General features: G+C 41.2%; 2 long non-coding RNA genes across 2 annotated transcripts; both read right to left on the reverse strand.

Annotated features, from left to right (window-relative positions):
• LOC110403922 lies at positions 14,609 to 78,384 on the reverse strand. The gene is made up of 3 exons (XR_002441908.1): positions 78,173 to 78,384; positions 15,736 to 15,863; positions 14,609 to 14,684 (listed from the first exon to the last, which is right to left on the reverse strand). It is a non-coding gene; the product is annotated as an uncharacterized LOC110403922 (long non-coding RNA).
• On the reverse strand, positions 23,300 to 47,541 carry LOC110403921. Its single transcript, XR_002441907.1, has 4 exons — positions 47,507 to 47,541; positions 47,293 to 47,383; positions 25,754 to 25,833; positions 23,300 to 23,967 (listed from the first exon to the last, which is right to left on the reverse strand). It is a non-coding gene; the product is annotated as an uncharacterized LOC110403921 (long non-coding RNA).

A 144,179-nucleotide genomic window follows, 5' to 3' on the forward strand; every position in this document is an offset into this window, starting at 1 on the left:
CCTAACTCCTCCTGTGCCTGGATGCACTCAGATTGCACTGGTGCATGAGAAAGCCTGAACTTGTGGCTGTGTGTTTTATAAGAATCAGCACCTCGCCTTGAAAGGCAAAAACCTGCTTAAAAGCAGAGGGAAAAAAAAGCTCCGGAGCCATTCAGTCTTCCCAACAGGTATTGTGGGAATAATTGGGAGGCCCCTGAATAATGTTTAACCATCTGAATTATTTCATACATCACAGATTTGGAAAATCCCAACACAGAGTTGGAGCCTGTAGTGAAATGAGGAATCACATTTGCTAGTGGTGAAAGCTAAATCTCTCTTCAGAGTCTTTGTCTTTCTTAATAATGATAACAAAGAGAAATCTCTCTGTGAAAATCTTCTTTCAAACTTTGACAAACACGTCAAAGATTGCAAATTGCCACCAGAAGAGAGCTGGAAAGGCTAGCAAACATTCAGGAGGCACAAGAACTGGGAGTTTGTCCTAAATCCCATTGATTAGGCAATTAGTATTGCTTCTACCTTCTGTGTGCTTTGGACAAAATCCCAAAGGATCATCTGGTTCATTTTCAGGCTTTTCTCCACTTCAGCCAAGGGCCTAAGAAGTCTAAAGAACATCTTAGAAAGACCAGAAAATACAAGTCATAAACGCAGAGTTGAAAAAAGTTTAAGAAACAGATGAAAGGAGGAGGAAGGAAGGATGGAAAGGATAAGGCACAATAGAGAAAAGGGAAAGATCATTCTCAGATGCTGGTGAAGAAAAATAGATGGGTGATAATGATCTAGGGGTGGGGAAGGACCTGTGTGAGGGAGAGCGGCAGGTTTGGACAGCAAAGGGAAGCACAAACAAGTGAAGCAGAAAAACAGGAAGGAAAGTAAAGAAAACTTGCAGATACAGAGGAAAAGCAGCAGGAAATCTGCAGTGCCCAGTATCCTTTCTTGACCACTAGACACAGGAAATCACACTTCAAAAGGACAGCCGAGAACGTGGGACCTGATAAGAGTGATAAGGATGCCATTGCCATCAGATCAGAATGTTGGAGGGAGGGGATAGAAGGAGGAAAAGCAAAGGAATAAAGCACAAGAAGTCAGTCTTAAAATCAAGCAGGATTTTTTTTTCATTTCATCCTAAAACATGCCCAGCTTGAGTCTCTAAGTGGAGAGGGAGTCTCCCTGGGATATTAAAACCATTCCCAAGCCAAGCTCCATTTAAGCTTCATAAACTACAGCAAATGAAAATACCGTGCTTGGCACCTCATCTTCGTTCCAGCCTCCATCAGCTGCAGAAGCGATGCCAGTGGCTGTCCACAGCCCTTTGGCATGGCTTTCCCAGCAGTCCCTCACCTGGGACTCAGGCTGTTTCTCTCCTCTCCAACCCCTAAGCTCCCTGGGAGCTTTCACAGTGTTTGGATGGCATCTTCACATGGCCCCTAGTGAATGAGGTAGGGAAGGACACACAGTGTTGGGCTATTCCTTGGGCTGGGATTTCCCTTGATGAAACACTGGTTTTATAGGGAGGAGGGAGATTGTCCTCTATCGACATTTGCCAAGGGAAAATGAGGAATAGTTTGGATCCAGACCAGAGGGCCATGGCTACATCCAAGCCCTTGCAAATTGACTTGGCAAGAGAGGATTCTCTTGAGGAGTGAGGAAAACCAGAGAGATGTCAGTCAGAGAAGTAAACACCATATGCTTGTCTCACAGCATCTGACGGTAGTGAAGTGGACAGAGCAGAGAGGCTGGCAGATCTGAGAAATAGGGCAGCGTAAATCAAGACACATTCTCCTTTCCCTGCTTCCCAGAGGAGTTCCACAGACACGAGCAGCGTATTCTTCCTAAATCCAGGAGCTCTTCAAAGCTGATTGGTGTTTTCCATACTGATTATTTACACTAAGCCTTGACTGAGTGAACTGTAGGTTACAGAGAGGTGACTTTTTTGAAAGCTATGAGAGAAATCCTTCTTTGTCTGGAGGGCAAAGAGTTAGTGAGAGAAAAGAAGAGAGTACAGAACCATTTAATATGGTGTGCTTGGTTTTAAATTAACAAAATCTTCATATGTATATATATTTTTCTCAGTGCTGAAATTTTGCAAGCAAGGCTTGTCCAATAGTTTCAATTTTCTCAGAAAAATGTTGTCATTTGACTCATGTGAAGGTAGCGAAGGTGGGGAGCAGCTGCTCCCTGAGGTTCCTTCTCTCTCCTTTTCTACCCTATCGCCTCCTTCAGTTGAAATTTGTATCATGGACACATTTCTCTCCCTACCCTTCTCCAGAAATGCTATTAAGCAGCAGAGACAGGCTGCAGAGTCGTCTGTGAGACTCCGTTACCCAAGCAGAACTCATTCCTTAAGTCCATCAGTAATTACCCATGTGGCATTCAGCCCATCAGGTTGCCATTGTTTTAAAAATTGGTTTGAGGCACCTTGAAAGCTTTTTGAAAACACAAAGCAAAGATGATAGCTATGGAAATAAACAGCTGAGAAGGCAGCCCATACAGACAAAAATGTAGGCTGTTGATAAGACAGGTTGATGAGAAAGGAAAAAACTTGCTAGGAAAAAAAAATTGGACTTCAAGTTAGAGCAAAAGCTTCTGAAATGTGTAATGTTGTATTAGATTATCCCAGACATATTTTGACAGCTATAAGGGGAAATAGCTGAATTAGAAGTTTTAGAAGTGTAATCTCTGACAGATTTTACACCAAATATTTACTTTTTTTTATTCATCAGGTTAATAAACTCATAACCTCTTCTTGCACTGGTCATTTCCTGATGAGATCCAATTTTCTCCTATCTGCCTGCAACACGCCTGTGTGTTCAAAGCAAGTTTTGAACACAGGTATATCTTCAGAGCCACCATTCAGCTTGGAGGAGGTAGAATTCACATGGAAATCAGTGGGAGATTTACTTGCACAAGAACTGTAAATCTGAATTATTTGGAGGCATCATTCTGCTCAGCAAAGCTTTCTGTTGCTCTTGTTAACTCAAACCAAGAGTTTCCTGCCTTTAGCTTATGAATAGGGAAAAATTTGAGCCTCAGCTGTTCCATCTCAATTCTCTAGACAACTGATGTTAAGAGCACAACATTTTTCCTTTTCCCCTGTTTCTTCCCTTCATATGTACCATGTATGTAATGTACACAAAAAGTCCAAATGTTTGCGTAACTGATATCCGTATGACTTTGGAATAACCTTCTTGGACATGGGTTTTCTTGTGTCTGATAATCCATGTTCTCTCAGAGCCTAACATTAGAAATCCTACTAATTCACCTTAGTAAGAGTCTGACAGGAATAACATTTGTGAGCAAGTGAATAGTAAAAGAATACAGGATACGCCAAGCTGCAGAATATAGAAGGAAAAACAAGAAAGAAGAAAAAAAAGAACGGAAAAAGAAAACTGAATTGCCTGCAAGTTTAAAAATGAGAAGTTTTATGAGGGGAAAATAATAAAAAATAAAAGGCAGTAAAAGAAAATTCTTGCAATAACATTCTGAACCATAATCAATAACATGGAGAAATATTTTTGCTGTTGTTTAAATTCACTAAATGTTCTATTATAATCAAGCTATTTTACATTAAGTCTAATACAACAGCTCTTCTTTACTGCTTTAAATTTTTTGATTTACTATTTTTTATCTTAAAAATTCCTCCTGACCAAAGACATATGAAAAATCCATATTTTGTCATTGTATAATTCTCATATTCTTTTTAATAGTGTAGTATAAAAATCATATTCTAATAGAGGACACCTGTAGCATAAATATATTAGGACACTTTTATATCAATGGCAAAAATCTGTAGTCATTTAATACCCTCATATGATGGATAAAAGCTCAAAAAATAGCTTCATTGGAGTAACCCTTGTTCTAAGTTAACAAAAATTAATATTAACTTCTGAAATATGTGATAGAAAATCTTTAGTGCAAAACCCTCAAAGTATTCATTCAAAAAGATGTATCAGTTCGTAACCCAACTCAAGTAAAAATGGTCGTTTTCATCAGCTAAATATTTTCCCATGAATAATCATTGCACTCGGTGAACAGTCAAACAAAAGATCATGTCAGAACTAAGATTTGCCTGGAAAGGGCATATCCTACCTGAAACTGAAATATCAATTCAGTAAGTCCTCTTTACGTCATTTTGCTTCCCCCTTTTTTCTATCTAACAGACTGCATCAGCTTCCCCATTGCATAGATCAGTGGTTGGTACCAATTGTGTGGTCAAAGATTTACAATTTTTTTGACAGGAACAGAGGAAGAACTTTATTTTCTGCCTTTGTTTTTTTTTGCCAGTACGTTCCAAATTGGTTCTCTTTTGGTAAATAAACCCACATTTTATTTTCTTTTTTAAAAAGCAAAACAAGCAGAAAACAGTTTTCCTCCTGTAACAATGCATTACTCTTTAGTTTCTAATATTACATATTTAAAAGGCAGAAAAACAATTTTTCAAATTTCAAATATATTTCCCAACCATTTTTTAATTGCTTCACTCTGCCACTCAACTGCAAAGTCTCCCTAACACCTCCCAGTGTGATTGTTTCCTGCTAACAGAGACATTTTGCAGACAGATTGAGTGTCAATATTATTAGCAGCAAATTATTCACGTTGCGTGAATAGCCTTATAATCCTTATTTACTGTGAATATTCAGGAACCTATTGTTTTTAAAATAATAGAATTTAATAAGCCTCGATGGTTCTGCTTACATTTTATTGATGCTATCAAGGTTTTAGAGTGGCAGAGATAAAAAATGTTATTCTTCTGATTCAATGACAACAAAACCAAGTTAGTCCCTAAAATGCTAAAGATGGCACAAAACGTATGTAGCAACCTCGTGTCCATGCTATGGGCACCAGTACTTGTCTGCTTGTGTGGTTCTTAGATAAAGGTAGGGAACGAGTAGCTCTATCAACCAGTTCGCTGCTAAAATAGCCTTTCACTGTTTATTTTCCAGCTAAGTCAATTAGGCAAGGTGGTGCATCAACATTCAGAATGTGCTGATTTCAGATATATTGGCAGGCGTTTAAATAAACACCAATGAAAGGAGTATACATCTGTTAATAAAAAAAAAAGAAAAAAGAAAAGAAAAGAAAAGGCAAGCTCTTAGGGAAATAAATGCTAAAGATGGCATGCTATAATCCAAAAACACAGGAAGGCTGCTTTGTTGTCTCAGTATTTTTTCTGTAGATGACTTCATTTCCCAAATAGCCTTGTCGCTGTTTTTTTTTTTTAAACACAAAACTTTAAGCTTTCTCAGTTACAATGTTGTCTTGTTTGAACGCATGCATAAATAAATGTTGATCATCTGCTTCAAATCTAACTTTATGTGAAAGAATAAAGAGGTAGTTTTGAGCTTTCTAATTAAAACACTGAGACCTTCCCCACTAAATGACTCCAGTTTTATGCCATCTTGTATGCTGCTGTAATTCAAAGAACCTCTCTGTCCCATTTCAGGTCAAGGCTCATACAAATTGTGGAGGTAGATATTGCAAAAGCATTTTTGCAAGGACAAGGTGTGAACAGGATTATTCTCTGCAGACAAGTTAGCCCGAAGACTTGAGGATAAAGAGGAAACTGTTTGAGGTCAGATTGCAAAAAATTACAGGATCAAGAATAAAATCTGGAGACCCTAAATTCCAGGTCAGCGCTCTACCCACTGTTTCTACACATCAACAATTATTGCAATGCATCTCCTAAATCATATTTTTTATGCCTTTGGCCCTCAAATCAATGCTTACCTGTATCTCCATCCTTTTATCTCTCCAGCTTAAAATTTGTCTAACTAATCAGAGCTCAGTTTCACAGATTCGTTCCTGCCACACTACAAAGGGCTAAGAGATGAAGTCCACCAGAATAATGACTTTCATAGACAGCTCCTCATCCCCCCAGCCTCTGCTTTATTAATCAGTTGATCAGTTTGTTAAAAAATTAACAGTACAGTGCTGTTTGTAGGACATAGATTCAAGACTCATGAAGGGCATGATCTATTTAGGTTGCCTGTGCAAGTGATTTCAATGTTGCCATCATAGTCTACTTGCTATGAGTAGCAGAGCAGCAGCAGAAGGCGGCTAGGTAACTTCTTAAAACATGGACCTTTAAATAAAGGAGTTAAATTGCCTTAAGAAGCATCTGATGACTTCTGATTTGTCTCTGGCGGCAGTTATTGCATCGAGTCTGTTCATCATCAGTTATTCATTGTACTGTCACTGGAACTGGGTGGACTAAAGCATTTGTGAGCACCCATGTTAATCCAGAATATTTTTTTCACCCATGCACATGCCACTATTTGCTTTATATAAACACACAGGCAAGTAGGCTTTGTTCAGATAAAGATATTCCTGCCGGGAAAATGGTGATTTTCTCAAAAAGGTAGTCTTGCATGAATTCAACAGTTTATGTTCTTTCTTTTCCATCTTAAAAATATTACACTAATCCAATCAGGAACATTAAAGAATAACATTTGATCTAGCTTGCTAATCATTCATCAATTAAAAATCCCGAGCATTACAAAGATGAGCAGTTTACATAATGAAATGTCCTAGCATAAGCCATGCAAATAATCACTAAAAAAGAATCAATTTTTTTTAAAAAAGGTGGACGTAAGCAGAAAATATATTCATCCCAAAAGTCTCTTTAATATGAATAATTTAAGCAACTCGAGTAAGCAGTATTAGGTATTCTTTGCAATGTCACTGAAATAATAGAAACGGTAGTCAGAAATCCTCTGTACTCTTTTGACTCTGTGACCCATGGGAAGTCATGGTACCTCCGGGTGACCTGCAAGTCTGTCTGTCTGTAAAACAGGTATTTTAAATAATATGAATCTAATCACAGGGCTGTTCTCAGTGCAGTTAATGTTTGGGAAGTGTTCTCAGATCACTGGATAAAAGTGCTATATTAGTTCAAACAATGATGATTATTATCTTTCAGGGATTTTTATCCTCAGTGAAAAGCAAGAAGAATTACTGGCCAATTTTGTCTAGTAAATGCTGAATACTTGGAACACTTCCCGTTCATACTCATTCTGTGGCTTTCCTGTGTCTGACTTATGTTTATCTTCATTAAGTGGAATAATGCAAGTCAAAATAGCTACAAGTAAACTGTCTGCTGGATAGGGAACAGTTGTTAGTTCATGGGAAATGGATCGTAAAAAATGTGCTCCTTTGACTTTAGAAAAGAACTCTAAATTGATCCATTTCCAGTTCAAAGCTCCTTAAAACACACTGAGCAATCTCACCTGATATTTCATCACCATCATCGCATGTCTTGCTAGTTCAATAGCGGATGGAAGACTCTGAAAGTTTTTGTCTGTATCAAAGTTCACCTGAAAGTCCTGATTCACAAGGGATAGCAGGGAGAACATCTCCTATACTTACTAGAAGCCCATCCGAATAAGCAATTGTCCTGGGTTCTTTGAACTTTGGAAGAGGTGGAGATGCAGTCATATAGAAGATGAACTACTTCCCTTGAAGGAGCACAGCACATATCTGTGCAGATTGATGGAGCCATAAGTCACTAGAAGCTAACCTGGGTACAGCCCGAGGTAAAGCTGAAAGATAAAGTCATTCCAGGTGGGCTGGTGGAAGGCAAAAACAAATCCTAGACATTCACATATGAGGTCGTAACTTCTGTTCCATCGTAGCTAACATATAAATATTTCAGATTTATATTTTGGAAGTTTTAAGCCTCCCTATAAAATGCATTTAACTTCAGGTTTTATTTTAGAATGCCTCTCAAGTCAGCGAGGTGCCACACTCTCTCAAGGATTTCAAGCAAATCTCTCTTGACCAATCCAAATTCATAAGCCAAACCATATGATTTCAAAATACCTTCAATTGCCACCTGGATCATATGTCCACATCTGGAAATGATGGATATTCTCCTCCCAGCTGCAGAAGAGGGAAATTCTGCATTAGGCTAAAAATACTGTGTAAATTGCAAGGGAGAAGGGTCAGCTTTCTAAAATTACAGTGGTCAAGGCAAGTCAAGCACTTTAATGGAAGGCTCAGATCCAAGATCAAAATCGTTTTACAAATCTCCAAGCAATTTCACCTAAAAACATGCAGAATGTTTTCGCTGGTTTTACGGTGAAGACAGCCAACGAGCAGCAAATTCACATAGCTGGAGACTAATCTCCCTTCATGAGGGACACAAAGCAGGTGTGCTCTGCAAGGATGAAACTGCGCCCCAAATTTTGTTGATGTAAAGCAGGAGAGAACTTTCTGATGGGAAATGGTTGTAAATCACAGGAAGATCAATAGAGAAGAACAATTCAAAGCTGCAATCACAGTTTTGAACTTGCCTTGATGAAACGTCCTTTTCTAAAATATTCTTAAAACACAGAAGGATATATTAGTTGGTCAGTAATAACAGGAAAAATTATTCACTAAAGAATGACAGAAGCAACTATGGAATTTTTATGATGTATGGCTGAATTTAAATCAGTCACTTGTGCTACCTTCTTTTGCATCTCTTTTCCTTACCCTTTACGTGCAATTATCCATACTGAGACATCGTCACCTATGGTTTACAATCACTCTCATATGAAGTTATACATAAACAAAGGAGAAATCACTGGAAGGTATGTCATCATATGTTATCATTGATTATAACAATAAAATAATAATGAAGTTGAAACAAATAGTCTATTTGTCTGCCTATGTCTCTGAATCATTACCTCACTGAGTCTTGTCTGGGAAAGTCTTATTACTTCCAAATGGAATCATGTTGGATTGGACCTTAGGTGGAAGTAAAGTATTGTCTAGAAGGGACCACAGTACAGACTGCATTTCCCAAGGGGGCAAAAAAAAGAAAGCTTTACACTTCTCCATTCAGATATCTTTGAAATATATGCAAATGATGCAGCACAAGATAAAAAAATTACCTGAAGATCTCTGAAATGACATGATCTAACACCTCAATGCTAGGATAGGCAAATCAAAATGAGTTACTACTAAGTCAGGGAAAACTATGCTGAAGTTTGGGGATTGGTATAGCTGCACATTCTTGCAGATACCAATCTAAAATTCCTAAGCGGGCAGCACATCTTGCAAGAATATAGTTTTCTCACAATATTTCTATTAGCTTCTGTTTTTAGTGAAGTTAGAGATAACAGGAAAACAGTAAGTCTCCATGTTATTTTGACTCTTGCAGCTAAGTGCTGGCTGGAATACTGGGGCCTAATTCCAGAGCTGACGTAAATAAGCTTACTCAAAGACAGTGAGACAACACCAATTTACACAAAACATAGTTCAAGCCTGGGAAATTCAGATGCATGCAGAAGTTTAGATAAGATACATCTAGGCAAATATTTGAGGTATGTATACACATCTATATATAATGCTTTCTAAACCACTTTAATCTCAATATGAGCTGTCTAAAAATAAGAGAAATCTGCTACATGGAACAGAGCTGCAAGGATGCGAGAAAGCGCAGAGAAGCTCCAAGTTTGTTTGCTTGACACCCACAAATGAACCTCCACAGTGCCCAGCAGAGGAGGCTCCTCAGCCAGCATCATCTCTGGAAGGATAAGGACTGAAGCAAAGGTCCTGCCAAGGGGCCATTCATGGGTGATCCGAGCTATAATCTGGAGGATATCCATCTTCTGTTTTCTAAATAGGGACCCTAGAAATGATGATCACTTATGTAATGCACTCAAAAATTAATTACCCTAAAATCACTCCAGCATATCAAAAATATATGCAGTGTAGATGATGAACCTAAGCATACGAGAAAACATTCCTGAATTTTAAGTCTGTTTTGAAGAGGAAACATACTTCTATGGTTCCGGTCAAGGAATACATCTGCCTCAACTCCCCAGTCTTTAGAAGGAGAATGGGACTATCTTCCAGACAAACACTAAGGTTTCATTAGAAGTTGGAAAGTTTATCAAAGATGGATTCTTCAACGTGTTTCACTTGTTCTGATTCTGCATTTTCTCAACCTATTCCCCATGCTTTGTGCAGAGTAACATGAAACAAGAGAGTTGAAATATTGTGCTTTTTTCTTGACAAAAAAGAAACAACCACAAACAACCACAAAGTCCAGGTTTGTATCCTTTAAACAGTATTCACACTGGGCTCAAATTATGCGCATAAACATTGCTAATGTATTTGCTATTAGTCTGTGTGACACCTTATTCCTTTAAGTTTGCATCTCTTGGCATGGACTAGAAAAAGTCTCTCCTCTCTGAGAGGGCTAGTTAAGATGTATCTTGCTGTTTCTCCGTATCTTTAGTATGCAGGGAGTGCAGAGATGGAGATAAAAGGAGAAATGTCTATCTTTGAGTCCTCTGCAATACAGAATAAGTTATCAACCTACTAACATGCATGTCTGAATAGACTCCTTTGGCAGGAGGGAGATTTTATCTGTCCTGACATGCGAATTCCTCCCTCATGTCAATCCATGAAAGTACTAAAGAATAAACTCTCTAGTAAAATGAATGTGGCATACCACTGGGACTTAGAGAGCATCATATTTTCCCCTAGCTACTTTTTTTTAATTCTCCAACTGAATCCTTGATATCCATATAAATTAGTCACTCTGAAGAACTACTTGAAAATCCACTGCTTTAATCTCATAGGCTCGGGTGGCGGCTCATTCTACTAAAGCCTGGGAGTTCATTGTCTCTTTATTTTTCCTCTTCAGCTGAGCAATGTGCCATCACATCTACCCCCGTGCAGAAGCGCTCGGGCAGCGTTTGTGCTGGAAGCTTTGCAGCTGTGCAAGTCAAATGAGCAGGCACTACTTTGCCCTCAGATCTGGTAGGCCCCAAGGTACAGATATGAGCAGTCAAAATGTCCTATTTAGCATCATGAAGTGCCCACCCATGCGCGAGGGAAAAGGATGCGATGTTTTGAATGAAGCCGAACACAGTTGGTTATTACATTTTGGGGGCCTGAGACGGAAAGGCACATTGGTCTGTTTGCAGATAAATTATCTGCAATATTTCACATATATTTGTTGTCACACTTGGCACCAGTGCAAAGACTCCTCACTCACCAGCCTCAACAGCACCTAGAACAAGGCTGCCGATGCTGAAATGAATCCCTTAGTCTTCACTTATGCAATAATTTCACATCAATAGTGGTGGTACGAGGAGAATAATAATCATTTTTATAGAGAAAAACATAACCGAAATAGTAAAAAAGACAACAAAAAAGAGGTAAAATAAAAATGATCCATCCTTTCTTCTTTTGGTCTCCTGTGTTTATCCCTAGATATTTATGATGTACTACATAACAACATACTGGTTCTTATTGTATCATGTCGAAGGTAAGAAGTTACACTTTGATTTGTGTTTTGCCCGTGCTTTTGTGTCTCAGTTAAAGAATTTAAATGCTAGACAATTCCTATCCTTCTTTTATTAATATTTTTAAGTACTCTCTTAGGGGCCAGGCACACAAAGTTGTTGTTACATCTTTATGTGATATCACTCCAGACCTTAATGCTCTTCATCGTTTCCCCTCCCTCCTTTTTTTTTTTTGCACTCTATTTATTATTCCCAACTTTTCTTTGTACACAGTACCTGCGAGGCTGGAAGCAGTTCACTGGACTGCTTGCCAGTCATTCCTTTTCATGTCTGTCAATCTATAACTGGAGCTTTTATTTAAAAATGAATGTAAAAATGCAAAGCAATTTCTTCTAGCCTTATGGATAATGGCAATTATTCCTCCCTGTGACCTTCCAGTGGATAGTTAGGGATTAAATAGGGATCTACACTAACAGAAATCCAAATTTTGAAAAGTAAGCAGCTAAGGACTACATAAACAAATATAGGAGCATATAGACAGACAGATATGGAAGAATAATCAATTCTCTTTTTGTAACTAAAGCTGGGATGGAAGCCTGGGGAGTGATCCTAATGCTGCCAATGGGTGTGCTACCACCAGCAGCACATGCTTCTGCCTTTATCTCCCTATAGGGGAAAGAATTCTGAAGTTTTGCCATAAAAACAAATTGATGGCAAGGTGTTATAATGACACTTCACTCATTTCTTTAAAAGTAATTAATTCCACCTAGGGTGACATTTTCAAACTTCTATCTTCAGGTCTTTTCAGCTAACCTCAACTAAATCTTTTTCAAAAGCTCACAGATGAGCAAAAAAACCCACCTTTTTATTTTATGGATCAAAGGATTTCCCAGTAGATTAAGACTTTTCATTTTTAATGTTGCAAATTCCTCATTTTGAGTGCAGAACTAGGGGGGAAAAGAGACTCAAGTGTCAGGTGTGGAGCTGGAGCCTGGAAAGTTGTTGGTGGGATTTTCTTTGGATCCTTAAAGCAGTGAATGAAACAAAAATCCAAAGCATGGACACATAGCTTCTAACACTTTCCTCTATCCCAAACACCAATCAGAAAAGTAGAAAGCCTAGAAATGTATGCATCATCAAATGAAAAGCTGGAAATGCAAGAGCAGCAAAGGAAAAGGGGGAGAGCCACACACTGGATTAAATTCAGAGTGGAGAAAGAAAACAGCCCTGATGAGCTGCTTCATATCTGTCTCTCTCTAGACACATATGCACATACACACACAAACACAGAAAATGTGTTTGATCCTGCCCTTTTCTATGCAAGAGCGTATCTCAGAGTAGGCGATAAATCATCCGCTTGGGCATGTGCACACAGAAGCCAGTTTGAAAAATACAAGGAGCAGAGGAATTGCCATATTGAATCAGACTGTTGGTCCATCAAGTTTGGTATCGTGCCTCCAGCAGTGGCTAAACCCTGATACTTTAGAGGAAGGCAACTCTCAAAATCTGCAGAGCGTTTAGCTCTGTCTGTAGGTGGGGGAGGGAAAAATATTCGTCCTAACCCCTGCAGGCAGTAAATGTGTGTCCTATAGAGTGAGCTTGGATTTTCCTAATGTGGAGCTGCAACTATAATTACTAGTTTGAAGCAGGACAGCAGAACAATGTTTGCAAACATTCATTCACATAAAAAGCTGCTAATTCACTTTGACATCATTTGTGACCCTTTTCCAGGAAGGTTCATTTGAGCAAGCAGTTTTGTTTATGGAAAGCAAAAGTTTGTTAAATACTCTGGAAGTGCTTCTCCGAACATTTGACGTACTCGAACTTTTCATTTATCTCTACGCCTCTCCGTCATCCACACAGGAAAGAGAAATGGTGTTGCCTGATACACATGTTGACTCAGGCAGTGAAATCATGGCTTGCAAACAGCAAATGCACAAAGTGAAAGACAAAAGAAATGCACTATAGAACAAAACCAATGTACGGGGAATTCCGGAAGGGAAGTGTGACTTTTTTTCCAATAAACCAAGCTGTTACCCAAGCTCTCCTAATGGGACAGTCTGGCATTCCTGGAAAATCATCCAGACTATTTAACCTGACCTCCTGTGTCAGCAAAATTCACTGTCTGGATGCATATTTCTGGGCTGAATCAAGTTAGCAGAAAGGGGAGAGTTTTAGTCACCTGCCTCCAGACCCATGTAAAAACGCCACGTGCCATTGCAGAGCTAAATCTTGAAGAAAAATGTTTTACTGTGTCCTTTCCTGCCGGCTTGCACTCACATCCTTGATTGCATCTGCTCACAAGGAATTCCCCTCTGTCAGAACTCATCTGCAGAAGCACCCTGCAAACCCTGAAATCACTCCCTTCTTGTGATTAAGGAGGTAGCAGCAAGCCATGGGTGGTTTCCACAAGAAATCAATGGACTATCTAGTTTAGAATCATAGAATCATTAAGGTTGGAAAGACCACTGAGATCATCTAGTCCAACCATTAACTCATCGCAGCCATGCCCACTGAACCATGTCACTCAGTGCCACCTTTTCTTGAACGCCTCCAGGAAAGGTGACCTTACCACCTCCCTGGGCAGCCTGTTCCAACGCGTCACCAAACAGTGAGTTTAACAGCACATAGAGTTGCAATAGGATTCAATTTTCTTGTTATTAATTACAAGTGAGTCTGAGAGATGGGAGTATGTGCAGGTAGAAAAGGTTTAATCTTGGGTCAGAATGATGCTGTTACATTTGTATGATAAAAGAGAAAAAAAATCTGCATTAAAAAGAGTGTAATCGCTAGCCCATGTAATCACTTACTTGCACAAAGAGGGCTACCCCAAAACACTTCTCTGCTTTAAGAAATCATGTCTGGTTTTGGTTTGTGCCCTTTGGAGTCCCAGTGCCCCAGAGATGCAACCCAGTCACTTGATTTCCTAACTAGGTTTGCTGAAATTTTGTCTGTCCCCCAGCAGCTCTGTGAGCTCCGTGACCCTCATGGAGATGGCTGGTCTGTTCACTCAGCCTGGAAGTTCTCAAGTGCAAGTGAACTGTGTTAAAATTCCATATACCTTGGATAAGTGGGCAACCCCAGAACTGCGTGTATAAGCCCCATCTTGCTCCCCCAAACCTCTCCATGCCTGCCTTTCTACTCCCACCCCTTCAGATCAACCTTATCAGCATGACCCGCGCAAGGCAGGGAACAGAACTCAATGCGATCTTCTTCTGTTAAATCAATTCCTATTACAGTTACAATTTGTTTCGTAGCTTCTTTAAAAAAAAAAAAAAGAAGAAGAAGAAGAAGAAAAGAAAAAAATTAAAAAGAAAAGGCAAATGTCTCTCCTGATTTGTTTTTTTTTTTTCTCTCCCTGTTCCCTACCTCCTCCCCAGGGCCTCCGCTTGTGCCTCTGTGTAAGTCCTGGGGTCTTGGGTGTCAAATGTCAGGCCTTGTACAGAGCTGTCAAAGAGGAGAATAGGCTGAGATGATTGATGACTGCAAAGCCTGAAATCCAAACCTCTGCTGCAAATGCTTCTTTTACAAAAAAGCTGGGGCAACCCACAGTGGCTATATTCAAGGTCAGCTCGCATACCATTACACCCACCGCTTTGGGCTCCTAACAAGCCAACGCATTCATGGAGGATTTCTCGTCTCTCTGTCCCTGTGTGTGTCTCTCACTCTTTCTCTCCCTCCCCTCACTCTCCTGGCAACCCTCTGCCAAAATTTTCAAGCACTTAATCCCAATAAAAAAAGGCATGGCCTTTTTTCCCCTCCCCTCCCTCCCTCTCCTTCAGGCTGCATTCGCTATGAGGAGCCACGGGCTGAAGCTTAATGCTGCACAAGTCAGATGACAAGATTATTAATGGGAGCAGGGCAATGTCATATCTGATTTCATGCATATTCATGAACGGAGTCATACAGCTGGGACCATGTGCCATGAAGAGACAGAGCAAGAGAGAAACTTTTACACCCCCTCCTTGCCGTGAAGAATCTGATCGTGGAGATTAAGAGTCCTGCCTTGCAAAATTCAATTGTTCTCTTTATATGTTAAGAAAAAAGGGGGAATTGCTTGCATGTTAATAATGATGTGGTGCCAAGATGGTGCAAATATCTCTTTTTTCCCTGTCACTGAATTAACTGTCCTGAAGCCAATCTTTCTGCAAGAAGAACATATACCATCACCTGAAACCTGAATGATTTCTAAAAAGTCCCAGCATAAGTTAAAAAGAAGAGAGGGAAAAAAGGAAGCTACATATTGCCAGCATGCATGGTACAAAAAAAGGGAGAAACTGAGCAAAGGGGAACTTTATTGGAGGTCTGCTTTGTACTCTGCACCTGTATAGTATTTTAGTCCGTACCTTTACACAGCAGCTAGCTCCTCCTGCCTTTACAATAGTGCTTTCCAAAACATGAGGAATTTTATTCCCATTTTACACCTGGGTAAATTGAGGCATAAAGCTTTTATGGTTTATTGGCCCCATATCTACCTTATCAGAAAGGTTCCCATTACCTTAGCAGGATAGGGCCTGTAGGCACTTGAGCTGAAGTCAGGAAGTGAATAGCAGAGTGGTAATGCAGCTATATCATGGAGTTAATTCTGTCTTCTGTTTGTTCTATGTTGAGAAATAACGCTCCTTCCTGCAAGACACCAGAACAAATAGAAAAATGTAGACACTGTGGCACTTAGCAAAAGATCTATGGTATTCTTCCCTTTTCAAAATCTATCAGTATTATTTCCGAGGCTTTGTGAGAATTAAACTCCGTTATAGCTGTCTGACACACTATTTCTAGGTAAAAATCTGTTTTTCAGGCTCTTAAAATAATCCATTCAGCCAAGCAGCAGCATCTATTTGTGAAGAGACAGAGGCACCCCATTCCTTTGGACAGGTGAGGACCAAAATAAATAACAAAAGCAGCATGTGCAACTGTGAAATCAATTTGGAATTTAATTGCTGAAAACTATCTGACAATAAACTATAACAGTGCATGAAATGGTCCTGTAATGGAAGTGGTGGCTATTCCTGGAGTCATTTACAATTAGCTGTGGATAAAATACAAGATTATAGTAGGAAACCAGCTTAGATGCTGGCTCTAGGAAATAGGCAGACGACTTCTTTGCACCTTTAATTGCTATCATTCAGGGCCAGCAGCATATTCTCTCATGAGGATGCCAAGCAACCCACGTGATCCAAACGCTCTTTGGTACAAGCTGATCTGAGTTACCCGTAGGGCTCTCACAACAGGCTTCCTGGCACAGACCGACAGAATGGGAATATCTGGGCAGATTCAGGCTTTCTGAAAAGTGGTGGGTTTATTCTACTGTGGGTAAAAGAGATGAAGACAGGCTTATTGCTGTTTTTCCTAGAAGCTCATTTCATTACTATACACAAATATGTTCCCAGCTATGCAAACCTCATTGTGAAACATATACGTTTAGAGAGATAACCCATATCTAGGACAGGAGCAGGAGAGAAAACAGCAAGTGTCTTTAGAAAGAATGACTGAAAACTTGCTGGGCTGTGGCTCTAACAGGTACAGTTCGACATGAGCTGGGAGAAGTGGTTGCAGTGTGCAATAAATCAAGTTTCACCGCAGTCGTAGGGCAATACATCTTCACTTGGTAGAGGCAGAGCACACTGCAGGAATCTGGCTCTGCCACTGGACCACCAAATGACCTTGGGTGACTCACACTGCCTCCCAGCTCTCCGCTTCCCCCATCACTAAATGAACAGTGTCAACTACCTTCATTAAGTGCTTTCAGAGCATTTCATAACAGCAAGATATTGCTGTTATTACCATGCAGATGGCTGTGACTTTGTCGTAATCACCTATCAGATGATAGTGACAGTCTTAAGCGTTCCTCTTGAGCCCATGCATAGAATACTGTTAAATATCAAACCTTGTTTTAATTTCTGTATTTGAGGATGTGACCTCATATCTGTAATCGTTTCTCAAGTAGTGAGTAATATAAAAGACTGAAAAAAATGTCATTTTTCTCATTCAAACAAGCAAAATGAAAAAAAAAATAAAAAAAACTCCACAACTGATAGAGATTATAACAGTGGGAAGAACATGACAGTGATATCAGAAGAGAGGAAATAACATGTTAATGACATTCAATATTCTCCCTGTGTCAAGTCATCAGCATTTTTATTGCCACTTTTCCTCCGAATACAGTATCAGAATTTATTGAGACAATCTGTCTCCATCACCTGTGATATAATATATTTTATTCAATAAGATATAGAATAATATTTATCTTTCAACTCCAATGACTAGTTTTAAGGGCAATAACAGCTTTTTACACAACAGCTACAAGTGTAGGAGTTTGTAAGTTTTAACATCAGGCCTAAGGGCTACAAAGACTTTCCCATCAGGAACAGAGCAGTGAAACACTTGTACTTTTGCCTCACCGGTTTTCTGATTGTTTGCCCTTTGCTATGCTTCTCATTCATAAAAGAGCTGGTGCCAAAAGACAAAACAAATGGTTCTAATGCAGCTCCTGTGAGTACACATTTAATGGAAACTGAGGCTGGAAGAAGCTGGTACTTGTCATAAATTCAGGAGCTCAGCAGTAAAGCCCGGTGTTTGATCTCCAAGGGGAAGAGGACAGCCAAGAAAAATCTCCCACGTTACTGCAGAAGAAAGGCAGGCAGGGGAGAGGCTGGAAAAGGAAAATGAAGAAAGCTGAGGGTTTGTCCTTTCTGGTGAAGAGCACGTGTCTGCATTTTAACCACCCAAGCCAACTTTTCAGCTGGCCATCCTGGGTAGCAATGTGGAGGGAGGACAACCTGGCTGTCCATGAGAACCAGAGTTAGAAGTGATACTAGCTTCAAAACAATCCTCTCTGGGTATTTCTGATGTGGGACAATAGCCTTAAAATTAGCAGAGAAGGGAGAAGAAAGAGAATCACTGCAACTAGAAATGTCTAGCAGTTTCTGTTCGTTTTGTGGTTATTTGTTTGTTTTCTTGATAGGGAAAGAAAAAGCAGTAACACTAGAGAGAAGATGGAAACCAACTTTGAAATGCAGCCACAGCTGTTCCTGCTTTTGCTCTCCTCCCTTCCCTCAATCACACTACAAGAAAAGGCTGTGTACTTCAAATCATTTCCTGCCTGCAGCATCCTGATAAAGCCAGGCTTCCTGCCATTTGCCCAGCATGCTGGCACTCTGTCCTGTTCTTGTTCCCCTTGACATGTCCTAAGGCCTTCAATCAACCTGCTCTGCAGATCCCTGAGCTATCTGTGATCAGAGAACTAAGTGCCACAGAGTCCAAGAAGCAGCTCTGGCTGTGCCTACAATGGCATCCTAAGCAGCCACGCCATCCCCTAAAACCAGTTAATTCCCCTCAGCCCTGTTCTGCTGCCTTCTTTTCCAGCCAATCCAGGCTGCCTGATGGTTCTGAGCTGCCTCTAGCAGATCATGTGCTCCACCTGGTCAACCCTGGCTCGCTCTTCTCTTTCTGATGCCTAATGGAAAGAAAAATCACTTGGCCAAAAGTGAGGACCAGCTAGGGTCTTGGAAAGGGGATGAAGATCGTTCTCATGGAGACTCTGCAGAGCTGTGAGTTCACCCCAGGAACACTCAGCTGTCTTCTGATGGCATTCCTCAAAACATCTCATCTCCATGCATTTGAATAAGGGATTGCTTGGGCCTGGTTTGCAGTTTGGTGGCTGTGGTGGTGGTTTGACCATGAACTTCTCCATTCACTCTCCTTGCAGTGCCCACCGCCCTTGTGCCAAAGCAACAGGTCCCAGCAGGCCGCATCTGCTTGGCAACGGGCAAATGTCATTTTCGAGCACATCATATTCAGCCTTTGTCCCTGTAGCCACATCCGTCTGAACGTCCTGCCAGTTTATTCCCTTTAACAAATACCCTATGAAACAGCCAAGGGCAAACATAAACCTTGCTTCTCAAGTTGCCTTTCACGGGCTGATGGAAATGAGACAGCCACAGTCGGTTTCAGTGCTGGCCACCCCAACCAAGCTCACGGTGCCTTTCCCCCATTGCAGGCTTGTGATATTTGCAGCCTTGCAGCAGGCTCCTGAGGGCTCCTACCTTCATGTGCCTCCTGTACCTGCAGGCAGCACCAAGGGGCTACCAGAGGGCACCTCCATCGCCCACAAAGCTGTGCTGTCTCCCTTCCTTTCCCTTCCCTCCATCTCACACTCGGCTCTCTCCCGGCAGCGTGGCTCCTTGCCAGCACATTGCACTGCCTCCGGGCATCTCGCGCTCCTTGCTTGGCTGACTCTTTACTCACCTGGCCCCACTGGATCTTTCTGATTTCATTCCTGCCTTCCCTCTAGGCACAAAACTTGTCGTTATTACATTTTCCACTCCCTGCTGGGCCATTGCTTTGCCTTCCTAATAATTCAGGATGGTTTCAAGTAATTTTGGAGGGGTTTTAATTTGAGTTTCTTCTTCCTCAGTTCAGAGAATGGAAGGTGCTACTTTCTCCTCTGCATCTTGATAGCCTTGCACATGCATACATACGTCATACACATGTTCTAGATAGTGATTGATATAGGCAGTCTGTATGTGTATACACCCTGTTCACTGCAGAGGAGTTGGACTAGATGACTTTTAGGGGTCTGTTCCAACTCAAACGATGCTGTGACACATACACACTGATTGCTGTGGAGTTCTGGCCACCCTCTCCTCCCATGGCACCGAGAGACACTGACCTCCCATTGCTTCCTATTCACTTGACACCAGGGTGTCTAGTTTTATCCAAATGAGCGGTTGAATGAAGTTCCTGGCACAATTTTTTATTTCAGAAAGGAAGACAAAGAGCCTTCTCGTGACTGATGTGCAGAAAGCACTTCCCTTACCTCTGCTTACACACGCACACACCCCAGCCAGCAGGCAGCCAGGCAGATCAAACAGGAAAAGCTTTGGTGGGAGAAAGAAATCTGCTACAGTTATTTGGCATCCTATCCTCAATTACTCTGCACACATTGTCACAGTCCCAGCTCATATAAGAAATCCGGTGTGAGCAGTACGGGCTGGATTTGGCCCATCTTATTTAAACTAACAGAAGTACCCACAGAGTTTTATACGGCTTTGAATATTGCAGGAGTGTTAAAAGGAAAGCAAACAGGTGGTATTTTATTAAAAAAAACCCTGACATTTTATAGGCACATAATATCAGACAACATACATAGAAATATAAAAAGTGTACGGGAAGGCAGCAAGCAGAAACCCATCAAAATTTATTTATAACGTAAGCTCCCACTCTCATACCTGATACACAGATTTGCACTGTTATTTCCCAGTGGAATCTTGAGAAGGGTTTGCTCTGACCACCTGAGCTCCCCATCTTTCTGGGCACAGTGGGAGGCCCTGAACCTGATTTTGGATAAGAATTATCTGGTGGTCTGCATAACTGCAGTGGTGGTGGCGTCACACCCTCTTGTTTTTACCTAAAAATCAAAGGAACTGGGCATCTCCAATAGCAAAATAGCTTTACTAACACTAGACACAAGCTAAGCTGCCTTCAGAACAGAGTTAAGAAAGTGCCTGTTCTACCATTGGGGAATTTTGCACAAACCTTTTTCCTCCTCCAGGCTTTCATATACCTAAGAGAAATGGAAGATAAGTCTCACAAAACAGAAGACTGCATTTTGCTCACAACTGAAAATCAGTAGACTTCTTGGGAGTGTTATAAAAACATACATAAAAATGTAATGTGACTCCCAATGAATCACCAAGGAATAAACTGAAGAAATGTTGAATGTTTTGCTAAAAATAGGCATTGCCATGCACTCCAGGAAACCTTTGGGAGAACACTTGAACATCCAAATTCTACCCATGCCTCACATTTCTTACTGGTTGACTTTACATCTTCAGAAGAAAACAGTTAAAAAAACCCACAGAATTTTGGATCTGGAGCTGCACTTCAGTGGGCTACAAGTTGTCCTAACTTAGATCAGGATGAAACCCACCTCTATGACACTGAGCCTCCAATGAAATCCAGCTCAGGCTTCCATTCCAGAAGTGCTGGGAGGAGACACTGCCTAACATATATCAAAGCATTTTTAAATGCTCTTAAAAAATTATTAAACTGTATGAGCCTGAAGCAAACCTCTCTTCTCTGTGTGTGCCACAAACTGCAGTGATGCCACTATGTGTGGATGTTAAAATTTTCTTGCTGCCTAGTTTGCTCTTCTTCTCCTTGAAGGAAGCGTAGTGAGCCCCATAACACCCTTCAGGTAGACCCGTGCAGATGGGTGAGGTTACAAACCCTGTTAGTGCCAATTGGCATAGTGGCACCAGGAATGTTAGAAATCTGCTAATCCCTTTTCAAAAGATGTAAATTGCTAAGTCAGTTCTAATGCCAACTTGGCCGCTTCTTTTCTACCAAAGAATTTAATACAGCAGAGGTCCCCTGAGAAGGAAAAAATAGATTAAGCCCCCCCTAAAACTTTGGTAGTTGGTTTTACATACTGTGAGCCTCAGGCTGCTACTTGAATTTCACTTCAAACATTTACTGCAAAGTATCAGCTAATTTTTTCTATTCGCCTGGTTACTCTTTAAAGGAGAAAATTTCATTAACAAACCATGGATATAAAATATGAAATCAGAGATCAGCTACTGCAGAGGAGAAGCCAAACATCACTAAAAAGGATTAGTTTCTTTCACTGTCTAGAAATTTCTCATGGAAGACCTTGGCTGCCCTTTTGATATTAAAACTTCCTAACAAGTATTACACAGGAGTTTTAAATTAGAACTTGCTGTCATTGGGACAGTTATAAAGTCTTAAATACATCCCTTTGCAAGTTGAGCTCCTGCAAAATGCATGTATGCGCAGTGGAAATCAGTGGGAAATGGGTGTGTACTTGTGGAAAGTTGCCAGTCAGACCCATTAATTATGGCAGGAGTTCTGCCAGCTGATTTATAAAATGAGCACCCAAGTTTTTCCAATTAATTCCCATAATTCCACTCTGGACAGTGATCCAGTAGTCAAAGTAAAATAAAGTTTGCTCTCAAGTGTACCCGAGGAAAACCAATTTTCTTTTGTACCATGATTTCAGTGAGCTCTTCTGGTTCATGCTAGGGGAGAGGATCACTGCTTCCCAGGTTGCTTTCTAATTAATAATTATATATAGTGCAGTTGGGCAAGGTTACAGGCCCCCTCCAGTGCCAGTTGGCACAGAAGCACCAGGAACATTTGAAATTTATTAATCCTTTCTTTCAAAAGATGCAAATTGCTTTAAGAAGAAAAAGACAGGAAAGAGAAGTGCTGTTACTTTCAGGCACAGTCACAAGCCAGGGACAGAGGCACTTGCCTGCTACTAGGAAATATTGTCATTTCCATGGCTTTGTTTGCCCTTTACCTTCTGATATTGGCCAAGTTCCCAGTCATCACCTGAAAGCCCAAGCAGTGTTCCAGGAAGCTGTAATGTGCTCATGTGCGTGTAAGGGACTTTTGGCTCTCCTGAACGACTGTATCAGGTCTGGGAATATATGAACTGTGACTAGCATAGCAATCACTAGGGGTAATTGGAAACTATTTCCCATGGAAATTTAAGATTTGTATATGAAAAGTCAAATCATTTTGGTTTTTGAGCATTCTGCTTCAACAGGGCATCAAGGTTTCCTGCAGAATGAACATTTTACTTCAAAGCTGGGAGAAAAAAAAAAAGAGAATGTTGTTAGCTCAGAAACAGCTTCAGACGTTCAAGAGAAATTCCAAGCAGGCTGCTAATAACACTTTAGCGGTATCTGGCATAATTGAAAACTCCACTGGAGCCAATCAAGTTAAGCCAGTGTAAAAATGGCCTGAGTTAGAAGAGAAGCCAGTCACGTTAAAATTGAATGAATTTATAAAACCACACTTCCTTTTCACCTGTTGTAGAGGCCCCTTTTTTCCCCCCTTACTAGGGAGTCAGTCTATTCTTCATTCTATTTCAATTTCATTTTCTATTTCTTAAGCCCATGAGCAACATAGCTCTCTTTGGTCCTGAACGCTTTGCAAGAATGAGTAAAATAGTAAAGATACAATTTTTTTTCCTTGAAAATATTTTTGTTCTAAACATACATCTTCAGTTTTGAACTTGAAGGTATTTTCTTCCAATGTAGAAGAGTGAAGCCAAACAGAATGCAACTCTACAGCCTGTTATCCAATTAAGTACGTGATTTTTTCCAGAAAAACTTACTACATCTGCTCTATCCCATCACAACTCCAGGTTTTGTGTTCATGATGTCATAATCTCCCAAGCCCATGAACACAGCAAAGTTTACTCTGGTCAATTGCAAATCTTCCCTTCCTCCTAATTTTTTCTTTGTTTGTTTTATTCCATTTCTGACAACAATAATCTCTTTTAATTGCCAGTTCTGCCAGACACACAATGGACCTTGCTTTCTGCTATCTGACCAGTAGAGCTCATAATTAGTGCTTAATTATAGTTTATAGAGCCACTTTGGTCTGATAGGAAAAATCTGCTTTGTTACAGTCAATGAAGTATTTAAATCTACGTCCAGAGTTGGGATAGGTTTATTAAACACTTGGGTAAGCAATAATAAACTAACATTGATTGAGCAACTCGATAGCTTTCTTTTATGTGCTGGTTTAAAAATTAAAAAAAAATCCAGATAGACTTAAAAATAACTTGGCATGGTGAAGGAATGTCTCCGCTAGGAACACGCGGCTGCCAGTGGGGTCTATCGCATTGGATGCAACTCAATCTTCAGCTCCAGAAAAGAGCACTTTGCAAAATATGTGGCAGCATCATTGCTATTATCTGCAAAGGAGGAGGAAGAAAGAATTCACTGAGGTCCTTCAGTCTGTTCAGAGCTAAATAAAGAATGATACTGCTGAGCATGGGTGTGTTTCTAGGGGAAGCTGCCAGAACTAATGAAAAAGCAAGGAGTTGATTTTCTTTTTAATTTTGCTTGTTGCTTTCCAAGTCTTTCAGGGGAAATTGGAGACTGTCCCAAATTCATGACAATTTTGAGTTGTGTACCAAATTCTGATACAGACACAAACAAGTTTTATCTGCCCGCAGGTGCCCTCACACCTATCAGCTAACTGAGACAATATTATTCTAGGCTTCTTTCCAGTAGGTCTGCCAGGCCACACAGACTGAAATGGGGAGAAGTGAAATAAAATAACCACTTTTGTGACACGGAGGGAAAGGATTGTGCAACATCATTTCCCACCAGTTCTCGTGGCAGGCAGTAGCCTGTCTAGCCACGTCATTCACTCCTCTAGATAAACAGAGAGGTTAACAAGAGGTGCCTTTGAAAAGACACAATGATTTTTTCACCAGGTGTGATTTTCAGAAGGGAAATCATTTTCAAGATCTGCATAAGAACTGGGTAAATTATCAAGGGCAACACTATCTGTTGAATGGGTAACAATTATCAAACCCAAACTTTTCAGTCATATCAACTTCTCTCTTCATACAGGTATTTTCCTCCATTTTTTTTCTTTTCTTCTGAAAATGCAATATACTTTTTCAGTTCAAGATATTCTCCCTTTTTCAAGGGAACAAGGGTTTGGTTTTTTTAGCCCTGCTTGGGAGGAGAGAGTGGAGGAAAAAAAAGGGAAAAAAATCCGACAAAATGAAATTGCTGAAAAAATGTTTTTCTAATGTGACAACAGCATCCTTCCTCATTTAGCTGTGGACAGATGGAAGGCCACTGAAATATGCAGCCTCAGTCTAAAGTCACTTTATTCCTTTTGTAAGTTTTCCTTCTTTGTCAGGGAGGTGATTTCATAATACTCAAAGTAAAGAGATCAACAGGCAATTTATACATTACATGAGATAGAAGGATGACTATATTTGACCTTTTCTGATGCACAGAGTTGTTACTTACACAGACTCAGATTCGGACAGGATTGGATATCTCTGGAGGTTGTTTGCCTCAGTGCAACTGAGTTTTCTTCTGTCTCTTCCCAACCAATGAAGGCGCATCGTTATCAGCAGTATATATAACACCATAACATGGTATCACCATATCTTGGGGAAATTGAATTTGCACAGGGTGCCTGTGCTCAGCTCATAGATGAATTTCTATTGTCCATTATCATTTATATCTAATATGAACCGTTCTACACAGCTCGCCTCTAATCCCCATGCTTGTTAAGGAGCTTAAAGAGTAAAATCAGTTGATTTCAGGGCTTTTGGAGTTCAAGGTCAAAGTGATTATTTCCCCTTTTTTTTTAAAAAGGCGTGGACTCATCACAGTTTCTAAAGTTCAGTTTCTTCCTGGTTCCCTAATTAGAAAATGTACCAAGAGCATATCTGGAGCCTTTTATACATGAGATCAACCCCTTGCCCTGGGACCAATTATAGAAAAATAGCTTTACACATTTCACTGTTTGAATATCCGATGATCATACATGCCATCACATTCTACAGTGAAGCCGTGGTAAAAACCACACCATTAGCAGTTTTGTTCTGTGCCTTTAAAGGAATTTAAAATGAACATAGTCACACCATAAACCTATCAAGCACCACACGCACAAATACGGAGTCATGACATATAAATGTGCTCATGAAGTCATATGCATTGGATACTTACAGGAAAAATATTCATAGATTAGAGTCATTATCAGATTTTCCTCTCTTGGACATCTCTCACTTTTTCAGAAGTGCACACTTCTTTGGAAAACCCAAATGCACACATTGTTTTCAAGTAACAACTGCATATTTTCATGAAAAGAATGTTTTTCATGATTATTTGTTCATTTAATTAAAACCTAATCATCCCAAACTTATTTACACTAACTGAAGCAGAATCACCCAGCCTTCTAGCACACACATCTGGTTTTACAAATAAGAACTTGAATTACTTCTTTACCATCTTTATAGGACTGAGATGCATTTGTACATATCATACAGGTAGAGGCCGGTATACATATGTAGACAGGTGTAAAGACATGGGCATTAAGCACATGAATGCATTATCTGGCTCTGTCCCTGTGTTTAAACGTAAGCCTTCTGTAACCACTGATTTTCTCTTAAATTTAAGCAGTATCTGAACAAGTCAAATAAAGGGTCAGAGATTAGAAGGGATTGTTTGGGATTCGGGAAAGTGCTTTACGCTCCCCTTTTGATTGCTAATAAAACATACAGTGCAGGAATGTCCCTAAAATTCTCCTACTGCTTTCTCTGCTTATCAGCGCTTTGGTCTTCAGCTAGCACTGCCGATCTGCTGTCCCGACCATTGACCTCCTATTAACCTCTGTAGCAACCCATGGATATTTAAATGCAAGGCACACAGGGAAGCAATGCCTGATCTGGTGGGAAACAGAATCTGCCCTGCTGGTCCTGAGCTCATGTCCAAAGCAGAGGGTACAGGAGAAACCCAAGCGGCCCTTTTCTAAAAGCGTGCTTCCATGGCATGATACCTGGAGACCTTTGCAAGGAGCTGCGTTATCTGGAAACATATTAAGGATTCAGAACGGGCAATATATCAGCATTTACTAGACATTTAAATTAAGAAAGCACTGCCTGAGCGTGACATCATAAGGGGCTCCATGCTCTTGAAACACTGCTTAAAGCCTAATGGAGCCAGCTCCGTTACTTTCACCAGCCTTGTTCAGTGCTTTACCACAGGACAAACCACTTGACTTCTCTTTTTTAAAGTCCATAATGAAGACCAAATACCACTTCTTCCATTAATTAGCATAGCTAGAGAGTCACAGACCCCCTTTGATCCTTTGAATTGGTGCTGATACTCAGAGCCTTCTGCATCTAAGCCTCTAAGCCATTTGCAGTATCTATCCTCTTCCTTCCCTACCCCTCGCAGCTCATAGAGGAGGGTTGATACTAGGTCAGTAGGGTCAGGATCTGCTGTAATCCTGCAGAAAGGTTCGTGATAGAGCCTAATCATATCAAGAATCTAAACTTTTTTTCTGTGTCTCACGTATATATTTTTTGACATGATTTGCCCGCAGGTCTCCTAGTTACTCCCAGGACAGGACAACCTGAAGTAATATCAAAAGTAATAGACTCCACAGACATATTATTTCCTCAGGATATTAGCAAAGGAAATCCAAACTTGTAAAAGGATTTAAGTGGCACGTAAGCGAGACTGGTCCTCTTCAGTTTCACAAAATAAAAAAAAAAGTTGTTCCATGAGCAGAATGAAAGATGTCCAATTTCCTCAGGCATGTGCTGCACATCACCTAAACCACCACGGCACAACACTCCATGCTGCCTTCCTCAACACTCTCGCATCACCTAGTTGGCCCACTGAAGGGCCAAATACATCAAGGTGTGCTCAAATTTTCCTGTACATCTGCACTGTCTGAGCTGCAGGAAAACTTTCCCTCCACCAGCTGTCAGTTCTCCAAAAGCTTTTATTATTAGCACAGTGCTAATAAATAACTACTTCTGTGCCAGGATTTAGCTGAAACTAACAAACAAGTTCAAAACTTACGGGGGACAGACTGAAAGACGAATGGACAGAGTCAACTATATGTTACTAAATATTAACAGTTTCTTCCCTGATGACATTTCAGCTTAATTACACATATCAGCACCTTCTCATCTAAACAGATGAGTTGCATCATGGCCAGAAGATCATGAAATAGGACCCTCCTTCATGCAATGAGGGGAAATGGGTAAAGGAGTTCACGACCTTCAATTTGAATCAATCCTTACCAGCTTTTTAAATTCAAACAACCATTAAACATAATTCCAAACAGATTATATCTGCCATAATAGTGACTAGCATGCCCAGGAGAGATGTTTTTTTTAAAGTACCCAGTCACTTAATTTCATCATGGTTTATAAATCAGTATCAACACTCTGAATTACTTCTGAAAGCAAAGTTAGCCTCTTGCAAATTCTGGGACCAATTCTAAAAACATCAAAATATTTCTGAGCAGCAAGGTTAATCAGAATGCCTGGGAATGTTTACTTTTATCAATCCTATTGAAAAGTAATTCAGTGAAATTACAAAGGGGAAGAGGAAATGGCTATCAAACTACTTCCATTTCATCTTGGAAAGAGAGGTGCCTGTCCTTGTCAGACTCTCGGTGCTGGGGCAGAAGAAAAATCTGTTCTCACTGTGCCAGAAGCAAACAGTAGGAGAGAGGAATATGAGCAGCTCTATGAAGACAACAGTAGGGAGAAGGCAGCAGTTGGGTTGGATAAAAAAGGAAGAGTCCAGCCAAACAAAGCAGTGAACATTTATTCAACTCATGTCAGAAAAGACACGTAAGCCTTGTAACATATTGACAAATCGCTCAAACTGAAATGCAAGCTGCAACTTGAAAATCTAACACATGCAAACACTTGCAAAATAGACCCTACAGCACTAATTCCAGCACTGCTAAGCCAACTAGGATACCACTCTTTTGCATGAAACGCAGATAGCTTTTTTCTGAGAAATCATCTCTGAAAGCAAAAATGCAGAGGTGTTTTTTTTTTTCCCCAGCTCTATTAAGGAAACATGCCAGTTTCAGGCTTCCAACAGGGAAAGGGAATAAAATTTAAAAAAGTTTATAAATTATGAAAAGCAAGTTGACAGTGTGTCCTTATAAATATGAAGATTACCTATGCTACCCTCATGAATCTGAAAAGTCACAGTTTTAAAAAAAAAAGGTAAAAACTACATATTCAGCAAACTGAAAAATAATGGGCAGGTTTTGCTGACCAGGGAATAGTCTGCAATTTAGTTCTTTTCTTGTTTAACATTTACTGTATATTTCACCATCCAGAAATATTATTAAGTTTACAGGAAAAGACCCATTTTCCACAGAAAGGTCCTGCTATTGACAATATGAAATACAGTCTGATACCATGGAATATCCTCTGAATCTATTTAAAGTCTCTAAGGAAAATCCTCTTTTTCTAAAAACAAAGATATTTTTTATGTCAGCCAGCAGATATTGACACACAGATATATATGAGTGTGTGAGTCCACAAAAAAGCCACACATAGTTTCTTGTAAATAGGGTTACTACTTGTGGTGGCTCATCAAATCACAGCAATTGGAAAGTTTGAGTGAACTGGTAGATGGATTGGTTTATGATAGGCATAAACACACAAAAATGTGCCCTTTCTCTCATCCAATGTCTATATATATAGTACATTTACAATATGAACTACCATGATCTCAACTGAAGACTCAAGGCACTGTTACTACAGTTCACTTTCCAAACCATGGCAAGTACTCATCTTGTACTGGCAGTCACTAGAGGAACCAGAGCCTAAGGTGTCCCATCCAATAAATGGTCTGAAATGACAAAAAGAAAGTTTTCTCCATTATCAAAAATCACTTTGAAACTTCAGTGTCAATTAATTTTGGCAGCTTTGGGAGCTAAAAGACTATGCATATTTTGATTAGAAGCACAAATGTTGAAACGGGTCATTTAATGTTTTCAAAACTTCCTCACCTGTAATATTTGGGGGCTGAGAATTAAATCAAAACTTAAGAATGAAAGGAAAGAGAAACAGAGATCCTCGCAAGTTTCCTTGTTGCATCTGCTAATACAAGTTTGCTTTGCCTGGGAATTACTTTTTGAAACACACCAAGTTTTCTCCATTAGTGCTGTATAAATATCATCTCCAGCACAGAGCCTGGAGGGAGTTCAGGAGTTTGACTTAATCAGAACAGCTAACATGTATTCAGAAGTTTGATTTGGAAAGTAGTTGAGAATACTGAACAGATTCAGCCAGCCCTTCTTTGATTAAACAACACTGTATCATACAAGAAGGGTGAGTTCTCATCACCACAGTGCTAATTATTTCAATCTGAATAAGTGCCCACCAGATCTAGTGTTCATTTTCATAGTCCTGTTAAATCTTGAGTAGGGGGAGATAAACAAATATTGTCCAGAGAAAAAAGAAAAAGGAGTAATTACTTTGAATTATTTACATTTCCAATTTGGTAGATTAATTCTAGGAGAAAATTTTCATTTTCTGCTGGAAAAAAATCACTTTTCCTTAAATACATCTCTTCTATAGGAATAAAAATATCCACTATGCTCCTCAAAGTTTGATTTTCTGTCAGGGAAGCTGAAATGATCCGTCCTGTAAGTTAACCTTGAAAGTTTTATCCAGTTTGGGCTAAAGCTTGTGAAGTAATCCCACCACGCAGAACCGGAACTATGACTGCCTTATATAGATAAACAAGGTTAAACACACAAAATAAGACTGTGAAACAGCTGTCTCCTAAGGAAGTAACACAGCTGGAATGATACCTGAATGATCTCATGTTCTCCTCCTGGCACATGGAGGAAGTCTGTAGGATACCTGCCTATAGGAAACTGTACCTACCAAGGGATGGAAAAGGAGACAAAAGCTGTCTCCCACGGAAGTGGGAGATAATTTGGGGCACAGATTTCTCCCTGCCTGAACCTCACCTTGAGGTGAACAATCTTGCCCACCATAACTGAGAGGTCCTGAAAAAAAACTGCAGTGTTTAAGAGTCCTTCAGTACCAGTATGCAGGAGAATATCTCCAGTTCAGCAGATGCCTTTTCTTTTAGCTTTGGGTTCCTCCCCCCCACACACACACCCACCAGATTTAACCCTGAAAGGTTTTTTGGTCTGTCATGTGCAGTTTCACATCCAGTGATCATCTACACATATCGGGTCTAGCTAATTCAAACCTTTGTCACAGCCCAGTTCAATCTGATCCAATGCCACCACCACCCTTGGCCAAAGGAGAGAGCCCATCATTGCAGCACTGAGCCAGATCTGTAACTGAACTAGAAAAGCAATTAGAAAACACTGTTCTGGAGGAAGACAACCCACCATCTTCCAATCTGGCGAAGAAACTTTGCAGTGCAGCAGCCTCAGGAGCAGTTTAAGCAGAGTGTGAACAGAGGTACAACACAGTGAGTGCGTCTGTTCAACTGGAGTTTGTCACCTTAGTTCTAGACCTGCCCTGTTGCTTTGCCTTTTTTCATTCATGCATCAAACATGGGACTTCCCCTTTGTAAAGCACCTTGACTTTCCCAGCCCAGCTCTGATGAAGAAATCCGAGTCCCCACCATAACTTTGGCCATGCCAAGAGCTCAGCACCACCCTGAATCCTAGAGATATCCAACATATCCAGAACAAATACCAAAGCATAGAAGCAACTTGGCAAGTTTTTTTCCCCCCCTATTTGTTCCACAGCTTGGAAGGCACAACACAGCATAATGGACCACTGGCAGCCTTGGGCATGGGCAGAGGGGCAATGTGGGGGAAAACTCCTGCCCCAACACACCAACCCACCCAGACCTCATTCTTTAACCTCCAGCAACTCCATTGGTTTGGGCTTCTGGGTAGGGGGAAGGGAGGAGAAGGAAGTCGGGCTCCAAAAATTGATTTCATTCCAGGTAATACTTCTTGCACAACAATCTGTTCCTTTCAGAAGGACGCAGATTAGGGAAGTATTTGGTCAAGGGGCAGTAGAGGGCACTCCAGGCCAGATCAGGTTAAGTTTTGGTCACTTTATCTCTTCTTGTTGACGTAAAGGCTCGAGGCCATGGCCTAGGGTTTTCCTGCAGAAATGTGTTTACAAGCAGGTCAAGGACTTGCAGACAGATAACCATTAGCAAAACAACTTTTCTATTGACAAAAGAGCACAGAATAGTGTGTTGGCTGATGAATTCTCTTGTTTTGTTAAAAAAAGAGAGAAGTTAAATCAAAGGGCTGCACCCCAGCTGGTTCTCAATACTGGGTTTTCCAGCAAGGATTTAAGATCACAACTTGCTCCCCATCCATTTGGGAAATGATACTGAGGACTCATGCCAAAGTGCTGCATTTGGCAATAAATTGAGACAGGATTTACTACTGGCCAGCAAATGTGTAAAGCTTGTTAGCAGATTTGTTAACCCTGATTCTGCCCTCAAACTGGTGAAGTCTGGGGGTCTCCAGCCTGGGTAGCTCACCTGGAGTCAGGTTTCCCTCAAAACTCTCTCCCCACCAGCCCAGGTTCATCAAAAGGTCTGGCCAAAGCTCAGGAGGCATTTGAGCAGACTCCAGCCAATTTATGGGTTTTGTGCATAACTCACATGAGGGCAGCTCGAGGAAGCCTTAGTGGAGCAGGCTAAGGTTTAAGTTTTGGATCAGAATTCCCAGCATTGGACCTCGTCACTGATTGGTGCCAATATTTCCATAAAGCACAGCTCATAAAGGCAGGATTTTAAACAGCCACAAGAACAAAAAAATAAAAATTATATTTTAAAAAAAGCCACTTAAAAGCCGTAATTATTTACTACCTGTCAGCCAGAGTTTCAAAGTTAGAATATAACCAGTGGGGGAAGTGGCTTCTCGGAAAGCCTTGTTCAGTCCTACTGGAGGAATTTGTGGTCTGTTCTGTGTACAGTTTGTGGTGTCTGAGTCATGACCCAACTCCAAGAGCCTCTGGATGGGGGATGACAAACGCTGTCCCTCTGACGGCGGACTCGCATTAGTCAGAAACCAAATGTGTGTGCACTCAGGAAAGCTGGGACATTTGAAGCCCAAACAATAAAGAAAGCAAAACAACATGAGCTAAGCCCACTGGAATCAGCAGAAGGGGATTCATGTAGTTTGTCTGGCTGTCCAAGAGAGTTAAAATCCAGCCCACAGCATGAGCAAGTAGAAGGTCAGCATTTGCCTACGGATGCACATCCAGATCTGCATTTCTACACGACACAGGAAAAACGAAATCATTGTCAAGGCCGTTCTGCAAACCAAGGAGAAAGTGCAGTTGGGATAACTCAGAGCTGTCTCATTAAAATAACGACCACGGGTTTGTCTTCCTTTGAGTTTTTTTGTCCCTCCCTCACAGCCCTCACTCCCTCATGCACACGCGGGCTGCACGTCAGTGCGGGGTCAGGAGGTTCTTGCAAACTTCTGCCCATGGAAGCTGGACAATGCGGCATGTGCAGTCTCAGCAGCCAAATACCATTCAAACCCCCTGCTTCCCACCAGCCCTCCCTTTTAAAGAGCCTGCTGCTGTGAAAGAAGCTGCTTTTCCAAAGAAGGGCTGCCTTGTCTTTATTAATCGTGACACCGAGTGCCACTCAACGCACGTAGTTGTGTGCCTGCGTCTCCATCACCACTTCCCTCCCCATTAATACTATTAAAAACTCAATAAATTTTGCTATCACCTTTCTTTAAATCATATTCCTCTATGAAGTGTAGCTATTAGAAGTGCCTGTAAACTCTTCCTATTAAAATGACATTTTAAAAGGCTTGATTTGAACATGGCTATGTCACTTAAAGTGGAAAAGTTTCTGCGAGTTCCCTTCCAAGCTGTTAAAGATTAGCTTGATGTAGATAAGACTATTCCCCAAACTCATTATCTGTCTTCAAAATGCACCTTAAGGACTACTTAATAAAGTCAAGGTTACATGAAGAGTATTTCATGAAAAAAAATCAGTGAATGACTATTAATAAATCTGCATTACAGATTGGTTATTTTGCCTCTGTCTTTCATCTGAGCAATAGATGATCCTTTTTTAAAAAACAATAAGCATGTGTTGCTTCCTTATACAGGTCACCAGTGAATCAGTGGCAGCAGAGATTTCAGCATGTTTACAATTAATGTGATTTACACAATACAAAACATTCCACAGTGAAGAGTCACTTATCTCTGACCAGTACAGATGTACTGTGCCAAGCTTACATTTAGAAATAAAATCATCAGGCTACACATTGTTTAATAACCGAAATCTTGTTTCCTACTTATTTCAATGCTATGGGTAGGAAACGCTAATCCTGTGAGCTCCAGCACCAGACAGCAGCAAGCACCTTCAACAGCAAAGCAGCCCAACTTTTTGATACAGGAAAAGTTTTAGCCTAGACAAGATTTATTCTCAAGATCTTCACATCAATTGCCCAAGCTATAACATCTTCCAATACTCACTATGGATTGCTATAATCTACTTCACCATCTTCATCTACTGCTGCCAGGTCAGCTTGGGAGTTTATGTCTATGGACTGGCATTTGACCCTGCAATTGGTGTTCCACCCATGCAGCAAGGACACCATCTTGCCCCAGGCTTACAGGAGCAGCTCCAGCCCTACTCCTCTCCACAGAGAGCATCAAGCTGCTGCAAAACTCACTCACCATTCTCTCTGTGGATAATGTCAAAGGAAGTGGCAAGGGACCACAGGGGGGAGATGGGCTATTTCTTAGAGATGGGAGAAAAACCCACCAGAGCTAAGCCAGATGAAAATTTGGATTGGAAATGTAAGGATAAATTGAATGTCAATTAGTTCTCTCACTACTTTAGTGTTGGTTTTTTCTGTTTTCAAGCTTTTAAATACTTTAAGTTCTTAAACTACTACTAATTTCTGTGGAAAGCAGTCACCATAGAAGCTCCCATCTGTATATGCACCAAAAAGTAACTGTGCAGACTTCTGCAGGGCTGATTTGCTGGAACTTGTTGATTCATTGTACATGGAACCGCTCCAAGTTATTACCAGTTTACCTGCTATTCGACCAGTTCAGAGGAATTTGCATAACACACATGTTTCCATATTGGCTATTCTCTACCTTGTACAGTAAATACTAGCTTGATTAAAGGCAAGTAATAATAATATAAACCTGTGTAGATAATCATTAGCTGTCCCTTACCTTTATCTACAAGTGCTTCCATGAACTCTGTACTTGTTGACACCGAAGCATGTATTGAGATGGGACTGTATTTTTACTACATCTTTGTTTCAGGTGCTAGGTCCTCAAAAAAAACTTGTGTACCTCTGTAGGGATTATTGCACACAACCGAAATCCTACTCAAGCCCATGCTCTGTGCATGCCAGATGGAGAGCAGCTCTTGCCCAAGAGTCACATACTTTATTAGCACAACACTGAACCTGAGCCTCTCAGCAGGGTATTTCAACTTGATCAGAGTGAATTTAAACCTGCCCACATTACCAGCAGAGACAAGCCCACCATGGTCTGCATGTGCAAGTGTAAATAATAACAGCAGCAGCAAGCAATTACTCTGCAAAAGCTTGGATCTGCTTATAAACCACAATACTAATTTTAATGCTGCAGTTAGGATCTTCAGTTTAGGGGATTTACACAAGTTACAGGAGATCTGGTAATTAGGAGACAGGCCCTTGCAAGTCTCCTCACTATTTTTCAGATGAAATCCAATTCACCCTTCATTTCACCTTTAGGAATTTTTTTTATTTCCTGAAACCAAAGACAGCAAAAAAGGAAAACCATCTGAGCCCTTCTAGTGCTACCCACTTCCACTGTTAAGAGAAGTGCAGAAGCATATTAGAGTGAAGATAGCTCAATATCAACACCGGCACTGGGGCTTACTGGTGAAAATTCCGCCTGCAGAGCTGATGGATACAAGGGTATCATCATTCTGTTGCCTACACCTGGCCTAAAAAAAGTCTTAGTGAGAACAAGCTGAAAGAATATGTAAATCCCCCAAAAAGAGTAGGGTAGGAACATATGGGGATGTAGAGAGCCGGTGTCCTCACTGCCTGTGAGGGAAGATAGGGCCTGGAGAAGGGCTTTTTTGGTATTTTTTTTCCAGAGATAGCAAAAGATATTGAACAGGTGAGTTGTGTCATACACCCTAAGCCTTTTATTCTGCATTTCACATCTTCCTAGTTTATCTAAAACTCACGCTGCATTGAGTGAATTAGGATGCTGATTGAAAAGTACATTACATAGCAGTTACCTGTGAGATGTGCACTTTAGAAGTGAAGGTTTAGGGGCAGAGGAAAGGCATATAATAAAGAGTAGTGTACTTTGAAAGGTCTAGGCAATGCTGCAAGAAATGGCATTACCTCACAGTTGTCAAGGCTCAGAAGTTTTATTACCAAGGAATTTCACTTTTGCCTCTTATTCTTAACACAGTGGCCAGTTCTGGGACTGAGAGGATTTGCTGATCTAATATAGATAGTGATTTCGTAGGTTTGTTCAGATTTATATAGACAGCACCCTGGGATCAGGAATTACATTTAAAATGTAATAAAATGTTCTTGTGCACTTTTACTCACAAATACCGTACTTAAAAAAGTAAACATCAAATAATCTCAGGTATCTTTCAAGAAAATGTTGACATAGCTCCAAGAGCTCATACAGATGACTGAATAGTTTTCTGAGTAAACTTAATAAACTCATATTCTTACACTTCCAGTGTAGCGTGAAGTATCACATCATGAAGAAGAGAGAAAAACTAAGCCATATAATTTAGCAGAAATCTCTTTTAAACACAGTTTTCAACATACAGAGATGCAATATAGACATTTATGTAGGCATGTTTTTACACTACTTACAGTCCTAGGGTTTAAAAAGTAAAGATGACATCCAAGTCTCACTCATGTCAATGAATTCAATTCACACTGTTAAAATTTTGTTCCTGAAGATCTGAGCCTTTTTCCAATCAGCAGCAATATAACAACAATCTCAAGGGGCAGGATTTGACCCCCCCCCCCAGTGTGTTCAGAAGGACTTTGTGTAAGTTCAGGAGTTTTAACACAATTGCTCCTCTAAGCAGTCAGAATGATTCATCCACATTATCTGTCTTTATTAAACAGTCATTTCCCCTAGCGAGTCCCACTCAAGGGAATCCTTATTATTCAGACAAGCCCTTACAGTCATAATGACACAAAATACATGTATAGGAGTAGTTAATAATACTGTTATTTCTATGAGCGTGGATAAACATTGGCTAGTAACTTCATATCAACAATCCATCCGAGCAGAGTCAGAAATGCACAGTTTATGCAAGCAGGCAACCCATAATACTATGCACAGGGTCTGGTGAATAATATAAAGCAAGACAGAGCCCTGAGAGACAGCAAATTGGGATTCTTAATGTATTTTGTCCAACAACATAAAATTAGCTCACTCTTGCAGGAATTGATGAGACTGCTCCAAAGCTCAACTGCAGAGACTATAAATGCAGTCTCTGCTTCAAAGGGAGTAGATTCCAAGCTAGAACCACCCAAACCACTTACGATGCCCAAGTCTAGTTGAAAAGTCCTGCCAAACAGTTCATTCTGAGCCTGCAGCTGAAGCAGGCCAAGAGTTTAAGCGAAGTAAAACCTATTTTTCTCTCTCCATCTGTTTTCAGCTTCTGAGCCATCCCTCAGCAATGCGCAGGTAAATTAGCTGCAGAATGAACACTGCAAGCCTTTATGGAGTATGCTGCTCTTTGATCTCCCTTGTTTCTGCCCATAGAAGAACACGGCGAGCTAAGCACAGCAATTAGCGGTAACAGCTATTAACGGGCTTCACAAAAGATACAAAAGGACACAAGTAGGAGGTTTACAGCGTGATGGATAAAAACAAAGTGGATACTTTCTTTTGCACATCATTCCTCCAGCGAGTTTAGGCTAAGGGACCGGGGGGGGGAGGGGGGGATGACTGGCAAACAGTCCACTTCTGGTAAATGGACCTAAAAATAAGTATAATCTGTGGATGGCTCCTGCAAAGGAAATAAGTCCAGCTGGTCCTTAAAGATCTGTATGAACAAAAATGTTTTGAGAAAACTCTACTGGACTGCGCTAAGGAAATTACCAAGGACATCGCTATAAACACTTTGATTTCTGTGCTAGAGGACTGACTTCTCTGTGGAAGCACATTGCTTTCCATTCACCATCACCACAGAAGAGGCCATAAACCACAGAATTACTTCTGCTTCTGGACAAGGGTTTACAAGCCCTAATCACCTCTAGGAAATACTTGGAGCACCCCAAACCAACCTTCTGCTCAATTCTGGTGCTCAGCATGGAGCACAGGTGATGGTTCTGTACTGGTTACATGGACTCATTTACAAATACATATATGTACAGATATGTATAAAAAGCTGGAAAGAAAAAAAAGGAAAAAGATGCAACAAATCAGAGAATGTCTACGGACGTTAAGCCATAAGCTATTTCCTAAATTAGGAAGGAAAACTTGCATTACTCAGGTTATTAGTTCCAGACTGTAACAACATCAGGAGCATTGCTACTGCACAGAAAGTCATGACTAGACTCACACAACATCCATATGACATTAACATCATCACTGCTTTTATCAATAACATACATGAGAGAAAAAGTCTGTAACTTTTTCCTCCACTGTGAACTCTAGGTGTGTAAAAACCTACAGGAACAACAATAACAGCAATAAATTATTTTTACTTTTTGCCACCTAGCACCATGTCCAAGAGCATCTCAGAGAAGATGGGAGACAATAGCTTATGTTTCTGGAGCCATTTGACTCCACTGCTGTTTCATATTGACTGTGTCATCAAAGTAGATAAAAAGTCTCACTGCAAAGAGTGGCTGCAGATGTACTGAACAAAGTCAACTGCACATACTGACAGTGTACTCCTGTTCATGACACTGAGTAGGTCTTGAGGAAGAGAGTAAGCAGGAACAAAGTTTCAGTTTGGAAATTAAGGAAAATGTCTTCTCAGAAAGAGTGGTGATGCACTGGCACAGGCTGCCCAGGGAGGTGGTGGAGTCACCAGCCCTGGAGGTGTTGAAGAACTGTGAGATGTGGCACTGAGGGCCGTGGTTAGTGGGCATGGTGGAGGTGGGTTGACGGTTGGACTAGAGGATCTCAGTGGTCTTTTCCAACATTAATGACTATTTCAAGCAATAGAGCAACCTCTATGAGAACCTCCATGGCAGGCTGAAACTGGAGCAAGCCCTGGGACGTTCTGGACACTGCAGCTCTCCGGAGCGTGGAAAAAGGCAGTTCAGTACCTATTTCTTTCTCACCCTAAGCTGCATAAGAGTAAATTGTTATTCATATTTGGTAGATAGGGAAAATGAGACATGCAGAAATAAAACAAGCCTAGGAGCACAAGTTCAGCAATAAAAATCTGAAAGGTCCCTTTTCTGATGACTACAAATGTGTCCTTATTACATTTCCACATTTCCAGACAGTTAAACGTGTTTCCCCCACATTATCCCCTCCCCTCAGAAGTGACTTTACTCACACCCACAAAAGATAAAGTGAAGTTCAATTTGCCTGCTAGGCTGCTGCTGAGAATCAACTCAGACCCAACTTTACCATATACTTTCTTTTCATTCACTGACCTCAAGCATTTACTCCAAATAAAGCAGAGGAACCAGAAAAGAAAAAAAAAATCAAAGATCTGAATGCTGTACAAAGTGTTGAACTATATAGTGCCCTCTTCACCATCCTCCCTTTTTCTTTCGAAGTTGATTAATCAACTTGTGTTGTAACTGATCTAGACCTGGACAAAGCACTTGGCTCATGTCCTTTAATTGAGGTCTCTAGCATGGTGGGGATGAAGGTAAATTATCCAGAAGTCTGCTAAGTGAGGAATGGGAACCTCCAGCTGAAGGATTTTCTAAGGCTTTCTATGGCCTTCCTACTTGAGAGTATTTAAAATTGAGAGCTTTGTGAGATGGGAATTATATTTAAAAATTCTATATACATTTATACCAACTTAGCCTTAAAGGAACATCCTACCTTTTCCCTCTAAGGGGAAAAAAAAGCATTCTTGGATTCAGTTTCATTTGATCACTTTTTTTTAAACCATCTCATGGTGAAAATTTGTATGGTATTATTTTCTTGACATTTGCTTAATACCTTCCTTCAAAACTGAGTCACATAATATATTCACTACTGAGACACATTGTTGAAAGCTAGGTCGGAAAATGCTATAGAAGCAGACATAAAGATAAGTTTTCCTTTCCCCCTCCACTTGTCCTCTCAGAGAAGCCCAGGATACAGTTAAAACCTGAGTGGAAGGCACTGTGCTGCCTAACACCCTTTTTTCACATTTACCTGCAGTATTGGTCATCTGATCCCAATTCCCCTATTGTCGTACTAGGCATAACAGGGATTGCAGTCCAGCATGGGGATAAAGAGCACATAAAACCTTCAGAAACATTTGTCAAGACTTTCCCTTATACTTACAGATGTTAAAACCAGAGGCACAAAAGCAGAGGGCTCTAATATGCATGCTATTGGATACCAAGTGCTAACTTGATTTCTAATGCAAAAGCCTATAAAACAAAACCGATATTTCTGTGAACTACTTTCTATCACACTTTCCAGTCGCCAAATGCTCTCCCAAAGCTTTTTAATGTTATCTTTATCTTCAAATATTAAGAATCACTAATGCATCATCACTTGATGATGAATGTAAGAAATGTATCCAATATTATGTTAGAGTTTTGACAAATACTTTTGTTTAGAATGTGCTCACTTGAACTACTCAACACTCACTGTTGTGTGTCTGAACATGCTAATCACCCAGTATTTTTTCCACTCCCTGACTGGAAGTCTTTAAGCTATTGCAAGACAAATGTGTGATTATACATGTGTTTGAATATTTCTCAGATTAAAAGTTACTCTTGACAAGAACTGTATATATTCAGTAATTCAAAACCATATGCATATGCATCCACTGTCTGAATACTCACAATAATTGATGGCACAGTCCCCTCACATGCACTAAATAAAAGGTACTCACACACAGAGATATCCAGAAACTTACAAGGGCTGCTCCAAAAGTAATGACTCCTATTTTATTATGTTGATCCATGACACCAGAATCATAGAATCATTTGAGTGGAAAGGGTCCTTTAAGGGTCATCTAGTCCAACTCACCAGCAACAAACAGGGAACTGAAATGAACAGAGGTGGATGGTGGTGGTACAGCAATAGAGATTGAACCTTCCCACCTATAATCCATTTCATTTTGTTGCCACATGCTGAGAATTTGCTCTATCAAACAGTGTCATTGTGCTTTTTCTATCTGTTGTAATTTCCACAAGTAGAAATAGGAGGCATTATTTTCAGAGCAACCCACACATTTTATTACTCAATTGCATTTTAAAAGTTATTTGTCAAAAGAAGAGTGAAAGTATTACACAACTACATATTTATAACTCATCATACTTAATAAATTGCCATCTCTTCATTGCAATAAAAAGATTAAATAAAGAAAAACAAACAAAAGGTATGGGACAACTTTCCCAGAAACCTTAACATATCAAATACCTGAACTGTGTAAACTGGTGGAAGTCAAGTTAAACATTCTCCTTACAGAAATCTCACAACACTGCTGTACTTAGAGGGAGAGTGTGTGTTTGGGAAAAGGTTTTAAGGCTTTTTTTTTTTAAATACACCTCATCTATTTCCCCCTTACTAAACAATATGAGAAAGATCTAACTATATATCAAAACTCCTCCTTTAAAATAGTACACCACACAGCAAGGCAAACTCCACTAAGGCTTGTGGTATGTTGGTTTATTAAAACATATATATTAATTTGGTTATTAGTCATAGTGGCCTGGAGTTTCACTTAATTCTTCAGACAGAAGAAAAGTCAGTGGACCTCAACTGTCCTTAATTACTTTCTCTGAATGTGATCTCTCAGAGCATCTGAAGCCAATATACATCTGTTGTCTTTAATATTTTTGGACTGAGATATAGACATCATTATTCTCCCTACTCTTCCCTCTGCCTCCCCAAATCAAAAGAAAATTAAATATGCTGTTTACAAGCCCAATAGACTGTGCAGTGTTGGCCCATTTCCATTACTGGCTGAATCAGGTCATGAGATCTGTATGTCTGAATTCAAGAGGGGTTTGTACTGGCATCTGGTCTCAGACTCCATGCACCAGAGTCATCTATAGACAAAACTTAATTTTAAAAAGATAAGAACTCCCTGTTTAAAAAAAATAAAGCATAAGAGTGAACAAGATACTTTCACTTGAATAAATTAGTCACTCAACAGCATTGCTCAATTTTATCTTCCTTTTTCTTTCTGAGCCTTCCACAGTCACAGATGTTTTCTGCAGTTTTGAGGTAGGAGTAGTATGGAACTGCATTTTTTCCTCAAAAAAAAAGAAGAAAGTGTGCTTACAACGGTACAGCTTCAAGAGCTGCACTCACATACACTCCCTCTCTCTGTTAGGCTTCATTTGATAGCTATGAACTGTGGATAAAGAATAAATATGGCTTTTCAGTGCCCTAGGACTCTCACCTGACTTATTTATGTCTGACCTGGTAGAACACCACTGACCTTGGAAAGTTTAATTGAGGCTGGGATTATATGGCACTGCTTGAGGCCACCTGAATTTAGAGGGTGTGACACACTTTCTCTCTTACTGACTCTCTCATGTCTGCTAGGGGATGCATGTGTGTGCATGCGCATTTGTGTACCCTAAATTGAGCCTAGCAGTGATGAAATACATTGTTTTAAGCCTACAGCATGTGCTATTACAAGGGAAAAGATTACTCTTGTCAGGAAGACAATGTGAATGCATACTTATTTTGTTTGCTTTTTTGTTTTCTTTTTCCCCAGCACATTTTCTCTGAAATTTGATTTTTACAGTTGACTGCTAACTTTTTATGAATGCGATTCTGCCTAGAACTGAGAGCTTAAAGAATAAAGGAGAAAGAATTATGTGGACACTTTATCTAGACCCACTCATACATATTGTGTTTAATATCCTTTAATTAAATTTAATTAAAGCATATGATGAATGATGATCATTTTCAATCCTTTTGGTTTTCAGGAAAGTTATATATACTTAAACCTCCCTACATCGCAGTTAAATGTGAAGGGGGAAAAAAAAGAAAAAAGATCCATAAGACTGAAAGGTGGAATAAAACGAAATGGCATGGATGTCTGCTAGCCAAAGAGTACTATCTTTCCTACTGGAGACTGTCCCTAGATGGATATAAACAGCTCTCATCTGGGTTTCTTCAAGGTAGAGGCCAACAAATATGCCATATTATGCACAGAGTCCTTTTATGGCACAGACTATTGTCCACCAGAGACCGAGCAGACACCGCTAAGCAAACCTCACCTACGGCCACAGGCAAGCATCAAGACCAAAGGGGATTCCTCTCCCATCCTTAAACATATATTTTTCCTGTCACTCAAAGTTCAACCCAACAAAGTCCCAAGATGCCAGGCTAGAGCCACGCAGGTAGATGAGAATGTGCAGCTGGTGGAAGGGTTAAAAATATTCCAGGATGGAAACAACCTACAGAAATTTCCCAGGAAATAAAACAACCCTGCAATGCTTTCAAGGCCAAAATTATCCATCCTTTGCCTTATTTCTAATGTATTGCCTGGACTGAAACTGTGACCGTTTTCTGTTTGTAGGTATCATAGGAAATGAAATGAGGAGAGGATTGCTGTTAAGAGCAGCTTCAATTCCCCCATCTCTCTCCAACAAGCTATGCCATGAATCAGGATACATTTTATTATTTTTTATAGTCCTACACAGTGGCATACCACTTACCCACCTCCCAGTGAAGCGACGCTGAGATCTAGACACAGGCAAATCCTAACAAGCCATCAGTTAAACAAGCAGTTTACAATTCACAGCCCCATTCTCAGTCTCTATAGTATTCTATTGACTTTGCATCATCTAATAATTGCATTAGTACAGAAAAGCATTTCAGATCGGTGAAGAAAGCACAACAGTAAAGCTATCTGCAGCTGTCTCTCATCATCGGTGACATCCTACAGACATGGCAGACAAACTGTATTTTTGGATTTCTGAGGTGAATGGAAGAAACTTTGGAATGACTAACAGACCTCAAGAGAGAATTCCGCTTTTCTCTCTCTTTTTTTAAATAATCCTTCTCTTCCCTTTTGGTGAAACATCAGCCTAAGCGGCAGAGATCTCAGCCAGCCAACAATAACACCAGTCCATGCGGCTGAACAGTTCCAAGAAAGTTATGCTCTGCTCCACAAGCCAATTCAACATGCTGTGCTCCTGCCATCAGCTGAGAGTCTCACACTGAACATCTGGGAAGCTGAATACTCACCCAAATCCAAATATTGGCACTATTGAACACATTAATGTTTATACCGATTTTCAGTCAATTTCTATCCAGTTCACCACCTACCAGTCTTCATCACAGTCTCAGACCTACTGCTCAACATTTCAGGATTCACTTTTTTTTACTATTGCTAAGTCCCTAAGCAAGTCAGTAAGGCTGTCCCACAAGAATGTAATTACATTTATAAATTAAAAGCACATATTGAAAGAGAATCTCATCATTAATTAGGACCCACTAGAACTTCAATATAAGCTGATCTGCATTCATTGATTCCAAATAGGTAAGGGGGGAAAAAAAACACATTAATACACATATACTTCTGAAACCCTAGAAACAATAACAAAAAAAGTGCTAGAGGAAAAAAAAGAATTTTTCCTGTGATCCTTATTTATTACATTTTTAATAGAAAGTCAGTGGAGGTCTTATCTGATGTCATTTGGTTTAGGTTCCATGGTATTTTTTGTATTTGACCAAATTCCCTTATCTTCTCATTGCTTGTGTTCTGCTCTGCCAGCATCCAGCAAACTGATATACTTATCTTCAATTTTATAATAAAGTTTTAGCTTCTACAGGATAAAAAAAGAAATAGGGAGAAAGGCGAAAGGAAAATTGCATCTAAGATACTAAACATATCAGGCATGTGAGACTGTCAAGGAATCCAGCAGTTAACCTTGTTCTTAGTATAGAAACTTTAATAGTTGAAAGATATTTGACTCATACTCATGACTATTTTTCTTTTGTTGTTAGTTATCCCCATTTATATGGTCAAGTTAACATTTACTACAGTATCAGATGCTACCTAGTGAATATTTTGAGGCAAGGCTGGTGGCTGTTACAATTCTATGATAGCAGTTAATAACCAAAGGTGAAAAAATAATTAGAAACATCAATTCCTGAGGAGAACATAAACCAAAGACTAATGAGCAAGTTACTGTGTCAGTATCCAATCCTCTTTGGAGCTTAGTTTCTCATTCTGCCACATCATTTCTCCGCCCTTTCTTCCCAACATCTTATGCTTGCTCTATTTCCTCAGCATTCATAGTTCAACCTACAGTGACCTGAAAATCATTACAAAAAGTAGTCTCCTCTCCACACTTACTCCACTTGTTAATTTCTTCTGATGCCTTATTAAATCTGATTTACTTTTTTTGTCTTGAGTTTGTCCTCTCTTGGCTTCACTCCTTCATCAGAGGTCCTATCTTCTGCACAGTCTTGTTCCCTCTGTAGAAACCAGTCTAACTTGCAGAGCAAACGAACTTCCATCAGTCACCAAATTACTCGCCTAATTTATAACTGAGCTTCATTTGCTCAGAATTCAGCATAAAGCCTTTAGCATGAATTTTTTGACATCTTTTTCTACAATTAAGAAAAAATAACAGGGCAAAAACCAAAGCTAATGCTGGATGATGGAAGAGAACTGAGAATGAGAAAATGAAAGAGGAGGCAGCTTCCCAGTTGAAGTAAATCAGTCCTATCAGCCAGAGTGAAGCAACATCAATTGAAAGCATCTGAGGATCTGGCCTGAGACTACCTTTATCTTGCTTTGATAAAAGAATAAACAAACAAAAACATATCAGTAAAGCTGGAAAACAGTGAACATGGCCCCAGTACATCAAGCTGGGCTGGGTGTGACAACAAGGAGCTAACTGGCTTATTATTGCAATGTTATACTTTCACAACATATGACAGCTACACCTTTTCATTTCCCCATTGGCCTCCAGAAGACAAGGCTTAGTATCCTATAGAACACTGTAAGCTTGAGAAACTTTTTCTTATGGTGTCTTATGAGTCCTGGATGCTGAGAAAGAGATTACAATGTGTTAGATTAACTTCTCTCAGCTTGCAAGAAATATGCTAGTGGACTGATAACAAAGTTTCCTCCTTGTTCCTGATCTGCAGAAACAGTGTACTTGAACCTACAAGCCCTTCCCCTCCAAATCACAAAATGAGCTGTTTGCAGTAGCAGCTTCACAATCTTGAACAGCCCTGTTAAGTTTCAGGCCAAAAAGTGTCAGGTTCGTCACAGCTTCTGATCTGGGGCAACCATTGGTTTAAAATGTGCAATTTCCATGCACATTTATCCTAGGCTCAGTGCAATTTTGCTCCCTTGGACAGCCAAGGCACGGTGAGATCAAGTCTGCTTTACTCCGCTTAGAAATCAGGCTGCCTGGAAATTAAGAAATAAAAAGGAGAGAATAGGGAGAAAAAAAATACAAAAAGGTACTTGTATGCTTGACCACCTTTCCTTTTTCCCCACCTTACTGGATCTGGTAAAATCCATCGGAATATTCTGTTGTAGGGTAGCAGGTGAAAGAACAAACTGCCAAGTCATGCCATTTGAAAGGCTTGTATTGCCTGCACATAGTTCAGCTATGCTCAGAGGAATGTGGTTTTTGGTATCTGAGTTAGCACACCAAGAAACAGATTAAGATCTCTCCAAGGTTCCACAGATGTAAATCCACAGATGTAAATCCACAGAGGAGATAATTTGTTGTGAGTTATCCAAGTAAGGAGTGTTGTGGCTTTGGTAGGCACATTTGTGATCTCTCCATATCTGTTTCAGCTAATTAAGGGAATAGTAACAGGTACCTCTTGAAGCCACGTTTCCTAGAGTCTCATCTGGAGCCTGGGGAATCCTTCTCTGGCCACAGTGAAGTGGTTTGGGCACCTCAACTGATGCACTCCTAACTGATCTACAAGTATTGTTACTACACTTATTTCATAATGTCCAAATGCCAAAGATTGGGTGTAAATTATTTGTATTCCCTGTCATGATATTTCATCGAATCATGAAGCTCTGAGAGGAACCACCAGGTGCCCTTGGTCAGTGCAGAGAACCACTCACAATGCCTGCTCTTCCCATGATTCATAAAGCAGCAAAAGACTGGAAAGAGCTGGACACAGATTAGCTACTGATTCAAACAATTTCTAAGATGTCTCGCGGCCTAGAGAGGAGACAAAATGGGCATGTCTGTCCTAACTAACAAAATCCCCAAAGGACTAGTTGCCATTGCCTACTCAACTCTAAAAAACCCACCTTCATAAATTGAAAGTTTGTACTTGCACATATAAGAAAATTTACTTCTGGGAAGTTCCCTGAGCTCTGTACCCTGAGAACATGAGAGTACTCACATCAGCCTTTTAAGCTGAGAATTTCCTTTTACCAAGAAGCATTAAGTGACTGGGAAACACATTGAGCTGAAAGATCACACAACAAACACAACACCACAGAAATATTAAGTGAATCTAGAGTAAGCCCTGAACCATGAGGCTATGAGCCAGCTCCGCAGGCCTCCTTAGATAAAACACTCTGAAGAAGCAGGACAAACACAATTTTTTCTTTATATTACTTCTAAGTATGTTTACAGTGTGTCTTACCTGAAGGAGTAATATATATCCAGGCCAGCACAGATCTAGGTTGCTTCTTATCTAGGCTTGTAGACTGTTTATATTCTATAACATTGTAACACTATAATGTGATGGAAAGCACAGCAATGATATTGGTGTAGCAAAGTCCCAGGCTGCAGCAAGCAAGGATAAGCCCAAACACAGCAGCCAAACATGCAGAAACAAAGGAAGAAAATCTGCTTACCTTTAGAAGACCTCAGGTAGACAGGGACCTCCAGCAAAATGCCTTCACCTCCACTGCCAACACTTAAATGAGGGCTGGGAAGGGGTGGAGCCAGGATCCACCAGTCACTCAGGTGCATTTCATTGCATGTACCTGAGCTCCCCTGGGTTGGCCCTGCCTTCCCACCAGGTGCTCAATCACTGGTTCAAGCCATGACTTATCATTTCCTCTACAAACATTATGTTGCAGAATAACTCTACCTCACAAAAGGCCAAGTTTAATTTTCTGCTGTGGTAAGAACCTTCACATCCCATGTGGAAATCCCATACATCCATTGCTAAAGATGTGATCAAAGTGCTCTTTTCTTCTGTCCAGCAAAGGAAGCCAAATTTCAGGGCCGCAGATCAAAATTCCTGGGGACCTTCTTTAGTTGTGTTCCCTAACACAAATGTCAGCTTGAAAGTGAAAACCCTACTACTTCAGTGACAGGTTGATCTGAAATTCTTATGGACATTTAAATAGTTCTGATTTTTTTTCATTTTTCTTTTTTTACGTTGTCTCAACCACCTCAAATATCTCAGTCCAAGCAAATGATTCCACTTTAAATATTGCCAGAGAGGCCTCATCCCTATGAGGTTTTGAAACTTTTGCATCCACAGTGCCTTCACTGAGACAACCCTCAGATAAGCTTTGTAACTACCATCTTATCACAGTTGCATCTTTTTACATTCATACTCTGATCTTCACATGTGGAAACAAGAACAATAAACTGATGGATGAAACAAAACTATGTGCATACACATAAACACGTAGTTACACAGACATACCCAGATATGAAGCCAACATGCATCATTCAGACAAATAATGTAACAGCCATAAATCCTGGCTACAAATTTTCATGACAGAAGGAAAAAAAAGGATGAATACTTGTATTTGAGTCTCTTTCTTTGCTTTTTGATTACTATCAGACTTTGGGTAATGTTACTCTGTGTGTATATATCTGTATGCACACATGGACATTCATCTGTGCAGTCATGTCTATACATGGATATAGACATGTTATTTTCTGTATTTTGCACTTTAGCCTTCTGTTTTGGATTTTTTTATGCTTAATTACCATTTCTACTTGCTTGCTTGCTTTTTTCCTCAGCCCACCAAGTGCCTCGGTTTCAAGTGTGTGAGAGGCACAATTTGATTTACAGTGTTAAGAGGTTTTAAACAATACATTTCATGCCGCTAGAGGCTTTAAGCAACATCCTGAAGCAACAGGCTATCTTTCCCCAAGCTTAAAAATTAAGATTCACTGGAGTATGAAGGTCAACGGGAGACTCAGGAAAGGGTAAACGGTTTGGTATGATTACACTATGTCTGAACCAAACTGGCTTTCCCAACAAAAATGTGTCAAGTAATACAGACAGTTCATAGATATGAATTTCTTCTCTGTGCTTCTGCCAGTGTGATATTTGAAGGATCCTGCCAAAGAACTTAGTCCCAAACCTTGTGTTTTGTATTAAATAACAGGATTTAATAAGAACTGTTTATATTTTCATGACATCAGAAAAATGTAATAATAACCTATGGAAAAAATTCCCCTTTCCCAAGCTCAAATTTTAACATATCCTGAAACACAGAACCAGAACTGCAGAATGACAACCAGCAAGAAAAGGCCCATCTGCATCTCTTCCCTGCCCTTCTCTGGGACCATGCATCCAGCCTTTGGCCTTTTTCCTTGCTGACCTGTTTTCTCAGGACAGTTAAACAGCACACAGTGGACTGAGAGTGTTATAAGCAGTTGTTTCTGAAGGTGTCCATTGAGCCCTCTCAGTGGACATCCTTGGCCCTACACAGACATCTGGAAAAGGTGACTCAAAGAGAGATCCCTACCACTCCTTCTGCAATCAGATGAAATACAGAGTCAGTCAGCTCCTGAGTCACTGCAGTTTACCATGCACTCTGAAAATCAGATGAAATTGGTGACGACTTACCATAAAATGCTATGCAGCATGTCACGAGCTGAGTGACAAGCAGCACAGTTATCTGCACAGAAGAGGCAGGGCTGGAGGCAGTAGCCTGCCCTGATGTCCCAAGTGAAGTCTTCCTGTCAATCAAAGCCCTTATAACAAACCTAAACATGAGGATTTCAGCGTACAAAATTCACTGTCATCAAGAGATGATAAGCTCTCTGAGTTCAGGCAAGCTTACTTCAAAATACTGCTAAGTGGTTTGTAAGGTTATGTATGTTGCACTGACCCTTGTGCAGAATTTCAGTTTAAGAGGTCCATCCTCTACAGAGAGATCTGGTCAGAAATAACATTACCCCAAACCATCTGAAGTTCCCACAGATTTTTTCTACAAAGGAACTGAAATTACAGTGAAGCAATTGAAAAAAGCACTTTTCCAATCTCTCTTCATCAGACACATCCTTGTTGACTCAATTATGTAACAGGAACCGCAATAACAATAGAAATAAGGGGTATGAAGAAAAGAAATTGGACATATCTTTATGTTAGCAAAAAGAACTGTTCTATCATTCTATTATCCATATATGGTCCAGTGTTAGTTACCAGACCTTGAAAACTGGGGAAAAAGGTATAAATAGGAAGGTTAACGCAGTTCCGACTGAGTGGGGAAATGAGAAGGCCAAATGTACATTAGTCAAAGAAAGAAAAATAATATCCCAGAAAATGAATAAGAAATAACTATCCTCAGAATAATACTATATAAATACATTTGCTGTAGGTCACATAAAAGATTCATGGCACACACATGTACAGGTCAAATTACCTTTAAATATTAAATTTCTTTCCAGCAGAGAAGAATTTCAGATTTATTCTGTTTTCATAAAGAAAAAGGATGCACCCCTTGCATTATTATTTGCTTACAAATGATAGCATCTGGGTTTGCCTGCAAGATGTAGGTTAGAAACATTCTGTTTCATGATTAAAAAAAATAAATAAAAGAATCATCATGAAATTCACCTCTTCCCCGATAAGTTTTTGCTTTCTTTTGGCTCATTAAATCAATATTTTCTTACTATGGAACTACGAAAGTTAGCATTGGAGAACACCTTTTAGGTCACTTAAAGTAGCCCATTTCCCTGTTAATGCAGTGTTTTTTCCCTGCAGCACATTTTGGGCAGTCTGGTTTTAAAAGATTCAGGGACTCTGCAACAAGGTTATGCTGTTCCTTGGAGACATGGCTCCACACACACCTCACTGTTCGGACATTTTCGTGTTAATAGGTCTAAGCAGGGATAACAGAACCACACAAAATTATAATGAAGATAAGGTACAAGCTCAAAGCTCAGCAGATAATGGCACAGAGTGGTAAATCTATCAAACAACTGGTAACAAACTATTACTACTGAATTTATGATTTCAGTTTGGCCTGTATCAGTTGCAAACAAATGTGTTATTATCTCTTGGCTATTTGATGGTCTCTCTGGAATGAGCTGTGACTCTTCCAGATGGATAGATGTTCCAAGTGTGAGACCAACTTTGCACTGACAGCCCTGAAAACTGAACCCAACTCAATTACAGTGCAAAAACTCATCCATTCAAAATATGTCTAAAGGCCTGGTACAAGCTCACAATAAAAATATCATAGAATCATTGAATCATTAAGGCTGGAAAAGATCACCAAGTCCAACCATCAACCCATCACCATCATGCCCACTAAACCATATCGCTCAGTATCTTCCAAACACATTATAATATCAAACTAAAAATACTCAAAGTGTCTTTAACAATACACAGATAAAGAGTTATAACCAAATGTAATGGTGCTGTGTTTTTTCATTAATAGAGACTGGTTTTCCTTCCAGACTGGCTAAGACTGTGTAAGCACATCCTTTGCCTTCAGGAAGGCTCAGAGGGACACCAAAACCAGGGTGAACACCAGGAGATGCTGCCAGGCGTTAGCTCTCTTTCAGGATGGAGCAGGAGATAAGCAGCAATACTGAACTGTGAAGATGATAGAATCACAGAATGGCTTGGGTTGGAAGGGACCTTAAAGATCATCTAGTTCCGACCCTCCGCTGTTGCCATCCACCTTCTCTCTGGTCCTAGCAGCAGCTCCTTCAAAGAGGAATAAAAACTGGCTGGAGCACCCCTCCATGAGTCTACGATTCCATGAAAAACATCCCCAGTGTTAGTTTCTGTATCAAAAGAGTTTAAAAGGTTTTTTGCTTCCCACATATACTCAAAGTAATTGCAAAGACCCGTTCACATCCAGAGCTCTGAGTTATAGGGCTCTGGTGGATTTAGCAGTGGTGAATTCCATCATTCCCCTTCCTCCCTCCAGCAGTCTGAACTAATATGTGTGACGGCAAAGTGGCTGAGGACGTACCTCCTGCCATCCCTGCAGTAACCCCTGGCAGAAAGGCAGCAACCTCCGGCAGTTGAGACCACCAGGGGTCTGCGAGTCAGTGCCTTCAGGCTACAGACTCCCAGGCAAGGAGGCAAAGTTCAAGGCAGAGCACAGTGCACAGAGGAAGTTGCCTCTACAAACTGCGTGTCTGAAAGTACAGCACATTTCGTCCTCATTCATTCAGGGTAAATATGCCACTGCAAGACTGAGGCTAAGGACTTTGGTCACGACTTGGCTGTTTGCATGCAAACCTTGGTCTCAGAGGAAAATCCCACAGTCAGGTTATTGTCTAATCTTCCTGGCAGGGTCTGGGGGAAACCTGCTCCCTACACTGTATTGCTACGGTACTAAAAAAAGCTTTCATAGTAAGGGCAACTTTGTGAAGCCTTTAATTACTGCTGTGACTTAGGTCCTACCTGCAAAGATGGAATCAATCCTTATGGGTCCCTTCCAACTCATGATATTCTACAATTCTGTGATTCTATGATTCCATGATTCTCTAGCTCAGTGCATGGCCTTGGTGGCCTTTCTCAGTGGAAGGCAGTGCCTGTTTGACCAGCGTTATTTCCTTAGGATTATTGCCATTCACGTTCTGTCCGTCATTCACAGTTAATGCCCTGCTAAGGCTTCTTGAATTGGAATTTTTTTTATTGATTTAAATCAGTAGAAATAATAAATACGATGAAGTAGACCACTTCAGACAGGAATCGTTACACATGGGAGCTAAAACTTCCCAGCCCTCAAGTCTTCATCAGATGAGTAAAACTCAGTGGGAGGAGAGACACATGGAAGGTGAATACAAAAGAGGCACGTACACAAGGGCGCACATTTGTTTTCCTTTCACTGCAAGTGAACACTCAGGGGAAAGTGTTTGCAGCATGAGACCAGCTCCAGTTTCCATAGTCTCCACAGCTCCTGCTGAGGGCAGGAAAGCCATTCTTTCCATTCATGGCGTTGACTGTTTTGTTGCCACCATGCCCAGGCAGCTCCTGCAGACCATCTGGCACAAGTGAACCCGTTAACCTCATTTTCCAAAGTGCACACCTCACCGGTGGCTCCAGCCGCCGTCTCTCTGGCAGAGGACAGCGGGACGGGAGATTTCTTTCTCTTTTCTCTTCCTTCCCTTTCTTAGCATTGAGGCTTTAAGGGAGGTGGTGCCTGTCTTCCTCAGAAGAGCCCCTTGATCTCAATGTGCTCTCTTTTCCCTTTCTTCACCCTCACCTCCATTCCCGCCTGCTTTGTGTTTTTATCTCAGCCTGTAAAGTTGTGTGATTACGGATAGAGAAGTCACCACACAAACAGTATAGAATTCACCACAATGGCTGTTTTGTTCATATACATTTCACTGTCTGTCTCTCGTCGGAGCGTGGCTATCATCTTCTACTAACAATATCCCTGGGTAAATGATAAAGTCAACTCTGGAGTAAAGCTAGACGTTTTATCAGCATGTTCAAACTATCCCCTTACAGCTCTGTACTTGCCAACTGCACATCCTTTTCCTACACAAAGACTCAATGCACATTAAAAAGGCACTTATTGAAGCTGGTGTTTGTTTGCAGAGAGGGTGTGGATCCTGCTCGCTGCGGCAGTCACCCTCCGTAGTTTTTCTCTCATCTCCTGGAGAAAACTGGGTGATGCAATTATGCTCTCTGACAATCTCTTGGCTCAAGTTTGAGGTTACTTCACTTCTTGCCAGGTCATTCTTCTTCATTCCTCCGCTGATGCTAACTGATGGATTTCCCCTAAGCTGACGACCGAGTTGATCTAATGCCTTGCTGCAGGAGAAAAGTCACTGCAGACACAAGATAAAAGATAGGCAGCTCTGAGGTCTCTGTTGGCTGGTGTCCTGAAGCCACAAGAAATTGATAACAGGGGACCCTCATATACTATCCATACATCAAAAGGCACAAAAAATGATAAACCTCCAAAAGCCTTTCCCACTCTCAAATTTGGTGATCAGATTAATGTTGTGAAACAATCTCCTAATAAAACAATTGCACCCACATCTTGCCGGACAAGGATTAGCAGCCGTCTGCTTTGATAAAGCTTGACCTGTAACAGAAAGTAGAGCTGTGAAGCAAAGGTGGCTGTTACATTCATTTATTCCTCTCTCTAACATAAATACGGGGTAGGGCTGCTGATTTCAGAAGTGAGTGCTATACTTTGCCTGGAAACACTCTTCTTGCAGCTGTTTCTCGGATGTTGGGATCTGTGTGGATTTCTCACAAACTTAATTCTTTTTGAGTACGGTATCCCTTTCTCTCCACCCTTTTCCCTGCATCCATTTAAAATAAAGAGCCTTTGCAGAGGAACCACTCTGTCCTCTGAGTTTATATAGCAGTTAGTGCAATCGGACCCTAATCCTGGCCGGATGTTTAAGAGATTAAGAAGAGGAGGAGGATGCCTGTTTATACAGAAGGCTTTCTCTTGTTAGCCAAATAAAGAGAAAATTTCCTATTGGTTTAATTCTTAACTGTTTTGACCTCTTACAGCAGGGTTAAATTTAGCCCTTTGTTCTAATGCAGAGCAAGACACTGTGAGCTAACTACTTAATTTAGTTTCATAGGGGTTGATGCAAAGGTTTGCCTTGCTCACAATTCCCTGCTTCCTACATCCCAAGCTAATTCCACTTCAAGCCCCATGGGGGCTTAGCACCTGAATGAACATAGCATCTCACAAGTCAAATAAATAAGAAGAAAAGAATGAAAGATTGAATTTAAAGAGAATGAAAAACATTTTTCCTTGTCTGAGGATATGGACCCTTCCAGTTTTGCCCGCACTGAATATTATTGAGCAGAAAAAGACTGCGCTGTAATGATTGCTTATCTCTGTCTTTTCTCTATTTCCCTTGAACAGTGCTTGGGAGTTTTCATTTCCTATGTCATTTATAACACACAGAGTTTTGTATTTTTGTTTTTGTTTGGTGTGTGTGTTGTGAAAAGAGGGCCCGCTACGTTCTGCATCACTCTTCCTTATCCCAGCCACTGTTAATATTAAAGTCACCATTTCTTCTTAGAGTGCAGCGTGTTCTGACGGAGCTGGTGACTTACAAAACTGTGTACAGACTGAAACGCTCCTTAACACTTGGTCACTGATCTGAATCTTGTCTATAACAACAGTAAACTTAGGCAAAGTAACATCTGTAGTTTTGTAAGCATACACAGAGTGAGATACCACTTCCAAAAAATGCCTTTATCTGGCAACTTCAGCAGACCAAGCGCTCCATAACAATCTTGAAATCCAAGCCAACCTCTAACTCATAAAAATGGTCTTTCTAGGTCAGGGTTATGGCACATTGGCAAACATATGTCAAATGTGCTCCACAGTACCTGCCCTGTTCTATTCATTATCTAAGAACGTCCATCTGGAATTGTAGAAATGACCACAATTCCTGTGTTTTCTTTTTCCATTCTGGTCCTAATCCAATTCCCACTCCAATTCTCACCATGGTCCTATTTACCTTCTTGCTGTGAAGGTTACACAATGCTAAATTTTGCCCAAATTTGCCCAGTGCAATTTTTTACTCATTTGACTTTTTATCCCAAAGCCAAACAAGCTTTTCCCTGAAGTCCTGCAATTTGAAACAGTAGCGTTCTTAAGAATCTTCTCTTCTGTATCATTTTTCTAACACATATAACAAATGCTGTACCATAATTGACCGATTCTCCCAGGTCATTGCTCCTGGGGACGTTAGGAAAAGTTTAGTTTTAAATTCATATTGCAGGATTGCCATCAAAGAAACATAAAAGGTCTCTGAAATGTTAGATGCTGTTCTGCCTCTGCCTTGCCCAACAAGTGGCTTTAAGACTGCTAAGCATCTGAACACATCTGGCTTCAGTCACCTAAGCTTGCAGGTCACTGGATTGCTCTTTCTGTTGTCTTTTGCCATAAGGATTTTTCTCAACCAGATCGAAAGCTTTTAAGTAGCTGTATGTTTGTGCCAAACACTAATTGAATGAAAGGGAAAGATGTGAGCCAGATGCAACAGACTAAATTCCCTCTTGAAGTTAATGGAGTTACTTCAAATTTAAACCGATGAATCTCCGATGAGGATCTGGCCTAGATCCTCTGTTCCAAGAAATAGTGAGACATATTGAAAAATTGATACATCACTGTCTGAAGTTAGAGCAAGAGCAGAAGAATCTAAGAAAAATGTGATATGCAGATCAATGAACTTTTGATTAAAGATACCTATTTCCTGTTACAAGCAACAATTTGTATTCCTCAATTCTGCAAATGAGTGGAGGATTTTACAAAAGGTAATTTATGTATTTTGTTGGATGTACTTTGTTTGAGTCTCTTTTATCTGATTTTTTATGTCAGCGGAGTGAACATTTTGCATCTGCATAACAGCTTATGAAACAATGCTTATCGGTTATCTTCTTCACTGTCAGCAGGGACATGAATCAACTCTTTAACACACCTCACTGAAAGACAGCACTCTGAAACAGCAATAGCTCAATGGCATAAATAAGAAAATATCTAGAGTTATTGGACATATTTCCCCACCATTATGAGTTAAACCTACCAAGAAATAATCTTCTCCATAATAATTGCTATTTTCACGTGGAGTTCCCAAATTAGTGTAGATGCCCATTTGAATACATAATCTAACCTTTAAAAAAAAAACTGGAAAAGATATGTGGATCTGAGCAGGAGGATTTCTTATGCTTAGGAAGTGCTACTTTGTTTTTTGTTCATTTCTTTCTTTCACTGTTTCAAAGCAGTTTTAACATTTCAAAATAAATCTTTATTATGAGTCAAAACAAAACATTTCATCTGCATAACATCAGAGTATTTATTCCCAAAGTGACCTTTTAAACTTGAAAGAATTGCACAATAATTACTGACTTTTCTTTCATAAAAGCCACTTGAAATTAAAAACTTAATCTATGCCACCATAAAGACATATGATATTTCAACATTACTGAAATACTTCATTTCATACATATTACGAAATCCAACGTCATTGAAACGGATGTTTTGCTCTGAAACAGTAATGACTTTTTAAGTTGCATTTTTCCTCTCTAGAATTACTTTGACAAAAATTCTAGCTGGTTTGAAATCGGGCTTTCTCTTACCGAGAATAGTGGAAGTTGAAGTGCTAGGTAAAAACCTGACCACCCATGAGAGTTTTGCTGTTTACTTCAATAGAGCCCAGATTGCCCCCACGGAATTCAATGGCATCGTGAAATTTAGAAGTACTGGCTCCACACTATTCAATGGCAGCAAGAGATTAAAGAGGAGTTACACAGGATGGTGATAGTAGAAAGTAATGTATAGGGTTCAGATTTAGTACATATCACAGAATAGGCCACAGGGGTGAAAGGGGAGTGGGGCAGGAATTCCAGCTGAACTAGCTCACTTGTCCCTAATCCCTGCTATCTGATGAACTGCCCCTCGCAAGGACCACAGTAGTACAAAAATTATGCCAGTGTTCTTGTGTCAAAGGTGATAGAAAGCTAGAAATCACTTTGCATCAGATGGCTGTAAAAGATTTCCAAAGTTTGGCCTGGATCAGTTTCCCCAGCCATTCAAGAAACAAAAGTAGAGCTCCATATCAGCGCATATCAGCACTAATTCCTGTATATCATTTCTGAAAGGCTTCAGCTCTGAGACTCATTTTGTCCATCAGCTTGGCTCAGAGGTGTGTCGACAGGGGAATATAAAGAGACCAGACTTAAAAACTCTGTCTGGATTGGAAAACAATCGAGGGAATGACGGAAGGGGGAGGGCAGAAGACAAAGTGGGGAGAGGAGGGGAGAGAAGCGAAATAAAGCACAAACTTATACACACCAAAACAGAATCTTTTTCATTTATGAGAATAAAATAGACTCGTCTGGTCTGACAGATGAGGACACGGATAGATTTACCTACAGACTTTGATAAGCACATTTTCCTTTCTGTTGGTAAACATAATGCATAATTTTACAGTTAATATTAAGGGTTATTGTTATCTTAACACGGTGCCTTAGACAGTTGGCACCCATCATTTCTTGCTACCCCAGCAGAATGTCTCAGGCTGTTGGCATTTCTGCACTGATTTTGCCTTTGCCCTGCTTTAATGTCATTAACTTGACAGTGTTTGTTCCAAAAAGGTTTCATCTAGACCTGAAAACAGCCCTACGTAAAAGTATGTCACCCACCACCTCCTCATACAGGCTTATTTAACACTGCTGATGGTCTCATCTTCCATATTTGCACTCATACAAGTTCTGGGGTGACTAGCCTCATAAAGCTTCTTTTGACCTTAATGGAATGAAACTTGTCTGCATGGACACTATCTTGGAGACTACTTGGGCTTTTAACAATGCCATAATCAACATTTAAATTAGCAAATTCTTTTCTGATCTGTGGCCTCCCTCCCCCTTTTCCTCCTCTCCCTCTTTTTTTTATAATTCCAGGGAAAGGGAAACAAACCACAAGCATTCATTAAGCAAACAGCTGTGGACTGGAAGAGATCAGAAGTGCAGTCTGGAAACCATGTGTGCTTCTCATGTTGCAATAATTGGAAAATGATGATCAATGGCAGGTATGGAAACATAGGCATGCTGAAAAAAGAGTATATCCGAATCCTGCTCTGAGTAATAGAACCACTCTGAAATCTACTTGATCTCTAAAGAGCTGGTTTGCAGAGCATAAATAGGCAGCACTCAAGTGCTGACAGATCCCTCTCCCCTCAAAAATATATTTGAATAGGACATAATGCAAATGTCACTTAAAAAGATTGTGTTTAACCACCACATATTTTCTTTCCAGCCTGTGATGTAATCCGTTCTTCTGTTAGTTGCTTCTGTTAGGGACCTACGTATCATGCCAGTATGAACGTGTCACAGAGTTGTGCTCCATTTAAATTACCAAAACCAGATCATTTTTACAAATTCTAGCTTAGCTGCCTAAGCAAGTCTTGCTGTCTCACAATGCTTAACATGCTTATGGACAGCTTAACATGCAAATCATGTGACTGTCATCCATTAATGAAAATCTCATGTCAATATGCAAAAAAATCAGCTGTCTTCACATTTCAAATGGAAATAGACATCTCTATTTCAGAGATTTTTCTGTTCACTTGATGCACCAAGGATACTGACACTATCTCCACAAAAAAATTATGCTAAACAAGCATAATCTGGACTTCTAAGTTTATGTTGCATCCATATACCATGGGCATGTTCCTGCATTCATCATATAGGCTGTCGGACAATTCTGATGAACAGCAGATACCTGGCTATTGCTATTGTCTTGTTATAGTGTTATGCTGAACTGGAGGAATTCTCATTTTCCACTCAGTCATTGACCTCCCTGTTGAGAACACACACATGCACACATAAAACTAAATTATATTATTGAAATACATCTGGACTAAGAACTCAGGTTAAGATTGATTAATGGGTTTCCATAGGTTTCCCATCTGACTCTGGCAGTACACTCCAATCACAACTGGCCAAAGTTGGCTTCACCCCAGTACTAGAAGGTTTCACTCCTTAAGTTGATTAACAGTGAGTGCCTCACATCTTTATCAGTTTCCTTAAGCAGAAGAAAACTGAGAAAAAGATTTTTTTTCCAGTTTCCCACTCTCTTAACATGGATAATTGTCTTGACAGTGAGTAATTCTCCAGGAAGAGGGATAGGAAGAGAAGGGAACATATTCAGGGTCTTCCCACATCATCAGTCTAAATACTAGTTTTCACCTAGTGGGAATTCTCTGTGTAAACATTTCTAGAGCACTTTAACCATGGAATTAAATCACCGCTACACTGAGCACCAGAGTGGACCCGTTCCTGAGAACAGGCCAGTCTCTGCTCCAGATTGGGTAAAATGACTCAAAGACCCTGGAAATTAATTAAAAACCACAACATAATTGTGTTTAAAGTAAATTAATGTGTGTTCTCTTTTTTTTCCTTCATTAAAAGCCATTCTTTCCTTATTTGAAAAAAATAAAATCATCCCAAAGTTACAAAGATACAGTAAAGCATATGCTTTTGGGATTTAGTACTAACCCTGTACAGTCAGTCTTTTTATAGGGAAGCCCCAAAATTAATAAGGATTTTGTCAAGTCCAGAGGCCTACTGAATGTATTTCAATAGAGCAAAATGCCTGCTGTAGTGAATGAATACTCTGTTATAGTGAATAATCATTTGGCAGCATAGGTTATTTTAATGGACACATCACTTTAAACGAAGCCTTCACCATCTGTTCTGCCCTCTAATTACAGATGCAAAAAGAACATAATTCACAATTGCATCATAAAAAAGTAAGATATAAGTGATTTAAATGCATGTGTATGTTCTTTATTCAATGCAGCATGCAGCTGTTATGTTGTTTTCATGTTTCAGACACAAATCAGGATGAAAATGGCTCTCCTTTGATAGACTGAATTCCCTCACACAGGACATTTTGTGTGCAGCAAGCAAGAATTCACTAAGGGCAAAATCTCCACTTTTTCACATAAAAGACAACTCTGGACTCTGTAAAAGGAAGACGGAATTTTTATCACTTAGCCACGAATTTGCAGGGCCATGAGACAGCCTGTTCACAGCTATTCCCCTGGAGTACAGACAGCAATAGCAGTCACTGGTGCTCCACAAGGCTAATCCAGAGAATATTGAAGTCCCAGAAGGGTTAATCCATTGATATCAGTGGTCAGTGGGTCAGATATCTAGAACAACATATAGATATTCTTTACCTTTGCGCTCCCTGCATCAGTGTGCATCCTTCCTAGTCTGGCTTGTTTTAATTCCCCAGGGAACACAACCTTCTCTTTGACCTGTAACCCAGTGTTTCAGCTCTCTTGAACACCTTGCTACAGGGCAGGAGTCATGGCAAGGCACTTCCTCCAGCCCATTGCACCAGGCTGGATTTCAGCCTAATAGAAGATTTCACAGTAGCTGCACAGTATATAGCTCAAAAAAGAGAAATTGGAGAGTTCCTGCTGAGTGGGAACTCATCTATCAGCAGCAGCAAAAGGCAGGAATATGCAAGCAAAGAATACATCTGAAAACTTAAATGATGCCATAAAGTGAAAGAAATGCCAATTATTCTCAAGTGAGTCAAGATAGTTAAAGTGCAACCTTTTATTGGACTAACAAATCGGCTAGAAATAGTACACACAAGCTTTCAAGATGAAAATGTATTTTCTACAGGTGCTGGCAGCTTTTAAATTGAGCTATGGTCCAATCCAGCTTTTCCTTCAGGATCAATATGGCTCCAGACATGTTATTCTTTCTTCTTTTTTTTTTTTTTAATTCTTTTTGATCCAGTAAGTTTTCTTTAAGGATGGATGTTATTTTTTTCTACTTAGAAAAAAAATCAAGTTTCAAATGAAGAATATTTTATTTTTTCACAAGCCCATTAAATTTCAGTATTTTTCTTTCTAACCTCAACACAAAAGGTAGTTTTAGCAGAACTTAATTCTCCGTGTAGTTCTTTTTAAAAATTAAACAGTTCTTATTCTAAGTTTGAGATGTTTCTTTCACAGCTTTTCTTGTCTTGGCGCAGGAACTTAATACTATCTTTATTTAAATATGTATGTAAGCATAGAGTAGTTTTCCTGAAATTATTTGAGTCCATTCAAGTCAATGTGCATTACCATCTCAGCTGGGTTGATTGAAGAATGCAAACATTTTTTCTGCCGTTTTTTTTTTCCTGGGGGTCCTTCAACAAATGCAAAGGTCAGTATTTACAAGATCTGTTACTTTTATGAAAATGCTTCAGAAAACAATAGTACACCACTCCAGGAGATGAATCTAGTTCCTTCTCATTGCTGTGGAGAATGAACTAAAGCCAGAGGAATCTAACAACTTAAATGGCTTGGATCTTACCAGGGAGAATTAAGTCCAGTCAGCATCAATTTCATTAGTGTCAGAATCTGTTAGAATACACAGTTTGTATAAGATGGATGCGAGGAATAATTCTGTTGCACCTCCCCTGTGCCTCAGTCAAACAATCTGTAAAATGGGGATACAAATGTTATCATGTTTCTTCGAAACATCTTGAACTCTGCAAATTTTAAAAAATCCCACATGAAAGCTTCAAAAGTATCTTTTTATAGGTAAGGTGGATGAAAAAAAAAATGAAATTGCAAAATTTCCATTAACTATTTTTATCTTTCCTTTTTCTTCCATTTTATGAGGTAGTCAAAACATTTCATCATTCAAAATACTCATCAGAAGCCATTTACACTTTTTTTCCAAAATATTTTCTGTTCCTTGTCTGTGTGCTGCAGATGTCAGCTCCAAGCAAACTCTCACATGTGGTGGGTATCTGCCTGCAGAGGAAGGACAGGACAATCTCATCTAACCTACACGCGGTGTTTCACTGTTCTCCCCATATGTCACAGTATTACAACCAGTATAGTCAATTTTGTTTGATAGCTGAGCATATAATATGAAGTAAAAGAAAATTGGTTAGGTATGTTGGACCTCAGACAGTTAAGACTTAAATGTAAGTCAGAAAACTTCAAAATCAATGGAAGTTTTTACAAGGCAACAATTCAAGAAAAGAATTTGCAGTGCCAAGACAGCTGCGTACTGGTAAGAATCCTAGCCGCTTCTTTGGAATAAAAAACATACTGTAAATAATGCAATCAAGCAACTCCTCAAAATGAAAAATTACAGTAAAGCATCCTTAAAATAACAGAAGACCCTGCCAGCAATTCCAGTCTTGGTGTAGGTAGTGTGTAAGATGCCGCATTTCTTCTGAGTAAGCTATTACTGTCAATTCCCAAGATAAATAATATTGACCGGCATTGGACTTTCCCAGTGTCATAATGTTCAGCCAACATAAACACTTCAAATCAAGTCATTGTTTGTCTCATTTCCAAGACAGTTTTCCAACATATGCTAATTTGTTTAGAGAAAAGAACTGCATGGAGGAGGATGCCTATTTAAACTCAGTATCAATGATTTTCCCCAGGCACCTAGGAGGAAAATCTTGATAGAAGAAACTTTCAGCATTTGAAATAGCTACTAGAGAAAGGCTGGCTCTGGAAAGGGAATCAAAAGGCTATTTTTTGGGCTGAAATGAGCTGGTTTGGACCAGGGTTTGGGACCAGAGGAGGGGAGTGGGAGAAAGGAGACACATCTTCATGTTCCTCGGTCTGCTTGTTCATTCTTGGGGGAATCTGTCACACCCCTGGGGATGCTCTGATCCCAGCCAGCTGGAACAGCCTCCCAACGAGTCCTGCCAGCCCCGACTGTGAGAATGTCCTGAGCCTTTTTCAGCCATGCTCTCGGCCTTCCACTCTTTACAGGGCAAGGAAAACATGGCACAGGCCCAGCTCTGCTAGTTTTATGCTGCACAAAGACACCTCTGTGAGAGAGGACTCTTGTTTTTGGCTGCTTGGGACCATTTTACCCTGCTTGAAGGAGGGCTCTGCCCAAGTTCTTCTATTTTGCTACTGAACATTTCTTAAAGCATTGGAAAAAGCACAATAATAGTATTCGGAGAGCAGGGAGCGAAGAGCAGAGTAAACCCGTCTTATCCGTGCTATGATTTAGAGTGCAGGAGCTCTCTGCACATCAGGCAGCACATCTCCACAGGGGTTGCAGAGATGAGTTAGGTGAGGATGAAAGGAAAATCATATCTCCAGCTTTCAGTTTATGCTACTGTGCAGATGAGATAATCCAGTCATACTGAAGGGTGGCCCCTTCCAAGGAGCTGACTCTGCTTTAGTCCGTACAGGGGAACACCTCTGCCCCAGCACCCAATGAAGCTGGCACATGTACACCGCCACCTCCTAAACAATGCCTCCCCCTCAACAGACATAATCTTTACACTGCTCTAATTGCAGCACCTATTTGGCCCTCAGCCCAGTGAAAGACTCGATCTCTTTCCAGAACTGAGACATGCATTTACGTATACTGCGATGTGTCTCTGTATGTATTAAGATCTGCCATACAATTTTAGTGCCTCTCCTTTAAGTGAGGTCACGTCAGTGTGGGCACTCTGGGAAAATATAAAATAAAATATTAAATGCTAAGTGCAAGGAGGTGGAATCAGATTTTTAAAGATATTTGCTCAGATCAAGATGCGGATAGGTGCCAAATAGTTTTCTAATCTGCTTTAATTCCTAATTTCAGCTGACTTCAAACAGCTTTGAAAATCAGACGTCAGGAGTCCAGCTTGATTCTTCTGACACAGAAATAAATCTCAATTGATTTCTCAAAGTGTAAGTGAGCGAGGAGCACCCTCAGCAGCCTTTGACTTCAGATGATGTTCAGTGCCCCAGAAATTAGGTCACTCAGTGCTCAGGAGGGTTGCTGAAAAATGCAGGCACAGAAAGAAGTGGGTAGTGTTTTCTGGGGTGACTTGGGAAAGCAAGAAGTTAGTTTCTGGCCAAGTTGGCCAGAACTGTTCCCAGGGGACAGGTTCTGCCCCACTGCAGTCAATTGAACTTTGTCACTGACTCCCTGGAGTTAGTAATTTTGCCCAGGACATTTTTGCTGCCAAGCAGCTCTCAAATCCAATGGGCAATTTTTTCTTTCTATTGAAATGCATGCCATAGTGATGGGGCAGACAGTTACACCATTTGCAGGGAACAATGCTTAGGCAAAGAAGCTTCTTTTTCTGCCTAACCCTGGTATCTCTCAGAACTGAATTTATTTTTTCAGATACATAAATTCTCATCTTCTGCTTAGTTTCCAAGTCTTAAGGGCTGATGGGACCGAAAACAGCCTGAGAGAACTTGCCTGCCTTTATTCTCTTAGATTTGCTGACAACTTATCAAATAGATACAAACTACACTCTTTAAGCATATAAAGCATCCTTTCAAGTCTTTCCAAGATCACAGGTCAATGAGAAGCCAAGAAACATACTCCACTGGAGTACAAGGCCTGAAAATCTAACAATATTGTTATCTTGGAAAATGGAAGTAATCATTGTCATGCAGGAGCCTTTCTGCCAGGCCTTCTGCTGGGATACCTATGTACAGAAGAGTGGCCACGATGCTGCTGTGCTTTTGAGCCTTGTGCATGGAAGACATGGCTAGTCCAGCTTTAAACAGTCTCAACTGAATACTAAAAGCCATTCAGCCACAGAAGCATAGATCATAGGCTAGATTATTTTGTTTCTCCCCAGCCCTCATGTCCCAGGTCTAACATTTATTTTTCTTACAAGTATAGAATTCCCCTTAATACATTTTTAATTAGCTCATTCATCCTCTGTGGTGTCATTACCACAAGTCCACTGTGGAGAAGGAATAAGAAGGGTCAAGCTGGACAAGTATGAATTACTCGGGATGTTCTCCTCATCATCTAATGAGTCACTACACAAGATGAAATGGATACAGCCAAAAAGGCATTTTGCAGCCAGTGAGCAGAGCACCAGACAGACCATTTTCTAGACAGTTGAACTTGGCTGTGGCCCACCAAGTTCTGATGTGAACAGAAGTCCCACCATTACTGCATTTCCTTCCCTTTCCTCCCCTACTTTCTGCATTGGTAAAAATGCTACTATTTCCATGCTGTCTCCAGTGCACACTTTGATTCTATCTACTTTTCCAGGTGAAATACTCATGGTTCTGGTAATAAGACACTGATGGAATTCATGGGTGACCATTTTGTTAGGGAACTGGTTGCAAACACATACTGGGAAGCTCTTCTCCAGGACATTCCCACAGAAAATTCAACACTTCTTCCTGGTGCAAATCTTGTGTGAGCATTTCATTTTTTTAAGAGTTGGTCATCTTTTACATCACAGAAATTTGTAAATTTTTCAGCTTTTTCCAAGCTGTTCAGGATACTTCCAGCTTTCCCATGAGAAAGAAAAGAAAGCCACTGTAACAAAGCTGGAGAAAACCACAGCCCACCTCATTGCTGGGGTAGAGGTACCAGAGCTTGGGTTTCATCTCTCCTCCCTTTGCCCTCTACTACCTCCAGCCCTTCCCCACCCCCAAGAGAAGGAAGATGGTTCTAGCTGCCCGAGGTAATAAAGTTAGGCCTGGGAGGAAATGTTGTCTTTTGGGAAAACGCAAAATTGTGTGACTGCATTAAAGTCAACACTATTTATCTTCACCTCTTGTCCTAGGGGACGACAAAGGGACACAACTGTTAGGCCCAGCCCCTCTGTGCAGCTGCAATGCAAAGAGGGCAGGGACTGGTACTTTCAAGTGTCAGACCTTTTGTGCCCAACTACTAGTTTATGAGGCTGATGTCAAGCATCTCACTCAATGAAGCCTTTGTCCTAGGTGTATAGGGCAGGACAGTGGAAAAACTACCCTGTCTTATATCCCAGGCTCATCCATCTTCAGCTCACCCAGTTGTTCCAATTTTTTTTTAGGCTACCCGTTGTGTTGCTAGTAAGGATTCCCCCCTCCCGGGTTAATGTACTGGAAAATTGCTCTGCATGTTTATGTGGGGGTCCCTTCCAAATGAAAGAGAAAAGGAAAGAGGAAAAAGAACTATTTGGAAAGAGGAATATTTTTCCCACTGAACTCACAGGGCAGACCCCAGCTTGTGGGTTCTGACCCTGATTAAGAGAATTTCAATGACTGGCTAGGAGGTTTATTGTGAAGTCTGCCAGAATGCACTTCCGAATGAATTTTTTTATTATTTATAATCACAAAGGTGGATTTGAATGGTCTGCAATTTCTCTCCCTCATCAGTTTCCTCACTCCAAGACCTCAACTTTAAACCACCCCAGATACCTAGATCCAGTTTGTTTCAATTCTTGTCCAGGTCTTGGGCCTTAGCCAGGTTCTCTATTTTGCGCCAGTCCCTCTTTTTCTTTTATTCAGTGTAAACTTGGATTTCACAATACAAATTCAGCTGTTGTTGACTTTGGACCCAAGGATAGAGCATCACAAAAGATAGTGCAACAGAGATAACTTGTATCTGCTGGATAAAAATAGACAAAAATACATGCCTACAAGCAAAAAGTTTCCAGTCTTGAGGCTGTTTTTAGCCAAAATAGAACTTCACATGGTCTCTGGGGTTTGAGCTGAGACTAAGTATGGGTAGAAGTGGAATATTACAAGTGTCACAAACATTGGCCATAAATAATCTAAAAATCAGCAGTCCTGTTTTCCCAGGTCCAGAAGAGTATCCACTTGCTCTATGTTCATAGATATGTATTGTCATGGATTGAGCATCATAAGTGACTAGGATAAAACCAGGTACTAAAAGGAATTTCTTAATAAATTGAAAGTGCTGTATGTGTAATGTTAACACTCAGATGCCTTTCTGCTCCTATTAAATGGGGTAGTAATTTCTCATGTCTTGTTCAGTGAGATCAACATGAGAACAATCTTTAATCCTGATCTGTCCCCTCACAGCTTCTGAGACTCATAAAAACATCCACAACTGCTCCTTCATTCTTCTTTCAGCAACACTGAGCCCTGTCACCCAGAACTAAGCTCCTTTCAGTTAGTAGGAATAGAGAGAGGTTCTGGGATTATAGTTCATAAAGTGATGTCATTTCTGGTTATTGCTTCTCAAAATGAATTTCAAATACAGCTGTGTGGGGACATTAACTCCTCCTGTGTATAATAAGGAATTTCCATATGTGGAGTGTTCCAATATATCCAGTAGTCACAAAGTCTACCACAGAAGTTAGAGTGAGGTCCTACACTTTTTTTTAAGCTTCTGGTTATGTCTTGGCATTAGCTCTTTCTTTAATAAATACAGATGTAGACAGGGACCAGGAATCCTTCTCCAGGCGTTTACAACTGATGGTGGGCTCAGGCCAGGGGGTGAAATGAGCCTCATGTCCCAGAGCAACAGATTCCACCCCCTCCTCCGTTCTCCTTCCTAGGAGTCAAGTGACGTCAAACCCCTTGCGACCTCAAATCCTGGCCAGACTACTGGCATGGTTGACCTGTTTATTTGGGTAGACCATAAAAGAATTTCAGCAAAACTGACAAACCAGGCTCAGATAAGGAGAAACCTTCAAGTCAAACACAAATGTTAATACGAACACCCCTAATCTCCCAGTTTGTCCCCTTCCGTAGGCAAAGGTCAGGAACATTTGGTCCCCACAGACCCTTAACAAGCAGATGTTACTGTAACATGCCCAGGGAATCAAGCATAAATACGACCCCTGACCCCAGTTGTCAGCTGATCCGCTGAGACTCTTAGAAATATACTCTTAACTTTTATAAATTCCTACTTTTTCCCACCGTCCCACTCCATTCTTTTAGTCTCCTCTCCCTTGTGTCCCCGAGACCCATCGCTGCTGAGCGGCGCTTGCACAGTTGCTTGCAGTCTGACCCCTCTCTTCACCCGGGTCAAAGGCCCTAGACCCAGGGCAGGGCTCTTTTCTTGCTAAAGGCCAGCTGATGAATCATTCCCAACTTGAAGGGAACAGAGGAGAGGGGAGGAGCCTGTCTCTCAAAAGGCCCTAAACAACTGTGGCCTATATATCAGCATTTACACTATTCTGACACTCTCAAAAATTCACTTTCCTCTCTGGGAATGGTAACAAAAAGTGAAGGGGGAAGGGCTGCAGGGGCTGTCTGGGGAAAGGCCTGGTCCCAACGGGGTTGCTGAGCAGAGCATCACCCTTGCTTTGTTTGTTTGTTTGGAGATGAGAACATGAGTTCAAAGGACACCCCTGTTGAATAGGAAAGAGTGAGAGGGAGGAAAAGAGGGCTTCCAGGGAAAGCTGGACGAGCCACACCAGGCAGCTAAGGTCCAAGTCCTGTCGGATGGGGCGGCTGTGCCCAGCGCTGTGAGCTGTCAAGTTTCTCAGCACTCGCAAAACAGCTCCTTCTCCTTCCGCTTAGCCCCATGTGGCGTTTGATTTCTGCCTGAAACATCTTACCTCTCCTTCTGCCAGATGATGCACTGCAGATCTGCAGAGTTCATCTGTAGAAAAATGTTTCGGTTCTGGACTCTGTCACCCCATCCACGGAGGAGGGACTGTCTCATTCTAAATTAGCTGCAGGAATCACGAATACCAAACCCAGACACCTTCCAGCTCCGCCGAGACGTTGCTTCGGCTTTCTTGCATATCCACCTCGGCATGTGTGACTCAGGCCCACCGGCATCTGGAGACTGCAGGCAGAGGGATGTGTAATGCTCCCGAGACGTTGTTTATTTTTGTTTGATTCCCTTCACCTTTTTAAAATCCCTAAGACATTTTTGGCATCACACCAACCTTTGATTTGAAGTGGGGATTTCCCTGTAAGGTCCACATTCCCTCTCCGGACGCTGCTGAACAATATCTACAGGAGATGACTGTTACGCCTGACCATCACAGATGCTTGTGTAGATGTGCACCAAAATCCCCACATCCACCACACCTTGGCTGTGGCCATCCCACGCTGCTGCCTGCTCATCTGGCCTTCTGCTCAGTCTCACCCAATTATGTGATTCTAACACCACACAAAATACCACTGGTCTGCTGTTATTAGCACCAGAAAGATTTAAACTGTTAGTTTTCCCTATTCAAAACAAGGTCCCACTCCAAAGAGAGGGAAGGGAGAGTTTCACCGCTCCCAGTGCAGTTTGGGATTTTGCTCAGCCTTGCTTTTTACTTCTCTATATTTTAAATACAACCCTTGTACTTTGTTTTATCTGTACCTGCTCATTTTTTTAAAGTTTTATTAAGCAAGGTGATCACTTTAATACGTCATAAATTTTAAAATATTGCATCAAGCATTATCCAGATCTCTTCCCTTAAAAAAAGGTTTGTGTTTGTCAATGAGTACTTTCAAACATTCTCTGCCATACTTTTGACTGCCTCCTGGCTGAGTTCTGGTCATGACACCATCTCAGACATTACTTTACTTTCCCAAGTAGAGTCCTGAATTTGTTTTTGGTCTCTTTTTTCAGGCAGATGCCATTATGGCTCCCTGTTCTTCAGGGCAGAAGCTGTCTTTTAGTCCACTCTCTGTGCAGGTTTTACTGGCTTGCTGGATGTCAGCGGTAATGTAGGGCCTGATTACAATAAACCATTAGTTTCTATATACGTCTCATCTGTTCTAAGATAGAAGAACAAGAGAATTTGCCTGTTTTATTGATTCATTTTATTATTCATGTATGTGTGTATTAGAATAGGGGACTGGAGAAGGGATGGAAACTGCGTGCCTTGAATGTAGAAAGGACATAAAAATTTAAAAATACACTTTGGTGTGGCTGGGTGATGTATTCAGTAAAGTAGTGTTGATTTAAAAGTCTGTCCAGTGTAGACAAGTAAGAAGTGTGGTTTTGTTCACACAAAGACATTGCATTCTGGTTCCAGAAAAGTCAGTGAGAATTTTGCCATTAACATTAAATGGAACTAAGGCTTCACCTCAAAGCTTTCAATCAAAAAGTGTGAGCTTGCATGTTCAAACAATACCTTCAGATCCTAGTCAAAACAAAGTCTATGGCTCTAGCAGGGAGAGGGACCTTGTCTGAAAGCCTTTCATCTATTCATTCTCCTGGTTACCAGAGAGAAGCCTCTCTGCAGATGGCTGCTGTCCCCAGTTCTCTCCCCCTGAGCTGCTAGTACAGTATTTTAGCTCAGCAATGCACCATTTCTTTTAGTTTATCCTGTAGTGGCCTTACAAGAAAACTACACTTACACAAACCAGAAGCTCAGTTGCGGCAATTGTTTCTATTTGGAACACATGGAATCTCCTTCTGCATCTTCCAACTTGTACAAAATTCAGCACTGTATTTCTTCTCTCTCCCACAGAGATCACACTTGCTGTGGGGGCCTGCAAAAGTACACTGACCCTCAACTAGCTCTCTCCAAATGCAAACCTCTAGGACAGCTCTATTTTGTCCAGATAGGTTCTTATTTTTATGCATGCATATAAGCCATCAAATAAGGATCCTATCGTCATGTAGTAGATCAGCAAATTATTTATACTTCAAATAGTGCTCATTGCAAATAAAAAACATCAGAGAGAGGGTGGAAATCTAGGGGTTCCATGTACTGGAGATTATTTTCTAGTAGTCAGAATTGGAAATCTTAGTTCCAAAGTAGAAATAAATTTTCCCAAGTCTCATTAGCCCTCCAGAGGCATTTTAGCACGTTATCAAATCTTCAGATGATCCAGTAGAATTTGCTTTCCTGGAACTGATTTAGCCTGAGCCGGGTCCAGCCTGTGATGTAATGTAGAAATCATGCATACAGCCATAATGGAGAGAGAATCCACAGAAGTACCCACAACATTTCCGTACACATAACTCACAATTTAGATCAAGACAGGAAATGGTTTTCCCATCCCATGTGTACATTTGACATTTTAAAAAAATGTTCCTATCTCAAACCAAGATGAAAAGATAAAATATCCAATATTTTTAGACACCAAAATTCCACACATGCACCAAATAGGATTAGACTGCTTGAAGCACTTTCTTCCCAAATGGTTGCATTTCTTCTCTAACTCTATTTTCTTTCACAAAATTTTCCCTTAACTTACATTGCAAACAAAACTACAGATTTTCATCCAGGCAATGGAAGAATTTTTAGAAAGTTGAAGTGGAAAAGAAGTGTTAAAATTTCATCAGTCCTTTTCTTTGCATAGTTTGGCATCACAGGGAAAGAGAACTCTTCAACAGAAGAGAATTTGCTGACAAACTTCCAATCACCTCCACTGTCATTATATAATTTAGATTCAGAAGTACTTCTAAGTACTTTTCCTGGTATATGCACATCTCTGTATACATATGACCTCGTAGAGAACTCAATTAAAAAATGGGACATTTGTCCTGCAGGATTCTCTGTAGCAAAATCAGTAAAATCACTCTATTTTTCCAGAGCTTGCAGTACAATCCTCTGTGAATCTCTTCCTTCAAATACCCACATGGCACAGTCCTGTTGTCTGCTGTCTTCCTTTGCACTAACAGTCAATACAAGTTACCTGGTCGATAGTGTGAGATACGTAAGGCAGCATGACACTAAACTGTGGGAAAAATGCAATTTGTGAATGCTGCCTGATAAATGATCTTCTACATATTTACTCCATCTGACAAAAGTAGTGTGAGAATAGAGTTATCTTCAAATCAATGGACTGAGTACATCAGATCCTCTACATGAGACAATTCTGATGTATTTATTCTGCCAAAATCTCATGCCTAGCCCACTTTTATTAACTGACAAACCATTAAATCAGATTTTTAAAGCTGCTAAGGAACTACAAACATTTTTCTACATATTAAGAAACAATGAGAAAATAAACTGTTTCAAATTTTCAATTTTTTGCAGACTTCTAGAGTTTTCTCCCATCTACTTTTACATACCCTTTCACAGATTTCTTCTACCTTATAGGTAGAAGGTTGAATAACCTGTAAGAAAGAGACTGCAGTTTTCAAGGAAGAAGCTTAAAAGGTTTGGGACTTCTCAAGTACTCACAAGTAGTTGTCCCCTGTTTACTTGTCCAGGTCAGTGCTGACATTGCATTTTTGATGATCACATATTTTTTTTTATTGGGTTTCTGCACTGTCTACCTAATTTTAACCTTGCCCTGGCAAAACTGTCTTTTTACTTAAGCATATTGCTCATCCCTTTTCTTGTTTCATTGTTTGTTCCTCTTTGATCTCTTTGTCTTTGCTCTGTATATATGTCTGACAGCTAAAAGTGTAGGTACTTGGGACTATGAAATATCTAGCATATGGCGCCCCAGTTCACCCATGCTGGGAGATGCCACAGTAATACAGAGCATACTGACTTTTATGATGCTTGTGTCCTTGAAAACAAATCTTCCTTTATATTGATAATTTAGATTGCTTTTGAACTCAGTTCCAATAGAGGAAAAAAAAAAAAAGTCTTTCCACTTTCTGTATATGTTAACTTGAGAAAAATACTGCCACTTTCTATCTAAACAAGGAGTCATTTTGTCCTCTGCATTGGCACTTTGGCTGTTGCATTTATTTTTATTTTCTAACAAAAAAAAAAAAGAAAAAGATGAATTCCTATAACGGATATAGGAGAATTCTGAGTTATTTCTATAACTATACAGATCCCATAGCTGACCTAGTTAGATTTACTTTTATTTGTATTCAGTGGCATGAATTTGAAGCAATTGTACAGAAAACTGAGCAAAGATAAAATTAAGGCAACACCTGCAAAAGTAAAGGAAGTTTCCCAAAGGGACACCATAAAGTTGAGAAAAAGGGTGTCACCATCCATATCAGCTAGATTGGAGTCATTTGTTTGTACTCTAGAGCCAGAAGTATTGTCAAGGAGGTATTTATCTGTTAAAGTCCTTTGTCCAGAAAGAGAGGAGTTGAAGCAGCAGTGGCTGAAGGCAGATAGATGTTGAGGTAATGATGCTTGCAGATGCTTTCAGTTCCAAGAAATAAAAGTAAAATTTCCATTTGTGAGCCTCCTTTTTTTATTTTGTTTTTCCCTGTTACCTGCTCATTGCCCAGTAATCATGTTTAGACTCCTAGAAGAGATTGAGCCAGACCACTCATTGCCAACAGAAGCTAATGGTGAGCTAATGGTGCCCAAAGCTAATCACCAAGTCAAAAAGCCGCTACGTGAGTCCAGAGCATGTTCCCAAGAAGGAATTACCAAGAGACCATAGGGAGACAAGAGGCTGAGCACATCCTGTGCTTGAGCCCTGGAAAACTGTCAAGGAACGTCAAATATGAAGTATCCCAAACATCTCACGAATAGTTCCTGGAGCCCAAGTAGTTAATGTCCAGAGGAATTTCCCTCTGGACTTTGCAAAAAAGATAGTTCTGACCCTGCAGCAGGAGAGGTGGATCCCCCTGTCTGTCTGCTTGCCTGCCTGCCTTTCTTCTTTCCATCCTGCTGTCCTTCCTATTCTTTTTCTTAAAGTTTGTTTCCAGTTAATTGCTAAAGTTTTGCTTTCACAGTAGCTGAAAAACAAACATTTGCAGAATAAGAAAACTCTTGAGCCACAGAACAAAACAATCATGGAGGAACAACAGCTTAAGCTGTGCGTCTCAGTGTTTAGGATATGTTCTTTGACCATAGGCCATTCATCATGTATTGCAGCTATTGCCAGTGGTTAGACCACAGACATCCAATTGCTCAGAATTATCTCCATGACATTCTCCAGTTAAGTTAGTGCACATGGCAAAATACATCATATACTTATGGTTAAACTTTAAATGCGACTCTCAGAAGGACCTTTCTAAAGGACTTCTAAGTACTATTTCTTTCTAACTTGTCCTTTAAGCATGTGAATATGCTTGTTACCAGCATCTTTCTTCCCGGTCTGATAGAATTAGAAATGTAAGTACCCGGAACAGCTAGAGGAGTAGGCTCAACCCTAATGGAAATGTACAGGCTGCAGACCTATGATCATGTTACAGGACAGACAGTGCATGCTGTTTTGACAGATCCTGGGGTGGAAGGGCCACGTACACTTACGCTACCTTTGCCCTACTAGTAAACTCGAAGCTGATCATTGCAAACACCGGAAGCATCCCTCAAGGCTATAAGGAACACTTCAATTATGTTAAAGATAGATGAATATAGAGCCATGTTTTTATGAACTCTACAATAAACAGTACCGTGGCCACAGAATATCTTTCATTTGGGAAGGTGTGTGCACAGAAGGCAGTGAACTCATTTCCAAACAGTGAAAAGCCCTTTTACAACAGCGGAATTGTCATGACAGCATCCTTCTATAAAACCAGCCCAAGAGATGCTTCATGCTCCAAGAAAGCTGGTCTTTGGTCAGTCACTGGGCTGAAAATTTAAGAGTTTTCAGTGTAACCTCTGTTTGGAGAGGTTCTGTATGGACAAAAATATAACTTAAAAAAATAAAAAAAATAGCAATATCCTCAGCACCCAGCTAGGAAATCAAGCACAGATTCTAAGAGTAACTAAGTTAGACTACATGGAGCAAACAGGAAACGGGAGGAGGTGAGAAGAGGGGAGAAATTTGAATGCTTTATGTTTCACGTTCAGTTGATCTAAAAGACGATTCACCTCTGGTGGGGGAAACTATGTTGCACCAGGGAAAAATTTGGCAAAGAGAGTTTTGTTTTCCAAATGCCTTAAATGGTAAAGCTATCCCATACGCTGCAAAGGGTCAATAGAAGCCATATTCATGTATTTTCAATTTCACCCAAGCATAAATATTCATTGTGCTGTCTTTTTTCCGCTAAGTGAAATTTCAGGTACGTGAAATTACCTTGCCTCACAAAATTCCCTTACTTTCACAACACTAATTATAAGTAATTACTTGCACTGTTCCTTTAAGAATAAGAACATTATCAGCTAGCCCACCTCAGGGAATAAATATGCATCTCAGTCTGATGAAATTTGCACACAATACAGGTCAGGTAGTTAATGAAGCCATAAACCATAATATGTCTGAGGCACTAAACATCACCTTATTCATTTGGCCTTGGTGTTTAAGAGAGCAAGAGATGTTTATTGCCATGAGACACCCTCCTCGCCTTTAGGATCACCATTCATAGCCAGCTCTTTGTAAATAAACATATAACCTTTGCAATGGTAATTTAAGACTGTGCAGTAAAGAAGATGCAGTGAGTGCATGGAGAGTGGAAGAGAAGATAAAAAACCTCATGAATAAAGTCGAAGGCTGCAGGCTAAGGTGTTTATTAAGTCCCAAGCTGTTTTTTTCCTCCACTTTTCCTCTCTACTGAAATAAAAACAATGATTGCTATGATGCTCTAAAATTAGAGCACATTTGTCGTTTGTAAAAGCAGCTAACAACTGAACTTCAACTGTGCAACAGCATAATAGGTGTAGAAAATAGGTCTGCCCTAGGCCTAGCCTCTTCTGTTGTGTAATCAGCCAGTGAGAAAGCAGGAGATCAGCACAGATAATGTCAGTTTTCCACTCCAGAGTGGTGAAGGTATAAAAGGTATACATTAAAATGCATCAATGAAATACTGCAGTCCACCAGGCTGACTTCCCGGGACAACGTATCACACGCAACTGGTTACCTTTCCAGCTACAGTGTCGTATCTTTAGTATGTGTCACAAACAAAATCCCTACATTAAAATGAATAAAACCCTGAATCATAAAAGAAGACTTTACCTTTCAACCCCAGGATCTCAAAGCGTTGTGCAAGGAGGCGTGAATTAAACCTTCTGATGCCCTGAAAGGTAGTGAAAGAAGATAACTCTGTCTGTTTTATGGCTGGGAAACCGATACACAGGGCCCTGACCAAGGTCACGTAGCAAGTATGAGACAGATAATAGTTAGATCTCCTGATTTCTGCTCCTGTGTTTATTCCTCCCTTCTCGTGCTCTGCCTCTTAGTCTGAGAAATGGTGTCATAGCTTTCTCAAAAACTCTCATAATTCTCATTAATCCCTCTCCACTATTTCTACAACAGAAAAAGCAATGGTCTCCATGTTCACATGCCAGAGGGGTTCAACAAATACTTCAAATCACCAGTTTTGCCCATGATCACCAAATCATGATGAAACTGCATGCCTTCTAGGTCTTACTAAACAATCTGCAAAGAACATACTTTATCTTTTAACTCCACAAACCATACAAATGCCAGCCCCATCACTGTATTGTCTGAAACAGTGCATGCAGCCACACAGACAAATAAACACCATTTGTGACTTTTAATTGCTCATTACTACTATCAGTGATGGAAGGATTGTTTGATCTTTAGAGATGTTCAGCAGCATGATGGATTCCTCAGCGCAATCAGCATGTTTAATCACAAGGGCTTTTAAGCCACCTGTTTTTCCCTCAATTACTTTTTTTTGTTGTTATTATTATTTTGTTATTATTTTTGTTACAAGTTCAATTTTCTTGACTGTTCTATTTCTCAGTGCATCAATCCTATGACCCTGAGACTTAAAAATCAGCTGACTGCAAATACCAGGGACAGACCATCATCCCATCCCTCTTCGCCTAGCTACAATATACTCAGCAAGGACTAGCATCATCACTTCTATGATAGCATATGAATCTGAGATTGCCATGCCATGGGATCTTGCAAGTGACATATTGAGAAAAACCACTAACTACTTTGCATTGGCATCCCAGCGTAAACAGCTGGGATATTCTGGGGAATTTGTGCTAATCTTATCCTTTTCAAACATTCATGTGGTTTGCATTCAAACTCCAGAGGACTTCTACACCTCATTGCAGCCACAGAAGCTGGTGGATATAGGTTAGAATATGAACTCGCTCTGCTGTGACTGGCTGGTAACAAGGAAAGTGGGTAGATCCAATAACAAATACAATATAATGACATATTAAAAATTTGGGAAATTGTAGGAGTCATGTTTCTCATTCAGAAGCAAACTTAAAATAAACTTGAAAGCCTGCAAACATCACAATTTTTGTCTGATGAAAAAGTCTCGACTGAACAGTTCAGTGAAATGACTTTGCAAGAGTATATGAAAGACATACCACAGGCAAATTGAGACACAAAGTTTGGGTTTTTGATCCCAGAGAGAGAAAATAATGTGTCCCTCCATTTATCCATGAACTCTGCAGCTGGCAGGGACTGCTTTCTGTTAGTAATTACCGTGAACAGATGAGGGAAGATTTTTTTCCCCTTTTATTTTGACCTGCAGTTAAAGAAAATTTGCTTGTTTTATTTTAGGTTTAAAAATGATGAGGCAGCATCAACCTGTGTTTCACCCCAGAGCTGTTGATTTTCCCCTGTCTTCTACCCCCTCCTTCCTTTCTTTCTCCCCTCATCCCCCAGAATCTTAATTTATTTCAGACTATGAGTGTGCAGATTCCCAATTTAGTGAGAAATGCTTGCTGCCAAGGCCCTTCGGGGGCTTTCTCTGCAGTTTATTTTCTTAACTACAAGCTTCAGGTTGTTTTGTGTATGTGAGTGGTGGGGAAGGAGGGAGGGAACTGCATTCCTTCCTCCAAATTTACAACATGAAAAGTTCAGATTTGCTTTTAGCTGAGTAAGTTTCGTCCTTCCTTGTCCTGCTATGTGTTTTGTTGCTGCCTTCCTTCAGCAAACGCCCAGCCTCAGTGACTTCAGTACAAGTATTAGATACATACCCTGCTAAAACACTTATTTCCCTTCACTCCCTCTTTCTTCTCTGCACCTGAAGTGCCAAGCTACAGAACATCTTAGGGTTCTGGACTTACCCCCTTTACCTGCTGCAGTTTTTCATAGAATCATAGAATTGTTTGAGTTGAAAGAGACCCTTACGGGCCATCTAGTCCAACTCCCCTGCAATGAACAGGGACGCCCACAACTCAATCTGAACTTCTGAACAACCCACCTGGAGCTCAGCTGCACCATGGCACAGAGCTGGGCTACTCCCACTGCAGGCCTGGCCCTGTCGGCACCAGGCCACAGAGGCACCCGCCATGTGCACCCCATTAGGCCCGAGGATTTCCCAGGCGGAAACGCAAGAGGCCTTGCCTCGCTCCAAGTTTTAAAAAATCTTGGTTGCTGTTCAAGTGGGAGGAAAGCCAAACGGATAACAAAAAACAAACCTGTTTCCTGCGCGCTGGAAAGCCTGCGTCAAGGCCAGTTGTAGCAGCTTGCAGTGTTCCAGCCGGGGGGACAACTCTGGAGGGGGATGAAGGGCCCCTTGGGCGCTGACCCAAGGCAAGGAGAAAGCTCCCAAAGCTCTCCGCTCTGTATTGCCTTCTCCACAGCCCATCCCAGCAGCAATTATTATTGGCTTTGCTCTACTTCTGGGGGCCTCAGCAGCACGTCCCTCCTGAAGGGGACACTGACAAGGTGAAAAGTGAAGCAGCCTGTCACTAGAATAGTCACAACAGCACAAAGGTTTCAAAGACTCGACCCAAACACCACTCGATCCTTAGAGGAATGTGTACATTAGAACAAGAAGCAAGTGCAGGAAACTCCAGTATGTCATCAACAGTCCTCGAGCAATAGTAATAACTGAGGAAATTATTTATAACAAACTATTCACTCAGCTCCAAACAGAGGACAATAATATGAAAGTAGTTTTATTTTTGTAAAAAAATAATCCTAGGCAGGTTTTCTTTAGGGAAAGCAAAGTTTCTCTCCTCTTAGCCCACTTCCTGCAATTCCACAGTGCAATTGCATGTTGGGAATTTACCCAAATTTATTTTTATGCAGATTATGGTACTCTCATATTTCCTTAATACAGTTTCATAGTCAATTTCCTTTGTTCATGCTAACTGAAAACTGGTTAGCATACGCCTCACAACTAGCCATTGTCAGGCTCGGCCTGTATTTGCAACTCTTCTTGGGTGTTTTTGGTGGAGGAACTTTTTGACATGCAGTTTAAATTAATGTGTTTAAAAGATAGATAGGAGAATTTTTCATATTTCCAGAGAGTTATGTGCACAGTGGGCTTTTAGTTGTCTTTTTTGTTTAGTTCTTCTTTTATAACTGGTTTGCCCCATGATCACCCAGTGTTTCAGATGACTGCAAGGGATCTGTTTTACTCTGTTCCTGGTTCCAAATAGCCGTGGTCAAAAATAAAAGGGATTTTTATGAGGCTGATCCAAAAGCTGCATCTGGGACTGTCAGCTCTCAAGGATGCTGTTCTCAGCATAGCATGTAGCCACTGCACTGGTCCAAAATGTTCCTGTGAGGTAGCTTCCTCTGCTACACGGAATCAAAGGTGAAGAAGCAGAAGAATTAAGTGGCAGTGAGGCAAAAGTCACCTATTACAAACCACCTCTCCTTTGTGCTCAATGGCACTACTAACACCCTAAGACTATCCATGCCACAGGGCTCTGGTAAGAGGTCCTGTGTGATCTGGTCTCCTTCTCAGAGGCAAAAGCATTAGGGGAGGCTGTGCCAGAGGGTAGAGGAGACAGAGCAGATCACGCTAAGAGAAAATTCTAGCCTAGAGGAATGGAGGGACCAGATCAAACAGAGAAAAAAAATAATCATGTGCCATCTGCAAGTCCTTTGTGGTCAAGTCATGGAACAGTGGGACAGAAAACAGGAGAGAGAAGAGAGAAAGAGATTTTCTGCATTTGTTCTCCTCCTTCTAGCTCAATGTATATTTGGATCAGTTTACCCAGTTTCTGTAACTCGGGGAACAGATGGTGTCATATTTGAATATAAAATGAGTTTTCATTTGCTTTGCCATAAAAGAAAAAAAAAAAACAACAAACAAATAAGAAAAAAAAAAAAGCTCACCCAAAAATGATGCTATAGTTTTTTTTACAGACCTGTGGTCTCAGTTACAAGCTGAGTTTGTTTCAGTTCCCGGATCTAATTTGTGGTCTATTATGGTCCTTTTATGCCTGCAGATGTACAAAATGAAAAAAAGTCCCTTCTACAAATGGAAATACTTTTCTACTTAGACAATGTTCATGTTTTGGGGAAAAGTGAAAAACTGTTTAACCACATTTGGCAGCAAAATTCCAACTGTACAGGCACAGAATTTGCTGTTGTTTCTCTGTGCTGTGTAGCTTTGAATTCAATTAGAATTCAAACCTACTCCTTTTTAAAGGTTCAGTTATGTTACAGGAAACAGCTTCCGAGATGAACAGTTTTTCTCATGGTACATTTCTTCAGGACCTGTGAGAAGGACTGAGAAATCACAGAAGAGAACCTCTTCACGTAGCAATCCCAGGGAAAAAAAGAACATGGAGTTCCAAGAGATAGCAGATTGAACAAAATGGGATTTCAGAGCTGAATGGGTTGTGGCTGCTGTTCTTCTTTTCTAAGGCATAAGTTTCATCCCTGAAGAGCTGAAATAAGGGATCTGATTAACCACTCCAGTTGTATGCCAGTGCGACATTGTAATGTCATCGCAGTAATCAGTGGAGTTAGGCAGTCATAAAAATAAAATCATGTAGTGACAGAGGAAGCCAACAGGTCAGATGAACAATCAAGACCTTTTTCTGAGTCTATCTGCAGTCTTTCACTTGTATCACTTCTCCTCTGCTATGATGCTTATAAAAGTTTTGGGCTGTTTGCAGGTGCCAAAATATTCTCAGAATAAATTTGCACTGAATTTAAGACAAGCTGACTGAAGACCTCTCCTGAGTCCTTTATTTTCTCAAATTCCACAATTACGATGTTATTGTAAGTAGAGCCTTTTTTTCCTCTTTAATTTACACTCTGCTGGCTCACATATTACCCTCCAACACATCTATAAAAGACCTTGGTCGCTGAGGTGGGGCAGCAATTGAGTGGTTTAGGATTTGGTAAAGGGATTAAGGAGTCTTTCATTTCTAGGTCACTAGTTCAAGACTGTCATGACTGTAGGCTGTCTACTGACCTGTGTTAAATATATTGGTGAATGTTGCTTATTCCCTATCAAAAAAATCACCACCACATTTGGCATTGATTTGACTTTATAACAGAGTAGGTTTGGTATGCATTAATCAGAAATGGGAGCATGTTACAGAGCTCAGAGAAGGATGTGAAATCTCCCAAGGTTTGAGAATGGATGTGTTTGGGGTTCTGGTTTGACTTCTCAAAGCAAAAGTCAAGCAGTGAAATGTGGGTTTCAAATTGTCTAGTAATTTGGAGATGTTAAGAGCCAACTCCCACTTTTAATTCTAGCCATACTGCCTCTTCGTGAAAATGGGTTTCTTTCTTTTCTTCTCACTTGTCAAACTGTAAGAAAAGAGGAATTTTACTGGGAGCTTTTATTATTTTTCTTCCAGAGATCCCTGAACACAGAAAGAAAGGAAAACATAGAAATTAGGAGATTATTAATGACTCAATCAGCTACAAATCTCAGAGGTAAAGGGACCCATTATCACTTCTGGTATATTTTAGCTAAACATTGGAAGAAATGCCAGGAGTTTGAAGCCTTGAGTTCATTCAAATTAAAAGAAGAAGCATGATATTCCCCAAAGAAATTCAAAGATTAGGCTTTCAAATAGGTTTTCTTCAACACCTCAGAAGGGAAGCTCCCCTACCTTCTCATGTCTCCACACTCTTCTATGCTTCTATGCTATTTGCTGATTTGGAGTCTCAGTCCTAGCAGTGAGTTCGTAATAAGAGTCAGCTGAAGAAAGGCTGCTTCCCTACCTTCCAATGGCTTCACATTTTAAACCATCAGGCTATACATTACTTCTGCCAGCTCTCATAAGGATGTCAAATTGAGTAAAAATTCAAAAAGCAGAAAGCTCATTGAAAGTATAAACTCAGCTAAAGTGTTAAAATGCAGCATTATCTCTGGCTGGAAGGCAGCTTTCATAAACGATACAGAAAAGCAATCAAATTAGAAGATAAATACAACCTGGAAACAGCAGGAAAAGTTATACTGAACATAAATCTGCTTGTGATAATTTTAATTAAAACTGAATGTGATACAGTGTTCAATATGATATTTCCTTCATTCCTGTTTATTATTGGGATTACATCTGTGTATGCTGCTCAGCTGTAGGCCCCCACCATCAAGTCCAAGGAAGTTCAGATACAGTGAGGCCAAAATAAAAGGCTAAGAGAAAATTAACAAGTAAAACATATTAAAAGAAGAAAAAATAAAAAGAACAGGAAGAAGCCCAGTTGCTGTATGTTGTAAGCCTTCACCTCTTACTCCCACTGGGCTGCTGTGCTGACCACATGTTCCATACCTGACCATATTTTTATTTGGGACCTATCAGCTCTAAGGAATTCTCTTTTTTGAAGTTTGAGACTAAGCATGGAACTGGTTTTCCTGAGCTACTGCTTCCACCCCCATACAGCGGTTCCTGGTGCTGGTAACGAGACCCTCTCTTTTCCTTAATCTCCTTTTGTGATCAAGAGTCCCAAGGAGTTGATCTCCTTCCCTCATCTCATTGTGGACTTCAGCCTTCAGTGGACATGATCAGCTTCTGCTCACACCCTACAGCTCAGGACAAGGTCTTTCCCTGAGAGGAGACACAGCTTCTTTGCATACTTGTGGGATGCTGCATCCCTGAGTCTCTATCAAGCACTGCATTCAGCTAGCACACTCTCTTCCCACTTAAATATTTTTCATATATCCAGAAAAACTAGATTACCCAACCAGCAGCAGCACAAGGAAGAAAATAGTTTTACGGTGTTACGAGGGCAAAGATTTCTAAATGCCTTCCTGCTCTCTACTGGGAGAATATCAAAGGTTTTGCCATTCCCCAAATGACTCAGCAACCAAAGCAAACCACTCACATTCTGTCTGCTTCTTTAGGCATGTTTCAGTCCAGGCTTACTAACAGCAAGAGCATGCCACAGCGGTACAAAGACAAAAAAGAGAGACGATGTTCCACCCTTGAGTGGAATGCTTCAAGATACAGCTTTATCCCTGCCCTGATTTCCTTCCTAGAAATCACTTTGGCCAGCCTTTGCACTGTTAGCTAAAGAAAGCTTAATTTTTAGCCTCAACAAATTGGTGTCCCCCTGAAAATTTGTTGGGAAAATTCCCATTCTGCTCAGTTATAACACATATATAACTGCAGTAGTTTTTATAGTCCCAATTCTTTATTCTCCAAGGTGAAACAGGGTGAGAATTTGATCCTACACCCAGTTATGCCTACCAAGTGTGGCCTTATTGGAGCCACAAGGAGCCCTGAGCAGCTGACCTATATCCCTGCATTGGCACACCCTGGCCTAGCTGAAGCACTGCTCTGACAAAAAATACTGTAGCATTTCAGCAAACATGATGGAGATGCTCTCAGGTGGTTGAGGAATGGGTGTGCTCCTGTACCAGAATTTTCTAAGAGACCAAATATTTCAGGATTGTGAAAACTGAAAAGAAAGGAAGATGTTTGACTGTTTATGAGAATCCTATTTCCTCAGTCTCAGATGCCTATGCTTCATGAAATTGTATCATCACAGGCTGGGGATATCTGCTTACAACTTTTGAAGGAGATCTTTAGTCATAATCTATCAAAGCTTTAAATGAACGTGAAACCAAGGAGACAAAATGAATAACTCACTCTAATGGAATAGCAGATGGTAAGATCTCACAGCACATCATAGTAGTGTTCCAGCATCCATTATATAATGTTTCTTTTTCAGAGTGAGAATAGTGCTCATTCTTGCTGTTTAATGTCTACAAGGTCTGGTAGAGACTAAATCATGATAAGAGCCACAGACATTTTGGAAAGCCTGAAATTGGATAAGTGTCAGTCACTATCACCTCCATCAACCTTAACTTCCTTAGTCACAATGTAAACAGCTCTACGTAGTTTTATTTCATCATTTACTGAGAGGGAAAAAAATATATCCTAAACACTTCTGGACAGCAGCTGTGGATGGAAAATATATAGGATGGTGAAGCTTGTGAAGTGTGCAAGAAAAACAGTGCTAGTTAAACATGTCTGAAGATTGGGAATCCCAGGGCATGCATGTGCTTCAGTTCAGAAAAGGGAGGGATGCTGCATTTCACTACAAAATGTCTTAAAAATAAAATAAAATAAAATAAAAATAATTGCTTTGGGGACCCAAGTTAAAATGCAGGTGTTTTGAGGGGAACATAAACATTTTTTCCTAAATGAGGCGTTGAGGGCTGGGAGAAGGGCAGTAAAATTAGTGGAATTACTGCCTGATTTTAACCAGATGATTGCTGCAGTTGGACACCAGTGTGGTTTCATTAGGGACTCTAATTTACAAGCCATTCGTTGCATTCCAGGGGAACACTGCAACTCCCCCCACTCCTAAGGAATGCCAGCACTGAGCTTTATGGCAGCAACGCCTGGCTACAGGCTCATTGGCTTTGGGGCTTTTTTGTCATTGTAGCTATTTTTGGTTGTTTTTTTAAGCCCAGCTTGACTGAAGTGCTGCAGCCAAGCTCCTTGGGAAGGGAAACAGTCACACTGCCTTAACTTAGGTAGGTATCACAGGAATCCGTGTAAATGTCTCTCAGCATGGAGAACATATGGTCCTTCTAAGAGCTACTCAGATTTATACATAAAGTGCAATCAGGTATATTACATCATTTCAGTATTAGATATTAGTATACTCCAGATATAAAATGACCCTTTTCCTGGCCTTCCATTAGATCCTAAATTGTCATTAAAGTATACTCCTGAAAGCCTGCAGCAGGTGAGCTTTTGGCCTGATGTGACCTAGCTCAACATAAATTTGTCTGAACTTTATAGAGGCAAATGGCCTAATGAATGCCATGGATAGAGGAGATTTCCATGTAGCCAACCCTTGGGATCTGGTATTACTTTCAGAGGTATGAAATTTCTACCCCAACTCACCTGGCAAAGTAGCAGTAATTTATTTTCTTTAACAAATAACACACAGCTCTCCCAGATTCCTTCTGATCACCCTACACAGTCATCTTCTGGACATATCCACTCCATATCAGCACAGCCATCCCTCGCATCCTTAAGTTTGATTCCATTGCCACAGTGCAAGTCACCAAAGCCAAAAAAAAAAGATAACGTGAATTCCTGTTGCATGGGTTCAGACCCTTCTTTGTAGAGGGTAAACATCCTTTTGACATAACATTTTCTGTTTTTCTCTTATTCCTTCTGTCTAACACTTTTTCTCACTTTTCTATCAAGAGCTGCAAAAGTTCCCTTTTTTGTCCAATCAGCTTCCTTCACTGTGCTGCTTGCAATTTGTGTTTGCACTTTCAATACGCCTGAGTTTCATTTTTCCCCAATGATTTCCCTCTTGGCTAACCCACTCTTCAATTTTGGTAGGCTCACTGAGGTCCAATGGCCATGGTTAATGTTTGCCTGCTGTTAATCCTAACCCTCACACCTAAATTATGATTAAATATAGTGAACAGAACCCTGAAGCCAGAGGGGTTTTTGAGTCTGTCATCAAGTAGTTACAATATGTGCATGTTACATATTAACAAAGCCTACAAATGCAGGAAGTGAGGTTTCCTTTCAGCTGTAATATTTGTCTCCTATTTTTTGAGGGCAGCCATTCTGGTCTACCACTGCCTCTTCTTTGCTCCTGTCAGATCTTGCAAGTTCTGCTGGGTTGCCTCAGCTATATTTTTCACTGCAAAACCTCTTGTTTAAAACCCAAAACAGATTTAGTAAATAATATCCTTCCCCTGCGGCAGGAATGAACTAGCAGAGCGGGAACCGTGCCGACAGAGGAGTAAACTTACATATGAGAAAGAGAAAGAGCAAGTCCTCCTGCGTTTATTCATTCCTTGGGATCTTGTGTCCTACTTGAGAATCTCCAGTGAAATATTGTGCAGTCCTCATCTTGATCAAATTCAAATTAACTTTCGTATATCTTGGCTTGTTCAAATCATTTACGATATTTGTTTTGTTTTGTTTTTTTAAATTGCATGGGGCTTGTGTTGGTGTAGGTAGAATTGAGCACCTTACCCCACTTCCAAAGACACTCTGATTGAGAAGATACATTTTTCATATGTAGCTTGTCTACAACAGTTCCAACTATTCACTTCAAATATTTCTCACTGAGTATTTGGGTCTTTTTTTGTCTGCCAAACAAATGTGTGTGAATCAGTTCTGCATCCTGTGGATGTCTTTGTCAGCTGTAAATATTTGCTAGGAGCCTATATGATCAAGTGGCAGCCTACTAGTGTCTGCAAATGCTTCTCTCCAGGAATATCTAGGGATCGTTGCCCTGGGCACTACCTGTATGTGGGAGCCTCCTGGGCTGCAGGGTGATGATGTTAGTACAGAACTGAGTGAAGCTGTATAACCTGTACAATGATTTATGGCAAGAAGTAAACAAGGAAAAAAACCATTTCCTTTCCAAACTACATTTTAAGCCATTTTTGCTACTACATGGGAAAGTGCACCGATTTGCAGAAGGACTCGTTTGGACAGGTATCTGAGCTGATATGGCCAGCCAAAGAGCAGCCGAGTGCCTTCACCAAGAGAAGAGCTAACCTGACAGAAATCTTAACTTGACTGTGTGGTTGAAGTTAAGTAATTTCAGTCAGTCAAATGAAGTAAAAACAAAGCTGACCAGACCCTCTCCATTACTCATTTTGCTCACAGAAAATCTTTGTGCATGAAAAATATTCTTATAACTTACTATGGTATCTTTCCATTCTTCTACAGATGTAAGATGGCAAAGGCCCTGACACTCTTCTTCCTGTAGTTTATGAAGCAGTTATTTTTACAAACAGACTATCAGACAAATTGTCATGCAGCCACTCCACTTTCTCAGTTCACATTCTGAATGATAATAGACTTGGAAGACCTTTAATTTGCTTGGCTGATGTTGCTACACAGTCAGGATTCAGCACACCACTAGGACATTTTCAAATGTTTCGTATGTTACTCAGTTTTTTTTATTCTTCATCAACTTTCACTCAAATTTAGGTTTCTATCTCACCTAAATATTTTAATTCATTTGTAAAACCAAATAAAATATTCCGTAAGTGTATAAGATGTAGACGAACTCTCTGTATTAACCAGTTTAAAGGAGTCTTTCTTGGTACTAACAAAGAACAATCCTGCACGAATTATTTCCTGTTGCTATTTAGAGACCCTTTGAGACTGCACTTCTTGTTTTCATAAGATCACCTTGTGTAATTGAGGGCTAAAATGCAGGGCAATTGTTCAGATCCCTCCCCAGTCTGTTTATTATCACCTCATGGATATATCCAATGGACATTAAAAAAATAGCTGAACAAAACAATCTGTGAAACCAGGAAACTTCTGGAGATGAATTTGTTAAAATCTCTTCATTTTGGACAAAATTTAAAATGAGAGAACCAATATTTCACGCAGATAAAAATAATGCATCAAAATTCAGTTGATTTAATAAAGAAAATACTGTTCTTTTTAGTTGTAATTCTTGAACATTACAAAAATTCTGTCTCATTTTTAAAAAAAATTACTCTCTGATTGTGGACATTTGCACGGATGTATTGAGATCATCTTCTATAGTACTGACTGATCTTGAAAGGTTTTCAGAATAAGATGCCGTTTTACGAAAAAGTCCTACTGACAAAGATCTTCAGATAAGGTTAGAAATTGGACTATAATGACTGAACAAAAAAATAGCACAAAACTTATGCCTCTTCATCATTTATATAATTGAAATTGCTTTTTTTTATGGGATTGTTTATTAGCTGTATGTGCAATAATCAGTGATGTAAGGCTAGAAAGATTTAACACTCTATACTTACTTAATGTTATAGGAAAATGACTTTGGGATAATTCACTAAAAATGTGATGTCCTCCTTGAGAAAATATGAAACACTATGAGAAAGCAAGTCAGATAAGGTCTCAAGACCTCTCCCCTCATCCAAGATGGGAAGTTGATATCAGTAGGATGAAGACCTGCTCCATCTCTGCTGCAGAGATCCTGAGGAAGCTCTACAGTGAAGCAGAGCACAGATGTTGTACACCAGTGCTCTGCTGTTGAAAGGGGATAAATGATGAATGGCTTTCACAAAAGGCCAAACAAAGTGTCATAAGATCCTAAAAGCTCCTAAGATGTGTTTCAGCATTTTTTCTATAATTATCTCACTTCTAGGCCAAACTTGACAAAAAACCCATTTGGTTTAGTGAGAAATACTCTTGCTGTTTAGGAATGCAGATGTTGCTGAGATTCAGAAGGAAGCCTACTTTCATTTGGCCAGCTGCCTCCTAACAAGATGTCCACAGACTCTTCATTGTACCCTTAACACTTAATCCAGACAGACAATGACTTAATGCTATCTCTTGACACAAATAGACACTGCACTGTATCAAATAAGGCTGAAGCCATCAAAATATTTCTCATTTGAGAGTAAATGCGTCTGAACCTAAATTTGGGAGTCTGCTGAGTAAACTCTACCAAAGGAGAAATAAACATATTCTGTTGGCCCAAACTACCTTAACTGTCTCAGCTGCAGAAAGAAAATACAGAACAAGAGAAGGAATGTTTAGATGTAATGTAGAGGATGGAAATTTTCTCTTCATGTTTAGAAGGTCTCACAGTATCTGACCACAGTCATGTGTGCTAGTTGATATCTGCCCCTAACCCAAAAATATGTTCAGGCAGATGGAGAATGAGATCGCTGGGATTTGATTATCAAAAATAAAACCACAGACCTGGATGAGCTAATGTTGTTCCAGATGCATTATCTTATGATCTCCAGGAAGAGAGGAAAGGAAGATAGAATCCTCCCTTAGAGAGGCCTTTCAACAGGCTTAATCTCCCCACTGCATGAGAAGAAATTGCTGCCTAAAACTGGAGGGGATCTCTCTCTGAGTAGCAACCAGAAAAAAAGTCAGGTCTGAATGAACAGCAGACAAACTGCAGAGTGAATCACAAGTTTCCACTGGTCTGTTATGACACAAAAGGATCCCAGAGTCCTTACTCTACTCTGTGTTGTTCAGAAAATGACCCTGGGTTGATGGCCTACTATTTTTCTTTCTGTTTACTTTCCCCCCCAGGCCACCTTTCCTCCTTCCCCCCACATTCTTCCCAGCTTGCAAACTGCACTGCAAAGCTCAGCCAAAATCAAACCCTGCAAAAAACTTTCTGGGGGAACATTTTCAAATAAAATCCCACTGAATAGGATGGCACTTAAGGCGTTCAAAGAAGGGCTGCTTTTGAACAGATTTCACTTTAGAAATACTTCCAGAATAACTGTCATATCTTTAAAGCCCTCTGTCTCCCCTGGAGAGGAGTGGCTGTGTCAGATGCAACTCACAGAGCACTGCAGCGGTGCCCACTTTGGTGCTCGTGCCCTTGACCCATGGGCCACTGAGCTCACCAAAGATGTGGCTGCTCTCCAAGGGACATCCAAAGCTCCAGGCAGGTCCCACAGTGATTGCAGAGATGGCTCTTTGCTCCATACAGTGACCATTAGCTGAAAACTTTGAAAACCAAAGGTCACTGGAATGCCCTGGCAATATTCATATGCTTGAAAAGCACCTGGGTGCCTTTGTGTATCCAGATGTTACTGCTCTTATATAAAACCAAGAATTTGCTTTTTAAAATAGGATGTATTTTTTCTCTCTTATACCTGCCATATAAGCCAGTTTCTCTGCCTTCAAAAGAGTTATCTCATATTTAAAATAATGTGGTAGGGAGCAGAATTCATTCCTCAGTAAGCTGTAGGGGGAAAAAGCTGTGAAGCAAAGGATGCTTTGACCATTGTTTCTCAATTGTTAAAAGGTGAAAACCTCAGACAGCAGGGGAAAAAAAAAAAAAAGAAAAAGAGACAGTTTTAAGGGCTTTTAAAATATCTAATGCTCCAAGATCTAAATTGGCGAGGAGCCAAGCGATGTCTTAAAGGGACAAGCACTTTATTATACTTTCTAATTCTTCCAAAGTCTGTCTGTAGGATATATGAGCTGGCTCTAATATGACTACTCTATTCTCATCCTCCAGTGGTATACTCTGGTCTCAGCTCATAAATTGAAAATGGAAAATCAGTAAATCAGTGTGGACTGTTTCAGAGGGACATTGTGAATTTCCAGTCAAATCTTCTGGTTTATCTTAAATATTTCATCTTAATGTCACCTTTAGAAAAATCTTTCATTCAAGTAAGTTACAACATCTAGTTCTAAACTGATTACACTCCCCCACTGACCTTCTGCAGAAAGGCTTCCACAGCAGTACAAATACCACATTGGCAGCAATCTGTTACAGCTTAGGAAGACGACTTTTTGGCATTATGATGATCCTTAAAACCATCCTAAGACACATTGCAATGAACAAATAAGGTAAGAGGAAGTCCTCATCACAGTCACACAGCAAATATATTGCAGTGGCTCTTCTCTAAGGCTCCTTTCCAGGGTCTACCATATCTGGGAGGGATTTCCATGTCCTTTACATCAGCAGGACCAGCACACCAATATTCATCACAATTTGCTGGGCCAGAATACTTTTCTGTGTTGCCAAACGTTTCAGCAATCTAAGAACAAGGAGCCAAGGAAATGCAGTAGTGGTGAGAAGGATCAAAAGAGAGATACAGATGAATACCTTCAATGAGTCTCTCAGGTAAAGCCCAGCTGAATCTTCTTCTAATAATAATAGCAACTTCGTCCCCTGAGGAGGAACACTTCCCAAAAGCCCAAAGCAACACCTAAAAGGAAAAGCTTTAACTGAAAAACTGTATCATGAAATGCATTATCGATGTCATTCATTCCAACCAATGCCAGTTGTACTGATCAATAAACAATAGGTGCTTGAAATGCAATTCTTCTTTATTCTGCTGCTAAAATAATTGAGGAGTTACCTGAGAAATATGTGCTGATAGAATTGTTCACCAGCTTGAGTCTGCCCTCTCCCTTCCCACCCTGGACTTATTCTTTTGTCATCTAAGTGGAGATGACTTTGTTTTTCAGGACTTTAAATGAAGCTGGGAATTTCCATGGCTGCTTATTTATACAGAGCTATACTCCACAGTTAATTCACCCTGACAAGAATGATGTTGAGCTTTCTTGCCATATGATCTTGTATTTAAGATCCTGTCAGTTTTGAGGCCTCTAAATAAACCTTCTTTTAAATATTTAATACTCTTCAGTGATATATGCCTTTAGGCTCTAAGCCTGGTCCAACCATCAAAACTTAAGAGTTTTCTATATTTCTCATCACCACAATCTTCCCACATAAAGAAAATTTGCACTTCAATTTCTACAGTGGATTCCAAGTTGTTTTCTTCTCTTTTTCTATTCCCCTATATCTAGAAAAAAGAAAAAAAAAAAGAAAAATCTTAGGTCTTAGGTCCTTCGATAGGACTTCTGAGGTCTTTTATAGTAAAGTCATCCCATCCCTAAAAATAAATAGCCAGAATATTTTATGACAATAGTTTGGACAATGTAAAATGATCAAGTTCTCTATATCTTGCTTCCTTTTTTAAAGAACCTACACATGGAATTATAAAACAAGTCAAAGAAAGGATGATTTTTCTCTCTGCTTCTCTGACCTTGTGACTTCCTCCCTTTTGTCCTGGTAACTACAGAAATAAGTGAAACAACAGAGTCCCTCACACGGAACGGAGATCTTCATCGAGTAAACATAAGCCACCTTGCAATGTTGACCCATTGAAACGTCATGGTAAATGCAGGCTTTGACTAAAGCAGCCAATAGCTTGGTGCTCGGGTGCTTCACCCAGCTCACTAAAAGAATCAGATGTTAGAGCTCTTCCTTTGAATGAGATTGAGAGAGGCTTGGATCTCTGTCTCCGCTAACTATACAGACCTGCGTAACCTCAGGTCAACTCATTCAGGCTTCTCAGCACTGGGAAGGAAAAGTGACTGAAGAAGTTGGTGAATCAGAGGTTTCCTCTCATCCTTCCTTTCCCAACCAGCAGCTTCAGCCACCGGCAGAGTTCACAAGGTATTTAAGGACTGGATCCTTCCAGGCAAGAGTTTTTGGCTCCCTGATGCTCCAGATTCAGCTGTACTTGTCCTTTCCCTGTCCCTTCTTATCTGCGCTTCTGGATGTGTCACACACACACACACTTACATGAATCACAGGATGTGCTCTGCAGAGAAACCCAGGCATATGGGATACATGTCACACACTCCAATCAGTTACTCCCAAAGGTAAAAACAGTAGAAAGGGCCTTCATCAAATGAACACAGAACTAAACTAAAAAAGTATGTGTACGACTCAGTTTAAGAGAGCATCCAAGAAGTTAACTGCTAACAGCTAGAACAAAAAAAAAAAACTTCTTTTTGACAGAAATTGTCGTAGTACTAAATAAACACATTTAGACTTTACAGAACTAGGCAAAATTGCCTTTGAGTGTCAGCAATGAACACTGTATATTCTTCTAAGACTCCGCAGTCCAACTGTCAGCTGTCTGTTTTCTTTCTGCTATGCGCAGAGTTTATACAGACACTCCCAGAGGAGCCTTTAATTGCATGTCATGACAAGTCTCCCAACCTCTTTGCAGCTCTTCCACTTAACACATAGTGTAAACTCACCCAAACTCCCTTCACTTTCTCCTTCCTGGATTTCTCCCTTGAAGCTCTATGGAGGCCTGTGTTGAAGCTGCATTATGATGGAGTGGACCCAGTGGAGAACTCCATAAAAAGCATCCAACCCATTTATCAGGACAGATGTCTTTAACAAGTCTACATAAACCTCACGTGTTGAAGAGTCTTAACCTGTGACTCAGACACAAAACTAAAACCTGAAATAACTAAGAAAGATTTTTTTCCATTGCTTAGTCCTACAGTTTTTCCATAGTTTGTGCAAGAATGTCACTAGATTTTACTAACGACAGCACTGAGTGGTCCCAGCAGAGAGACATCACCATTAGAGAGAGAGCTATGCAAACACAGAGCCTGTCCCTGCCCCAGAGTTCTTATAATATAAATAGTAAAGACAGTGGGAGGGAAAATAGAAGCACAGTGAGGTGAAATGCGTTGCTTAAGATGACACGACAGCTCAGGAGTCACTGTGGAGTATTGCCTCTCAGGGTGTTTTTGTAAGAAATTTGGCTTTGCATTTTAAAAAAAAATGTCAAAGCAATTCTCATGGCAAAGATATTATAGAGTCTGGTTATACTTGTAACGGAACTGTGTGGAACATCGTGTCCCTGCGTGCTGTCTTGCTCTGCTTTTGTGATTCTCAGAGCAAATTTCCTCAATATTCAAGTGGAAAGAGACATTTCTTTTTTACCGTTGCTGCTTCAATCCAGAATTCAAAAATTAAGTTGCTACAATGAAAGAACTGTATGTTTGCATCTAATTCCTCCCCCATCCATTGCAGCCATGGTTTAACAGCACATTTAAGCACATGTTTAACCACACAAGTAGCTCTATGCACATCAAGGAAACTACCTGCACTTAAAATTAAGCACTTGTTTAAGGGCAAGATGTAGAGAGACACATAGTGGGATTTTAAAAACCCCTTGAGTATTCAGTGGAAGTTAGGTGCTTAATGCACTTAAGAGACATTTGGAAATCCCACTGAGATGGTGTATCTGCAGCTGAATGCCTCTGGAAGTCTGGCAGTGAGGCTCAGAATGATACAGTGATCGGTGGCAGCAAGAATCACACCTTTATAGTCCCAATTACACAGAGAATTTGCAAGAGATGTGGCTAAAAGTGGTGGAGGATTGGCTCCATTTTCTGAAGGACATTTTGAAGCCTCCTGTACAACAGTCAAAGACCTCACTCCTCTCTTCCCCATCCTATCTTACTAAATCCTCCAACAGAGCCATCTCCATGTTCCTCCTTGCTGACCGGTCCTGTCCTGATCCTTCGAAGGGGACCCAACAGACCCAGGGACAAACAGCTCACACTGAGCACACTCTCCATCCTCACAACCCTGCTATTCACCCAGCAACACATCCAAATGCCTGAGGCCAGAAGCTAAACCAACACCCCTAACAAAGCAATATAATTTTTCTAAGCTTAATGAGAAGAAGAAGGTGACCCAAAGCCACAGGTATGAACCCTACAGGACAACAAGCCGAGGAGATAAGCCCCCGCTTTCCACACGAGCTAACAGAGGTCACGCTGGCCAGAGTTCGAATCTTTCTGGCAAGCAGCTCACTGCAGCTCTACACCTGGCTGGGTTTAATTTGTTATTTATGTCAGCTTTGCATATTTGTAAAGTTCAAGGGTTTATTGCCCTGGCCTGACCTTGCCAAGTCAGAGCTCACATGTGGTTCTCTAGTAGCAATTTCTTTCTAATAAACTTTACTTGAAAGAACATGTGTGATAGATTTTGTTGATGATTAAAAAGAATGGGGCTATGTTCATTGTTAGCCAAGCTGGTTTTGAAGTTTTGTTGGAAGTCACCTCTGTTCTCATTTTTTAAAAAATGTCCCCTTCCCCCCTCACCCCTTTATTTTACTGCACACCCTAATTGTGTTTCATGTTGAAGCATGTAGCATTGTTTGTGTCTATACAGTAAAGACACTCCCCCCACCATGTGCTTATTAAGATCATTAAATTAAATAACATTATTCAGAGTTGTTCTTTAATCAGAGCGTGTGCAAGCATCCAAAACCTGGGCGCACACAAAGCATGAAAACGCAAGCTTCTGATGTACAGACATGCAAAAAGCAACCAATGCCTGATGCACTTTTCACTGGCCCCAAAGACTGTTGCTCCCAACTTGCTTTGTTTTTCTACATTAACAAAGGAAACAAATATTTTCTGTCCCTAGGAGCTGTGATCCTAGCTTCACTGGAAACAACAGCAAATCCATTTTGCCTTCAAAGGGCTCAGAAATCCACCCCCTTATGCTCAAAAACAAATAAGCAGCAGTTCGCTGAGAAGTGGAACTTCTAAAACCTGCTATTTTGAGCTTTCTGCACAGTAGATTCTCCTGTGGCTAAAAACATGATTGTGCCTGTGGTTTTTTACCTTGATACTTTTACAGGGAACAATTCCAGCCCCCTGGGTGCCACACAAACTCGAGTGCTAGATGCACTGTGGGGACTGCTATAACCAAACACTTTGTGCTTTTGCCCGTGACCCTATTTTCAATACAGCTCTGCCCATCCTTCTGCCAAGCGTTGTTGATACTGCCCATCAAGTTCAAAAGTTATTAGGTGTAGAGAGACAGACTGACAATCAGATTATAAAATCCAGCTGAAAGCATTGTAACACTGCTAGCGCCTCCCAAAATACTCTCCTCCCATACAACTCCATTCTCCCATAGCTTGTTCCATTTTCAGCTTGGGCCCTAATTCTGAAGAGAATTAAGGAAGTTTTCATCTGATGCACGCCAGCAAGTTAGCATGTGCTTTTGTGATTACTTGAACAGCATGCATGTACAAGTACTTTCCAGAATCAACAGCTTTGATTGTAAATCATTTGAGGCAGGACTGCCATTTATTAAATGTATGTACAACAACCTGCCTGAGATCCCTAACACTGCTGTAAAATGACTAAATAAGTATATAATACTGACATTCATGCTCTGACAGCAGCCACAAGACTTCCCATTAAATGAAGAGCTCAAGAGGCAATTGTGTCTAATAGGCAAAGCAGGGACTGGGAAACTGAATTTCTGGTTGTTGCTTACTGAGTGAGGCCAGGATGCTCTGTGGGTTACTTCTGCCTGCAGTATCAGTTCCTAGCTCCCCTGTGAACGGGACACTTGCCTAAGAAATTGTCAGCCTGATGCAAGTCTTTCCTTTGCTAAGTGGCAAAAGACACTTGTTTGAATTACGCTTATTGCGGGTTGGCCTAGGAAAGCTGCAGGGCAATAAGCAGCGATCAGTGGTTTGCCAGCTGACTGTAAGAGCTCAGCCTTCAGTCCTATCTGATGTTTTCTTTCCCCAGTGCTACTTAAACAAAACTTGAATCTCCTTGTTTATCTTCCATTTGTATGAGGTGACTTTTCAGAAGAGCTAGGCAATTTCTGCAAACCTTAACTGACGTTTATGCATGTGTGTTATGTACACATCTGCACAACCCCACATACTTCTTTTTCTCTTTCCTTTCTCTTCCCTGTTTCTCTGGCACATCTGCTGTCTCTGTCTCCATATGCAGTCTTACTTTTCCCATCTCTTTTCCCTTTCCAATTCTTCCTCTCACTTCATTTTAGCTCTAAGTGTCACTCCCTGACCCTACTAACATCACATTTTTATTCAGATAGCACCTCCTTTTCCTCTTGCAAAACTCTGTTATATCGTTCACACTTGAAATGCAACAGATAGTTTAGCAAGAGCACATTTTTGCAAGGAGCAACCAAATAAAGGGGATCCAAAGCCAAGTAAAGAGCCTCGCTTTCTAAAGGGTACAACAGAGAGTAAAGCGAAATTAGAGTTTCTAAAGCAAGCTGGAAAAGTTTCAGCAAAGTCTTAGCCCTCACTCTGATTACAGCTTAATTGGACACCCTGGTGTTTGAAGGGGCTTGGTGGAAAATAAAACAAATGTGCCTATTGTTCTTAGAATAAGTATTATAATAATAATCATTCTTTAAGCATCAGTAGTGCCTTTCATCTAAGGGCCATAAAGCACTGTGCAAACATTAATGAACTAAGCCTCTCAGTGCTCCTATAAACAAGGTAGATATTTTAGACCCGTTTTTAAAAGAAGAGTGAGGTCCAAGGAAGATAACAGAAACTTGTTTCTTACACTTTCAATTGGTTACTTAAGTCCACGTACAACAAGACCCAACAGTAACCATTGTCTTATTTTCAGAAGTAATAAGTAATCTTAGTTCCAATGGCTTTTGGAAGCATGTAGCATCTTTAAAGCTCAGTTCCTACTTCAGCTGCTTTAAAGCATGTGCTTAGATGCCTCTCAAGATCTCTTTCAGAGTCAAACAACAAGCCTGTCCAAGGATCAGAGGAATTCAGCGCTCCTGGTTCCTAGTCCCTTCATCTACATAGTAGTCTGCCATGATTTCTGTAGTATAGCTATTATCCCATAAAGACCTAGCCATAGTCTTCACTTTCAGCATGAGCAATTCTATTGAATACAATACCGAACACAGTGAATACAGTTGATCTGGTGTGCAGAGGTATTTACAGGATTTGACCTCACATACTTCCCTTTCTAGACTTTAGCAGATATTCTTGTATAGCTTCTCATACCCACCCAATAATTTTAAATATGAAGTGGAGCTAAATCCCCAAGAAACTTTGCTCCATCAATATTTGCTAACTATCTGGGGATTGGTTAAGAAATTTGTAAGCATCATTCCCCATGCATTGGCTTAACAAGAAGCTTTTATCCTTGCTTTCAGCCAATCCTAGTGCTAAACAGAGCACTGCCCAATTTATTTTTTAACAAGGTTCTCTGCTATTGAAACCAGTATGAAGTGCAATTTATGGGCTTAACATTCAACTGTTAAATTATCCTCCCAACATCTTTCCAGGCCACTCTCTTAGCTCTTCAGAAGAATATTTTATTGGAAAGGGTAAATGTATAAAAATCTACTGTTAAAACACTTAACAAATCTCCCCTGTCAGGCCAGTAAACTGTAGTCCATCCACTCTGATCTGAGATTGCTGTTTCCCTGCTCCCCCCTCCCCACCTCCCTTTTCTTTGTTTAAAATATGCTGACCACACAGTGACCTCTCGTAACCCATTGGTCGAAAATTACAACCAGCCACACAAACAAGCAGCTCGAGGTCAGAAAGAGCAGGGTCTGCTAAAAGTTAGTAATCATACATTAATTCCCTGACATAATTAATCAAAATGAACCACCGTTATCTAGCGCGGAACCTTTAACCTATTACAAAGGGGTCAATTTGCAAACCACTTGAGCATGGGAGTTTGGTACAAATAGCATACTCCCTTCATCTGGGATGCCCTAAGTAGGCAAAAATGCCTTTGAAGTCCCAAATCTACCAGATTTAGATATAATTTCATCAATCAAGTTAAAAGGCTGCCTTCCCTCCAAAAAGGATTTCATGTAGATCTGTCATCTAGCTCTGTTCAGTGGGTGACTGAAAATCCATTTGTTAGGCTCTTTTTGTCAGGACGGAGTAGGCTGCAGTTGGCTCTACATGTCAAAATAGCTGAAAGTTTATCAAATTGAAGGCTAAGAGGCATGATTTGTGTAAGAACCTGTGCTGACCTGGTAAAGGAAGCAGTAAATCTCAGCTTTGTTATGCCAATCAGCTTCAATTCTGGAACTTAATTGTGTTTTCATTTGATATGACTATAATTACGTCTATATAGTGCATCAGCTACTCAGTGAATAAGATGTAGGACTTCACACATCCGTACAGCTCCCAGGACCATGCTGCCTCACCACCTTCCATGCACTCACCTGAGCAAAGTCCCTGTGAAATAATATTACCTCCATCCTAAAGGAAGGAACTGTTTCCCAGAGAAACATAGCCCTGATCTTTCAAGGGATTTTAGTGCTCAGTTCCTTTTCGAATCTAAAATTTCCACCAACATCTGCATGAGTAAGGCAGCTCAACAGGAATCAGGAGCCTAAATATTCTTAAGATTTGGGTTTAAATGGTGTGTCCAAGGTCATGCAGAAGGAACTTACAGCAAAGAGGGGAGCAGAATCCAGGTCTCTGAAGTCCACTGAATCAACCTTCCTCCATCAGATTTAAGATCCCTGCAGTCCACAGAGTCTCCCTTGAGTGTTATCTAATCCTCTTTCATATGTATCAATGCAAACACTCCTCCATATGTATATTTAATGTATTTATTTATTGCATGCAAGAACGGATGAGCTGTAGAGTTTTAGAATATCATCTTATCCAGTGATATCATATATCACACAGGTGAATCTCAAGGGGTTTATGATGTTACCAAGACCCCCAAATAGAATTAATTTTAAGTCATTCACCGAATCTCATTTTCTGTGTCATATAATGTATGACCACAACAAAGATGTCAAAATATTTTAAATGACTTTACTTTAGTATTAGTGCAACAACTGCATTTGGAAAGTATCACACCTACTTAAAAAGTTTCTGGGAAATGTAAAACAAAGTCATTGTTAAGGTCAGTGTTTTAGCAGAGGTCACTTGAACTACAATTCCCAATATGCACATGGAGTTGACATGTCTGGCTTTTAAAACAAAATCACAATTCATCATCTGAACGTCAGATCTGTGGCTTATGAGTTCCTGGTGTCTGAATGATTATGACACTTATAAAGTATATTTTATTATTACAGCCCACTCATTGCCACTCTCCATATGTGAAGTGATGGATATTTTAAATGTAATTCTACTTATTTATATTTATATCTTACTAGTGACAGGTAAAAAGCATCAACAAATCACTGCAATTTTTAACTAGTCAGAGACAAGATTTATTTTTAGTATAGTTAGTACGCATACCGCGGTTATTAGGAAGAGTGATTCCCATCCAGAGAATCATTGTTTAGTCAAGTTTAATTAAAATAAACCCCCCCAAAAAAGAACCTCAAAACATTCAGAAATGTCACACAAAGGTAAAAGGGACAATGGTAGAAATGCATATGGGGCTACATATGGGCTGTAGCATCTCCCTGTGCTAGAAGTGCCTGCTGGAATCTGACGGGCTAAAGGAAGAGGTGAGATTGCCTTCAACACACTATATATTCAGAATGTTACCAGTTCAGACTATTTAATGAAGTACATAAGTAATTTACTAAGACACTTCTGAGCATTAATTGTTAAAAAAAGTTAAGGCTGCAGTAATGGATAGAGTCCTGCAGCTCTTGCTCAGCTTCCTATTTAGCCACCTAATTTTCTGTAGAACTGTGAGTAAACAACCTCTGAAAAAAAAAAGACAGGTAATGACAATGATGTGTTCACATATGGAGGTGTACCTGGAAAAAACAGCGTTTTGGCAGAGCATCTAACATATGCACTTTTGCTGTAGTGCTATTGCAATCAAGACAAGTGAGCTTTGTACAGCCTGTAAGACTTTCGTCATTACTGCAGAGGCCTTCAAGAAGTTCAGTGCTTCTTCTCCATCAGTTGGCATAGTTTCCTAGGACACCTGGACATGCTGCCAGACAAACCTGCTGCCTGCCTCTGCTCCACTCCATGCACTGCACCATCTTGCTGCATGCACTACAAACTGCTGAAACCCTCACTTTGCAAATGTCGAAAACGGATATAACTATAATTAATGACCTCTAGGGTCTCTGATAAAGCCACTTAGCATTTGCCAGGCACTTTGTGGGCTTTTGGGTCAAAAACAGTAACAGCAAGGTAGTATTATGAAGAGTTTCACCCTCAAGTTATAATAATATTTAATAGCAGGATCTTCACTTTAGAAATAAAATCACATTGCATAAATATGTAACAATGAAAATGAAATTGGAGGCATCACACATTCAAACAGACTCCAGGGTGTACAACTTAGAATTACAGAATCAGTAAGGTTGGAAGTGACCCCTGAGATCATCTAGTCCAACCATCCACCTGCCACCAATATTGCCCACAAACCATGTCCCTTGGTTCCACATCCCCACAGTTCTTGAACAACTCCAGGCACAATGACACAACACCGCCGTGGGCAGCCCACGCCAGTGCATTACCACTCTTCCTGAGAAGAAACTTTTCCTAATATCCCACCTGAACCTCCTCTGGTGTAACTTGAGGCTCTCATCCTACCACTCTTACCCAGGAAAAGAGGCTGACTCCCACTTTGCCACTACCTCCTTTCAGGGAGTTGTAGGGAGCGATAAGGTCTCCCCTGAGCCTCCTCTCTTCCAGACTAAACAAACTTGTAGAAGTTTTCTAGACCTGGGCAGTCACACAGTGATAAACCTGCTCTTACCCAGGTAACTTCTGCAGCTGTTAACAAATGTGAAACAAGTGTGAAAACGCCAACTGCAGCACCTTACTTGCAATAGGAGGTAGCTCCAAGGTATGAGTTATCTTGAGCTGATTCAGTAACATCACATGAAGGACAAAGAGGTTGCTGGTAGCTCGTTCTGCAATGCTGTCTGAGCTGCAAGGGCTTATGAGTCACACTCCGGAGAGTCTGAAAGGAAAAACACATTACATTTTCCAGGCCACCAAAACTCAAAGTGAGAAATTCACACGTGTTCAACCCATTCCCTCCCCCCCACACACAGTCTCAGCTCCTATGGGATAGGGAATTTATTTGTTAATTCTTGAGCTTAAGTCTTCATCTGAGGAAGAGATGAGCATCGAAGTTTCTCCTCTCATCTTGCATGGAGATGAAAGTTTCTCAGTTGGCTGCTTCACTACAGCCTCCCCCTTCCTGGAAGAGATGAATCCCCACGGAAGAAATCTGAAACCTCTGGCCACCCAGCATATCCATCAGAAATAAAAACATCTTCCCTGAGAAAATGCATGCGTGGAACAGAGCACAATGCAAGGCAAGCTCTGCTTGCACAGAGCTGTAGGAAATGAAAGGTAAAAGCCAAAAAAGCCAAACGGAGTGGTGTTGAGATAACAACAGGACATTGTTTTGATCCCAGGAGATCCTGTGGTTTTTCTTTTTAATAGTGTCACATAGAGTAACTTATAAAGGAGGCAGGGAAGGTGACACAATTTTATAACTCTGCGGGGGCTTCACACCATGGGACAAGATTCCTATTGTACAGAGGAATATTGGAAAGAAAAGGGGGAAAGGAAAAAAAAAGAGCTTGCAAAGCAGATCTAAAATTACACCTATTCTCAAGGAAGATACAAATCTAGGCCAAAAGGATTGCTCATTACAATGAACTCCTAGGAACTTTTCTAGCAAATGCTTCACAGGTATTTATCAACTGAGCCCAGGGCAGGTGAGGAGGATCAGAAAGAAAGAAAAACAGCCTACACAAGTCTCTCAGCCCATTTTCTACAACCGTAGAACTTCTAGTGAGTGTGGCCAGATCTCCTCTACCCAGAGATACAACACTGTGCACCAAGAGGGCTTTTAGCTCTCCCTGTTCTTCAGTCCCATCATTGGCAGCAGGGGTGGGCTCTCCTCGCACCATTGGGCTCTGTATCACCTGAGAAGGATGCAGTGCCTCATACACATGACACCAACAAATCAGTCGCAAATCTCAAGCCAAAATGTGGAACAAACCCAAGATGCTGCCACCCTCTTATGAAAGAAACTCATAAACAGTTAAGCCCAAAATAACATCAGCTGGTCAGGTTCAGAGGGAGAAACAAAACGCAACAACACTGTGTGGGCATCTGTGATTTTGAAATGATAACGTGAATCCAGGGCCGTAATTACAGTGGGATGACCCCCGTGTCCCACTGTTGCTGTTGCGAGGGGAGGTCTCCAAAGATCTCTGTCTGAGCTAATTTCAGTTGTTTGCTGCAAAACTTCTTTTCTTCCCTTCCCACCCTGCATCTCACAATGCTCTTTTTGGTGTTTCCGTTCACACCGCGGGCACTGATCCCTGCCAGGAGAGGTGTCAAAACTTCTAATAAAACGACTGCTCACGCAGAAAGTCTCACAGCCGAAATTTTGGAGCCGTACACACTCCCACACAAAGCAGGGCTGTCAGATCAGATTGCAAGGTGTCAGTTTACCCAATTCAAACCTGAGGTTCTGTTAAAAAAATGCACAGCAACCCATCCCCCTACAGACACACACACGAATGGAAGACGTCAATCAAAAGTAATTAATAGCTTTCTTTTCTCTTCCGCTCTCCAAAGAATGCCAGGAGACAACATTCTGTGAACTCAAATGACCGATGAATAATATTCATGCGAAAATTGGGCTGGTGGTGAAATAATCACGGGAGTTGTCAGTGCTACCTGAAGGCCACACTCCAGACCATCTCAAATTCCTCTGCAGTGCTGTGCTGAACTGCTGTGTGTGATGCGGAGTTTGGGAGGTGACAGAAGGCGTCAGGCGCAGATGGGGAGGACAGATGTGGGGTTAAGCCAGATGTGAGGGAAAGAGCTCGGGGCCAGACTGGAGCCTTCAGCACCCACCATTTACGTCAAGCAACTGTGAATGATCTCATTTCCCAAGTCATCCAGGGCAAAATGTGGCTTTCAGTAGAGGAGCCAATGCGTTTGGGAGCTTGTAAAAAAATAAAGAATCCAACTGAGCTTCACTGAGACCTGCAGGGCTTTAACCCGAACACCTCCAAACTGAAGGGCAGAGTTCTGTCACCCAACAAGATCTGCACAGGAGGGCAGTGTTACAGTTTGCTGACCCTTCATCGCAGCATCAGACAGCGTACCAAGTGCTGGAATGCTACTTTATTTTTGACAATTAGGTGTGCATTTACCTGCAGAAGGATACAGAGAGGCTATCAGGTCTGTAGCCCCACACTTCTCCTCCCTCATTAGCCCACAGAATCCAATGCCATAACATGGATCACAGCTGTGTATCCCTCCTTTCCCCCAAACACACCCACGGATGTGTTGGATCCAATCCATGTGGATGGAAATACATTAGTAGACAAGTAACTATAAACGTACCAAAAAACCAACAACCTCCCTTTTCCTTCATGTTCCTTCTCTGGGGAGGAATGCCCCTCTGTGGAGCCTCCTGAGCAGGCATGTGGAGGAGGCATACCTGGCTGGCAAAGTGAGCTCCCTCCAGCTGCATGTGATCACCTCCCTCCAGCCAAACTGCTCTGCCTTAACAAAGAATGACTATTAAAACTATTGTGCAATTTTTTCTTGCTTTTTCCCATCCAGTTCCATATGTGAAGGCATGATTCTGCAATTAAACAGTGAAGAGCAGTTTCTCAATGTATGCACTGAAGTTCTTGCATGATTATGGGGGGTAAATGACTCTAAATCATCCACTTTCATCATCTAACGCATGCATTGCTTTTATGGACAGACATCAGATATATATGTTCTGAAGGCTTTTTTTTTTCCCAAAATTTTTTTATCCACATTTTCGAACACATTGTCGACATGCCCTAAATCTAGCCTGAATGGCAAGAAGCAGCACGATGCAGGTAGCTCCTCCCAGCCCGCTTGCAGGCAGCCTCATGGAAAGACGACCACTACTACTCTTGCTAACTGTAAAGGGCCTTAAGTTGTTGCTGCTGCTGTAACCCCATAAAGCTCTCTTCTTTTGTTCTCTTCTTGAGTCTGGTTCCTAGTACCCTTCAGACATTTTATTGATCTTTCTCCCCCTCTAGCTCATACATGCTAATTGTACCTCTGTACCAAAACAATCTTATTATCATGTTAATTAGTGGGAGGGTTGTTGAGGGTTTCCAGTTCATTACCTGCTAATTTCAAGATAAATGAATCCACAGGTTACTAAGTAAATAAGGTCACCTATCAAGTACTTGTAAACGTGTTTGTAAACAAGGAGGGGAGATGGGGAGGGAGAGAAAGGGAAGCATGTTTGGCTCGGATGGTGGGAAGTGGCTTTGGATACGGATTTGGCATCCCATGCTGGGGTGACTCCATTTCCCTTGAACTCATTTGTAATGGAAAGCGAATGTTTGCTGTCCACCTGGTTCCCCAGTGGGACGTTTCCTCCCTGCAACTACTTTGTGCGCTCAAAAGGCTCTTTGTGAACAGATTACTCATTCGGAGGTTCGGTTGATTGTTGCTGCCTTTTGTGGTGAGAGCCAGGAGTGAGGACATGCACAAGGCAAAGCAGCACCAAAGGGGGAACAAAAAGCATGGTAGTGTGAGTCACGTAACCTCCCCCTCCACAGCCTCACATGGCTCAGGGTTATTCATATTGCCTTTATACGCAGGGACATGGGACAAAGGGATTCAATGGGCGAGGGGAAATAAACAGTCAGATCCTCTGCTGGGGTAAAATGATATATTGCTTTGAAATCCATGCGTCTACACCACCCCCAAACCTCCAGGGGAGATCTCTCCGAGTGGGGCAAGTGGATAAAAGGACCATGTAGAAAAGCCTATTTGAGCTATGCGGATTGCAGAGGTAAAGTTATCAGCAGACAAAATGGAAAACGATGCTGAGTGAGCTCCCCCGGGGTCTGCCCTGGGACCAGTTCTGTTCAACATGATTGTTAAAGGTAGTGAAATAAAGAATATGGGAATTAAATGTTCAGAGCACACCAAGCTGGGGAGGGAGGCCAGCTCACAGAAAGGAAGGAGAGCAATTCAAAGAGAGTTTGATAAATTGGAAAAAAATGGTCCAGAAAAAAATAAGGTATCACTCCTTGAGGGCAAGTTTGGAGTCCAAGCCCGGGCAGGAACAAAACACACAAATACAGGGAAAACCAGGCAAGGTGGTGATCCGTCATTAAGGACACGAAGAGATGAGCAGATCTCAAGTTAGAGAGAACACCGACTGTCACGATGTTGTGGAAAAGGCAAACATCATATTAGCATTTGTAAGCAGGAGTGTTGCCAGCAGGGCTCCTGAATGACCTCCAGCCCCTGCAGAGCTGGCTGGGGCCAGCTTTAGAGGGAGAGCTGAAAGATCTGAGTCTGGGAATCCATCCTGTGAAGAAAAGGGACAAGAAAAATAATTGTTTCACTGGAGGGTCTTCAGAAATGCAAAAGATGAAAGAAGGAAAACATCTACCTTCCACAGCCATACTGACTACACCAGAAAGGAAAGAGTTTACCTCAGGGTAGGAAGGATTCAGGCCAGAAGAAGTCAGGTGCCTGTACTACGTGTCTAGTGCCAGCTTAAAGACCCAGGAACATCCAAGACAGGCCTATTGGAGATTTGCATCCTTGTGAGGAGGCTGAAAGCTTGGCAAGGTACCATCAGAGATTTAAACTGGCAGTAGTGTCCCTCAGATAAACTTCTTAAAGCTATGGGCAGTGAACGCTAGACTAATTTGCATGAAGATGCTATAAAGTCTTTGGAAGAAGCTGGCACAGTCTGCCTGCCTTGGAGTGATGGGATCCATTAGATCCCTACCCAGAACCACCTCAGGTCCTTCTCATTTTACATATAAGCGAGAACTCACTAACCCTCTTTCTGACAATGGTGTTGATGGATTCAGATTTCAAAACCCACGTCTGAGTGTTTTAGAGGTTTGTAATGGTTCAGAGTTGAACACAGACTCTCCAAGGGTGGTCCAGTGAAGAAGACCTGAGAGGAGCTGGGCAAATTGCAGTGAGTCATTCATCTGCCCCATCCCACCTTTTTCTCCAAGGGAGATGTCTGTAAACACTCTTCCACTTTGCCAAATTTGTTCCAAATACTGTTTAAAAGATACACTTGTGCTGAATTTCCTTCTTTTTCCCTGAGTTGCTTTTAAAACTTGTTATTTGTGCCAAAAGCTCTGTCATATGAGTCACCTGATATTCTCCCACCAGCTGGATGAGCACACAGCAAGTTGTATCATCAGCTTCCAAGGGTGAACGATCATGAGAAACATATTTAAAACTGTTTTTTGCGAGCATGCACGATGGAAATAGCCATTTGAATGCTTGCTAAAAACAAGTGCAAAGGCACCACAAAAACTGGCCACGCAAATTCATTTTGTTTTCTTTCTTTTCTTCCCCACTCCATTTTATTTGAAAAGCTGTAGATTTCTCCAACTTTATGAAGTAAAAAGTAGAAACACCCTCTTTTTAAGAGTAGTGGTTGATATCAAATGCATGTGAAATCCTTTGAACTATGAATTGCTTGTGCATTTATTTGGATACTGACAGCTCCAGGAGCTTAAATACCAAGAATGGCAAATATGAGGAATATTCAGCATGAACTTATCATCACTGTAACTGAACAATTCAGCTGTATGCATGAAACATCATCAAAGGGGATTCTGCATATGTAATTATTTAATTTTCACCTGCTTGCCATATAGGATTAAAACAGACTTAAGAAACAACGCTTTCTGTGTTCATTTTCTGAGTGGGTTTGGGAATTTTGTGGTTGTTTTTCTGTGGTTCGCTGTATAATTAAACCAAAGTCTATTGAGCCAGACCCAAGTGTTTGTACTGTCTGGTTTTGGCATCCCTTTCAGCACACCTCTAAAGTTACTGCGCAAAGTGCAGATACAGCAGCCCAACTGCCATCTGAAACACTGAATTCTCTCCTCTTCTTTTTTTTAATTAAGATAATAAATTGGTCTTAAATTATCCCTGAAATCAGACCAGTGTTGATTACAATGGGTCTCATGCTGTGACAGCTCAAGATGATGTTATTTTTATTCCTTTTCAATGAGATCTTAATCTCTCCCTGCGTGTAAACAAATTGTCACAGTAACCTTGTTCTTTAATCTCCCAGCTGAAGACCTTTAAAGCATTGGGAGATAACAGATCTAACTGAGATTTCATCAGCTTTCAGGCTTTTACAGATATGCCGCATGCCTCTCCCACTGCTGCAGTCTTTAAATGTTGAAGGAGAGAAGTGCACATTACACTCAAACGCTCGCCTTAAACGTTTGAAAATAGTATCCGCCTAGCAACATGCACTTCGGGGCTCAGCTCTGCGGCGGAACTGGGCTGCAGGCACGAGGCAGGCTGGTGCCTCCACGGCAGAACCGCGGCTCTGCGGCGTCACTGCCCTGCTCCGGACTGTGGCAGCAATAAATGCCAGCTTGCATTTCTTATTCTCCTCCTAGCAAAAGGAAACTGTTCCAGCGTGCAGTTAGGAAAAAGAAGAATGAAAAGATCAGAGGTAGCTTACTTTTTTTTTTTTTTCTCTTCCACCTGCTTTGCAAATATGAACTAATTCATCTTCTAAAGCAACAGATACATAATTATACCCAGTCAGCTCTTACAAATGGGGAAAAAGAGGCAACAGGCAGCAAAGTTATTTGCCTAAGGCCCCGCAGTCTCTGGCTCACGAGCAATGAGTAATTGCCCACCCTGGGGAACCCAAATCTTCGGCCTCGCTGCTCTCCGCTGAATACTTTGGAGCAAACTCCCAGGATTAGCTGACATCAATAACTGCTTTCCAGCTAAGTTCCCAAACCTTTTTTCCACCGGCGCATGGCAGGGATAATGCTGCTGACCCCACCTGTGAATACTTCTTTAAAAAATAATGTCAACAATCTGCGTGTCAGGCTACTTCAGTACATTCAGATGAGCATTTTTCATGTTTGAGGGCATGTAAGCATCATTATTCATAGTGGTAGGACTGGGAATACTCAATAGCATCCATAAACCTGGTGTGCATTTCCTTACAGGTGAACATTATTTGTGAGTAGACATATGGGTACATTTTCCAAACACTATACAGGAGCCACTGCACACACAAAAAAATCTGTTCCTGTTAAAATGGCTTTTGCCCAGGCATCTATTGATGCTTGGAAAATGCACTCCATTTATTTACTGGTGTGCCAGTTATTTGTCTATATAACAATGTTTTCTGTCAAGGCAAAAAATTTATTGCTCCTACAGTTTAAACTCTTTCATTGAAAATTCAGCCAAAACTATTCCAAGTCTGACAGAAAGGCCTCTCTGCAAGCAGCACAGATATCTGCATCAGGTTCTCAGTAATATTGTCCCCAATTTACTGCCGACTTTCATTTGTTTTAATATGCTTCCAGAGCAAATTTAAAAGCACTTCATATATTTCAAGAGTATTTTAAAGATGGAGCAGATCTACGTTAACAGCTTATAAGTAGCAAATAAATATATATACATACATGTGTATATATATAATGCAAATTGCTTTTCATTAACACTGCCATCATCTGAGAATTATTTCTCTGTTTCTGGATGTTTGCCTTCCTGAGAAGTTGGAGTAAATAAGCACTTTTCAGATGAAAACAGACAGGGTTCTTCCACTGAAGAATCTTAAGCTGATGGTGCACATTATACCCACATCTCACTTGGCATTCGTTTATCAGAAATAACAAAATGCTTCAGCAGTATTAACAACAATAACCAGTTTTTTAATACCAAATTACTCTACAAATGTCTCTCCGGTTTGCCAAATTATTTTCTTGGAGATGAAAGAGCCACAGGATAAAAATCTGAGGATACAAAAAGTTGGACTCCATAGGTCTGAAACACTTATTTTTTGTTCAGGGTGAGTTTTGATTCTGAATTTCCTTCAACTTTTCTTTCTTTCTTTCTCTTTCTTTCTCTCTTTCTTTCTTTCTTTCTTTCTCCCTTTCTTTCCTTGTTTCTTTCCTTCCTTCCTTCTTTCTTTCTTTCTTTTCTTTCTCTTTAAGCCTTCTGCCATCCAATTTCTAGGAAAACTGATATAATCAGCTCAGGAATTATTCCAGAGAATCACAGTTACTCATCGTTTTCTGAAAATATTATAAATAGATAATAGGAAGCATTTATTTATTCATTTGTTTGCCAGCAGGCTGGTAAAGTGACAACACTCGGAGCTGAGTTTGGGAATATTTACTAGCTAAAGTCTGAAACCAAACGGCAGCAAACATGGCTCGTAGCGTGAGGAAAAATAAGCTGCTAGTGATTACTCCATATTTTTATGCTTCAAAATTTCAGTTTGTAAAAGAGACCATGAGAGACTTTGCCCACGGTTGAGAGGCCCGGCTGATCCAGACGCACGCTGTCCCCGCAGCTCCTGATCACATGCCAAACCCAATTATGGAGCCTCCCCATTACCTCCAGCATCTCCAGCATCAGGAGGAGCGACAGCCATCAGTAGAAGCTGCGTGATGTGGAGGCCAGGCGGGGCTCTGGCCCTTCACAGCTCAGAGAGGACAAATCCATCACGCCATTGCAGCAGGGCAGAGCACACCTCCCTCCTTGCTTTGCTATGGGTAATTCCTCCTCTGGACGCAGAGAGGAACAAGTACTTAGGAGACCTGCACTATCACACGGGGCTGCCCCACCACTTCAAGCCTTACAGCACGCACATGTTACAACCTGAGATAACACAGGGGCACTGTTTTTTCTAATCTGAAACTAGTTCTTGAATCGCTACCTAACTAGCCTTTCTCCCTACAGCCACTCCAAAAAGAAATCATCCCTGATAAGACGTTATTAAAAATGTATAGTGGTTTTAAATGTAAATATCAGCTGGAAGCTCTGCCTTAGATTCCACAGTTGCAGTTCAAGTCTATGTACTTAGCACCATTTATTCCTTATCATAATGAGGGCTAGCAAAATACCGCAGCCCGAACCAAGCATAACTTGTCTTGCAACTTCTGTAAGAGTGAAGATCAATTTTCTCCCTGAGCAACAGCCTAATTCATCAGCAGAGTGGAGACTAAAATGTGGCAAGAACAAATAGCAGAGAGGTACAGAAAGAGAGAAGGAAAAGGGGCTGAAAGGAACATAAAGACAAAGCAATCTGCAAGCTAGCGAGGTGCCGCCTGGGCTGGAAGAGGTTGTTCGGTGCACAACCCGAGGGCCATTTGCAGAGCAGTAAGCCCCAGGGTTACACTGCGACCCATCCTGCACTAAGGCAGTGTTTGCCTCGCTATAAGCACGTCCCTTGCTCTCGTTAGTCTGTTTGGAGCCTGCTAAAATGTGGAGAGACAGGTACCTCCATCCACCACTCCAAGCAGCCTTCCCCGTGGTGCTGCCAACACAGTTTTAAAGAAGATGGTGTAGATGATTGCTTCAGCGAATTTACACATGATGGCAAATAACTATGCTTAATAAAACTGAGGGAGCCTTAATGATTTCATTTTGGTGATTTAATTTATAAAAGCAAAGCTTAATCATTTAATAGCGTCATTAAGAAAACACCACAGGAAGTTTAGAAATAAAGAATCATCCGTATCTCCTGAGAAATGAGGTTTTTTTGAACATTCAGCTCATGACAAAATAAAATGGAAAGCTTACAGCTTCTTAAATAATTGCACTTGAAATATAAGCAATCCCTAAAGAATCCATTTAGCCTCATCTTCTGCAGCAATGAATTGCATTTCTGCTCACCACTGTGTGAAAGAGGCTCCACAAGTTAGAGACAATACTGGTGATGGGAATGCGTGTACACTTTTTTGGTTAAGGAATTCTTTGTGAACTAACTGCAAACGTCACAGCAACAACAACAAAAAAAAAAATAAAATGAAATAAAAAACATGTTTATTTCAAAAGCAGCAGTTGAAAATAAAATCACACTGTAACACCGTATTTGGTGAGATGACAACGGAAGCACCCCTTACCAGCAAATCACAGTGAGCATGTCTGCATGTCTGTCTGTCTGTCCATGCATGCACGTGCACACATAAGTGTGTATGAGTCCCTCATGGAAGTCTCCAAGGACTGGATTAACCAAGAGTTTGCATTGGGGTAATGGAAAATATGACCTCATTAGCACTAGGTTTGTCATTTGCTCCATAACACAAAAGTAAATTACAATGTATTAATGCAGTTAGTGTTGTTTTTAATGTGCACTGGGATACAATAAAAGTTTTTATTGGGGAAGTGCGATGGCATGTTTTCACTACAGCATTAGCACTTGTCTTCTGATAGGGCAGCCAGTCATATTACCCAGTGGAACACTCCTATAATGATGTAGTAAAATTTGACTCTGATATAGTAAAATCTGTTTATGGCAAAGCTGCTTTTTCACACAATTGGGCTGGGGCAGGGAGCAGAAAGGACATAGCTAAAAGAATTCCTTTATAACTCTATTTTCATAGAAAATGTTTCAAAACAAACAAACATTCCCAGGCTTCAGGGCTGCCCAGAGGAATTGCCATGCCATACTACCCATCTCTCTCTGCATGGTTTCTTCACTTCTTCTCCCCATCCAGCAGCTGCCAGAAATTAGTGACCACGTCTGAGTGCAGGAGCCCAAACAGTATTGTAATTTCACACACTTTTAATGGGCTTGTCACAGAGTTTTGCATGTACAACCCAAGCCATATAAAACCACCTTGGGCACACTCATTGTGTTACAGGCAAAGTGATGGAGGAGAGCAGGGGGTGGGATCCATCCCAGAGTGAACAGAGCTTGCTTGTGCTTGCTGCAGGGCTGGCAGCCTGCGCCCTCCTGCCCACGCTCCTTTATTGCCTTCCCAACAACAGGTTTGTGGTACTAATGAAGGCTCGCAGGTGCTTCCCAAATTGCTCATTTTAAGCCACGACTTTGCCTTTCCCTTCTTGCGAACTGGACAAAGAAAGCTTCATGCAGTTAAACTCGTTCGCATAGATCCCATCCACTGTCTCTCTGCTCTTCCTCCTTTCCACTCCCCTTGCAGTTGCAACCTGTCATGTTTGAGGGTAAATAAACCAAGTTTTGCTTTTCCATCTGAAATGCATTGAACCAGCACAGTTATCCCTTTGGAGGGTTTTGTGAGAACAAGAGCTGGAGAGCAAAATTTTCAAGGATGAATCTGTGAGAGATGTTCATTAAAACAAGAAAAAGATAGTGAGAACGTCCTGAATAAGGCTTTGTAATGAATGGACATAACTAACCTGTGCCTGTGGCTTGCTTGCTAGTCTAGTGACAGTAGTTGAAAGTTATTTATTTGTTTGTAATACACTTTTCCACCGGAACACTTTAGTAATAAAGAGACATGAGGGGAGACATATTAGAAAGTGTGCCATACATCAAAATGAAAAGTACCACATAAGCTACATGATAAACGTAGTATAAAATGTACTTTGTTTTCCACAAGACAAAGCAATAAGGAAAATGCTGTGTCTGGAGTAATTCTGAGCTTGGAACTTCTGCTTGTTATTTATTTTTATTAAGCAAATCTACAACCCTGTAAATGTACCTGGTGCTAACTAAACAAGAATAACACGTCATCCTGGTCGGGAGAAGTTCAGAGCCCAACGTGGCCAAGGCACTGTGCAGGACAGACGAAACAAAAGACCACGATTCAGGGAAGTACTGAGAGGTTTGAGGTGAAAACAAGCAGAATATATAAAAGCAGCATATAATGGGGCTATTGAAACTCCACATAATCATTAACAGGTATAAACGTATCTCCTTCTTAAACACTCTTCTCCTTCCCATTTATTGATTTATTCCCCGGTGGCATATTGTTTAAATCCTTCACCGCGAATCCCAAAGCAAGGACAGCCTTTGTGTTATTTGTACAGTGCTTAGCACAGCCCGGCCCCGATCTTTCACCGGGGGCTCTTCTATTTCTTTTGCCAGCATCGCTAATATAATGAGTAGAACTGAAGACGAGAGCAAGGAAGAAAAGCATCTGCAAGACGAGAGTCAACAAAATCTGAGGATGACACCAGAGGACTCCAGACGGGAAAGGGGGAGAGGAGGAGGAGGACGAGGAAGAAAGAGTTTCCGCGGGGGCAGAGGCAGTGATTATCTGCTTTGCTTCTCTTACTTATTTGCTCAGGAGCTCTTGCAGTTTTACTTGAAAACGCACAAGGAGAAGAGAAAAAAAAAAAGAGAGAGAAAAAAGAAGAAGTTATTTTGACTTACAAAAGCGAGGAAAGGTCATTAGGAAGACTTGAGAACCAATAAAGCTCTTTAAATCCTTCCTACTTGTAATGCATAGAGCAAAGCTTACAGGAAAGCTGCAGCTAAGAAAATTACAAATGGTAATGCTATTATTTGGCATATAGTTGCCAAAGGCATTCAATATAAAGATTTTACAGAGGTGTCAACTGATATATAGCAAACACACAAACAGTCTCCAGCACTGTAACATATGCAAGGAGAGCCGAGGCTAAATATTAAGCATATGAATTATATATTGCTGCAATGCGAGGCTGAGAAAATGCTTGCTGTGCACCATAGTTAAAATGAGCAATAAATACCAGGGTTAATGCTGGCAATGTCTTGTTGGGGAAGGTTCCTCCAAGGCCCCTCTCCCAGGTTTGGGTTTCAAACCATTTTCTGCTGCGTTGGATAATGAAGTGATTAGACTGCTCCTTTCTGAGACTGTTACATATTTAAAACAGGTTCCACCGCTGCCTTGTTTTAAACATCAGAACCTGTTTTGGGCGCCAGAAATGTGAAACATGAACATCAATAGCTTTCTCCTGCCAAGATAAGAGCTTGCTGCAGAGGCCAAACATATGTCTTTCTTTCCTTCCCCAGGGAGGTTTCTGGATAAGGAAGAGGTGTGTCTGTACCTGAGCTGCTTAAAATGGCTCAGCCACATATGTGCATTTTGTGAACCTCCCTTTGCTCTCGCTGAGATTTTGTCCTCAGAGCCGCAGCCATCTGCGTTCCGCAGGCCTGAGGCCGGCCTCACTGCTAACGGGATTTTAGCGCTGGGGTCGGAGCCTTGCGGTAGGTGAGGGCCCCGCCGGAGGGGCTCGGCAAGAAAGGGTCACCCGCAGGATTGCCCTTTGAAAGCAGCAGCAGGTTCCTCTCAATAAAACGCAACGCGATTCATCACCACCCACCTTGGCGCCAGCGAGGTTCAGGTGAGGGAGGCGATAGCGATGCAAATGCGTGACGCTGCTGCATGTCAAAGCAGAGCTCCTGGGCCAGGAAAAGCAATGTCTGGCCATGCTGGGCAGCCAAGGCGATGCCTCTGCCACCTCGTGCTGGCAGTGCTGCCTATGCCCAACGCCCCACGCAAGTGGGACAAAGCATGGCTTTGTCTTCAGCAAGCTTGCCCAAAAGGCAAATTAGTTCTTGCAGCTCAAGTTTAATGAACAAAAAGTGCTAGTAGTAACCAGACCCTTCCCTCCCTCCGACAAGGTGGGGTAGTGTCAGGGCAAACTCAGCTGGGGACTGGAAGAAAGACTTTCCTTGTGTTTCGCCCTGCTTGAGTGACTCTGTGCAACCCAGCGCGGGGCTGATCCACCCTTGGCTGCCTTCCCCTGCGGTCTCGGCAGAGAAAATAGACACCTGAGCCAGGCTGCCACCCAGCTGCTGGCTGCCAGCCCTGGGATGCTCTCTAGGGAGACAGCAGGAGCCCAAACCTGGGCTTCCCAGCTGAGATTTCCTTCCATCTCTTCTGTTTTGCCACCCAAAATGTGCAGAGCTCTGACCTTTTCAGTGCCATCTCCGCACACTAGGTGCTTGCTTGTGCCTTGAAATCACAACCCAAAATATACCAGAAAATATATAACAATATATGATGATATATAACAATTTAGAATAACATATAATACAGAACGATATATAATGATATATAATATATAACAACACATAACAATATATAACAAATTAGTTAGCTCCAGAAATTCAGTCTGATTGTAAAAAGTGGCAGTATTTCATGTTTCCTTCTTCAAAATGTACATCAAAACCATCAGGTCACTGTTATAATGCAGGGACTAATGGCGATTCACAACTATGTTCAACAGTGGTGGACATGAAGATGCAGGGTGATTTCAACTTCCCCTTTCTTATATATGCAAAGGAGCTCAAGTGTGGTCTGACCGTATGTGCAGAGCCAGTCCTCAAGCACTGGTAGCCACCTTTAAAGTAGAAACAGCAGTAAGAGAACACAGACCTAGACAGACACAGGAAATGACCCCAAAAATGCAGGGAGCTTTGGATAGCAAAAATGATGGTTGCCTTGTGGTATTTTCGCTCTGGTAAGGAGCCAGGGCTCCTAAATCTTCACAATCAGCACCATCCAATTTTTAAGCAGTTAGGCAGTGATAAATAAATGCTCATTTAACTGCCTCTTATTGAAATTAATAGGAATGAATCATCCTGGCGTTTTTGAAAAATCTCTCTGAAGCAGCTTAGGTGCCCAGATATCTTCAGCAGCATAGACCTGAGCAACTTTTCAAGTACTAGTTAGAACCTGCTTCCTGATGCACTAAATCACATAGAATGAATGGGGTTTTTAATGAATGGGAGAAGATGGGGCTCAGCTGCCAAGCTCCCCTCGCTTTGAGCAGAGCATGGCAGTAGCTGTGTCTGCCTTCCCTTAGCCAGCCGAAATTTAGACAAAAACCTTGTACTCCAGTTCCTCCATCCTGTTAGCCATGGCTGCATGCACATCTCTTTCTCTGCAGTGCTGCTCTTGAGCCCTGGATTCATTACGTTTCCCAAAAGATTTTGGTTTTTTTCTCCCCGGATCCCTGAGCACACAGAGTCTCCCCAGAGAGGTTGCACCCATGTCCAACACCGTCTCCTGTACCATGGCACCTACAGTACTACCTGGCCCCAAAGCCCCTGACAAACCCTAGCTTTCTTCAGGCAGGCTCCCTCTCATTTGTCCATTGGGCTCCCAGATTGCTCAAAATTACTTCACTAGCTCAGTGCTTGAGAGGCAGAAACCATGCGACTCTCTCAAAGGTTCCAGCCACCAAAAATTCAAACTGCTGCAAGTACAGAGGTCAGAGGGAGATGGAACAGGGCTGCCAGAGGGAGAAAGAGAGCTCAGTCACTGCTGTGGTCATGAGCTTGTTCCCAGCCAAAGGCTTTAGTCCATGGGAGTTGCTGTGAGAAGAGAAGTGAAGGGAAGGCATTTGGGAATGTTTTGCATCCTTTTGTGTTTGATTTTGGATGGCTTGGGAGGCACAGCACATTCAGATCCCAATGTCATTGTTTAAGGGGTTGTTTGTTTTCATTCCCCTCCTCCCAACACAGAAAATTAAATTTGGCACACGGAGACCGGGCACTGATGACTCTTCAGGGATAGATTTTTATTACATTTAGGAGACAGTCAAAATAGTTTTTGACATTATTTTATTCTAGGAATTATAACCGAAATCCTGAGGGATGGAGACACGCAAAGCCCACTGTAAAGCAGTGGGAGAAGCTGATTGCCCAAGGCTCCTTTGAAATCCCAGATTATGTTATGGATATAGTCGCACAATTGAAAGTGATCCATTTAGCACAGTTTAACCAGTTACTGCCTGCCAGATGAGGCGTGGGAACTGCTTCTGTGGTTGCAGCAAACTTGCTAGCTACCAGGTGGTGGTACTTTAAGAAAGGGCACGGCGCTGATGGGTGATAGCTCCTCCAGCCACAGCCACTCACCCAGTACATTGTGTGCCAGCACCTCGTGGCAAGGAGTTATTATATCACTGGGATGTGTCCTAATGGCACTTCTAAGCTTCCAGCATGTGGTGGCCTCAGTGTATCTGCTGTGTGCCTGCGGGTACAGCCCTAATGCTGCAAACAAGCTATGAGGGATGAATGAAACAATAATCAATGGGTGAAGGGCAGAAGGTAATAATAATGCTAGGTAGAGTGGATAATAGGTAAGTAACACGTGTTTTTTACAACTGCTGGATGTCCAGAATTGAGAGTCTTCACTGCATTTAAGAGAGAGGGAGAATTGCTCCAGAATGAGCATAGAAACATTTGTTACTGTAGGATTGCTCTTGTAGGGGAACAAAATAATGCAAGCCCAAACCTCAGCCACTCCTTGCACATGATTACAACCCTGCCTGTGCAAAGAAAGTACCCATATGTGAAAAAATGAAAGCATGAGGGTATCTTTCTTTGAAAAATTTGCATTGTTTCACATTTGGAAAATATAAACCAAACTCTCCATATTTTTGGCCCAGGAAACTCAGCTGGCTACTTGAATTAAACGGGCCAGCTACATCTTTTCCACAGCTCCGCATGCAGTTAATAATAGCACTACTTTGAAGTTAGCCAATTCCTTTCCTCTGACAGTCTCGCAGCGCTTTTGAAATGCAACTAAATGTTATTATTCCCATGTAGTAGCTCAGGATAAACCATGAGAAAGTAAACGGTTTGCTGAAGGCGGCAGAGTGGCAGAGCTCAAGTTTCCCATGTTCGAGTCTGTTTCTGTAGGTCAGTGACATCCAATTTGGGGGTCCTACATCACAGTGCATTCCCTTAGGGAGACATCTGAAGCTTGTCACCCTGGTCCTTACTTTACCATGTGACTATTAGGGGACTGAATTGGAGGCATCCCCATCTCATACGGCCACGCGGTAGATGTGTGCCCTGTGTCGTGTGGGAGAGGAGTTGCTGTGGGACTCAGAAAAATGAAAGCAGCAGGAGCTGACCTGAGCATCACTAAATCTGGCCTACAGCTCACTGCATGCCCAAATCCTAACCTCAGCCAGAAGAGAGGGCTGCAGAGAGCAGGCTCTGAGTGGGATAAATTGTGACGGGCTTGGAGCTATAGCTATGACACTTCTGTTCTTACTAATACACCTGCAATCACTCACCGTGTTCATTATCACAACAGTTCTTGTATTTTTATTCATCAGTGAGAGCAAAATGACCGAGCCTCCTGATGCCTTTGTCTATGAAACACTTTTGTCTGCTGTTTTTGTATCACCTTTGCCATCGCAGCTGTAACAAATCACCTTGTTAATGTTACAGTGCTTGTACTTGTGGCCCGGGGTGATCCCTTGTAGACTGGTGGGCAATGCTCACATAACTATAATCCGATGCATTTTCATGCAATTAGTATGCGGCGGAATTGTCCTCAGATACTCACCCACATGCAAAAAGATTAAATAAGACCCATTTAGCATCACGAATCGTCCTGTTAGGAGTTAATGAGGTCTGGTAGCTTGCCAAAGTCCAACACACAGAAAGCTCCGGCAGGCCAGGAGGGGAAAAAGGAGGAGCTGCTGGGTTCAGCCAGATAGACCTTGAAGTGCAACAGCTGTGCCTTGTCTTTGAGGAGAGGATCAAGTAGAGAATATGAGATAGGCAAACGTTGGCTTAAACTTTCTTCTCTCTTTGATTGTCCTTGGACATCTGCCTCATCTCCTGTCAAGAATGTTTGGCAGCTGTGAGCCCAGAATAACACAACCGCTCAGCCAGCCCGCTATCGCCGTCCTCTAATACTTTAAGCCAACTAGTCTCTGCTGTGTGCCTCGACCGATCCTGAACTATGCTAATGCCTTGAGCTAACTAGGCTTTCTAACGGCCCGGGAAATACATAGAAGTGGGGTCTGCGGTTTATTTTCCTCACGTGCTAATTGGCTTTAATTGTTGGCCAATTGGATTTCAGGTTGAGAAAAGGGTGCCCCAGACAAAAGGAAAAGTGTTAACTTAAGACCGTGGGAGAGACGGGCCATTCTGTTCAGTTTCTAATGTAGTAGACTTTATGCAGATGCGTAAGTCTCAGGGCAATGGCTGTCCTAGAAAGATTTCTCAAGCATAACCAATGCAGTTTCTTATAAAATATATGCTTCCATATGGGCTGAATGTCATTAACGTTCAGCTATTTGCTGAAGTGTAAATTCCCATCTTTCAGAACCAAAGTGTTTGCGCTCACTTCACCTCAAAAATGTAGGTGTAGGTAATAGGAATACCAGATTAATTCAGCTGGTGGCATTAGAACTAGAAATCCCTCTGCAAAAGCTTCATTTTGCCCCCACAGCCACAGCAAGGAGGTAGGGAGTTCTTCCATCCTATACATACCTCAATGCTTGTTCAGCAGAAACAACCCTTCTCTAAACAAGAAGGGCACTCAGGTTCTGCACCCATGCAGCCTCTGAGCAGGATATCTCATTGTAAGAGTCATTCTTTGGTGACACCACATTTATTACCACTGCATTTCCATCTTCAAATGAGTTTCTGGGAAGAGAATTGGGCCATGTTAATACACCTGTGAGATCAACCTGCCCACATGGCAGGTTTAATATACTTGTCCCCCAACATCCCTGATAGACAGGGCAGTGCAATTATATGTCTTTTGCTGAGGGCACACAGGGAGACATCCTCAGAGGTAGTTAGGATCATAAATACCTATGAAAATATGTGCTAGAGAGACTAAAGGCCAGCTTTTCAAAACTAAATTAATAGGATTTAGGCACTTAACCTGCTTAAGCGCCTGTAAGAACTTGCTGAAGAACTACAGAAAACTTGATCAGAAGTGATTCGCCTCGGTCAATTCAGCGGCTCTTTGCAGAGAGGGAGTCTATGTCCTAAAACTCAGTGATGGGAATTTAGTGCCACTAGGACCCAGCCAAGTTCCTGAGCAAAACCTCAAACAAATCCTCATCATTACATAAAACATCTAGAAACAGGATCAGATTATGGCACTGTGAAGATGATACACTGACTGACAGTTGTTTTCCACGCTCCATTTCATGAAGGATCTTCCTTAAAGAAAACTCTGTTCAAGATATTTTCACTTGCCCGGCAGCTTTTCTGCTGAAGATCCATGCAATTTTTGTATAAGCTACACCAAAATCAAGGATTAGCAACAAAGATGCTTAGGCAGATCTCATTCTCATGCCTCTGTCCTGATAGTCCAGCACGGCCTCAATTGGAGCACACACAAAATTGTTCTTCCAGTCTAGGCCTGATCACACAGACCCTTACATCTCAGACCTTGCTGCTGTGATTCAATGTATTGAAATGTTTGACTAAATGTTTCCCACTCAGGTGCACCATACTGCACAGGGGACCAGCGCTGAGGATGCCAGACCCAGCACACAGAAGTGTTCTAGCAGTACTGCCAGCTGGGACAAGAAATAGAACTGCCATAAATCTCAGGACTTGTTTTCCCAACAGAAAGAAGAGCAGATATTTGGATAAATACAGACAGTAGGCTGCTCTATCCAAATCAAGCTTGAGCTCCGAACACCTTGACCCCTTCCTTTGTAAAAAGAAACAAAAAGTATCCCAATTCCATCCTATCTCCTTACTCTATGTAAACTGCTGTAAGAAAAGCAAAAACAGTGGAACTATGCAGGGGAGTGACAAATTCACCGAATTCCTCAGTTAAATCTACTGCCTAGTGATAATATCACGCTCTTCTCCATGAAATATGATATTGTCTCCTGGTGTACAAAGCACCAGGGGGGAACATACTTGCAAAAACTTCCAGCTACAGTGAATCTGACCTGGAGCACTTGTTCTCAGGGGCAAGACCTGAGTTCAGCCTCCTCAGCAGTTCAGTGACACCATGGGATTAGCACAGGGGGACTTTGCTGCCTTGCAAAGCTCTTAGTCCCTGCTGCTCCCTGCAAACACTGCTGCCCATTGGCATCTCACTCTTTCTGACAGTATTCATGGGAGGTACGTGCTGCCTGTAGGAGCAAACTGTCCAAATTAAGCTCTTTGCTTCCCTTGCATGCCATATCTTCTCCTTCCAAGAGCATCTCAGCATCCATGATGTGAGGAAAACGTGGCAGATGGCAGCTCTGGAGATGAGACTATTGCAATGTGCTTCCCTGCCTACTGTATTTTCACTTGGGATTGTCCCAGTTTGGCTTCTTTTGTGTCCTCGGCCATCACCGAGGAAAGCTGGACACTAGACACCTTCTGCAGCTAGTCAACACGTCTCTGGGTTTTGTCAGGAGGGGTAACTGAGGGCTGACGCCGGTCACCTGCTCTGAAGTGCGCTGCTTTCCAGTGCTCAGCGATTCCCAACAAGCTGCAAGTGGATGTGAGTGGCAGATGCTAACAGACACCAGAGAGCCCGGATCGCCAGCCTTGCCTCTCACTGACAAATTGCCCCTTCGCCGCAAACATCTCCAAGCGGAACTTATCTCCCCATCGCCGCGCTGGCCGCCCCTCTTTGCAACGGCAGCGTCCTTCCAGGTGGATTATTTTCCACTCAGAGACTGATGCCTGCAACAGCAATCTTGAAAGTCTCCTGCTATCTGCTTCTCACTCCTCACAAGACAAGACAAGACCACCCAGTGCTTTGCCTGAAGAAATATTACACCCGCCTGCGGGCCGGCGTGCCTGGAATCGGCCCGGGGAGCACATCGACAATGAGTTACCCAGCTTAGAAAGCACAAGGGGATTAATAACTTGGACAGTGCGCTGGATAAAACTAAACTCAGAAACAATCCCACATCCAAACCCCATCAGAATTTTAATCTTTACAGACTTTTAGTTCCGTAGCCCAATAAATCCTTTCCATAGTGACTCATTGTTACCCTGATCTTCCTTATAAAACACACGGTGGAAACAGTGTAACATTTTCCTTTCTTATTGCTCTCCTTTGTAAAACCATCTTTCCTTGTATCTCACTGCCATTTGCCTGTTAGTCATGGGCTTCACTCCTGAATGAGCCACTTAAGAAATGTTACACTGATGTCAAATTGATACATGTCTTGTGAATACCTCATACTTTCTCTTTATGTAACGTGAAAAGGCGGTGCTCAGGACTGACCAAAAACTGGGGACGTTTTGGTGCGACGTTTCAGCAGTTTTGCTACTGAAAAATAATTAGCCCGTCGCAGAAATCAGAACACAAGAGTTCACCCAAGGCCACCAACATTTAGTGTTTCAGATTTTTCTTTTGTTTCTCTTCAAGAAATTGAAATTCCTTGCAGAGGACATTATTTACATTTCTTAAGAAACCCTCCAAACACATTTTCTAAAGAATCCTGCTGCCAGATCTGGTAAGCTGCAACCACACACCCGTGTGTTTTTCCTCTGAACTCAGCCTGGTAAAGTGCTTTCCCAGATATTTCAAACCTGGGAGCCCGCATCGATAAATCAGCCCCAGAGGAAGAGCAGACAGAATTTTTCACAAGATCTGAGCAGGCAGAGCGGCAACAACATGAATGAAGAACAAAAATAATGTTGTCCTGTGAGTTAGCTATGTGTCTCAGGCTGCTCCCTGCCTCTTGGAAGACTATTTCTCTGCTAATCTGATGCATTTTCAGGATTATTTTCAGCCCTTCTGCTGATGTCTTTCTTGGTAAGTGAATCTCAAACAAATTGGAGTTTCACATGTTTTGATTAAGTGAGAGCATTAGGACAAGGTTGTAGTGCCCCAGGAGCAGTGCAGGGAAGAAGCTGAAGCCATGGCTGGATCAGGGCAGCAAGGTGTGAGCCCCAAGCACATGGGCAGCCTCATCAACTGCTGCATGATTCCTCCTAACCTTTAAGCAGTCAGCTTACATTTCGAGATTCAACCTTCTGCACATACCAGAGTCCTTGACCACTCTCCTACAGGAAAAAAAAAGTCCTGCTTATTTTGGCAGATGTTCATTTTTTCCCTTAAAGTGTGCCCGTTCTATCTTCTTTCTGTCTCTTCAGGGTATTTTTCCTAAGCACAGCGTTATTGTGGGTTTAAGCTGAGATGTGAGTCAATCCCCTCCTTTAAAGTAAACTGATTTCCCCACTCCTTTCCCTGTGATATCTATTTTGGAGGCTCTCAACTCCCTGGTGGGCCAGTGGGACATCCCGCAGGCTCTTTATGGCTGGTGGTCTGCAGGAGGGAATAGGATTACATATCTCAGCAGCCAATGGTGCTGCCTGTATGTTCAATAAACTGGCTTAAAAAAAAATAACAAAAAACACACACACACACAGCATGTCCTTCTTACCCTGCTTTGCGTAGTGTGACCAAACCTACGGAGCCAGTGGGAGCGAGTTCTATAGCGATAACGGTCACCGTTGACTTTCCCTTTCCTGATTTCACCTCTTTCATTATGTCGGAGAGCTTTGTTCCAGACTAGGAGATTATGCAATGGGCCGAGGAGGAGATGTGACTTCAGTGAGATATAGCGCACAAAAAAGTGTGACCAATCGCAATGACAGGGGCTCCGATGGTAGCTTGTGATGGAGTGAAATTAAATCCCTAACCAAACAATGCGGCATTATGCTATATTCTATAGGCACCCTTGTTGAGGGTAGATTGAGAGAAAAAGAGACGGGCAAAAAGAAAGATGCACACATACTTTCCCCATCCTTGTTCCCAGCGAGCCCTTTCCCCCAGTGTCAGCCTGGGAGTAAACAACAGAAAGCAACAACAACAAAAAAGTCAGTAACGCTTGGGACGCGGGACGTGGGGTGAGGTGTCAGCGGTGGAGGAGATGCCAGGCGGACACCCACGTCACCGCCTGCCCCCATGCCTCCACACACGGCCTCCTGCTCGTTTGCCCTCCTTCCTAATTAAAGTGCTCCCTGAGGAGGGCTGGAGGAGAAGGATGTGTGTACACCTTTGTGCTTGGCTGCCCCACACTTCCTTGGGCGATATCTTGGGGCCTTCCTGATGGCTCTTTTCATGCTAAATAACTGACCTAGGCGGCCTTACTGCCCCATTCATCTCTTCTACATAAACAAACTATTCATTCTCCAAGGAATAGGTGCATCTGTTCACCCAGGCCCAGCTCCTGAGGGAAGCCAAGGAGAGATCTGACACTATTTAAGGAGATGGAACACAACATGCTGTTAGAGCGGCTGCGCTGTCCTGGGGCCATCCAGGTGTTAAATCACTCAGTGGCCCCTACAGGGTCCAGAGCCAAACACTGAAACAAAAGGCAAAGACAGGGAAAGAGAGCGCCAGATATCACAGCTCCTGCTTTTCTTTTGCTTGCTAGGCTTTTCGGGAGCAGCGTATCGACAGGATGGAAAATGAAGTCGACTCTAGGAGGCTAGGAGCACTCAACGCGGCCGCGAGCTTTACGAGCTGGTCAGCACCACTAATGTTCTCAGAGCAACACTCTTGTGGGACTCCTGAGCTCGCTTTGCCCTGGGAAGAAACAATAGTTCAAGCTGTGAAATGTTTTACATTCAACTTCCACCTCTCCCCCCTTCTTCGGTGGAGTTGCCATGAGCCCAGACTTTAAAAACATTCAGACTTAAAAGGTTAAGATTTAAGTGCTGCTGATTTTATCTGGGCTTTTAACTAACATAGGCAGGTGGATTAGAGATATGTGTACAATCTCCACTCTAGACACTTGGGTAAATATGCACAAGTGCTGAGTGAGCCAAGGAAGGAATCTGATGTTATTGTCTATTAATTTGAAAGCAGAGATTAAAGAAAGTGCAGAAATCAGTAGTGTAAATATCAAAAAGGATTTCCATTTATATGTAAGAACATTACTCTAGCAGTCTGGCTATTTCAAATAACATGAAAGCTTTTTTTTTCTGAAGAAAAAGAACTGTGAATTTGTTTAAATTTACATATTTTCTTCCCCCTTTGTTTGCAGGAATGGTCGCCATGCTAGCAGCTAGGAAGCAGTTTGCTTGGCAGGGCTGGGTTTTGTTCTGAGCCTGCACTTGCCACAGGACTTCTGAACACCAAAAGTATTTCACAAAGTTACACAACGACAAGCAACTGGGCTGGGATTTCCCCTTCTTTGCTTTTTTTTTTCTTTTCTTTTTTTTTTTTTTTTTGAGTAATATTTGTGATGATTTTTTCCCCTTTTTATTTTCACTGTGCAACAGCTTGAAAACAGAGTCTGATTTTCTAGTCATGCTTTTGTTATTCAGAAATGTTCATGAAAACTTGGCAGAAATAATAGGCAGGTGATGAGGCATTTCAAAACCATCTTGGTTGTGGCTATTGGTTGAGTCAGCAATGCGGCTGCCCACCCATCTCCCTGGCATTGCTTCTGCCTTCTCCTCAGATGTCTATAACTGATTTTTTTAAAACAAACAATGGATAACAAATAGGGAACATCATCAAAACAAATGCAGTGGCTGCACTTTTCTCTTAGGAAAGAACAACAAAAAAAACGTATCTAGTCCATTCATACAGCCTGTATTTTTAATACTGCAAGAAATAACATCTTCTCTAGAATAGGAATTGTGTCTGAACGTGATAGGTGCTCTTTAAAAGCATACTTTTGGTTAAATTATCAAGGAGTTCTCTACTTCTATGAAAGCTTTACAAATTCCTGAAGGTCATCTGAATACTCAAAAATAATGCATAATATGACCCCATGAATCAAATAGGCCAAGCTCAGCACTTTTTATTAGCAGAAATATTCATGAATCTTTTATCCTTCTCCTTAGTCCACCAGCTCTTATTTTCACCCTTTTCTCTCCTTAATGCAACATTTCATAGGAACGCCAAGAAAAAGGAACCCGGCTTCAGGTTTAATTGCTAATATTTCTAAATTTAGTCAGCATAAAATCCATCTGAGGCTCCAAAGATTTTCCCTGTAATCTGCAGAACCGGAGTTTGAATCTAGCCCAGGAGAGCACCACAGCAAATAAATACCATCTGATCTCCACAGAAATCTGACGAGAGTTCAGCTGTTTTCCACCTTGCTACAAGTGTATCAGAGTTGATTTCCCAATGTAATGCTGTAGGGGAAAAAGTCAATTAAAATACAAATGTCCCAATTTCATTGAAAGCCACTGATCAGCAGGAATCACTATACATGTGGTTATTATGTTTTTTTTTTCTTCTGTATCAAACAGGCTAATACCATGTCCTTGTGTTGTCCTGCTTCATGATTCAGGTAACACTGGATAAACAATGGTCATATGAGAAAAAGGATCCCAATTTTCCCCAACTGCTGGACAATCGCTCACTCCTCCCATCCCTCTCACCTGTTTCTGTGATCCTTATGGGCATCACGCTTAAACTCTGCAATATTTGGCTGAAGGCAGACAGTATGGGATTGCCAGTTTCATTACATACCAACTTTTTCCCTACCAGTGCACCCGAAAGGGGATGAGGCGAGACAGAAAGGAACCAATCAGGGATGCTGGAAACCAGCCACATTTGGTTATCATTACATTGACCTAAGCATTCTTTACTTTGGACCATGTGAAGCTCTTATGGAAGATGTCGAGCTTTAACATCCAAAGAAAAAAGCGAAGCTTTTCCAGTTCTCTTTCTCTAGCTGGTACCACAGGTCTATCTGTGTAATTATTCAACCTGGTAAATTGCCCCAACTACTATAGAAATGTAGACAAGATTATCTTATTGAAGACTGGATTTGCACATTCTTATGCAGCAGCTACTTGCTTTAGTTAGAAAGTGTTCAATATTTCAGTGAGAAAGCCTCAAATTCAGCAATGATTTAGTTTGGAGTGGTTTCTGCTCAGGAATACATATTTTTGATTGTCAGATCATTTTGCAGCAAACATTTCAAAAAATAATAATATGTAAAACACTCTACTTTCCACCCAGTTCTAATCTTAAATATCGGTGAAGCACAAGGGAATATCCCCAGTGAAACATTTAAAGTATCAGATCTTCCGAATCCAGGAACATGATTAATTATCACGTATAAGTAAATACGAATTGTTTCAATTCATTTCCAGATGTAGGAATATTGAAACTACATCAATAATTACTGAATAAAAAGCCGAGCCCTGGGTTTTGGACTCCCTTCAGTGGTTTGGATCAAGAGTTCATTCAGATTATGTTACAGCTAACAGCTACGCATGGCGTTTGGCTCAGGTTCAATTTCTTTCCATCTAAGACCAGGATAGACCTTCAGCTCATCTCTTCTGACTCTTCTCTTAGCCCATACAATTATATTTCACTCACATATTTCTAAGCTGAGCCCAGTGACATTAATTAAATGAGAGCGTTTCAGAAATCAAGAGATAGAACTGTTGCCTGCTCTAGGCAGAGCAACCAGGACTCTGCCATGGCAAAGAGCGGATAAAGGTGACAACACCTGGGATTTGTCTCATGCAACTGTACATGTCTTCAAGGTAGATATCTGCATCTGGTCTCACCGTGCTTGTACTCCTCTGCAAGGAGAGCAAGGGCATTTCTTGAGCACAATTCATCTGCTTCAGGATGAAACCTAGTGACCCGCTGCTGCTCGCTGAAGGGTGACCACCTCAGGTGTAGGAGGCAGTGATACAGACAGCCAAGAGCTGTGCAGGGACATCACCTGTTGTGCCCATGCCAGAAGCACTAAAAGGCAGGTTTCAGGCTCTTAAGGGTCTCCATTGGTTTGACCAAGCAAAGATTCAGATTATCAAACCCTCCAAATGCAGGAGAGCTGGGCTGAGGCCTGCATCTACTGCTAAGGACAGCTCTTTATTATGCAAAAGTGTCTTCAGGGCTAAGATGGGGCTGACTGCACCCTCCCTCATGAAAGTCAGAAATTATATGATTCTCCTTTCACTCTCGTAAGAGGTGCTTAATTGGAAAAGAGCCTTTGAATTTTGTTAAATATAACCGGCTCTATTCTATTCTAGATTATTCCGTAGATTAGGCAATGCCTGACACTCAAAATTAAACATTAGTAACACAAAATAAGAATAAATTAAAAGACTGCAAGGTGTGTTAACTACTCCCACTTCTGTTGTAGTTTTCCTAATACTGCATGACAAGAGATGCTAGTTAAGAGAATTTAGTTCAGTCCTTATGGAAATGTGCTATGAAGGAAAATAAATTATAGAAAATGCAAAATTTGAAAATAAAAGTCCTACAAGAAATTGTTTTCTGCTTATCTAGGCAGGATTGGAAAATACAGACTAGTGCAGAGCAATGTCTTCCAACATTTCATCTCAGCCATCACAGGTTTCAACTCTCTTCTGAAAGAATAGCCTCTAGGAAGAGGGCTGAGTGCAAAATTCACAGCACATAAATTAGCGTCCTTCTCCAGCTTGTGGGATATTGAGAGGAGATTGGAATTGCTTTGTTACTCAAATGTATTTGACATACCCTTTTGCCATTTTTTAAAACCCTCTTGGCTATTAAATGCTATGCCCTGAACAGTTGTGATCCCTATTTAGAGGTGAATTTCTTTCCTTAAATCTAATAAATGAGCAACTTGGCTTGTGCGAGTAAAAGTAGCAGTTTGTACCAGAACTTGCATCCACAGTCATGATATTGCCATTTGAAAGCAACAGTATGAGCAGTCACAAAAAATCAATGGAAAATTGTAACAAAAAACGGGCAGACGGGGAGAAAAAGAATTTTTTAGAAAATCCAAATGTCTGTGGATTACTTAAGCTTAACTCTCCACCTTCACATACACGCTCTAGCCCGTCACAGAGCCTCAATATGTCCACACAACCCAGCACATTACACATACAACATGCAAGACACATTAAGAAACTTGATGTTAGGTTTCCCACTGATTTCTGAGTGAGTGGATGTGTGGTTGACTGTCTGCCTTTTTCCTTTTTCCCAGCACGCCTGGATTGCTAGTTTTGCTGTCATCAGTCCAAACACATGCTCTATTTTCCCCTATTTCTAAGCAGAACTCTTACTCCCTCTTCCCCTCGTCGATACACTACTCCTTCCTATCTCTCCTTGCTCCAAAGCAGTAGTGCCTGCCAGGAATGTGAGAGATTCAGCGGGTGCATGGAGCAGCCTGGGGAAGGGGCCAGCAGGACAAAATTGCCCATCTTTGGCCCAAAACATGAAATTTTCAATCTTTGTATTAATCACCAGAAAAAAATCAGGAAATAGGAGAAGCAGAAAAAGGTCTCCTGCTCGGCTAGGGTATGTGTCGATGAGTATGTGCGCACACTTTAATGTGGAATCTATACCAGTGATTAAATGGTCTTTAAATCAAAGCCAATAGATAAATAAGGGAACTATTCCAAAACCAAGGGGGTTAAAAAACACTCTGCATGCACCTGCTGGAGACGCTGTGCTGCTGGCTCTACATTTCAACTCTAACCTGTATTTGATATGGTGTTGTTGCAGCTGTGGGTTGGGGTGGTTTATTTAAGTGGCTCCAAATGCTTGTCAGTGTGGCAACCAGCTGAATACATAAAACAGGCTCTCCAAACCCTTTATGGCCCAGGGTCAGAGTAAATGGAATAATAAAATCCAAATGCTTTTGTCTCATTTTCCATCACCCAAGCCTTCCGCATAAATCTACAGCTTTGCAATGACCTTCGCATTCAGTGTCGAGGATGAGGCCGCAGGTCTGAGATACATTTGGTCTTCATCTTAGGTCTTTAAAAGCTTTTTCCAATTAATTTTAACTGACTTCCATAAGGATCAAGTACAGTTTCCTCCTCCCAGCCCCCTCATTCCACTTCCCACCCCCTTTCTCTCCTACTCGGCATCTTCTTCAACCACTCAATTGGGGGAACACTGGAGAATAATGCTATTGATCACATTATATGTGGTAGCACCACCAGCAAGGACATTTACAGAATAAGTGATTTAGCAAATGGGAGGTGGGAGATTTCTTTAAGGAGTTTTAATTTGATGTTTTCCTCGCTGCTGGGTGTCTGGTTTTATTTATTTTTCTAGTGCCACATTATCCCCATGCAGATGTCATCAGGGGGATCCACAGTCTCCTGTACATGTGTTTACAAAGGGTAGGTCACTATTAAACTAAAATATTTATGTTTGGGTTTAGTGAATCAAAAATCACCTTGTCTGGAATTAACTGTCGAGGGCTGCTCCTTCCCCCCTCCCCATCTGATCTAAATTAGATGTAAAGCTACATCTACGTGCCTCAATTACAACAAAAAGCAATCCATACCTCTGTCAGAAAGAAGTCCTCTAGACACTTCCATGCATCCTGATCTGAAGAATGTGGGGATCTCCTCTCCAAATTCCCAAGCAGGATTTTAACAATCTGCTAATGAACTGATGTCCAAAAATCTGCTCATTCCCACTACTGCAATTAGTGAAGCTGGGCCAGACTTTGATAACTGTAGTGAGCGTTAGGGGACACATTCACAGCCCAGAGTTTCTACTTTTATTGCGGCCCCACTGGCTTCCATAGAGCTAAACAGATCTACACAAGCAGAAGACTTGGCCCATACTGTGAAGATACAGACAATAAACAGAACAGTTAGGTACCTCGCTTCTGGGGACTTGGGCTCAATTAACTTTAGACAAAATAAGGAGCAAAAACATCCATAAGACGGCTGCCTTCCTATGGTCAGCCAAAAGGAAACCAGCAACTGACTGTGATCTCCAAAGAAAATCTGTACTTCTTGAGATTTCCTGTTCAGAATTTTAAACATTTTAAAAATTAAGAAAGTTATGATCGTGTTGGCTCAGCACGAAAAGACCTGTCTTAATTCAAGTATACACTCGTACTTGATTCTTTATGAGATTATTGAAGAAAAAAAGACAGAAGTGAAGGGAAGAGAAAAGGATAAAGAAGGAAAGAAGGAAGAAGCAAACTCATTTAGTTACAGAACTGTAAGCAAAAAAAAAAAAAAAAAAAAAGGAAAAAAAAAAAAAAAAAAACAGAGAGCAGGTGTTTAGCAAGTCAATTAATTTATATGGCTTCTAGCAGGCACAGGGCATTAACACTACCCCAGCCCTGCACACAGGTGGCAGGGTGCGTGCTCGGGAGGCGGGCAGGCAGCAAGACATACTGTGAATTTTCTCCCTGAGCAACACGATTATAGAAACAACTGCAAATAACTTTGTGCTGATCCACAGCGATGCATTCAGCAGTCCCTAATCTTCCAAATGTCTGCCTATGTGATGGTATGAAAGCTATGGCATTCCTTCAGCCCTCACCTATGGAGAAACATCTGGGCTTTCCTATCGATTCTTTATTTATGGGTTTCTGAGCAGATTGAAAAGGGAGCCAAGTGAAGATCATTAATACAGTTCTGAGAAGGCAAGAAGATAAAGAAATACTGGGGGAACGTACAAACAAGAGACGCAGTGCACATATTTCCACCTGGAGTTTTTAAAAGTGACTTTCAGGCCCGCACATTTACAAGAGAAGGAAACTGAGGCACGGGGTGAAACAGTTGAACCACGCTGTGCGGCGGAGGCAGCAATCGAATCAGATCCCCTGCCTCAATTCTCCACATGAGCTTCAGAAACCTCCATGCTGTGGTTCACATGTGAAACTCTAAAAGCTTAATTGAGAGGCTGTGTTTCCCCTGGAGTGGAATCAAATGAAACACTCAAGCTAGACACTCAAGTAGGCTTACTGGTTTAATTTAAAAGCGAGGGGGACTGGTAGCAGGGAGCTCCCGGTCAGGGGTCATTTGGTGGGGAATATACTTCTCACCTTTATGTTCCTCAAGGCTGAGCTCTGGCAAACTTAATGACATTTGGCACATCCACCTGCTCTATTGGTTTATCCCTGAATTAGACAGCTCAGCTCAGAGTGCCTTGAGAGCTTCTTTGGGTCTTGATTTTTATTTCTTTTTGGGTTTTTGTTGCTTTGTTTTTCTCTCTCCTTTTAGAGTTGGATTCTAGTAATATTCGTAGTAGCAGTAGAAGTAGTAGGACCCCACAATGTATAAGTGAAAAGAATCAGTGCAATTTGTGATGCGGTTTGCCTGGAGGAATGATGTTAATTTGGAGCATTCGGCTTTCCTTCGGCGTCTGCTTTGCGATTATACAAAAATAGGAATTTCACAGGATCTTGATCCAGGAGATGAAGCTGACTTCATTCCTTTTTAAGACTTCAGATTTCAGACCAAACATCTGTTTGAAACTTGAGCTGAAATTCACATGATTTAGACACAAAGCCATGAGTCAATTAGATGTCCAGCATGCATGGTCAAGATCCTTGGCTCTGATCCTCTGAAAAATTAGCACGTAAGTAATTTTATACACATAAGAAGGCCCAGTACATTCAGTGGGATTACTCCGGGTTATTAAGCTTTTCCCAGGGCAGGGTTCACAGTTGGAACCAAACCATAAACCACATCAAGATCATACACTTCTCATAGAAACATTTTGCACTTCTGAAACCAGAAGAATTTTCTCTTCACGGCTCTGCAATCATCACTCAGCAGTGGGGATACTCACGAAGGAGAATTCCAGCTCTGCCAGAAGCCAGCAGCGGGCCGAGAGGTGCCAAAACTCTATTTTTGCACCCCAACTCATTTATCAAAAAGGGACACCCAAGGCACTGCTGGAGCCAAACCACTTCCAAGTGGAATGGTTTGGGTTGTTGTTGTTTTTTTTTCCTCTGAATGCCATTGAATATTGTCCACAGTTTTTCCACAGCATCAAGAGCTCTTCACAAGGAGATTTCTTCCCTTTTTTCTGCTCTCACTTTCAAGAAAAGAAGCCCTGTTTGGTGTCCATGATGATCTCCATGAGCCACGGGGCTATCTGGAGAGGGGACTTTCCTCTTAAATTACAGATTCTTGTCAGACTCAGTGGGTGAGAGACCCACGTGCCCTCGTCTGGTCACAGAGCACAGCACACTGGCACATTAGCTTCTGAAGCTGCCTTTTTAGTGCTGACCTTTCTATTAATGCTAATAGGGTTTAGAGAAATAAAATGTAAATTTGTCTCTAAATGGATTAGTCCAGGCTGGGGGTGGGAAAGAAAGGTGCAGGAGGGGGTATTGCTTGAAGCATTTGCACTAAAATTAAAACATTCATGCTCCAACATTTAATTTTATTAGTGGCACATCGAAGTTGCCTGAATGTGTAATATGCTTCCCAAGTCCTCTGTTCTCACTCCAACCTGCATCCATGTGCTGCCTTGCTGGAGTTATTCACCATATTTACCTAATAAATGTCCTCCTCTCACAAAGCTCACATCTTGTCATCGGGGTGGTTTGTTGGTTGTTGCATCGTGAGAAATAAACAATCCTGCAAGCTTCAGCTCTGCCCCAGGAACCGTGAAGCTGCAATCTGGGCCTGAAATAAACCCCTGTATTCTATCTGCACAACACTATGAGTGCCCATTTCTTCCCATCAGCCCTGAGTTTACACACAGGAATTGAGTAACAAGGTTAATTGGTGCTTAGGAGTGCTTTACCTAGGCAGACATCTTAAGAAAAGTGAGCCAACAGCAGCATTCCCATTTTTCAGATGGGGAAATTGAGCCATAATTGGCAAAGATCTATTTAGTTGTGAGGACTCGCAGGAATAGCAAAGACCACAATATTAACCCCAAAAGTACAGTTTAACATTTGTTAAAACATTAAAGTCTCCTTCCTGCTCTGCTTGAACCTCAGGGGCTGACCCTGCACAAGCAGAGGTGGAGATCACTGAGGTCAATTGCCCAACACTCTCTTCAGTGGGACAAGTCTGGGGCCTTCTTACATGGTGCAATTTGTTTTCCTTTTTTTTTTTTTTTTTTTTTGACAAAATAATTATGCAGTGGAAAACATACAGATTCATTAAAATCATAATGTTTTTATAGGAATAGATCAGCTGTGGCAGAAAAACATTGGTGAGAAGAAGTTATGATATCTCATTTCGCCAACATCAAAACATTTCTGTTAATTTCAGTTCAATGTTTACATTAAAATTTGAATTTTCATGTTCTGTGTTTATATATTTTTCTTAAATTGGCACCTAACTGTTATTTAATGTTGTAATACAGCACACATTTTTCAGAGCACCTTTTTTGGCTTGGAAAATATCAAAATTTTATCTATTCATTCTGACAGAGACCCAGGTTTTCCAAAATGTCAGCATTTCTTTGGAATAGAGACTCTGGGCTGCAGCCAGGCCCGAGCCCTCCTCATTGTAAATGAGGCCATATTCATTAGACAACCAGCCACGGCACACTTATCTTACACGAACATATATCTACAGCATCGTGGCTGGGCCAATGCAGAAATCAGAGCTGACGTATGGGGCTGACATAGATTCATTCCTAATGAAACACTCCTTTGTAAAAGTGATTAAGGGCAGCATGCTAGAGAAATTACTCTAAAATCTATTGTTTTCAATGAATATCTGATCTCTGAGTTGTAATTAAAACCTCTCATTGGGTTCTAAAGGCTGACAGGCTGCCCCACTCCCATAGAGTGCCGTGAAACATCTCGCCTTTCTTTTTGTGTATGGATTTGTCCATATGCGGGGGAGCCCACGGGCTGAGTTAACCAAGCAGGTCAGCACAGAAGGAGGCAGACATCAGGCTGGGGAGTGGGGAGGAGGAAACAGAGCAGAAGTGATTTGGGCACCCTGTTGCTGCCTGAGCTGTGCACTAGATACAGCTTCAAATAAGGCTCGGATGTCAAGTACAGAGGGAAGGTACTGTGTATACGCACAGGGTCTCATAAGGTGAAAAAAAAAAAAGGAGGCAGAAAAGAGCGGATCATTCAGTAGTGGAAAAGTATCTGATTGCCTAATGTAAACTGTGATTAGTGGCTCGGTGCCTGGACAGTGAGTACTTTGCAGGCCCCCAAATACGGTCCCCAAATCAGCGTGCGTGCTGCCAATCTGTCAGGCAGTCCAGCTGTAACACTTTCTGGCATTGCAATGTCTTCAGCTGCTTTGTGTCAGAGCCGTCCAGCGCGGGGGGAGGTTTTCCAGAAGTTGGCTAAGGAGTGTCTGTCTGCCTGGATCAAGGGTGCTGCCAGCTCAGTATCCCAGCGAGAGGCCACCACATCTGGCCACAGGGCCACGAGGGAAAGGGGCAGGCGGGTGGTCCCCCAGGATTCGCAGCTGAGTGATACTCAATGGAAAAAGCCACCGGTCTGAAACCACAGCACTTCGGAGAAAGTCGAGACCACCACATGGAAAAAAGGGTTTTGAAGTGCTGTGAGCACAGGCTGAAATTCCCAAGCGGTATTCAGCTCCTGAGTCAGATTGGGTCTCAAAGCCCTGAGCATGCAGACCACTTGCTGAGCCTTTTCCTCCCTGTTACAAATTGATATTTTATTAGCTCAAAGCCAGATGCTTCTCCTTAAAACAGATTAATCTCCAGCTCATTCTATCACTGGAGATCGAGCAAGGCGAGGGATAGCTGTGGTGCTGAACACATGTGAAGTGAACAAGAACCCCAGGTACTGTGGGGGGAGAAGGGAGAGGAAATAATCTTTTTTTTAGACACAGCACCACTCCGTTTTGATTGGGCAGATTTCTTTGGTGAGGATGGACAAGGAGAGGGCAAAACCCATACAATAACCCAGCAGTTCCATATACATATCCATATACAAACCCCGTGCTCTCCCTACCCAGGCACTATATACACAGCAATTGCTCCTAAAGAATAAAGCGGTTCTCATCCGAGGGGAGAGGCACTGCAACAGACTGTGACAGAGAAAAGGGGTTCTTGCAAAAGGATTCTTAAAGAGTATCTTGAATCAAGGGTTAATTGTTTCCAAATGACCACTGTGTGGGTGACTATTATGGGATGGGACCCATTCAGGATTGGTTTAAAGCTGTTGGTGGGTACCTTAAAAGAGGGCTAAAGCAGCAGCAGCTGTTTTACATTTAGAATGACTGAAGTGAGTAGTGAATTACTGTGGGAGATGAATGAGCCCATGACATGATTGGACCTGGGACAGCTCTCCCAAGTGGCCACTTGTTTCATGAGAACTCCCACCCCCGGGGTCTGCATTTGGGTATCAAAGGCACAAATAGCACCAATTAATTCAGATTAGCCCAAGAGAGGTGGCTAGGTTGGCTGCCTGTTCCTGAATGCAGCTCCCTCCAATTGTTGCCATCTCCTCATCTTCAGGATGCCCCTTGATTGTTCCAGGCTCAGATTTTGCTTTCTTGCTCAAGGTTGTTTTCCCAGTGAAACCGCAGAGAACATCAGCATAAGTCAGCAAGGCCAGACGAGCTGGGTAGGTGTAAACCATTTGTGAGCAATAAGGAATGAGGTAGCGTGCTGTGGACACCAGGTTTTGTCTCCAGAGACAAGGGTTAGCAAGAGCCCTGACACAGTTCACTTCAGTGCGTGCTAATAAACACACAATCAGATCCAAATTTTGTCTGGGATTCCTCCACAGCATAAGGAAAACATAAGATAGATCAGAATTAAAAGTCTACAGATGGGTTAAACTGCCTGAACTATGCACTCCTGGCCATGAATTTCAACCTTCAAGTTTGATTTCCAACACCTTTGGCAAGATGTGCGGAACTTCCCTGTAACCACCTGTCCTTTTTTTCTTTTTTTCTTTTTATTTTTTTCCCTTTCCCCACTATTAGCCTCAATTTGTAATACTTAGGTAATGAGTTTGCTGCCTCTCCCCAGAACCTCCTCTGTCACCATTAATGCACAGCAGCAATGTACCTGGAGCATCCTGAGCACCTCAGGAACTTGGTGACTTCCTGGTGACATCAAGGGCTAGTGTCAGCCTTCCCAGAATTGAAAGGAAGCAGCAGCCTTGCACGCTATTTACTAAACTGCATTAGTCAAAATACTGCATTTTAAAGCCCCCTTAAGTTGTTATACATCATCATATAAGTCATCACAAAATAGTGAGTACGGATTCCCAAGAATTATGTTGACATGGAAATTGTCAGCAGAAGTGCTGGGAAATTTACATCTCCTCATATATCTGTAGTCGTATCCTCCACAGAAATTAACATATTATAACGCTAATATTTCAAGGTAATGTTTTCTCATGAGGATGCCATATTTTATCAGTTAATATCATCTGTGTAAAAACTATTCAATTACAGTATCCAGCAATGTGTGATTAATACTAATATCACCAACATAATGGCAACTTCATAGGGTGTCATCATAGCTGTTCATACCGCTGAAAATGGCAGCAGCAGGAAAAAAAAAAGTCATTTTTTAGATTAAAAAAGAAAAGTTCAATATCCATGAAGATGAGTGGCCAAAGATATCTAAACTTCAGTCCTACCCTGCTGGGAAAGTGTAAACTGAACCACAGAGCTCAGTGGGTCAAGGATTTCACTCCTGAGTCCTCATACTGGTGAATGCAGCCCTGAGCTCCATCCATCAGATCCCTAATTTATTAATAAATAGAATCATAAAATCATAGACTCGTTTGAGTTGGACGGGATCTTTAAAGATCCTCTGGTCCAATTCCCCTGCACTGAACAGGGACACCTACAGCTGATCAGGTGCTCAGAGCCCCAACCAGCCTGACCTTGGGTGTCTCCAGGGACAGAGCACCCGTGACCTCTCTGGGCAACCTGTGCCAGTGCCTCACTCTTATCATAAAAAATATATTTCTTATATCCAGTCTAAATCTCCCCTCTTTCAGTCTGAAACCATTTCCCCTTGTCCTATCACAACAGACCTGCTAGAGTCTGTCTCCCTCTTTCTTACAGCCCATTTAGGTACTGAGAGGCCGCTTCCCTTCTCAAGGCTGCACAGCCCCAGCTGTCAGCCTGTTCTCACAGGGCAGGTGTTCCATCCCTCTGGTCATCTATGTGGCCCTCCTCTGGACATGCTCCAGCAGGTCCATGTTTCTTCTACCTCATGTGAACAAAGTTCTGAGAGCTTTCTCCCGGCCTTTTGCCCAAGGGTGGATTTCAGTCTGTTCAGAAGGATCTGCGGTATCAGTGTGTGAATCATTTTGGGTCTGTAGCTCATCCACATGCATATTCACAATTTCAAATTCAAGCTGTCTTGACAAGATGCTTAGGTCACATGGGCCATATCTGTTCCCAAATTGGAAGTGAGTAATTTGGAATCAGCTTTCCAGCCCCCCATCCAAAAATCTCATCCCAGAGAAAAATCTGCAGCGTTCCCCTGAAGTTCATTCTTCCACCCACCCTCCTGTCCACATCCCTCCAGGAGAGGATTCATGGGAAGTGCAGCAAACCTGGCCCAAGTGAGTTAGTCTCAATGTTAGGATAGTACAAAAAATGCTTTTGGCAGCATTCCCCTAATTTATTTCACCAATTTAGGCAGATTTTATAAAGGCAGCAAAGCACAAAATGAAAAGGGGTCTCTAACAATTCTGAATCGTAAACACATTTTGAGCAGATTGTGCAAGGCAATTCAACTAAAATTAGATTATGAAAAGTACACTAAGTAAAACTGTATTATGGAAATGTTATGAAATTAATTAATCTAAGAAGCAGCATTGCCACCAGCATGTGCTGGCCCTGTAAACTCGTGAGTGCCTTTGTTCCACTCTTAGCTTTCATTCCAGATGAAGTTAACACGAGTCAGAGATGTGACATTTCTGGGTCTGTGATCCCAGTGAGTATTGTGACCTGTTACAGTTTTTCATTTGATCCTTAATTTGAGTTTGGCTGGTGCAGTTTGCATCCACTAAGAATTGCTCTGGTAACCACGGATTGACAGCTAGTTATGATCGGGCCGGCATTTGTTTAATAGGTTTGGTTACAAGTGTGGGTTGTTACTCAGCTCAGCCAATAAATAATGCATTTTCAATTAATACCCAAATCTTAGAAGGCTTTGTACAGTATGTACGACTAAATGAAGAAACACAGTATAATTATATGGTAATTTGTTAAAATGATCGTTAATACTCCTGATGTTAATTATCTAATGGTAAAAAATTACAGAGGGTACAAGTAATCTGCCCTTTGTAATTGCTTACTAGGTTGCAGGATAATCATTTTGTTTTCTTCCCAAAGCACTATTTATTGCATTTTACTTCTGACAGTAGCCGAGGTGTATGTGAGGTCAAAAGTTATCAGATGCTTTGCTCAAGAAATGAGACCACATTTTTGTTAGAAGTTCAACAGAGGGCATCCAACCATGATTGCTCCATCCAGTCTTCACTTTAAAAAAAAAAAAAAAAATTGGAAAGATCACAATACAAAGTGAAAATGATAGTTATGGTCATGGACTATATCCACATTTTTATGTAAAACAATAATTGTGGTTGTCGCTATATAACACAAGGAATCCAACGCGGTACACTTGTACTGCTGGTTCTCCTAGTGATTTGCTGTATGACTTTGGGTTAGCCACACGACATTATCTGTAGTTCATTACAAGCTGTGTACGTGACTTCCAAAAAGAGCTGAAGTGCCAAAAATTATTACGGATTTTATTGGCCTTCACCTCTGTTCACTTTTCCCACCTTAAGGGAGAGCAAATGATTGCTCAAATAAGCAGGATCTCATTCACCTCTTCCCTCATATTAATCAAGAGTAGATTTTAAAGGCATTTTTTTTCCCCGAGAAACATATTAAGCAGCAGATAGCTTACTGGGAGGCATGGAATGAAAAAGTCACTGTGTTTTACTTTAAAGTTCTTGAAACAATTCAATTCATTTTCTTATTTCAGAATGACATTTTTAGACAAATTTAGCCAAACTTAATTACACCTTAAAAGTTAAAAAAAAAAAAAAGTACCTGACAACTAAATGAAACATTTCATCTAACACAAATCTTTTTTTTCTTCTTCTTCTTTTTTTTTCCCAGGCTTAATTTCAGCCAGAAAATGGAAATTTCCCTTCAGGCTGACCCAACCAATTTCTTTTGCTACTACATTTCAATCAGAAAAAAAGAAATATATTTACATATACCTGTTACTGTGTGGGGTTGTTTGTTTGTTTGTTTGTTTGTTGCATATTTTGAGTATCTGAAAACTGGTATTCCTTTAAAAATAGTTGTACTTGAAAATATGTCCCCAGTGGTTTTTCCTAAGCCACCAATAACCAGAGGTCATCAGGGCTGGGCAGAACACAAAGCAGGGGGGAAGAAGTACAGTAATTTGGGAATATCTGGGGAAAAAATGCAAATGGGAGAGCCAGAAGAGACAGTGGGGCTACTGGGAAAGAAGGGGCCCCAAAGTAAACTTCCCTTCACATCACTTACATCTGTGTATAACCCGCACTGCTGATGAATCTCAATTTTTATAGATAATCTGTGGGTGATACATAGGAAAATATGGTATTCATCAAGTTCCTATCAGAAACAATTCCACTGAAGTTAATGGGGTTGCACAGGCACGAAACAGATGTGAAGGAAGCATCAGGATCAGGCTCACTGCATGCGCACGCAGGCTGTCAAGTGCATCATGCTCTGACACCCATTTGGGGAAGGATTCCCCATTTAAACATGGAGTTAAAGTTGACAATAATAAGAGCCGTAAATATAGAAGTTGTCATCAGTAAAGCTCATCGAGTCTGTTTCCAGGTGGAAATGATGTCTTGGGAGGGCTAGGAGGGAATCTTCACCCAGCAGAGCACTGCACATTGGCCATCATGACAGCAGATTTTCTTGCAGCATGATGCCCAAATGGAAGTGATTACACTGAGAGTGGTGTGAAGCAATGGGGCCATTCACACATAATCACGGTGTAGATGTAGAGGAGATGTGTGTCAGCCAACGTCTTGGATCCAAGCACATTTGGATGTGAGAGAAGTTCAGATCTGGATCCAAACTTTGTTGTTCAGACCTGCCTCTTGCTGTCAGGAGGTGGCTTCTGGCCAGTTCCATCTTCCACGAATGATTCCACTTCACCCAATGACAGGAGGGATATCCATTTAACTTAACAGGGAGAGGAAAAAAACTAAAAAATATGTCCTTAAGTAGATGCTATTTTTGGTGGTCTTTAATAGGCAACGCAAAGGGAATAGGAAGATAATTAGCCCTTCTACACCACTTGTCCCCATGCACCTCCATTTTCAGACATTCTCCCTCTTTCCATGGGCTCCTTCTGAGCACTCAGCCTCAGCGAGGCTCTGCTCTCCGCAAGCCGAGCCGTCTGGTACACAGCTACCAGCGGCGAGCTGCAGTTTGCTCTTAAGTCCCAGCACAATCACACACTGTCTGCTGCCTGCTGTTGCAGGAGCTTAAAAAAGACTCCTCCAGTCCTGTCAAAAAGATGAGTGATTTGTTAAAGCAACAGCTCTCCAGGTGGTTGGAAGGACAGAGAGGAGCAGAGGTAGAAGCTGATATGCTCAGAGGGCAGTGAGGCACATGCACAGGCTGCCCTGAGAAGCTCATGGGTGCCCCATCCCTGGAGGTGCTCGTGGCCAGGCTGGATGGGGCCCTGGGCAACCTGATCTGGTGGGGGGCAACCAGCCCATGGCAGGGAGCTGGAATCAGACAATCCTTAAGGTCCCTTCCAACCCAAGCCATTCCATGATACTGTGATTCTATGGTAACTTCAAGTCTTATTGATTCCTGAATGTTCACACTAATTCCATATTTCTGAAATACCAGTGATTTCATGCCACTGCCTTTTTGCTTCCTAGTTTCCATACACTTAAGAAGACTTGCTATGTAGGAGGCAGCTACTCTACTATTTTTCTGAAAGTCAGACCCTAAACTAAGAACCAACACCACATTTCTGCACCGAAAACTTTGGCTTACTTCATCCCACTCCGTTGCCTTGAAATGACTTAGTGACAGCAGTTTCTAGATCATTAGGTTTCCTACTGTCCAATTTCTTCGCTAAGGCACCAGGCTTCTGGCATTCACAACTTCTGCAATGCTGCTTTGCATGCAATGGAGCATCCTCCGTTAGCATCATCCTCTTCAAGACACTCAGATTTCTTCAGGATTCAGCACTTCCAGCACCTGCACTGCACAAGGATCTTCCTCCAGCCCCCATGGCTTCCTCAGCCTGCCTCTGCTGCGAGCTTCCTATTAACCCCACAGCATGGCTTAAAAAAAAGCAAGCTAGCGTTTTACTTGCAAGACATATTATTTTATGGAGACTAAACATCAACTCTTGCAAGCATGCAGTGGGAAAGCCAGTGAAGAAAGCCAAGTTGACAAGAAGCTTTCTTTCCCCACCTCCAACTAAGCTTACTAGGACATAAGGCAATGCATCCCGCATCCCGTGTCATCCAACTGTCTTCTGAATGAGCTCTTTTCACACTGTGACAGAGCGTAAACTACTCCAGCCTTATTCTCCTCCTGACAGACCTTCTAATTATCTCAGCTGTTTACAGCACTCAGGCCCTCTGCTACCAATTTCTCCATTATTCTGACAGTCAACAAACTAGACCTATTAGAGCACAGCACAATTCTTGCCCAAGGCAGGAACTTTGTGAGACCACAAATCGTCTCGGTATTAAAAGTCGGTGCATAAGAACTGCCCTCAGCTTTAGCGCTAAATTGCTGGTTTGGAGACATTCATTGCTGTATATTGTATTTCCACTATATTCTGCTTTAATAGACTTCGTGCCGAAGTGTGTAAGAAGAGTTTTAAAGCCTGAGGTAGCGAGTAGACTTTTTTTTTCCCATTTTATATATTTTTCCATCTTTTTTGTTTGTCACCTTATATTGCAAGGTTGGTTCACATACATAAAACAACACTGCAGTCACCCAAGGATATCTAACAGCTAGTGGGAAGCATAGATTTTACCACTAGGAGCTAAACAACAAGGTTCGGGCAGTCCAAGATTCGTTATTCTTTGATTTGCATTGAGGTTCAGTCCCAAAACTACTTCTTCCATGCTTTGGAGAATTTAATATTCCTATTTGGCAAAGCCAACCTGTTCTGTTCTTCTAATCTGGTATCAAAATGGTTAGGGCCAAATAAGAATAATAGAGAGATTACAGTTTCTATTAATAATTTGCATACGTTTGTTTAAGCAGTGTTTATTCAAGGTTCAGAAAGCTCTTAGAAAATTGTATTTATTAATTAGTGTACACAACACTCTATAAAGTATTTATATATGGCCTATCTCCAGACTGCTCTTAGTCTGCATTTGTACAGACCCAGCGGTTTATTTGGACTAAATACATAGGAAATATCTGATTCAGATATACTCGTACCTGAGACTGGGGCTGATTTCCAATGTTATCTTAAATTCAAGGTTCTCACAGGTGTATATTAGGTTCAAATATCTCAGCTAAATTACTAATAATTCTAGATGTCTAAGATACACATTATTATCAAGCCAATATATCTTGGCTTGATATCTCTTGACTAATTCCAGCAATTAGCCCAAACAGCAAAAGCTCCAGAAACTATTTTCCTGAGCTATTCAATTCCTTCTGACTCAGTTAGGAATGCACTCACAGCAAATTTCATTCAGCCTTGTATTTGCCAAGCAAAAGTGGTTACCTTTATGAAAAATTAAAGCTTGTAAATTGAAAAATTCTTTTAAAGACTGAAAAGAAGGGAAAATATATAAAATGTACACACTGTTTCAGCTCAGTGGCATGTTGGAAGGAACGTGTGCTTTCACTGAACTGTTACCTTTGCCTGGTGGAATGCTAGAATATAAAATGACATGTTATATTACATTCTACTGAATTTAAATTCTTCCTTCAAGGCATTTATAGTGAAATAAAATATTTTCCATTGAAGACTCTTTGGAAAGTGACATTGCTTTCAGCAACATCTTACTGAAGACAACTTCCAGTTTAGGGACATGGGGCTGGGTGATGTTGTTACCTGGCCTATCGTAGGAAATCACATACTGGACACGCACACCATGGAACAACAGAGAGAAAGCTTTGGCCTAGGATTTATGGTATAGACTGTTGCATTCCTGTGAGATCAGTGTCAGTATTGAGTCATATTTAACTCAATAGCTGACCACTTAATAGCTTTAAAGTGTTCAGTGTCCTCACGTTCTTTCAAACACAGCTCTGCAAGAGAAATGTGTCTGCACTGTGCAGTGGTTTTGCATTTTATCTTTCAGGCTATACTAAATTTGGGCTAAATACTGCTGTAAATTATTAAAACAAAAAGTAAACCAAATCCTCAGACCACACTGTTCTAAACCCAGATAAATTCAGGAGAACGCTGTGAGATTTTGAGTTTTGCTACTGAGATTAGGACCTGATCTATTGATTTCCATGGAACTTCCATGAAATGGAAATTAACACAGGCTAGAGTCATTTGTCATCCTTTTCTTACTTGTTTCCAAAATCTGATTTCCTGTTCAGAAGAAGAGCATATTCCTGGATCAAAGCCAGGCTGAAATCAGACCCTGGATGGCACTTTTAATGGGCTTTGGATCAGGCTTTCCAGCTGGGGAACCCTGGATTAGCAGAAAAAAATGGAGAAGTCCGAACTCCTTGAACTGTTCAGGAATTGGAGTTACACAAAAAGAAATAGGATCACTTAACTTAAATATGGGTGCAATAAAAATCAGTTAATAGTAATTTAGGAAAACTGCATGTAAGTAAATGCATATCATTATATTTAAAATAATATAGCAGATGTTGCTGTTTTGGTGACAGAGCAAAGCACAGAAGTCTTTTTTTTATGTTGACCTTAATGAACAACTTTACTGGTACTTTCAGAGTATGTTTTAAGTAAATAAAACACATAGTAATTGAAAGAGAATTTCAAACTTGCAACCACAAATATTTGTAGCGCAGACCTAAGTCTAAGCTTTGGATTTATCCAGTTATGGTATCAAATTGTTACCATACATACAACCAGTCCAAAGGGTGTGGGACAACAGTCAACACATCAGTCTGAATATTTGTAGGCATTATACCCTGGGATCTTTTCAGCTCTCACAAATTATGCAAGAAATGTTTGCAC

The sequence above is a fragment of the Numida meleagris genome, chromosome 9 (assembly GCF_002078875.1).
Source record: "Numida meleagris isolate 19003 breed g44 Domestic line chromosome 9, NumMel1.0, whole genome shotgun sequence".
Lineage (NCBI taxonomy): Eukaryota > Metazoa > Chordata > Aves > Galliformes > Numididae > Numida > Numida meleagris.